Genomic DNA, 144,179 nt, shown 5'->3' with positions numbered 1-144,179 from the left:
TCTCATTGCAAATGCAGACTGGTTTAGGGGCTTCAGCAATTCTGTGGTAAGGTCCTATGGGACCAAACTGCTGAGGTCATCGAGCCCTAGGCTTACACACTACTTAATCTAACTTAAACTAACTTATGCTAAGGACAACATACACACCCATGCCAGAGGGAGGACTCGAACCTCCGACGGGGGCAACCGTGTGAACCATGACAAGGGGCCTCAGACCGTGCGGCTGTCCTGCGCGGCTGCCCTTCCCAACTGGATTTATTATTGAGTTGTTATCTCATAAATTTGACACTGTCAACCCATTTGATCTGAGTGTCTTCATATGTTATCCAAATGCTGGGTCTTTTCAAAATTTAATGACAGTGAATTAGCTTTAAACCATTTATTTATGCCAGAGAAAATTTGATTAGCAACCATTTCTAAATCTGTAGTTGACTTGCAACTTACTGCAATGTTTGTATCATTGCAAACAAAACAAACTCAGCATCTGGCAATGTAACAGACAAGAGGTCGTTAATGCACATAAGAAAAAGCAATGGACCCAAGATGGAACCTTGAGGAATACGGCATGTAATTAATTTCCAGTCAGATGAAGACTGACTTCCTACTGCACAGGTGATTTGCAATGACACCCTTTGTTTCCTGTTAGTTGGATAAGACTCAAAGCATTTTGCAGCACTACTGGTGACACCATAATATTCTAATTTACTTACGAGAATGCTGTGATTCACACAGTCAAATGTCTTTGACAGGTCACAGAAAATGCCAATAGCCTGTAATTTGTTATTTGATTAATTAAGTACATTCTCACTGAACATGTAAATGGCTTTCTCTATATAAGAACCCTTAAGAAATCCAAACTATGACTTGGACAATATATTATTTCCCGTGAGGTGCTTAAGGAAATGCTTGAACACAACCTTTTCAAACATGTTTGAAAAAGCCAGCAAAAGTGAAATTGGCCAACAGTTCGATGGTATCTCTTTATCCCCCATCTTGTAAAGATGCTTAACTTCAGCATATTTTAGCCAGTCTGGAACTGTTCCACTGATAAGAGATTGATTACACAAATAACTTAAGACAGAACTCAATTCACATGAGCACTCTTTGATTAACTTCATTGATATGTTATCATACCCACTAGAATACTTAGGTTTAAGGATTTTATGATGGATGTTACTTCTTTGGGAGATATGAGTGTCATTTCCATTTTACTGAAATTATTTTTAAAGACTTGTCTCTGACTCCATTGCACTATTCACCAAACCTGATACTCCAAGCTGTCAGTAACAGAATCAAAGTACTTGTTCAAGAGATTTGCAACACTATATACACTTATCACCAATGTCTCATTTCTTCTTCTTGTTTCAAATGGGCCTACTTTGGACCATGCTTGTTCAACTGTTGGGCTTTGATCTTTGCCCAGTACTGTCACATCCTCTGTTGGTGTAGCTCTTTCCTTTCTTCTGTCCAGGGGGTACCTTTTCATTAGGAATTTTCCTGAAATCCTCAGACTTCTTTCAGGGTGTGTCTCACAGACTGTCTATTCCGGAGATCAGTTATTCCCAGTTCTTTAATGTCTTTCTTGTTTTCTGGCAGCCAAGTGGTGCGAACCTTCTTGTTTTGCCAGAAGGTGAACAGACGGTTGGTCAATCTGTTTGGAGGCAATCTTGCAACATGGCTATAGAAAGCTACCCTTCTTTTTCTTGCAAGTCAGAGAGCCTCTCGATATGTTCATAGACCTCCGAGTTATGCACCCTTCTGAATTCCCCAGCTTCTTCTACAGGGCCTAGGATCTTCCTGAGGATTGTCCTCTCTGACTTCCAATTTCTCCATCAGACCTCTCCAGTTCATAGAAAGACATTCCATGGCATACAGGACTTCTGGTCGTATGACTGAAGTGTAGTGCTTAAGTTTCAGGTTGCGTGACAGGCATTTCTTGTTGTAGGTGTTCATAGTCAGTCGATAGGCTAGTTCCAACTTGTTGACTCTCATGAATAATGATGTTTTTTCTGATAAGTTGGGTTCAATCCATTCACCAAGATACTTAAATTTCTCAGTCCTTTTGATCTTTCTCTGGTCTAGGAACATCTCTTTGTTAGCCTCTTTGATGCTGGTGAAGAACTCTGTTTTCTCCAGTGACACTAGAAGACCCATTTTGGCTGCCTGTTTTCTGAGGCAGTTTACCTGCATTGTTGCCATTTCAAGAGAATCAGCAACCAGTGAAGCCAGGCAATCTACAATCAGTCCTTCGTTCTTACAGTCCAGGTAGACACCACTCTGGACACCAAAATTGGTCAGTTCTTTGCGCAATTCTCTCAAAACCTTTGCGAGGACACAGTTGAAGAGAAGAGGGGTGAGTCCTTCCCCTTGCCTCACTCCAGTTTTTATCTCGAAGCTTTTTGAGATCTTACCTCTAAATTTGACCTCTGAATGGGTGTTTGTCAAGGTTTCTAGAATGAGTCTGCCGGTTTTGTCGTCTAGTCCTAATTCCTGGAGTATTTTGTTAAGCGTTTCTCTATCAACAGAGTTGTAGGCCTTCTTGAAACAATGTCTCATTTATTTTTAGAGCTATCTGTTCCTCTTCCTTTTTAGCCCACCTGCCTCTGTCTTCACTATATCCCATACAGTTTTTATTTTGTTGCCTGATGTAATTATCTTTTTCTCATAATAAAGCTGCTTTGATTTCTGGAGTACTTGCTTCAATATTTTGCAGTATCATTTGTAATGCATTACAATTCTAATATCAGAGCTGTTCCTAGACAGTAGATACAGTCTCTTTTTTGTCTCACATGATACCTTTATTCCTTGTGTAATCTAAGGTTTATTTTTTTAGTTCTGTTTGATTTGAGTTACCTTTAGGTGAAAACAATTTTCAAAAGAGGAAGAAACTTTATTAATGAATGTTTTGTGTTTTTCTGATTCACAAGCTGCTGTTGTTGTGGTCTTCAGTCCTGAGACTGGTTTGATGCAGCTGTCCATGCTACTTTATCCTGTGCAAGCTTCTCCATCTCCCAGTACCTACTGCAACCTACATCCTTCTGAATCTGCTTTGTGTATTCATCTCTTGGTCTCCCTCTACGATTTTTACCCTCCACGCTGCCCTCCAATGCTAAATTGGTGATCCCTTGATGCCTCAGACATGTCCTGCCAATCAATCCCTTCTTCTAGTCAAGTTGTGCCACAAACTTCTCTTCTCCCCAATCCGATTCAATACCTCCTCATTAGTTATGTGGTCTACCCATCTAATCTTCAGCATTCTTCTGTAGCACCACATTTCGAAAGCTTCTATTCTCTTCTTGTCCAAACTATTTATCATACATGTTTCACTTCCATACATGGCTACACTCCATACAAACACTTTCAGAAATGACTTCCTGGCACTTAAATCTATACTCGATGTTAACAAATTTCTCTTCTTTAGAAATACTTTCCTTGCCATTGCCAGTCTACATTTTATATCCTCTCTACTTCGACCATCATCAGTTATTTTGCTCCCCAAATAGCAAAACTCCTTTACTACTTTAAGTGTCTCATTTCCTAATCTAATTCCCTCAGCATCACCAAACTTAATTTGACTACATTCCATTATCCTCGTTTTGCTTTTGTTGATGTTCATCTTATATCCTCCTTTCAAGATGCTATCCATTCCATTCAACTGTTCTTCCAAGTCCTTTGCTGTCTCTGACAGAATTACAACGCCATTGGCGAACCTCAAGGTTTTTATTTCTTCTCCATGGATTTTAATACCTACTCCGAATTTTTCTTTTGTTTCCTTCACTGCTTGCTCAATATACAGATTGAATAGCATCAGGGAGAGGCTACAACCCTGTCTCACTCCCTTCCCAACCACTGCTTCCCTTTCATGCCCCTCAACTCTTATAACTGCCATTTGGTTTCTGTACAAATTGTTAATAGCCTTTCGTTCCCTGTATTTTACCCCTGCCACCATCAGAATCTGAAAGAGAGTATTCCAGTCAACATTGTCAAAATCTTTCTCTAAGTCTACAAATGCTAGGAATGTAGGTTTGCCTTTCCTTAATCTAGCTTCCAAGATAAGTCGTAGGGTCAGTATTGTCTCACGTGTTCCAATATTTCTATAAAATCCAAACTGATCTTTCCCGAGGTCGGCTTCTACTAGTTTTTCCATTCGTCTGTAAAGAATTCGCGTTAGTATTTTGCAGCCATGACTTATTAAACTGATAGTTCGGTAATTTTCACATCTGTCAACACCTGCTTTCTTTGGGATTGGAATGATTATATTCTTCTTGAAGTCTGAGGGTATTTCGCCTGTCTCATACATCTTGCTCACCAGATGGTAGAGTTTTGTCAGGACTGCCTCTCCCACGGCCGTCAGTAGTTCTAATGGAATGTTATCTACTCCCGGGGCCTTGTTTCGACTCAGGTCTTTCAGTGCTCTGTCAAACTCTTCACGCAGTATCATATCTCCCATTTCATCTTCATCCTCTTCCATTTCGATAATATTGTCCTCAAATACATCGCCCTTGTATAGACCCTCTATATACTCCTTCCACCTTTCTGCTTTCCCTTCTTTGCTTAGAACTGGGTTTCCATCTGAGCTCTTGATATTCATACAAGTGGTTCTCTTTTCTCCAAAGGTGTCTTTAATTTTCCTGTAGGCAGTATCTATCTTACCCCTCATGAGGTAAGCCTCTACATCCTTACATTTGTCCTCTAGCCATCCCTGCTTAGCCATTTTGCACTTCCTTTCGATCTCATTTTTGAGATGTTTGTATTCCTTTTTGCCTGCTTCATTTACGGCATTTTTATATTTTCTCCTTTCATCAATTAAATTCAATATTTCTTCTGTTACCCAAGGATTTCTACTAGCCCTCATGTTTTTACCTACTTGATCCTCTGCTGCCTTCACTACGTCATCCCTCAAAGCTACCCATTCTTCTTCTACTGTATTTCTTTCCCCCATTCCTGTCAATTGTTCCCTTATGCTCTCCCTGAAACTCTGTACAACCTCTGGTTTAGCCAGTTTATCCAGGTCCCATCTCCTTAAAATCCCACCTTTTTGCAGTTTCTTCAGTTTTAATCTACAGTTCATAACCAATAGATTGTGGTCAGAGTCCACATCTGCCCCTGGAAATGTCTTGCAATTTAAAACCTGGTTCCTAAATCTCTGTCTTACCATTATATAATCTATCTGAAATCTGTCAGTATCTCCCGGCTTCTTCCATGTATATAACCTTCTTTTATGGTTCTTGAACCAAGTGTTAGCTATGATTAAGTTGTGTTCTGTGCAAAATTCTACCAGGCGGCTTCCTCTTTCATTTCTTACCCCCAATCCATATTTACCTGCTACATTTCCTTCTCTCCCTTTTCCTACTACCGAATTCCAGTCACCCATGACTATTAATTTTTCGTCTCCCTTCACTATCTGAATAATTTCTTTTATTTCATCATACATTTCTTCAATTTCTTCGTCATCTGCAGAGCTAGTTGGCATATAAACTTGTACTACTGTAGTAGGCGTGGGCTTCGTGTCCATCTTGGCCACAATAATGCGTTCACTATGCTGTTTGTAGTAGCTTACCTGCATTCCTATTTTTTTATTCATTATTAAACCTATTCCTGCATTACCCCTATATTTATAACCCTGTCTGTATTCGCCTGACCAAGTCTTGTTCTTCCTGCCACCGAACTTCACTAATTCCCACTATATCTAACTTTAACCTATCCATTTCCCTTTTTAAATTTTCTAACCTACCTGCCCGATTAAGGGATCTGACATTCCATGCTCCGATCTGTAGAACGCCAGTATTCTTTCTCCTGATAACGACGTCCTCTTGAGTAGTCCCCGCCCGGAGATCCGAATGGGGGACTATTTTACCCAAGAGAATGCCATCATCATTAACCATACAGTAGAGTCACAAGTATTGTAAACATTTATCCAGTTCATGTCTTTTAGCAATCTCCTAAAATGTTCAATTTTTGACTTATTAATAACCCTCCTGTACTCAGATTTAACAGATTTTTTTATCCTGACAAGTTTCAACATTTTACACAAGATGCTGCTTGTCATGATCAGATAGCCCATTTACTATTAGTTTTGTGGTATGGTCCTTTTTTTCCTAGATTTGTCTGCAAAGATATTATCAATAGCAGTCTCAGAGTATTTACATACCCTAGTTGCACAGTAGTTCACAGTAGGAACTAAATTGCGTGACAGAGTTACTGATTGCAATAATTGTTCACTGACAGAGCTTTTCAATACATCCACATTAAAATCACCAGCAACCACATTTCCTTGTTTTTTACTGTGTGATGAGACAACAGGGCTTCCAGATTTTTTATGAAGAGGTTAAAGTTTCCTGAAGGTGCTCTGTGTGTACTTACTATTATAAAGGACTTATTACGAAATATTACTTCTGTTGCATAAGCTTTTAAGTGCTGCTCTGAGAAAAATAATTATTATTATCAATATTCTCAAAATCAAAACAGTTTCTGACAAATATGGCAACTCCTCCTTTCTCCATATTTTCTATACAGAAGTAAGAAGCTAACTTAAATCCCATAACATTTAATATACTGTATCTATACCAGTGGTCACATGATGTTCAGAGAGACAGATTGTGTCAACATGTTTGCTCAATTGTAATTCTTCAACACAAATAAGCAACTTATTAAGCTTACCCCTTAGTCCTTGGATATTCTGATGCAATAACTGATTTTGTGCACTGGCTGAATTACAACTAGATGAACCTAATTTTTCTGTCAATTTTTGAATATCTCTAGTTTCAGTCAGAGGCTGTCTGCATGAATTGTGTACATTAAAATTTGCTTTCTGGTTTATTTTATCAATGTGGATGTCATTTTCAGCCTGTCTCTGAACATCTTTAGTTTCTGCATTGCCTACCTCCTCCCCCCCCCCCCCCCCCCCCCCCAAAAAAAAAAAAACCTGCTGTTCTGTCACTTGAATCAACTGGTACTTTACCACTTGTGATTGAGTCCCCATTAAGTTATTTGCTATTAACCCAGACAGTTTTCCCTTCCCTTTCCTGTTGACGTGAAGCCCAAGTGTAGTATAGTCCCATCTCCTGACAGAGTCAACAGGAACCACACTGATATGAGACCTCATACCTAATCCGAGTCCACCTCTAAAATAACTCTCCAAACAAAAGAGTTTAAATGAGGCATGTCATGGCGCCTCAGAACAGATACAACCCCCACACAGCATGTCACGCTGCTCAGGCTATCTTTGCCAGGTCACCCTCAGTTGAATAATTAGGGTCCCTGTCTATGCTGTCATGTGTCCCACCCACTATTACCACAATGTCTTCCTTTGTGAAGTCTTTGCAAAGTAACCTACATCCTCTGTCACTTCACCCAGACTTGCACTTAGCAAGCATAATGTAGGCAGTCTTTCTAACAAATCCATTGCATCTTCTACATGTCCTCCCAATATATCACAATCCTTGGTTCCTCTTACCCCACAACATTTTCTATGTGTTATTTCCAATTTAAGTTGTTTGTGATTGTAATTCCTAGGTATTTAGTTGAATTTATGGTCTTTAGTTTTGACTAATTTATCGTGTAATGGAAGTTTAACATATTCTTAGGGTCAATTGCCAATTTTTGCATCATACAGATATCTTTACTAAATCATTTTGCAATTTTTTTAATCTTCTGATGACCTTACTAGACGATAAATGACAGCATCATCAGCAGACAATGTAATACGGCTGCTCAGATTGTTTCCTAAATTATTTATATAGATGAGGAACAGTAGAGGGCCCATACCACTACTTTGGGGAATGCCAAAAATCACTTCTGTTTTAGTCGATAACTTTCTGTCAGTTACTACTAACTGTGACCTCTTTGACAAGAAATCGTGAATCCTGTTGCATAACCACAACGATATTCCACAAGCACGCAATTTGATTACAAGTCGCCTGTGACTGTGAGGTACGGTGTCAAAAGCCTCCTGGAACTCTGTAAACACAGAATCAATTTGAAATCCCTTGTCAATAGCACTCAACACTTTGTGTGAGTAAAGAGCTACTTGTGTTTCACAAGAATAATGTTTTCTAAATCTTTGTTGACTGTGTGTCAATAGACCATTCTCTCCAAGGTAATTCATAATGTTTGAACACAATATATGTTCAAAATCCTGCTGCATATCAACATTAATGACATGGGCCTGTAATTTAGTGGACTACTCCTACTGCCTTTCTTGAAAGTTGGCGTGACCTGTGCAGCTTTCCAGTCTTTGGATAAGGATCTTTCGCTGAGTGAGCAGTTGTATATAATTGTTAAGTGTGGAATAATTGCATCAGCGTAGTGTAGAAGGAACCTAATTGGTATACATTTCCATTGCATATAGCCATTTGTTGCTATATGCCATAGTAGCAACCACCATCTCAGTGAATTCATCATGTGACTCCAACAGACTGACATTTACTCCCTGATCAACTGTGACATAAATATCCCTGAATGCTTCTGTTGGGGCTGCCTAAATACCTCCAATGTGGACAGCAAATGAAACACTCCCTTTTCGACTGCCAGAAGCCTCAACTAAGTTCTTGAAAAACACCTTTCTTGTCACATTAAATTTCTAATAACTTACCCAGTTGGGATTATATCTCTTTCCTGATTTTTCCTACAGTAGACAAATACTGAAAAAACATCTTATTTAAATGTTGATTCTCTATTTCAATAAATGAGGAGCATTTCGTCAAAAGTTGATAAATGCTCAGTTGTTCAAAATTTAGATTTTTGTAGTTACAGATCACACTTTTTGCCATGCATGACTTGCTGAAACGGTTTCATCAATAACTGATGTTTGCTGCTGTTATAGTGCAAGGAAAACAGTGAGGTTTTGCAAAATTCAGTATTTGCTCTCAACCAGTTAAGGCAAAATTTGATAAACACAAACTTTACTTTGCTTCTGAGAGGTCTGAAGGGAGAATAACAATGTATATGTCATTGACAATGATAATGTGAGAGTTTTCTGCAGGAAAAAAGAACATAAAATATAGACAATCACTTGCTGTCAGAACCAACAATAGAATTAGTGGTTTACACAACAACATTAACTCATAATTATTGCTCAGTTTGAGTGAGGTTTGTCAGGGGAAGGAACATCAAGAAGGAAGGGAAAAGGAAAAATACTGTTTTGGTAATGTACGGCGTAAGGAAAAAAGATGACCAGACAGCACCTGTATGTGCTGCAACATTTAAAACAACATCAGGGGTATCCAACGACAGATTCCCAAAAGAAAGAAAAAGGATTAATAATAAACCACATATTGCACAAAGCTTGTGCAAAAAGTTATATGCAATATTGAAGAGCAAAATGCAAATGTACTTAAAGTATGTTTTGATACACAACAGAACCAGCCAATACCAAAGCTCTCCATTAGATGAAGCATTCTATTCAAGACAGGTTTGGCTATACAGTTTGTGCATTATGATTCATTCCCACACACAGACGAAGCAAAGGTTTGCTTTGTATACTTGGCTTGAAACAGAAGGTCCAAAAGGATGCAACCAAGTAGCCTCTCCTCTATTGGATTTTCTCAGAAACCTTGAGGATTCCCAGCCAGAAAATGATCCAAAGCAAATTCATTTATTTTCTGAGTCCTGTACTAATCAAAATAAAAATGCAGTAACTATGTGCACACCAATGACCTTATTGGGGAAAAAAAGCACCGAATTTAATAGGCTGGTATGATCTCAGCTACAGTCCTGACAGTGTTTGGTAGAGTGGATAAAGACTACCAGAAAAGGGAAAATATTCTTTAACTGACTGAATACTATAAAGAGTTGGAACAACAAGGCAACTTCAAGATACAAAACAAAGACTGGGAAGCAAAGGATCTCAAGCCCAGTGGACCAAAAGCCCTACAATCTTAGGTCCCGTTCAAAATAACTGCTCACCAAGTGACGGCTTATGAAAAATGTAAGATGGAGATTATTTTTTAAGTACCAGACACCTATAATGGGTGTCCTGTTCGGGCTGAGGTACAGAAATCCAGGAAATCAGCCAGGAAGTAAGGAAAACAGCCACCTTTGAAGAGAAGAGCACCTCTGCATTTATCAACTTTCGAAAAAAATTGGAAACTTTGTCTCTGTATTTGAAATAAATAATAAAAATTTTAGAAAGGCTTAAGACACAATTGGAATCATGCCTACAAAAGCTGTGTAAATGTTAAATTATATCATTTATGTAATTAGTATTTCAGTATGATATTTAAAAATGTGTTTTCTCAAAAGTTTACTTTTTTGCATTTATTGAGTTTTGAAAAAATGCTCCTCATATGTAGTTTGTAAAATTTTTTAAATAGAACTTCGAGTGGTCATTGTACTCTGAACTGTGCTTTCCATCATCACTATAACCTTTAAAGATACATTATTTTCCTTAATACTTTGTACATCTTTATTATTTTTTAGCCTCAATATGGTTCTGTAATATCATGATCATAACTTAATTCTAAAACATAAATATTCCATTACATTTCATGGTATTCTAGGCCAAAATTAACAATTTGTGGAAAAACTTGGAAAATGTTGAACAGAACAGTACAGGAGTGTGCATACATTTTTTCATGTGAAATCACCTTCACTATTACTATTTCAACTCTGTACCTTCAAATTTCAGCGGATGTGAAATTTCTAAAAACCATCAGTAATTTGTAAAATACTAACCCTAACTCTATGGAAACCCCTGAACACTATTTTTATACCAAAAAAACATGTGCAATGAAAATTTCAACTTCGTGCCTTCGAATTTTAGAGGATGTGAAACTTGTCTAAGACATACATGTTTGTGAAAGCTGTTGAACTGAGGAGGTTAAGACTTAAAGATTAATAATATTCAAATGTATCTAAACCATCTTAGCAATAACTGAATGATTTTAAATTGTACAATTGTTTGGTTTGCTGTTGCACCAGACAGTAGTGTGCATATTTGTCTTAGAAGTGAAGAATGAGGAGAGACATAAGGGTAATCCTGCTCTCTCTCCTGGTGTTAACACCTGCCAATAGCCATCCAGTGTCATTACTTCTCCTCACCACTTGAGTTCCAAGACCTACATTGGTTACTTAAGAGAGCTGACTTGCTGGAAGGGTGGAAGCAAGGCTCGCTATTTGCAGTATCATACCAAGAATCAATATGGTCCTCTGGTTTGGAGCTGAGTGGAAGATCCAAGCCAGTGACTCAGATGATTTGGTATTAAATTCAGATGCAAATTTTTTAACCTCTCATATTGCATGGAGAACTGCAGATCCATCTAGTAAGCTTATAAGAGAATCCAAATGTGAAATAATCTGCGTGAAGATAAGAATCAAATATGGTTCAAACACATTAATTGGTTGGATATAATAGAGGGAAACATTCCACGTGGGAAAAATATATCTAAAAAGAAAGATGATGAGACTTACCAAACAAAAGTGCTGGCAGGTCGATAGACACACAAACATACACACAAAATTCTAGCTTTCGCAACCACAGGCCTTTGGCCTTTACAAATGTCTGCTTGTGCCTGCATATGTGTGGATGGATATGTGTGTGTGTGCGAGTGTATACCTGTCCTCTTTTCCCCCTAAGGCAAGTCTTTCCGCTCCCGGGATTGGAATGACTCCTTACCGGCTCCTTTAAAACCCAAATCCTTTCGTCTTTCCCTCTCCTTCCCTCTTTCCTGATGAGGCAACCATTGGTTGTGAAAGCTAGAATTTTGTGTGTATGTTTGTGTTTGTTTGTGTGTCTATCGACCTGCCAGTGCTTTTGTTTGGTAAGTCTCATCATCTTTCTTTTTAGATATACATTAATTGGTTGCTTTTATACCTGTCTCAGGTGGTGTAGAGGCAGGTGCTTTAGAGGAAACTTGGAGCATATTGTGAATAAATTTCCCTATTATAGTTTTGTGGTAGGTGGAGACTTTAATTTGCAAGGTACAGAATGGGAGAGTCATACAGTTGTAACTGGTTCTGGAGACAGCAAATGGTGAGAGACTGTTCTGAATATCTTGTCTGAAAATTACTTCAAGTAGATATCTACAGAAAAGGCACCTGAGGGCTGTACCTTTGACTTCTTAGTAAGCAACAGACCCAAATTCTTCAAAACAGTAAATGTAAAGGTTATTGCTGATTATAAGGCTGTGATAGCATCAATGACTAACGGTGTTCTAAGGAATGTCATGAAAGGGGCACATATTTTTGCTTAGCAAGAGTACCAGAGAATAAATTGCAGACTATGTGAGTCACCAACATCAAATATTAACTGTGAGGTTGATGATGATAATGATGATGATGTGGAACAAAAACGGATACAACTCAAAAGCATTGTATAATATGCTTTGTACTAGTACGTGCTGAGCAAGGTTGTGATGAATGGGGAAGACCAGTCATGTCTCTATAGCTTCATTAGAAAGAGATCTTAATTACAAATTTAACTGAAGACAAAGTCTAGTTGAAAACATAAGCTGGATGTCGCCAAAATCACCATAAAAAAGCAATGGGAGAAGCAGTGAATGAATTCAAAAGTAAAATTTTGTTGATTGGCCTGACAAAAAAATCATAAGATTTTTGGTTGTATGTAAAAATATACTAAGTGGATCAAAATCATTTATTCAGTCATTTTACCAGCACCAAAATGTAGGAGGATAAGAAAAGGACAAAGTACTAAATTTTCACTTCCAAAAGTGTTTTCATCACAGAGTGTAATAATGCTGGTACAGTCTCCGAAAGTAGCATAACACGTGAGTACAAAATATGTTATATAATTCTGCCTCTAATATGGACGTCAGCCAGATGACCCTTCTTGTTAATGTGATTAACGTGTGCTTTTTTCCAATCACTTAGTATCCTTCAGTGATCCAACAATGTATGATAAACTGCTGCTAGAAAGCAAACAAGTTCTCTTGCAGAATTTCATAGGTATCTCCTCCGGACCAGATGCCTTTGTTTCTTTGCATTTGATTTTTTATTATGCAAACACTTATCTCAATATCTGCCATTTTGGCATTCTTGCAAATATTGAAAAGTCAAGTGCATTGACATGCCACTTCTAGGATTTTGGGAGATAGGCCTACCCTGGCTCAAATCCACCTCACAGTTTCATGACAAGAGCTGATTAGCCGGCAAGACTGAATGTGGTTTTTAGGCGGTTTCCCAAATCAAACTATGTCAATACTGAGCTGATATCCACATCCTTCCTCCTATACACATTAAGCAAACATTTAGAAAAGTTCTCACATTTGATCATAGGGGGACACAGACTCCATCCTGGGGTGGAAGTGGTGGCATCAGGAAGGGCATCCGGCCACCGTCTGTCACTACCATCTCCGCAAACCCCACACGGTGCCAACCCTGTAGAGAAAGGGACCAGATAAAGATGAAGATGAGGATAAGATAGGAAGATCCATAAGGCCATTCTCAGTTGATGCTGTTATCTGTAGGAAAGTTGGAAAACCAGAAGACTGTATAAGAATACAGGAAGATCTGTAAAGGATTGGTGATTGAGGCAGGGATTGACAGTTCATCCTGAATGTAAATAAATGAAACATATGGTGCATAAATAACTGAAGGGACCCATTACAGTTTGATTACGTTATTGACAACAAACAACAGGAAACAGTAACATACCTAAGAATAACTGTTCACAGATACCTAAAACTTTAGTGACCATGTAAAATTAATTGTAGGAAAAACAGATGCCAGAAAAACATTCAGTGGAAAAATATTAAGGCATTGTAATTCAGCCACAAAAGAAGTGGCTAACAAATTGCTTGTAAGGCCAGTTCTTGAGTATTGCTTTTCAGTATGTGATCCTTGATGGCTGTATTAACAGTCTGGGTCAGTCACCCAAGTACATACCTTATGGTTGGGGACAGTGCCATATTTACAGTCAGTTTTATTAAGTGAATGTCTGTTTGAAGATGAATCAGGTGTTCACAAATAATATGAATAACAAGAATAACAACAAAAATAACAGTTTGGCTCATTTCTTTCTGTTGCGCATAAAATTTTACAATTACAGCATGTCAAACAATGATAACATCAAACTTGCAAAGCAGCCAATGATGCCACCTCCATGGTATACTCGGCACCAGATCAGTTACCATCATACTGGACTAATATAGTGTCATGGTTATGATACATACACTAACCGGGAAACAAGCAAGTCACTTTTGCAGGGAATTTAGTACTAAATTGTACCCTTAATGGAAAATGGTGAATAAAGGAGCCTGGCATAAACTTTTTCAGGTGGTGAAAGGGCCCTGCCACACAACATTATTTGTGACCACAAACAGTAAGCCATAGAAACTAACTACAGACCATTTTAAGTGTTGTGTTCAGAGTGAAGGGATTGTCCAAGCCACTACACATGCAGTAGTAGAAAAGGTACCGACTATGATTGTAATAGACACCGGATGTTGTGGTGAGTGTTATGTTGTCCAGTTTGTTCAATAAGAATTGTGAGGTTACTGCAGTACCCATATATCCAGTATAGAACTGTAAAATCATAGGAACTACTGGTGTTAAATTGCCAAAGTCAGTATGCAAACAGAGGTGGAAGTCAAAATAGGAAATGGAATAATAAAATGTCCATTCTGAGCTACAAGTGCACTGATAGTAGAGTGCCCATTTGGCATTGATTTCCTAAGAGAGAAGGATGCAGTACTCGACTTCTCTTTAGGTAAATGCTTTCTGAGCATCTATAGCCAAAGGACTGTAATTGATCTAGTGAAAACAAAAATAGAGAATGGTACATAAAGCCACGGATTAAGGATAGAGTTACTTAACACAAAGACAGCACACATCAGCAGTACACCCTGACACCATAGTTAGGTTGAAAATATCAAAAATCAAGTAACATGTAAGATCACAGAGTCTACTACTGTCAGCTCACTGCAACAAGCAGAATTAAACAAATTACTAGTAAAGTATGTACATGTATTTGGAAACAATCCTGGTATTATTGCCCATACCAGTATCACATGGAAATTTGCCCCAAGAAATGTATTGTCATAATATGTTTTCCATCCCATGGTCCAAGAAAGCGGCAGTCACTAATCAGTTAAGACAAACAAATTATGTTAAACTGTGTGCTACAAAATCTACTACAGCAGGTCCATTCATTAAAAGAACAGTAAATAGTTGTCAAGCCCACAAGAAGGAGGTGCTTTGATTGCCAACCTTTTTCAAATATTAATATTTTGTGCTACTACAAGGTAGCATTCAGAAGTTAACTTAATATTAGTACTATTCAAAACCATGTAAATATTAGCCTTAGAAATGCAAGGCAGCTTTGAATGAGTACAGTTTTCCTAGCTCTACATGAATTATAAATATGTGTGGCATCAATCCATGGATCGATAGGCCAAAACATCATATGTGTATTATGTCTTCGAGTTGATCTTTGTTTTTGTATACTTCCGGGACCTCAGTTCCTGCCTAGTCTTCGACCTGTACGTTTGTCATGTAATAAAAGTATTGATGATTAGAAGAGAGATCCGTGGTCATTACCTTACCACCTTGATATCTCCTTCAGTGGTGACCCCGATGAGATCTGAACACACAACCTTCTGATCTGGAGTTTCATTTACTTGGACGACATTCTTATTTTCAGTCCTCCTTTGCAAAAGAACAAGGAACATTTGCAGATTGTTAAAGACACTCTTACCGCTGCCGGTGTTGAACTGAATAATAAGAAGCTCCAGTTGCACCAGACTTCGGTAAGATTCTTAGGCTACATCATGTCAGCTAAGGGCCTCACACCTCCCGAGGATAAAATCAAACCTGTTCTGGATTTGTCACACCCTCACTCGTTTAAGGAGCTGTGAAGGTTCATCGGAACAGTTAACTACTATAGTAAGCAATTGCCTGCCGCAGCTGAGGTTCAGGCTCCCCTAACAGACGCCCTTGCTGGCAAAAATACGACTGGTATCCACCCGGACCCCGGGACCCCTGCCATGGAACAAGTTTTTGACAAACTGAAGCACCTACTAGCAAACGCAGTGACTGTTGCTCACCCGCATCCAGACGCTACATTTTTTATTACCGCGGATGCCAGTGTTTTTATTTATTTATTTATTTATTTATTTCTTACACCATGGATCCAACTGTGACAATTTCACATGGATGTAGTGTGTTACTGCAGTAGGTGCTGTCCTCAGCCAAACCATCTCTCCTTTGCAGTTCTTTTCTAAGAAGCTCAACGGCGCTCAAAAAAAGTACTCAGCCTTTGATAGGGAGCTCTTGGCAGTTTACGAGGCTGTGAAACACTTTCGCACCGAAGTTGAAGATAGGGACTTCTACATTTTAACCAACTATAAACCTTTGGTTGCTGCTGTAAAGAACCCCCTGACTGACCCTCCACCTAGATGCTTCCATCATTTGGACTTTATATTGCAATTTACCTTTGACGTACGATACATCAAGGTTGCAGATAATATGGTCGCAGATTTTTTGTCTCGTGTCGGCGCTCTCACAATTCTGATAGACCTCTCTAACTTTCCTCAGCTGCAGTCTGCCGACACGGACACTATGGACCTTATTTCCGATCACAGCTCGTCACTCAAACCTGTGCGATCCACCTTTCCCGGTGTCATAGGCGAGGTTTAGTGTGACGAATCAACTGGTACACTGCGTCTCTTCATACCCAAACCTCTACAGAGACAAGTGTTCAACAAATTACACAGTCTAGCTCATCCAGGTGTGAGAGCCTCTACCAGACTTATTTCAGAGTGCTTTGTCTGGCGCGACATGCGTCGCGACTGCCAAGCCTGGGCCCGAGCCTGCATTCCGTGCCAACAAAACAAAGTTTCGTGGCACACATTGCCCCGACTAGGCAGCTTCACCGCTCCTCCCAGATGCTTCCAGCACGTTCACATAGACTTGGTGGGCCCCCTCACCCCCTCCGAGGGTTACAAATACATGCTACCTATTATAGACAGAACCTCTCGTTGGGTGGAAGCTGCCCCACTACCCAATATTACATCCGAATCAGTGGCACGATCCTTCATAGACACTTGGATTTCACACTTTGGCTGTCCTGTTTACTTGACGACCGACCAAGGCTGTCAATTTGAGTCTGCCTTGTTTTCTGAACTATGTAGGCTGTATGGCATCAAGAAAATTCATTCAACAGCATACCACCCCCAAAGAAATGGCCTCGTGGAATGTTGGCGTAGGACGCTTAAGATGGCCCTACGTTGCCATGGCCTCCTTTGGATGGAAGCCCTACCATTCGTCTTACTCGGTTTGAGGACCACTTTCAAGGAAGACCTTAAAGGCTCAGTGGCCAAGTTCGTCTACAGCCAGTCCCTTACACTGCCAGGAGAACTTGTTGCTCCTACTCCAGTCGCCAAACCATCTGAAGTGCCATCCTTGGTAGAACAGGTGAGGCTACACTGTAACAAGCTTCAACCCCCGCCCCCTTCCAGCCACACTCCGCTGCACACATATGTCCCCAAGGCGCTCAACACTTGCGAATTTGTGTTCCTTCGCGAAGACACTGTAAAAGCTCAGTTACAGCCCCCTTACACAGGCCCCTACAGAGTTGTTAAACGAACCAATAACACAATGGACATCTTAATTAAAGTCTCAGTAACTACTGTCTCCCTCAACAGGGTTAAACCTGCTCGCGTCAAGTTTTCCCCTACCTCACCGACTGTTGAAGAGACCACGCTCTCTGGCCACCCTCGGCCTTCTTCCTCTGCTCATGATTCGAGTAAACTCACACCTACAATGAGCCCACACTCATTTCGGGGCTTTCTGCCTCCCAGCTCCCATAGCAGAGGCCCCAGCTCCCAGGGCTCTAATATAACAGTTCCATCTTCGGGCGACAGCACACCGCACCGCTCTTCTATCCGGTGCAGCCCACAGGTTCCTGCCACGCCCACTCAGACCTCACCGTCTGACACTCACCCCTCTACTTGCAGCACACCGCCCTCACCGTGCTACGGTTTCCCCACCCCACTGGCTCAGCATACCTCTCCGTTAGCAGGCGCCACTTACGAGCTCTCTACCCACATTCATCCTAATGATGTTTGTGGTTTATCTGTCGTCGTTAGTGGTGATACCGCATTAGTGCTGTTTGCATGTGACGATTCATGTGACTTGTTAGGTGGTGTGTCACAACGTGTAGTGAAGCGTTTCAAAATCTCTCGAAGTGCTACATGTGGCAACCTACGTGCTTACGTTCAGCCAAGTGGAAAGGTGATCATTAGGTTCCCTGCCAACGACACCCTTCCACACCAGCGCTCCCGCACCAGCCGATGACTACGATCGTCGATGTCGCTTCAAGATTTCAGCATCAGCATTCCAGGATTTGCTCCATGCTCTCCTCCCACACGGCCCTTGCCGTTAGACGCAGAGAAACTCACTGTAACCCACTTAAACTCTCACTCCCCCCCTCCTTCGGGTATGTACCCCATACTACAGGGGGGGGGGGGGGGGGGGGCTATGTGGCGTTGATCTGTGGATTGATAGGCCAAAACATCATATGTGTATTATGTCTTCGAGTTGATCTTTGTTTTTGTATAATCAGCTCCCGCCTAGTCTTCGACCTGTACGTTTGTCATGTAATAAAAGTATTCATGATTAGAAGAGAGAACTGTGGTCATTACCTTACCACCTTGATATCTCATCTCCTTCATATGCATGTTCTGCTCAGCTTTCAGTGTAAGATTTTGTGCTTTCACTTTGCTTTTCTGTGTTGCTTATGGATTTGGTTTAATGCCATGCAAAGATTGAATTTTGTGCTGTCAATGGACAATGTTGTCCTAGCCTACAAAATGTGATTTTCACACAGAGTAGAAGTATATAAAGTCAGCCCAGAGTCATGACAGGAAAGTTATTTGATGGCAGTAAGCCTATTTCTGTTGTAAAATATGATGCCTAAAAAGGGATATACACATTTATTTTGTAAACTTGTCACCTAATTACGTTTTACTGTGAACCTTTGAAGTCTGTGGAAGAGATGCAAAATCAGGGACCATAAATAGTAGATTAATGAACTATAGTATTGTGAACAGTTTCTAAAGAAAGGGTTACTGTGTTAGTGAATACGTGCTGAGAATATAGCACAGTGATGAAAACACATCGATAACAGTAATGGCACAATAAAACCAACACTGTGTTAGGGCATGATGTTGTAGTATAACATCCCAATTTTGTGGAATAACATGCCCTGCTTCTAACCACTTAGGCTGATGAAAGATGTTCATGGAAACCAGAAACATTCTATAGACAGCAATGAAGTGTGGAAGATCTGATCCCACTATGTGCACTCTTGTTTTGCCATATGTGCAGATTTCATGCAAAAGGTGTCAGCTCAAAACATTGACATGGCAGACTGGCAACTATCTCCACCTGCTATGGAGGCCTGCTTATGATTTGCCATCATGGCTCAGTAATGCCTTGGAAGCCATGGGCAAAGGGTGTGGGCAACAGTGTCAGTGCCAGAACAGTTAAAGATGATAGACAGGAACTGTAATCTCTAATGTCAAATGGATACAGGAGTATGTGTTACGATCTGTTGTCAGCAAATAGTTATGAGACATCTTTGACACATGCAATTGCAAATTAAATTGTAAAGAGGGAACATTGGGGTTATAAAACAGAAGAGTTATCTCAAAACTGGTTATGTCATTTAAATAGATCGGAGCTCTCTTTCAGCACCCACCCAATGCAAAAGGTGAAGAAGTCACATGTCAACAGGATTGTGGCACACCTTGGTGACCTGAACATCATTAACAGTCAGCAGTTTGGTTTTCAAATGGGAGTTTCAATAGATAACGCAATTTTCTCATTCACAAATGATGTTCTAGAGCCTATAAACAGAAAGAGGCTGCCAATTGGTGTCCTATGCGACCTATCAAAAGCGTTCGACTGTGTAGATCACCAGATACTCCTCAAGAAGGCCTGTCATTATGGAATTACAGAATCTGTAGGAAACTGGTTAAAATCGTACCTCGAAAATAGGAAGCAGAAGATTATTCTAGATGTTTCAGATAGTGTATCACAATATATAGTGGACTCTGAGTGGGGAATTGTGCAGCAGGGAGTGCCACAGGGATCAGTGCTTGGGCCCTTGCTGTTCCTCATATATGTTAATGATCTGCCTTTATCCATCAATAAGCAGTGTAAATTTACAATGTTCGCTGATGATACGAGCATTATGGTGGATAATGTGTCAACTACTGACTTAGAACCTGAGGTCAATGATATCCTTAAAGAAGTTCTGGGTTGGTTTAGTATTAACTCCCTTTCAATAAACCTGAAAAAAACCAATTTTATCCAGTTCCAGACAACCCACAAAAACCCAAGAGAAATAGTTATCACACAGAATGATCAGATGATAAAGCAAGTGTACTTATCAAAATTCCTAGGCGTATACGTGGACAGTAGGCTGAACTGGGAACATCACATTCTACAAACACTAAAACGGCTGACGTCGGCAACATTTGCTTTACGAATTTTGTCACGCTTCAATGACATTACCATCTCAAAGTCAGCTTACTTTGGCTATTTTCATTCAGTCATGTGTTATGGCATCATCTTCTGGGGCAATACACCTGCCGCAAAGAAAATCCTCACAGCACAAAAAAGAGCAATAAGAATCATTTGTGGTGTACCCCCACGAACCTCATGTCGTAATCTTTTTAAACGACTTGAAATACTGACAGCAACATCTCAGTACATATATTCACTGATGTGCTTCGTAATAAATAACCCCACTCTGTATGAAAAGAATTGCCTACATCATGAACATAACACCAGAAGAAAAGAGGATTTCCACTGTGAGTTAAAGAACTTGACACTTATTCAGAAAGGGGTAAAGTACGCTGGAACGAAAACTTTCAATTCCCTACCCAACAGCATCAAAAGTATAAGGAGTAGTACATCAGTATTTAAACGTAGCTTGAAAAATTATTTACTTGAGACCTCACTTTATTCACTAGAGGAATTCTTTCAAAGAAATAAGTAAAACCCAGATTGGAAAGATGATTTTAAATTTTTTGACACTGTTTACTGTTAAACTAATGTAATAATGCCCTAATGTAAAAATTCCTGTTTTTCTCATTTCCATTTTTGAGTCACTTTTAAACCCAAAGTGGGAAGTTTTGATTACTGTTCAAGGTTAAAATAGATGAAATAATGCCCTATATATGAAACTGCTATCTTCACATTTATGTTGACTAGTTTTTAAGCTAATAAGTATGACTTTTGTGCACTGTTATTAATACTATAACAATGTCTCTATTCTATGTATTTTATTATGTACATTGACACGTTCCACATCTGAGTGACTTGCTCACATGTACAGATCTATGGAACAAGTATATAAATAAATAAATAAATAAATAAATGTTCTAGTGGGATTGCATAACAGGTCCATTACAGCATATAACTTCAAGTACTGCAACCACAAAATATTTGTAGTGTAAATGTTGGCATACATATCAGCAGGGTGACGGATCATGTACATACATACATTAATACTTGTTCCATAGATCATAAATACCACATTTCGTAATGATGTGGAATGTGTCACTTTAACATAAGTTTTCTTTACACATTTTTTTTTCCAGTTACTACTTCATACTAAAAATTTATCTACTGAGTAGAAGGAGTTGTCATTCAGAAATTCTTTTAATCTGTTTTTAAATGTTGTTTGGTTATCTGTCAGACTTTTAATGCTATTTGGCAAATGAAGAAAGACTTTTGTGGCAGCATAATTCATCCCTTTCTGTGCCAAAGTCAAATTGAACCCAGAATATTGAAGATCATCCTTTCTTTTAGTGTTGTAGCTATGCACTTTGCTGTTATTTTTGAAACACAGTCACCTCTCTTGGTGACTAAAAATGGATGCTTAACTTGATTTTTTCTTGCTTGATGATTGTGCTTTTGGGTGTATATTTCTTCACTACAAGTATCTCAACCTGAAAGAAAGTCTTGGGCTTACCATAATTTCATGATCTGCCTGCCTTGATTAATCAGATTTATTGAATAATGTGGCTGAAACAAAAATATGCTTAATAATGTGTTTATTCACACCACAAAGGTCATGGGATATTTGAGACAATACTACCCATATCATCACTGCTGCGGCTGGTCCTTATACAGTTTTCAGTAATGGAAATATAAATTTACTCATTGTTTAAAACATTAATTTTGAAGTTTACAATTAAAAGTTGCCTGCCTTTTAAAAACAAGAATTTGGGTTTATAATTTATACAAACATTTCAATCATAATTTTTCTATATTCAGTTAACATTAAAATTCTGATTATTTGTGTTTTTTAATGTGCTCCTGCTGTGGTCACTGTGGTGTGTCCCACCTTCAACCAATTACGTAGTTTTTGGAGGATTAAAGCTCAGACATTTTATCAAACATTCATTCTTTGAGGGATACATCAATGTACCAGCAGTCATTCTGACCTCATTTGGAAATGGGATAGGCAAGGGGGGAAACAACAGTGGCATTACAAGTTTCCTCCACCACATATCATAACATGACCTGTACAGTACAGATGTAAATCTAAAAATTGTGAAATGAATTCTGCAGTAGCTTTACAGTAGTTTCATGGTGGTGTATTTCTCCTATGATTGTCCTCAGACATAAATTACTATTATTAAGCATGTAGGCATGTTTTTGATTTCATGATGATGAAGTCCCATACTAGGCAAGGTCCTAGTGGAGGTGGTTTGCCTTACTCCAACCATAATGGGGATGAATGATGATGATGAAGACACAAAAACACCCAGTCATCTCGAGGCAGGTGAAAATCCCTGACCCTGCCAGGAATTGAACCCGAGACCCCATGCTCAGGAAGCGAGAACACTACCACGAGCCGCAGACTTTTGATTTCATGCCAACGATAATTTTTGGTAATAATAACACCCCAGAACAAATAGTTATGGTTATTTAGCCATTATGTGTGAAAGATAAACTTCCTCTTCTTCTCCAGCAACCTTGCCATAAGATGTTCTGGAAATTATTTTTGAGACACAGACAAACGTAAATATATTCTGCATTTTCTAAAAGAATCTTAAATGCAGTTGGATTGTAAGGTCTTACTGTGCCAGGTATCAATAAATAAAAATTGAATATGTCTTCATGAGAAATACGAATGCATATTAATGAAGTTCCCCTAAATTTATGTATGTAGGCTAATACAGTCCAGCAAAGGCAAAAATAGTTCATTGTGACATTTTGCCTGACTCCTTTATAATGCAGTTTCCCATAATACCTGTAGGGACTGACATATCTTCAATCTTCAGTGTCAATCAGAATACCAAAAATAAAAAAATAAATGTGGATACTTCAATTAGCTTTAGCCACTTAAACATCCAAATGCCAGGTTTGGCTGAATACCAATCATCTAATGGTATGGAATCTGTCAGAAGTGCAACAGTCTATTACAAGAATATATGTAGTACAAAAATATAGAATTAGTAAATCAAAACTGAGTTATTTAAGTATAAACTCCTATCAACAAGGAGATCTCTGGAGACTGAACATTAGCTCTGATAGGATAAGGATAGGGAGAGAAATAGGTTATATCCCTTAAAAATGGAAAATAGCCATAATTGATGTGTGAAAAAAGGAAAGTTGGGATTTAACATTCTCCCAACAACAAGGTACTGAGAGATGGAGCACAGCTCTATATCCCTGCCAAACAACAATGCAAAAATGGTGATATTAGTGCACCTGCAGTGACATCAATTTGAAGTCTATAGATAATATTAGCACATCAAGCCACTTGCTCATTAAGCCTCACATGGTCAACAATCAAGGATCTCTATTCACCATAAATCATTTCACAATGATATGGGTTTCGTCAATTTGATACAAGATAAAGTATATACAATGCACAGTAGTACAACATGCAGCATTAAATATTAGTTCTACAAAGTTCATGCAGTGCATAATAATACAACTAAAAGCAACAGCTTTTAAAAGTTAATATAATAATCTGGTAAATCAAAGTATTCTTTAATATTGTACAAAAGGTGATCTGTTAACCAGTTGTACCACTTATGTTTAAAACTAATTGTATCCATGGTCTGAGCAAAGACTGGTAACTTATTGAAAATTCTGGGTGGGTTTACTTTGTGAGAATTTCCAGTCGTTGCTAACCTGTGCCTAGGTATATCAAACTTCAACTTCGTCCTAATATTGTGGTCATGAACTTCCACTCTGACAAGAAGTTCTGTCATATAAATTTACAACAGTAAGTATTTTGAGCCTGGTGAAGAGTGGACAACAATGTTCCAAATGACCTGTCTTACAAATTAAATGCAAAACTTTCTTTTGTATTTTTAAAATGCTATCAGCATGGGGAGAATGTCCCCAAATAGTAAGGTCATATGATAAATGCAATTGGAAAAGTCAAAAGTACGTCATCTGAAGGTAATCCATGCTTAACATGTCCCTTAGTTTCAAAAGAGGCATGATACCTGAGATATGTTTTTGCAGACATGATTGATATGCTCTTGCCAATTAAGTTATTAAGTTTGGAGTCAATGTGAATACCTAGAAGTTTTACTGATTTAGTTTCTATATCCTCTGTCATGCCTAGTACGAACTGTTGTGTTTTATCGGGATTACATAAAAGTTTATTAGCAGTAAACCAGTCCAAAGCTATGTCAAGAGATTCTTTTGTTATGTGATTGAGTTCAGAGATGTTCTGATGAGAAGTAAACAGTGTAGTATCATCTGTGTAACAAGGAAGAATGCAAATTACTGATTGAAACAAATTGTTTCCTGTTGTTCAAGTAAGAAGTGATGATGGCTAGTGTTCTCTTGCAACCCATAGTATTCCAATTTCTTTAGTAGGATATCAATAGGTATGCAATAAAATGCCTTGCTTTAAGTCACATAACACAAGTGATACTTTGTTTTTGTTTTCAATAACAGATAATGTTTGATCAATGATTTCTAAAACAGCAGCAGTTGTGTTTTTTCCCTTGGGAAATCCAAACTGGAAGTTACAAAGTAAGCCACAATCTTCAAAATAGGTATTTAGCTGGCTGTGCATTATTGCCTCATATATTTTTGACAATATAGGCACAATTGAAATTGGTCAATAGCTTTCAGGCAGTTTTTTATTCCCATTTTTATAAACTGGGATGACTTTAGATATCTTGAGTGTATTAGGAAAAACTCCAAATTCTAAGCATTTATTGAAAATACTGGCTAATGGTGAGCATGTTAAGTGTATTGCTTTTTAATAATGTAACTGGGCAACCAGCAGCAGTCCATACTTTTTTAATTTGAAAATTTGGCAACAGTGGGTGGGATAGGATTCCAGTGAAATACATGTTCATTGGGCAGAGGGGTAGCCAGCAAGTCTGTTGCAGAAGAACTTGTTTCTTTAATACTGTTTGCCACTTCCTTAACTGAATTAATAAAAAAGTTATTTAGTTCCTCAGAATCCATCAAAGGCACTTGAGAGTGTTTGGGAATGAGCCGTGATTTATAATTTGCCATGCTGCCTTGCATTTATTGGGACCACTTTCTATGTACTTTTTAGATGCTAGTTTTTTTGTGAGGAGGAGCTTAGTTCTGTAGAATTTATTGGATTTAGTATACGAGTTATAAATTCTCTCACTCTGCTCAGTCCTGTGAATACAGGCATGCTTGTAAATCCGGTGTAATGTGTGCAAGCTGTCGCTAATTTGAGAAAGTTCTTCGATAAACCAGTTAAGCATTTTATTTTTAGGTTCCCTGTAGTTCTAGCTTTTGTTAATTGTGAACAAGAATACCATAGTTCTATAAATTTCTCAAAAAGTTATCAAAGGCTATTTCTGTATCCAATTTCCCTGGTTGACATTTGTATACCCAGCCCCACTTTTCCTTCCTTAACTTTTCAATAAACAGTGTAATGTACTTCTCTTTTTCTCCTCTCACCAGTACAGAGTTAGGTTCGGTAGTTTTAATTGGCTGCCTCTTATAAAGTGTCAGGAGCAAAGGATCATGATCTGCAAAGTGTCCTTCTGCAAATGTGACTCTAAAATCTTCCTCAATCAAATTAACTATAATGTGGTCCAAGCATGCATCCATACGAGTAGGACATTTATTTATAAAGTATAAGTTTAATGATTTTTAGTACATTCAAGAATATTTTTGTGACTTGTTTGTCTGTGTTAGCCATTTCAATTTTGAACTCTCCACAGATCACAATTCTTGTTTTAAATTTCAAAATTTTTTAATTAATAATTCATATTTCTCAGTAAATAGGTTAACATCACCATCTGGGGCTCTATATAGGCTAACTACTACGATGTTTTCATCCAGCAGCTTAACACAACTGAACTCTGCATGTAGTTCTGAGATATAAGTTGTTACATAAATTTTAGAAAATGTCACTCCTTCTCTTACAAAAATACCTGCACCACCATCTTTCTCTGCTTTCTACACATATCAGACACAACATATCCATGAGGGACAAATACATCCACTTGCTCAATTGTTAGCCAGTGTTCACATATACATATAACGTCCATAAACAAATCATTACAAAGATTTTCTAATTCTATAATCTTATTTCTAATGCAGCAGATGTTGACTTGTAAAAAAGTTAATATTTTGTCTTTATCTTTCGTCTTTAGGACAAATGTAAGGATGTAGAGGCTTATCTCACTAGGGGTAAGATAGATACTGCCTACAGGAAAATTAAAGAGACCTTTGGAGATAAGAGAACCACTTGTATGAACATCAAGAGCTCAGATGGAAACCCAGTTCTAAGCAAAGAAGGGAAAGCAGAAAGGTGGAAGGATTATATAGAGGGTCTATACAAGGGCGATGTACTTAAGGACAATATTATGGAAATGGAAGAGGATGTAGATGAAGATGAAATGGGAGATACGATACTGCGTGAAGAGTTTGACAGAGCACTGAAAGACCTGAGTCGAAACAAGGCCCCCGGAGTAGACAACATTCCATTGGAACTACTGACGGCCTTGGGAGAGCCAGTCCTGACAAAACTCTACCATCTGGTGAGCAAGATGTATGAAACAGGTGAAATACCCTCAGACCTCAAGAAGAATATAATAATTCCAATCCCAAAGAAAGCAGGTGTTGACAGATGTGAAATTACCGAACAATCAGTTTAATAAGCCACAGCTGCAAAAGACTAACACGAATTCTTTACAGACGAATGGAAAAACTAGTAGAAGCCGACCTCGGGGAAGATCAGTTTGGATTCCGTAGAAATACTGGAACACGTGAGGCAATACTGACCTTACGACTTATCTTATAAGAAAGAATAAGGAAAGGCAAACCTACATTTCTAGCACTTGTAGACTTAGAGAAAGCTTTTGACAATGTTGACTGGAATTCCCTCTTTCAAATTCTAAAGGTGGCAGGGGTAAAATACACGGAGCGAAAGGCTATTAACAATTTGTACAGAAACCAGATGGCAGTTATAAGAGTCGAGGGACGTGAAAGGGAAGGGAAGGGAGTAAGACAGGGATGTAGCCTCTCCCCGATGTTATTCAATCTGTATACTGAACAAGCAGTAAAGGAAACTAAGGAAAAATTCAGAGTAGATATTAAAATCCATGGAGAAGAAATAAAAACTCTGAGGTTCGCTGATGACATTGTAATTCTGTCAGAGACGGCAAAGGACTTGGAAGAGCAGTTGAATGGAATGGACAGTGTCTTGAGAGGAGGATATAAGATGAACATCAACAAAAGCAAAACGAGGATAATGGAATGTAGCCGAATTAAGTCAGGTGATGCTGAGGGAATTAGATTAGGAAATGAGACACTTAAAGTAGTAAAGGAGTTTTGCTATTTGGGGAGCAAAATAACTGATGATGGTCGAAGTAGAGAGGATATAAAATGTAGACTGGCATGGCAAGGAAAGTGTTTCTGAAGAAGAGAAATTTGTTAACATCGAGTTTAGATTTAAGTGTCAGGAAGTCTTTTCTGAAAGTATTTGTATGGAGTGTAGCCATGTATGGAAGTGAAACATGGACGATAAATAGTTTGGACAAGAAGAGAATAGAAGCTTTCGAAATGTGGTGCTACAGAAGAATGCTGAGGATTAGATGGGTAGATCACATAACTAATAAGGAAGTATTGAATAGGATCGGGGAGAAGAGAAGTTTGTGGCACAACTTGACCAGAAGAAGGGATCGGTTGTAGGACATGTTCTGAGGCATCAAGGGATCACCAATTTAGTATTGGAGGGCAGCGTGGAGGGTAAAAATCGTAGAGGGAGACCAAGAGATGAATACACTAAGCAGATTCAGAAGGATGTAGGTTGCAGTAGGTGCTGGGAGATGAAGAAGCTTGCACAGGATAGAGTAGCATGGAGAGCTGCATCAAACCAGTCTCATGACTGAAGACCACAACAACTGTATTTATTTGGGGACTCTTTGTCATCACACAGTTGCTTGGAGTATTAGGCCTGGTCACTTTCTTTAATCCACTGATACCGTCTCCTTTGTTGCTTGTTAACAGGTAAGAAGATGATTTAGTACTTGCCTGAGCATTGATCTTCTCTGTCTCTTTTATGTGGTGTTGCAGCAAGTCATATCCCACCAAAAATCCTAACTTCTCTGCAGTGGCTTCTTTCTCTGTGTTGATCTACGTACACAGCATGTTGGAATTTTCTTTGCTCGGGCTCAGTTCCTATTTATTCTTCTTTTTGACATCTGGATTGACTGCTTGTAGGAAGTCTTCTTTTCATCTATTCATACTGCAGGTTTATTTAGTGTCCATATTTGTGTTTCCATTTCCAAAGGGCTGTTTGGGATTTTTTTTCTTTAGTTGATATCTGGATTGGGTGCTTGTGGGATGCCTTCTTTTCAGCTGCACATGCTGCTGGTTTATTTGCTAAAGCTACAGTCATTAGCTCATTATTTGCAGTTGTGTCTTTCCACTTGATTTCAATCCCTAGTTTGTTATCCTTATTCTTCATGTTCACTAACTCTAGAATCCTCTTTGCCATAAGTTCCTTGCCTGTTGCATTCGAATGCAGCCTATGTGAGGCACATAGCTCTATTAGGTGTATTCATGAATTTTGTATTTTGAGAGTCTAGTATTATTTTTTCAAATTTTCAATTTGTGCTGTTGATTTCTTGATTTACACAAGACCAATCAGCCAGGTCATGTCTGTGAGGGATTCACACCATTATCACATTTGCATTTCGTAGGTCTGACAGTGCTTTTTGCAGTGAATGAAGTGCAATGTTGGCTCCATTTTTTGCTACATCATTAGTACCAGTCCAGATAACAGCATAGTCTTCTTTATTCAGTTTATGTAAGTCACTGCAATTTTTAAGTATCCCACTCACTGGGGCTCCAGGAATTACCTTTCCTTCAATTTCGTAATTATTTCTAGCTAGATTTATAATGTTTTTAGTACATCTTCTGACATGGCTATCGGAGGCAATGTATATTTAGGTAGGGATCACATAGGAAACTTCAATGGGTGGAGCTTCTACCACTCTACTTCTTATAAAGTTGGCAGCTCAGCAATCCATAAATAATTCTCTGTTAAAATTGATTTAGACATGATATAGAAAGTGAGTGTCACTAAGCCCATTTCTTCCATCCATTGGGCAGTCCTATGATAGCATTAAATAAACCAAATGGAACAACACAGATTTGTGGGACTTAAGAGTGACTGTAACTGCATAGTCAAATACTAACTTATTCTACATTCCCAAGCATGAGGAATTGGTTGCCAAATTAGCCAGGAGCAAATTATCTTCAGTTTTGTTTCCTTTTACATATTTGTAATTATTATTATATGCAGAAAGGTAGCATATGTTGTAAGTACATCATATCGGATGTATAACAGGCTTTCATTTGAAGTCACCAGCAGTACTTTTATATTCCAGAGATACCTGGAACACCTATTCAAGGGCATCTTGCAATGTGCAAACAACCTGGCCAACACTGTCATTATGGGCACTATGTGGAAAGAATGCTGATGTGGTTTGGCATTTTTGTTTGCATGCTTGTACTCCAGCAGCCTAAACAGTAAACTGGACTACATTAACAAAAGAGTGTCTCAAGACCACTTAAGCTCACCTTGAAATATAAAAAAAATCTACCAGCACTCAGAATCCAAAAGAACTATAAACCTTCCTGGACAACACCAACTACTACAAGTAATTTTATTCCCAGCTCTGCTTAAATTTCGTACCCACTGAACCAGTTAAGAAAGAAGGGCACAAAACCTGACAAGTACACAAACTGCCAGGATTTTCTCATAAGAACCTCAGAAGCAAGGAGCAACCAATTGCCTTTTCTCAAAAAACTGCTACCAGCATTACAACATAACTAGTTTCAAATAAGGAGACTTTTACTATAACGTGTGATATTAGATATGTTTCACTTAATCATAGAACATAAATCACAGATTTTTCTATTTGGTCTCTGTCCCCTTTTCCATGTTTCTGAGGGTGGTGGAGGAGGGAGGGGGGAGGTGGGGGGGGGGGGGTTGACACACTATCCAACAACTTCACTGGTGGACCACACTTTTAAGTAATTATTATTCAAAATATGTCCACCATCCAAATTGTCAGTCTTCCTCCCCCATCCAGGCTTAACAAGGAAATATTGCATACAGTTGACAAGGGCTACAAAATAAATACAAATGAAGGCACTGACAAGAGGACTTGTGTATTGGAAAGTGCCTGACTCTTAACGCAGAAAGAATGTCCAGTGTGGTGATAGTCTGGGTAGGTTGGGCAAGTAATTCTCTTCTGGAAGCAGGTGGAGATGCGGAGGATGTAGGCAGCCAATCTATTGCCAAAACTCTTTATTAATAAGCTTACATGAATATAGATCAATGCATCTGCATACAATAGAGAGCAGCTGATTATGACCCAGGAGGGGCTCGGCAGGCGAGCGTCGCAGGACTGCCCAGGCGTTGAACAGGTAACTGCAGGCTACAGATCAGTTGTGGGTGGCAAACATAGCTGGGTTGTTCAGAACTTGTGGCTCAGCATAGGCCATGGGGGCAATGGCAGCTGCTGGCAGCTCTGGGCTCAGGCAGTCAGGCGGCAGCTGCTGCTTCACAGCCCAGAGATGGTAAATGTAGCTGTGTCATAAGTACAGCGATGGCTGGCATGTGCTGGATGTGACTGTGGTGCCCAGCTGTGCCGATCACAGCAGGCTAGACTGAGGGGCTCTAATACTGTAGCCCAGCACTGAGTTTGCAGAAAAGCCATGTGTATGTGTCACCTGGAAACTGTTGCAGTAGAGGCTGATGACAGTGGTCCGGCTGTTGTTAATGCAGCAGTCGGTCAAACTGCCAAAGCTTCTGGAAAGCTGTTCCACTGGCAGGTCCCCTCAGTCCAAGACATGGCAGCATGGAAGTGTCGGTGTAAGCAGAATTGCATTATTGGTAGGGGCATTGTTTGGCAGAAAGACTGCAGCTATGACCTGGTTATGGTTATGGCCTGCTTTCCATCTTGCCAGAGCTTTAGGCCACTACATTTCATCCCTCCTTAGACTAATCTGGATCACCAGATAACTGCTTAAGAGTCTAGCTGCAACAGAGAGACTGATTTTTCCATAACTGTTTCTACACTGACTGCTTCAATACTACCTAATCTATAGATTGTTTACTGACATGTTCTATATTCTTGTGACTTTTATCACAGTTGGATTGATGGAGTAAGGAATAAATAAATAAACACCTTAAATAACACTTAACAAAGTTGGAGTGAAACACTTTTTCACAACTTATCTGCTCTCCATGTCTTTCTTCCCTTTCTATATTACATTTTGCACACTATCTCACTCTTGTGATCATCAGGCTAGAATTTCTTGGTCCACCCTTGTTTTGACCTTTTCCACAACTTCACTTGCTGTGGTTAAGACACTATTCACTGGTGCAGACACGATTGCCATGGACCCACACATTGAATGAAGGCAAGAAAGTCATTTTGGCAACTCTGCATCTTGAGGTAGCTTTACGTAATACTTATTATCATCAGAATTATGCAAGCACTGATTTGCTAGTTCCTCAGGTGATAGTCAGTGGCAATATTCAGTCCAATTTTTTTTCACATTATTGACAGGTGTTTCTATCATCACTTGACCATTTTGTGGTGCCATCTGCTCTGAGAAAACAAGAAGGGTCAGGTCTATGCATTAACATCGATTTTCCTGATGCTATCTACAAAACTTTCTACTGATTCTCCTTGGTTTTGCGAAATACCATTAAGTTGTTCACAATAATACCAAGAAAAAAATCTTTCTTCTGTAATGATCTCCTAACCCTTCCTGAAAGTCCATGAAGGACGGAGCATCCTGCAGCGCCTCATTGCATATTACAAATGTTCTAGCATCCCCTACTAATTTTAGACAAGCCACATTAACAACTACATGCTACTCCTGTTCCTTGACATCACAGCTGTATATATATATATATATATATATATAAGAAAGAAAGAAAGAATACAACAGCACATTCCACAGACTTACCCAAAAATGGACCCACCAATGAGACATTACCTTACATCAAGGATAGTGGAAATATGCCAGAAGTTGAACATTCCCTTCTTTAATCCTTTAAATAATCTCATTCCTTATGCAAAGCTTCTCTGTTTTCTTATGTAACTCAACATTATCTATTTACAGTTCAGCGAAGTCATCGAACTAGTGCTTGATTGTCTCCTGGGCTGTCACCTTCTTACCAACAGACATTTGTGCTTACTGCCACCACTATGGTTTTAAGTTTCCTCATAATTCAATAGCATACAGTACTTGACAATTGCCTTATTGCACCTGCTGTCTTAACTCATTTGTCAGACATGAAGCAGATAGTCAGGACCTTTAAATCCCAAATGAGAAAGAGTATGACACCAATGGCATCTGAGGAAGCCCTCATTAGCTTTCTTGCTACTTAGAAGTCAAAGTTTGAGAGCAGTCCAAAGCTGCAGCTCCAGTACCTTCACTTTCATCCATACTATCACAAAAGTCTGGGTCTACACTCTTGAACATGCTCTATTGTGGACACGAGTCTTAGGGCACATATTTTCAACAGATCAGCTACCAAAGATACCTGTTCTGACATCATAATCAGCTCTGATAGTGGTATTACCCAGGTAACATGAAGTGCAGATGAAAACCCAATAGTCACATTGTCAATAGTACGATCATATGGGGTATCAAGTAAAATTTGTGACTGAATTCAGAACGTTTTGGTACAGTGGACACAGTATGTTATCTCGGATGGAGAGCCATCATCAGATGTAGAAGTAACTTTGGATGTGCCCCAGGGAGTGTGTTGGGACCCTTGCTATTCATATTGTGTATTAATGGCCTTGTAGATAATTAATATTACTATTAATAAACTCAGACTTTTTGGGGATGATGCAATTATCTGTAATGAAGTACTGTCTTAAATAAGATGCATTAGTATTCAGTAAGATCTTGATAAGTTTTCAATATGGTGCATAAATTGGCAACTTGCTCTAAATGTTCAGAAGTGCAAAATTTTGCACCTCACTGTTAGAATTGGTAAAACTTTGTAGGTATATGAAATGGAGCAGTCACATAGGTTCAGTAATGAGTAATGCAGGTGGTAAGACTCCGGTTTATTGGTAGATTACTGGGAAAGTGCAATCAGTCTACTAAGGAGACTGCTTACAAGTCACTTGTGTGATCAGTTCTAGAATATTGCTCAGGAACCTGGGACCCGTACCAAATGGGACTAACAGAGGATATTGATTGTATATAGAGAAGGGCAGCATGAACAGTCACAGAGATACAGAAGGAACTGAACTGGAAGACTCTTGAAGATAGGCATAAACTATCCCGAGAAAGTCTACTAACAAAGTTTCAAGAACCAGGTTTAAATGATTATTCTAGGAATATACTACAACCTGCGACATATTACTCATGTAGGAATTATTGGGGATAATATTAGAATAATTGCTGCACACACAGATGCATTCAAACAATCATTCTTCCCGCACTCCATATGTGAACAGAACAATAAGAAACCCTAATAACCGGTACAATGGGATGTACCCTCTGCCATGCATCTTGCGCTGGTTTTCTGAGTATGGATATAGATTTCTGACCTGACTAGCTGGTATGGAAATTCATCTATGAAATAAAATAAGTTGTCATCTATGGAAATGATTTAGCTTTGTTTTTAAAACCATTTTCATTGCCTGCCAGCATCTTCAATATGATGTATCAGATACTGTATTTTTCTCTGTAACTTACAAAACAATAAGCTACAGGAATATTTATTTACGTAGGTAAACTGACTCATCCTCAGAAAGTGAGGATACTCGAGCACGTCTTACTCTCTGGTGAAGTAATTCTGCAATGAAATACCTAAAATATCTGAATATGCCTGATAACACCTCAGTAAACATGTATATTGTCTACACTAAAAGAGTGAAACAATGCTAGATGTGTGGCCAACTTCGACCGTGGGAGCAAATATTACCACATGTTTACAAAATATTTTTCATATGTTAGAATAGACTAGGAATTTTCTTGCATGTGTTTACACCAAGAAAATTGCATAAAATATCAAATAAGTATTTATTTATTTAGTCCTTCAAATCCTATATGTATAGAATATATACAAGGATATTGGACATGGTTAGGTATTTACAAGATAAAATACAGTTTGTATTGCAATCCTAAGGACTAGATATTGAAGTAATTTAGCACAGATTCATAAATACAACAAACATTACAGGCAACATACAAAGTAGAATGTTAATAATGTATCTTTATTTTTGTTGTTTGGCTTTTATATATTCTGTCAGACTGTAAAAGCAAGTCCGCAGCTCGTGGTCGTGCGGTAGCGTTCTCGCTTCCCACGCCCGGGTTCGATTCCTGGTGGGGTCAGGGATTTTCTCTGCTTCGTGATGACTGGGTGTTGTGTGCTGTCCTTAGGTTAGGTTTAAGTAGTTCTAAGTTCTAGGGGACTGATGACCATAGATGTTAAGTCCCATAGTGCTCAGAGCCATTTTGTAAAAGCAATGATCAATTAAATATGCCTTTACTTCAGCCTTAAAACTACAGAGTTTACCTATTGATTTAATTGTTCAGGTAGATTATTGAAAATCTTTATCCCAGTATGTAGTGTGCCTTTCTGGCACAATGATGTTCTCACCTGTTTCACATGAAGGTCAGATTTTTGCCTTGTATTGTGTGCATGTATATCTTCATTTTTTTATAAGATATCTGGGTGTCTATCGATATATTGTTTGATGAAAACTGATGTTTCATAGATAAAAATGCAAGGAAGAGGAAGAACTGACAGTTCTTTGAATATGGGTATGCACGATTTTGTATTGTTTACCCCTTCAATAATTCTTAGTATTCTCTTTTGCATCCTGAAAAGTTTAATATTTGTTGTTGTATTGCCCCAGAAGATTATGCCATATTTAATTACAGAATGCACATAGGAGTAGTATACATTTAACAGGCTGGCTTTGCTGCAACAAGTTATTAAGATCCGTATCATGTAACAGGTTTTGCTTAGTTTTCTTTGCAAATATTCAATATGTACCTCCCATTTTGTGTTGTTCTGGAGCCAGAGGCCCAGAAATTTAGTGCTGTCAACACTTTCAAGAACTCGGTCCATAAGTTCTATTTCTATGTTTGGGTGGTGTCTTCCTTTTACATTATAGAAATTCAGTGCTACTGTCTTTTCTTTGTTTATAATTAGCTTGTTGTAGCTGAACCACTGTTCTACACTGTTCATTGTTTGAATAGTGGAGTCTTTTAGTTTTTCTTTTGTTTTACCACTAATGAGGAACCTTGTATCATCTGCAAATTGGAGGGTAGTTTGTCAATACTTGTTATACATAAGATCATTGACATAGAGGAGAAACAGAATGGGTCCTAATACTGATCCTTGAGGGACACCATATTTCACATTTTCATATCCTGAATAGTAGTAGCTGATTTTGTTATGGTCAGCATATTGCACTTCAACCACCTGTTTGCGACCACATAGGTATGTCTTGAGCCACTCATTGGATATACCTCTAATTCCTAACTGGTCAAGCTTCTGCAGTAGGGCACTATGGCCAATGATGTCAAAAGCTTTAGATAAATCAAGATATATGCCTGTCACAAACTCACTTGCATCCAGTTTAGTATAGATTTCATTAAGAAATTCAAATATTGCACTTTCAGTTGAATAGTCTTTCCTGAAGCCATGCTGTGAAGGAGAGAGAATTTTATTTGTATTTAGGAAATCAAACAATCTCTTATAAAAAACTTTTTCTAAAATTTTAGAAAATACAGGCAGTAGGGCTATTGGTCTATAATTTGAAACATATTCTGGATTTCCTTTTTTGAACAGTGGTTTCAGCTTTGCTGTTTTTAAGCATGAAGAGAAGGTTCCTGATGCCAGTGAGCTGTTGCACAAATGTGGCAAGGGTTCAGCTAAGGTAAGACAGCATTTTTTAATAATTGCATCTGGTATTCAATCCATTCCAAATAAGTACCCTGTTTTCAAGGTTTTTATAACTGATAAAATTTCTTCAGAATTTGTGGGTGAAAGGAACAAAGATGTAGACCCATTTCTCACACTATTGCATGTTGGAGGTGATATTTTGTAGTGTTCTTCCAGTCCACTCACCAACTGTTCACTTACGTTTGAAAAATATTTGTTGAAGGTCCCTGCAATTTCTGTTGGGCAAGAAATCATTTGTCCTTCATAACATTAGTTCACATTTTTATATTGTTTAGTTTCACTTGTTGTTTGATTTTTTATAACTTACCATATAGCTTTAGATTTGTTTTTTGAGTTTTCAATGTATTTGTCATTTGCCATTGTTTTAGCTTTCCTTACAACATTTTTTGAGGATCCTCTTGTAATTCTTCAGGTACAAATGAAATTCATGAGGCATGTTCTGTGTCTTTGCTATATCGTGTAATATTCTTTTCTCTGCACAAGATATTCTAATACCTGTTGTAATCCATTTGTTCTTTTTGAAGTTAGGTTGACATTTTTGCTTTTTTAATGGAAATGCAGCTTCAAAGTATGACATGAAGATTTCCATGAATTTTTCAAACTTTTTGTTAGTATTTTCACAAGTATACACTTCATACCAAGTTTCTTCACTTAGTCTCTGTACAAAAAGGTTTATTTGTTTGTTAGTGATTTTCCTTGCTTCTTTTACAAGTTCCTCTTTCTCAGTTGTTTCACTTGGGGTGTGCAAAGCAATAAACTGTGCATAGTGATCACTGAAGCCAGTATTAAGATTTCCGGCACAGAAATTGTGATTTACATTTGTGTTTATTAATATCTGATCAATTGTTGAGCTAGTTGTTGGTGTAACTCTTGTAGGAGAGTCTATGGTGGCTTTTATGTTATATGTTTCCAGTAGGGTCATCAAGCTTTGCTGGTCTTTTGAGATTTCTTGAAAATCAATATTAAAATCACCACATATGATCACTGTTTTGTTGAAGTTTTTTATAATATTTAAAGCTGCTTCTAGTTGGTAACAGAAATCATTTAAGTTCTCTTCAGGGCTACTATATACACAGATGATTATTAATTTTAATGCAGAGAGTTCAACTGTGGATACTTCAAAAATTTTCTCTTCAGCTAACAGTTCAATGGGTTTTATGTTACAATAATCAATGCCACTTTTAACAAATATACGTGGCCCTCCATGACTGGATGTAATTCTATAAAATGATGGAGAAAGATTGAAGTCTGCAAGTTTTGTGACTGAAATTGCATCTTTAGGCAGCCAGTGTTCAGTTATACACACTACAGAAACGTTTTTTAGCTCATCAGTACATAAAATTTCAACTTCACTTAATTTGTTTAGCAATGATTGGACATTTTGATAAATCAGCATGAAATTAAAGGGTTTGTTAGGCTTTGGCATATTGTTAGACTTTGGCATATTTAATTGATCACTTATCTTTACCTTGTCAATAAAAATCATTCAGGTGTTACCTACAAACGCCACTATCTGCAGATAAACAACAAAACCACGAAATAACACCAACATGACATCTTTCTGCCACCAAACTGAGCACAACTGACAAATAATACTTCATCAATTGTTGCCAGTGCGACTGCTGGCAGTGGCGGGATTTTCACATGCTTCTCATTCTAATCTACAAATGGCAGCAGCAGCAAGACGTGGGAATGTTGAGTCCCTTGGACTCTGGAAGACATTAAAGTATGTGGGAAAGTATCTTCCCATTGCCCATGAAAAGGTTAAATACATTCTCATTAAATCAGACAATATAGCCAAGACCTCATGGAGAATTGTAAATCAATTTTGCAAAGCCACACTGAAGCCAGAAACTGAAATTTTAATAATAAGACATGAAGGAAACACAATTAAAGATCCTAATAAAGTCTGCAATCTTTTCAATAAATACTTTATATCTGCAGCTGTTAGTCCAATTAATAACACAGTTGTGAGTAGTGAGGTAAAGCTCTGCCCCTTTAAAGAGCCACCTTTTCAATTCAAACAAGTAAGTGAAAAAGAAATAGGCAGGATAATAAATAACCTAAAGAATAAGTTCTCATCTGGATGGGATGGTTTGAGTAGTATCGTGATTAAAAAATGTAATAAGGAATTAGTTAAAATAATCACCCACCTGGTAAACTGCAGTATCAGAGAACATACATTTCCAAATGTATTGAAATGGAGCACAGTTAAACCAGTGCATAAAAAAGGATCCAAGGTAGAGGTTTCAAATTTTGGGCCCATATCATTAATACCTGTCTTCAGCAAAGTATTTGAAGTTGTGCTGCTGACACAACTTAGTGACTATTTCTTGAAAAATAAGTTCCTAACAGAGACACAACACGGATTCCGAAAAGATCATAGTGCTATCACAGCAATTACAGAATTTCTTCACAAAACGTATGGTGCCCTTGATCGAGGAATGCAAACAGCTGGCATATTTCTAGACCTTACTAAAGCCTTTGACTCGATAAACCATGAGTTACTTTTAAGTAAACTTGAGTCATACAATGTAAATGCTGCATCCATGCAATTGCTGGCTACATATTTATTTAACCGCATGCAGTGTACACAGCTGACTTACAAAATCAATAATCAGATCATTAATTTCCAGTCCAAATATGAAACAGTCACACAAGGTGTACCACAGGGCTCAATTTTGGGCCCTTTCCTTTCCCTAGTGTACATAAATGATATAGAGCAACCTTTCAACTCCCAACTGGTAACCTATGCAGATGATACCTCACTGTTATTTGTTGGTAAACAAAATGATGAGTTAACGTTGGTAGCAACTGAGGGACTACAGCAAACAACTACGTATTTCCAAGATCAAGGTTTGAAAGTTAATATCAGTAAATCTCAGTTATTGCCATTTAAACTTACAAACTCACACCAAACCTCTATCAGTAACATAGGTGGAATTGAAGTAGTGGACACAGAAGGCTGCAGATTTCTGGGTATTCACCTTGATGAAAATCTAAGATGGGTAAACCATATCAAATTTTTATGCAATAAAATCAGCAGTTCATTGCATCTAATCAGCCAGCTATCAAAAGTAGTTCCACATCAGACATTAAAAACAATTTATTATGGAACCATTTTTGCACAGATTAATTACGGGATAGAGATATGGGGTTGTGCTGCCGACATACATATGAACAGAGTATTAACCCTACAGAACAGAGCAATCAGAATTATCCATGGATTAGGGTATAGAGATTCATGCAGGGAAATCTTTATTCATCATAAATACCTCACAGTCTACTCACTGTATCTTTACAAATTAATTATATTTTTTGTGACACATCAAAACAAAGAAACAAAGTGCTCTGATATGCATGCCTATAATACAAGAAATAAAGACTGCTACTACATACAAAGAACAAAATTAAAAACAACAGACCATAGTCCATGCATTAGTGGTCAAATATGGTACAACAGATTACTGAGCTCTATAAGGTGCCACAAAGGGAACTTATTCAAAGTGAAACTGAAACATTTCTTGATTGACAAGTGTTTATACTCTTAATAAACTTGTAAATAAATAAATATATATATATATATATATTGCACTACACTTGTAAAAAAATGCTATGACGTTTGCAAAAGACACCAGTTGGTGTCTCCACGCAAAAAAAAAAATACAATACATAAATAAAAAAATAAATAGAAAGAATTTACCTTGCTTTGCCTTACTGCATGCAGTCAAGTGAAAAAATGCCAAGTCCATAACCGATTCTGGATGTTCTAATTTTTTTATTCTTGATCTCTTTGTCACTCATAAATTCAACAATGGCGTGTTTCAAATCAAAAAAATAGCTCTAGGCATGCCCTTGCCTTAACCAATGTACTTTGCAGTGATACATGAAGTCTCTATACTCTTCGTTCATTTCTATGGAAAATGGTCGTAATTGACAATGGAATAATCTGTGAGACTTCAGAATTTTACTGTTGGTACCAACAGTTTCTGCACATGCTCAATGCCTGCAAATTTTGCACAAAGTGCTTCTTGATCTACAAAGCAATGAATTCCTACTGTGGATCGTTGTAATTTTTTCCTCTTTCATTGTCAACGAAATATTTAAATCTTTGTGGGTGGTATAGTACTGCCATTTCAAAGTAAATATGTGGTACCCGTCACTTAAGTGAACTGAGAATTCTCATCCCTCTGTTCTGCCGGCCGGAGTGGCCGTGCGGTTCTAGGCGCTGCAGTCTGGAACCGAGCGACCGCTACGGTCGCAGGTTCGAATCCTGCCTCGGGCATGGATGTGTGTGATGTCCTTAGGTTAGTTAGGTTTAACTAGTTCTAAGTTCTAGGCGACTGATGACCTCAGACGTTAAGTCGCATAGTGCTCAGAGCCATTTGAACCATTTTTGAACCCTCTCTTCTGTAGTTCCCATTCGTTTTAAAGGATTGTGACGGTAGGTCGTTAGACCACCCCTTTTTCTGTAAGCAGCGACTGCACATGTGAATGTACCTCACAACAAGAATAAATAGCGCTAACAGTAGCGAAATGAAAATAGCGCCGTGTTCCACGTACTTCCGAGAAGGACCGAGTGACAGGCCAGGTCTTGGCCCACCCGCAAACGCTGCATGCACGAAGATTTAGTTATTTTCCCGAGAGTTACAGCAATAAGCTATAATTTTTCCATTTTTCTGTCATGTATCTGTTTTAGTCAAGGAGCTAGAAACTTTCAAAGTTTTAAGGGGACTAGGACATCACGAGGGCCCATAAAATGGAACTTTTTTACTTAATAAACTCCTGTGATTCTTCGTAATTCTGAAAATATATACTTTATGTATAACACCTCACAATTTTCGTATTTAAAGGCCTGTCTAAAGTAGATGCGGAGCGTGAATGCCTAGTTGTCACACTATTGTCAAACATAAAAATTTACCTAGAATACCTAGGTATTTAATTTTGGAGCCACTATTCCCACAGGAACTCGTTTGCATAATATCCTTGAAGAACATATCGACTGTGCTATGACCGAGCGAGGTGGCGCAGTGGTTAGCACACTGGACTCGCATTCGGGAGGATGACAGTTCAATCCCGCGTCCGGCTATCCTGATTTAGGTTTTCCGTGATTTCCCTAAATCGCTCCAGGCAAATGCCAGGATGGTTCCTTTGAAAGGGCACGGCGGACTTCCTTCCCCGATGAGACCGATGACCTCACTGTTTGGTCTCTTCTCCCAAAGAACCCAACCCAACCCCGACATCACATGTGCTATGAGCAGGGATTTATTGCAATCGATCTTTCTGTCGATTAGATTACTTGAGTTTAGTTCTTTTTCGAGGTGCATTCGTGTTGTAAATATATTGTTGTGACGTTGTATTTTAACCTTTTTACATCGCATGTACAATGAGATCGAGATACAGAGCATTAAACGTTTTAAATAGTCTTTTATTCATTTCATACTCTCGTACACAGACTAAATTTCAGTGGAATATAAACGAAATATTGTGGTTTCAGAATATATGGTAATGTAATATGTAAGGATTACATACTGGTTTGGATTTTAGCGACGTCGTTGCTCCAGAGAACGCTCCAGTTTCTTTGTTACAAGAAAATTTTCCAACAAAAAATGTTATTACTGCCAGGTTAGAATTTTGGCAAATAGAAAAGGGACCCAATCTATTTTATGAGGACTGCACCCCTTACCTACATGGATTAAGTAGGAATTGCAATTTCGGATGTTTGTGCTGGCAGAACCACGTGGTCTCTGTATCAGGGACATTATAGTGTGTCTTGTACCCGACTCGGAGATGAGAAACCATGTATTGTGGAAATCTTATCCTTTTATGGTAGAAATAATGTGAATAACTCGAGCTCACGCAGTTCAAAGTTTGTTCATGCTGGACAAAGACGTCACGGCAATCAGCACTCCTGCGTCAACCGTGCGGGATGTCACACGATCTCTGGTGGAGCCCTCACCTGCTCTGTGGGCAGTACGACTTCGTAAACCATGCCAGCAGCGACAGGTCATGTCAGCAGCAGCAATACCGCTGGCTTGCAAATTTATTTCGTCTGACACATCCATTGGCGTGCAACATGCGATGAATTGGGCACAAAGGGACACCGTCTAGAGGTATATTTTAGCATTTTTCCTGCAAATAAGCCCCAACCAGCGGAAAAGAACCAAGTGAGTGATCAATCTGCAGAACCACAGATTTCTCAGAACGCAGCCCAGACAATATACTTAGATGTGTTCATTGGCAAACACCCTTTGGGATTATTACTGGACGCTGGTACTTCTGTGTCCTTGCTGGAACAATCAACTTACTTAAGTTTAGGGGCGCCGCCTTTGTAGTCAGCCAAGACAAACCTTTGGGCTATCATCTGTCTTTGCTAGGAAAGTTTCCAGTTTTACTTACTTACAACCAAGTTTTCAGATGGTAGGTGGCATGAGGCAGTACTAACCCTACGACTTACCTTAGACGATAAGTTAAGGAAAGGCAAATATGCATTTACAGCATTTGTAGACTTACAGAAACCTTTTGACATTGTGGACTGGAGTACTCTCTTTGAAATTCTGAAGGTAGTAGGGGTAAAATACAGGGAGCGAAAGGTTATTTGCAACTTGTGCAGAAACCAGATGGCAGTTATAGGAGTTGAGGAGTTTTAAAGGGAGCTGAGGTTGAGAAGGGAGTGAGACAGCGTTGTAGCCTATCCTAATGTTTTTCAATCTCTACACGGAGCAAGCTGTAAAGGAAACCATAGAAAAATTTGGAGTAGGAATTAAAGTTCAGGGAGAAGAAATAAAAACTTTAAGGTTTGCTGATGACGTAACTCTGTCAGACAGAACAAAGGACTTGGAAGAGCTGTTGAGCGGATTGGACAGTTTCTTGAGAGAAGAATATAAGATGAACATCAATAAAAGTAAAACAACGGTAATGGAATGTAGACTAATTAAATCAGGTGATGCTAGGGGAATTAGATTAGGAAACGTGGCACTTAAATTGTAAATGAGTTTTTTTATTTGTGCAAAAGTAGAGAGGATATACAATTAGACTGGCAATGGCAAAAAAGTTTCTGAACAAGACAAATTTGTTAACATCGAATGTAGATTTAATTGTTAGAAAGTCTTTTGAAAGTATTTGTGTGGAGTGTAGCCAAGTATGGAGGTGAAACATGGACAATGAACAGTTTAGACAAGAAGAGAATAGAGGCTTTTGAAATGTGCTGCCATGGAAGAATGCTGAAGATTAAATGGTAGATCATGTAACTAATCAGGTGGTACTTAATAGAATTGGGGAGAAAAGAGATTTGTAGCGTAACCTGACCAAAAGATGGGATCGGTTGGTAGGACAAATTCTGAGATATGTTCGGGGGGGGGGGGGATTAAAATGGCAGAGGGGGACGAAGAGGTGAATACAGTGAGCAGATTCAGAAAGATGTAGACTGCAGTAGTTATTGGGAGATGAAGAGACTTGAACAGGATAGACCAACATGAAGAGCTGCATCAAACCAGTCTTTGGACTGAAGACCATAAGAACAACAGCTAACCTCACGAAGGAAAATGTTTCTGGAATAGACTCTTACTCGCTTTTCTATTTACTCTTCACGAAATAGCGCGTGACATGCATTGCGCTACCTTTAAGACTCTCTGTGACTAGGGAACACAAGTGATTTCGAAGCTCAAGTCACTCTTAAAGTGATGGCTGCCCTGCATGTTTTCAAAGTTAGACAGATGCCCTCGGCTCTAAAGGTCGCCCTTAAAACAGACCCAGACACACTCCCTCATGCAGATATGTTAACTCGTGTTTCCCACAGCCAATGGACCACTACCCTGGTAAGGATACGCAACCCAATGGTATCTTGAGTCTTTGAAGTGATTTTAAAATAACGATTAATGCAAAAGCTGAGGTGGAAACTTACCCTCTACCGATCCTAGATTAACTCTTTTCAAAATTAGTCCAAGGCACTTTATTCATGGACTACACAGGCACATTTTCAAGTCTGCTGGCTGCAGCATCAAAAGCTTACCTAGTACTAAATGTACAGTATCGCCTTTACTGTTATAATTGGTTACCTTTCGGAATCTCTTCAGCTCCCGCCATATTTCAGCATTTTATGGATCAGTTATGTCGATCTAGAAAACGCAGCCTTCCACTAATATAAAAGACTTGATCGTGTTTCTGGATGAGATCAACTATTATGGCTGGTTAATTGCAACCCTAGCAGAACCTGCTACAGTGCCACGGTGCACGTTCGAGAGGTGACCTTGTTGTCAACAAACTTATTAGGTTTTAAAAGACTGCCTTAAGCAGGCACCATGTTTGACACATACACCCCTCGTCTGCCTCTGGCAGCAGCAACTGACACATTCCCTCATGGTATCGGCGTAGCCATAGCCCATAAACATTTACAGTACTGAGCGTCCTATCATATATCCTTCTAAGGCCTTATCCGTTTCTCAATAATGATATTCTGAAATAGAGCAGAAGACCTTCTCTGTCGTTCGTGCAGTTCAGAAAATCAAATTGTTCCTTTGTGGACAGTAATTTCATCTCGTCACTGATCAGCGCTTGTTGCTCACTATCTTTGACCCATAGCATCACCTCCAGCTGGGCACTGCACTTGTCTAATATTCACTATTCTATCCACTATCGAGCAGCGATGTTACACGCAAATGCAGACTTGCTGTCCCGATTCCTCATGAGAACCAAACTAGCCTTTGACTTAGCCTTGATTTATTTCCATCTCGATTCATATCTGGTTTTGGCTGTTTTGCATGAAATTGCTGCCACCACCAGCTAACCCAACATTACGCTGTCTTTCTCATTTTGTACAACATCTGTGGCTGGACACATATTCCTGACACAAATTTCATCTCTACCACCCACGGTGACATCAGCTGCACCTAAACCAAGGGATTCTGACGTGGGTCTCACAAGAAGGCCACTGACACATCCAGTTCCTCCCTCTCTTTCATCATGAGTACTGCACCTCCTGCACACTGCCCATTGGGAAATAACCTAGAAGGAAGGTTGGGGGCGACAGCACGTATTCTGACCAAATAGTGACTCCAACATCGGACCTGGTCCGCCAGGTTGCGCCTGTCGGGTCCTTCAAGCTGTACCTCTCCAGCAGTTCTATCCCTGGCGTTACACTGCAGACCTGTGGCAGCGTATCACTTGAATTTTGCTGGGCTGTTTCTGGGCTCCATGTGGTTGGTAGTGATTAACTCGTTTCCTCACTTTCCTTTTGTGTCCCACATGTCTCAGGTTACTATTGCCATTACTATTGTGCTCTTGAAGGCAGACCACTCACCTTGGTTTCTGACCAAAGATGACGTTTACCTTCAACAAATACTAACAGTTTTGCGTCCATAACAGGATTCAACAGCTTGACGCCACGCCCTTACACCCAGCCTCCAACAGTTGTGTGGTACGCTTTATCCTCGTCTTCAAAACCGAGTTCCGCTAGGAAATTATTTCTATCACTACAGCTATTGCCATTTATAATTTCCTAAAAACTTTAGGAAATTGCAAATGGTAATAGCTCTAGTGGTAAAAATCATTTCCTACGGAACTCGGTTTCGAAGGTGAGGATAAAGAGTACCACATGACTGTTGGAGGCTGGGTGTAAGGGTGTGGTGTGAAGCTGTTGAATCCTGTTATGGACGCAGATCTGTTACAGAGCCACACTAGACAAGCAGAGTGGCTTTACGGCCACCCTCAATGCAACCTCTTGCATATGCTGCCCCACTGCCAGTGCACGTAGTCACTGGAGCGCCTCCTTTTTGGGTTGCCTCTCCAAGCTGGGTCCATCAGTTTGGGCCTACATCTAACCTGGAGCTATGGGACGATCTCCGTTTACCACAGCTCTGTGATGTATACTATGACCTACATTCGTGAACTTCTGTGGTGCTGTCAGATTCTCTACCCCTGTTCCACCAGACTCTCCCCAGGCAGACCTTCCAGTCCCAGGACGACTTGTGCATCTCCCATTGACCCTCATTCTGCCTCAGCCTTCTCCAGTGACACCCATGGATATCAACTTGCCTTCTTTCTTGGTAGAGGCTCCTCTAGACCACAAACCAACACACCACCTGCGTCTTCTCCTCTAGTGGTCGCTTCCAGGGGTGGAGGGAGGGGGGGAGGAGGTGTTTAGCCCCGCCACTCGACATCACGATGGATCCGAATTGCTGGCGCCACCTTAGTGTCGTACTGTCGATCGCCGTGGCTGGTGCCATTACCCAGAGGGCACTTATCATCAGGTCGCCCTCTGACGAGACCCTGGTAGAATCCAGCATATAAGCACCAAGTATGACGGGATCTGTGGAGTGTGTGGCGAGTGTGCTATTGGTTTGGCTAAGTTATATTTTAAACTCTGTTCGTCGTAGATGGAACACGGGAACGGCGTATAGCAGACTTTGCTTTGGAATATAGACTTAAAACAGTTCACACTGTCTCCAGGGAGCGTCACATATGTATAAAAAGGCATTCCCATATCGGTTTTAACAGAACCAATTTTGGATCCCAATCGTCTTACCATTTGCATTAATTGCGACATCATGTCTCCCACAAATTCATCTCCCTTGCCTGATTTCGAACTATTTGCCCTACTAAATTCGCCGCCGATCACGCTCTCCCGCTCCGACTTCAGGCTAAGCGGCTCGCTAGTATTTTCGGACCCACACAAACTGGCTGACTGCTTCAGCTAGCGACGTCTATTATTGGCGATTGAACTACAGAATCCTACACAATATCGCTATCAGCGCAAGTATTTAGCTTTGTCGTGCTGGATCCTTCTGCCATGGTATTGCTGCCGATGTTGCAGTTGTGGCCGACGCTGAAGATCTCGTAGCATCTGCTGTGGTACTGTAACCGTCGCTGCGCGATGAATCGCCATTGAAGATGTCACTGCTGGCTGGAACCACGTTCTTTCGCTGTTGCCTCTTCTTCCGCGTTAGTTTTTTATCACTCCTAACCACTGCTAAAACTCGGTGCACACAACTGTTGCGAAATTGTAGCTCAGAGCCCCCACCTAAACTGCCACAGACTTGGGACATAGATCACAGGATGTCGTTAACTGCGAGAATTACAACTGTAATTTCACAACTGTTAAAGAAACCTAATATTCAGTCTTGAGAGGTTCTGCCTATCGAAATTCAGATAATACTTTTGGGAACACTTTGGAGAATTCAAATCCAATTCTAAAACTTTCCAAAGTTCTTATTCCGCAATTAACACTTTTCAAATTCCTATTCCAGACGAACCCCCAACTGCGAATTAACGTCCCAAAGATGTTCGGGCTCACATCGGTCCCTCTTCGTCGTAATTTCTTGGCTCAAACTCGTCCAGGACTTGAACCGCACGTGTCGCATTACGCGCCCTAAATTAGACAATCGTGACCCTTTGGTTAAATTTTCTGGTTGATGACTAGTTTTCGAAATTGTATGAAACATACAAAGTTAATATAACATATAATAACAGTAATAATAATATCAGGAGCTGAATTAACGACCCATAAATGATGTAGGCCTCACAGTTGCGATTTGGTTAGAATAACATTTATTTAGAAAGCAAACTAATAGCGAAAGTGGTCGTATTTAGAGTTACTGTTACACTCGATCGCATATTCATTTGACACAGTTCGATCATTCACAATCTCATAGCGAAATACAAGCCCAATACTCCACCTTGTGATCTATGTGAAAAGTTAAGAGTTCACACCAGGAGCGTGGCTGCTCACCGCTCAGAGACTAAGTCCCGTAATACCACACAATGCGAAATTTTCAAAAGTCGTTTCACTTCCTAGCTACCTGAAGACCGACTGTCCGCCTTCGCGTCTCACTTCGAACTCTCCGTTTGGTGTCTCCACCAGCACTGTCCCTCTGCCCGTCTCCGGCCGCGTCTCCCGCGTGCCGAACATGGTCGCTCAACCGACTAGCGCAGTTCCCTTCCCTGAAGCCGTCCATCTGATGGATACGGCTTATTCTACATTATTTTACATTATAACATATTTAAATAATCAAAGCCTGACCACTTTCACGTTCCAAATAAAGTAACTATAATATCCATTACATAATAAACCTTAAATTCTTTTACATAAAACCAATACAATTTCCTTCTTAACTTTGAATTCTACGGCCAGTAGCCTTGCACCAATGTGCTTTCTGATAAAAAGAACAAAAGTAACTATAATGCACTAGACTTTACAACAAATATTCTACTACCTAATGATTCAATAAGGTGTCACGCTGTCATCGTTTGTTTTTTGTGTGGAGGAAATAATGATCTGGTGCTTAACTGAAAATACTGATAGTTTAAATTTACTGTATCTTTTAAACATATAAAGTTACAGAGTTGATATTTACGACATTTGTCATTTTAATGATGGGCTTTTTTACCAGATGTCGATGGTTAAGATCGACCAGAGCGTTCAGATTTTAGCATTCAGGTATTTGTTACAAAACATGTTAATTTCACTTTAACAGTAAATCCTAAACTATTATAGATATGATCAATATTCAAATTTTATTGGGATCACTATGAAAATTGAACAAAAATGGTAGATTAAAATTACTGTGGCTTCATTCCCAGAATTACTACGGAATTAAATAGTTTTCATATATGTTTCCCTTTATGGCCGATCTTAGGTCCGCCATATTTAACACTACTACGCCTCCCCGGGCACAAACAGCTCGTAAGGCGTTTCCCTATGACGTAGGTTTTTGTCTGTCTCACTCGCGCACTACAGTGCTCAGGCATGATCAGCCCGGCCTCATTCAGCACAATAGACGACTGTGAATTTCCCCATTTCGTTGCGAATTTGCGCTCTTGGTGGCACACGGTCCTGGACGACAGGATTTGTTTCACAATTCCTGGAAGGCTGTCTCTTTTGGACATTTACTTAAATGAGAGCGAAATGCTCGTTAACTTATAAGCAGAACCTGTGCACCGACACGTTATGGCGCCAAAGACCAGTATGCTATCTGCCTGCTTTCCCGCCTCTAGGAAGAGAACGAAATCTCTACATCTTAACTGCAGTGGCCACACTACATTCGTGGAAATGGTCTTGGACCGGTCTGATTACATCTTGTCTTTTATGTACGGTCTGTTTTGCATGCGTCTTCCAGTTCAGATACTTATAAAGATGAACACCATAGATTTTGTCGAGTCTGTGTCGGGTTGAGTCATGCGTCTCAGAGATGAGGATTGAGTTGTCGTTGGTCCTGTAGTCGTGTTAGCGGGTGTTTCTGTACTTAAAAAGTGGAAGGTCGTCGATTCAGCTAAATACCTAGGGACTACAATTATGAATTGGGAAAGGTGAACTAAAGATTGCGTTTTATTGGCAGAGAACCTCGAAGATGCAACAAATCTTCTGGAGTGCCTTCAGCACTGAAGTAGTCTCTGTGTGGCGTTAGATCCTTAGAATTGACAGGGGACATCGGAAAAGTTCAAAGAAAGGTAGCTCGTTTTTTATCGTCGCAAAACAAGAGAGAAAGTGTCACAGAAATGTTTAGCGAGTCAGGGTGACAGTCATTAAAAGACAATCGTTTCTGTATATGTGGTGTCCGTAGCTTCAGACATGTCCGAAGGAATATACACCACACACATACAATTACGGTGAGGATGACAAGTAATCTCTTCAGTGCAGGTGTGCACCAGGCTCGAACTCTTACGGACACCGGCGAAATGCCGCGAGTAATGAGGATAATGGGTGAGGGGCACTACGTTAGTAGTGTGTGGGTAAGTTCAGAATTTGGGTCTGATGGGTGGCATGCTAGGGTAGTCAGTGCAGTTGCAATGATCAATGTGTCCAGATGGCTTAATGGCCAGAGCATCTACCTACTATGCAGCAGAGCCAGGTTCGAATCCCCACTACAGCACAAATTTGCAACTTTCCCCTTTATTTAAATCAATGCCCACTTGCACCCAATGTCTGTAATTCCTTTGTGTCTTAAAGCCGTTTCTCGTTGTGGGGAGGTCTTTTCGCAACATTTCAGTCACTAGATTTCTCCTCTGAATACGAAAACAAATGTATTGAATCCCACCTACATAGGAAGAAATGACCACCACAGCAAAATTAGAGAAATCAGAGCTCGCCCAGAAGGATTTAGGTGTTCATTTTTCCCAAGTGCTATTCGAGAGCTGAACTGCGGGAAACAGTCTGTCAGTGGTTCTGTGAACCCTTTGCAAAACACATAAGTGTGAATTGTAGGTGAGCCATGTATCGACTCGTGCTACACCTTGTGTTTAGATTGCATTGGTTTTCCTTTTCTTCCCCTGACATGTTTGTTTGATATGTTGTCTGTCATTAAGTGACTGCTTGGTTGTCTTTTCCCTCTGCTATCGATATCTGCGTTTTTGCTTCCGGGAAATTGCTATGGAGGAAGTGAGATCTTTGACCGGTTGTAACCTTGTATGGTGGTGCGGAGGCAGGAGGTTGCGCGCAGGGAGTGTGGCTCTCCAGCGCGAAGCAGGCATGGTCGGTTGTACCGAGTCACCACGTGATGTATGTCGGTTGTGTGTAACGAGCGGGTCGAGTTGACGGAAGAGCTCCCCGCGTGTTGGTTGTATACAGAATCGCCCCACGAGTAGTTGCTGTTCATTTCGCCTTGGTGGGACGTTAACAAGCTTTTTTAAATCCTCCGTTTCAACACTGGAGTTTAAAAGGAGACACCTAACATGAAGGAGCGGTCACTACCCGTCAACGTTGCAGAGAAGACGTGAACTCCGGTGACAGAGCGTGTTGTCGCGTGACCGTGGCGTGTTGGGTACACTGGCGACGCGTGCGCGGTCGGATGTGTGGATCTTTGCCATCGGAGGTCGTGTACTGCCTGTTCGAGCATAATTGCAAGTTAAGTTCTTGGAAGGTTTAATCATTAAGTAACCAGCGTCTCTTCTGTCTTGTGCCTCCGACGACCGGGTTTCCTGTTCCTGGCACCGGTGTAATTGAAGACAGTGATCTTTCCTCCTCCTCTCGTTACTGTCCGATGGGAGGTGTAGTTTTGGCAGTTTAATTGTTTCGCTATTCTGTCGTGGGTTATCAGTAAATTCATGTTTCTTGTTGGTTGATGAGGTGGGCGCTCATTCAGGACTGTGTGGTGTAATGTTTCCTTGCACGAGGTTAGCTCTAATTCTTTCAGCAAGTTAAGCCATCTTATAACAAGTTTTCGCTGGCTAAAAGTCGGCGCAGTGACCCGCCTGAGAGTGGCAATGTGTTTACGGGCGTATTTAAATTGGTCAGTATTCTGTCTAGCCTGAGCATCCCTGAGTCGGTGATTTGTGGCCGCCTTGCACGGATCTGTCATATCTGTTATGTTGTAATGACATTCCAGGACACTTTTGTTTAAAATTTTTTTTAAACTCCTCCAAGTTTGTAAATTCCTTTTATTGCCATTAATCGTGTGTTTGCTGAGACCTGTTTAATTTTTTTAATGGCGGTGTTGGTAGCTTCACTACCTCACCGTACTTTATTAACAAAGTTCTGTATTTACTTTAGTAGCCTGTTTACTAATGTTCTTTAAATTTTTTTAAAAACTGTTGTATTGTTATAAATTACTTGATTGCCGTTAGCGGCGTGTTTAAAAGGCTGTTTATTGCCGTACTGCTAGTTTCTGTAAGATACGAATAAAACATTTATGAAAATCTCAACTCGACAGTAAACAACTAGAAATTTGGCCCCGTTTTCCCAACTTGTGGTGTGGCTTGTAGTAACCGTAACCACTGTGTGTGTCAGTAGGGTATTCACATAGATGTAGATGGTCTGAGTATTGTCTGCGTTGGGTTTCATACTCCATTCTTTTATCTACCTCTGAAGCTGGTCTAGACAGGTGCTTGGCTGTGTTTGTGTGATGCTTGGCTTTAAGCCACAGCACCAGTAGGCTGTGTCATCGGTGTACGTTGCTAGGTTTTTCTTGTGGCTTGTGGCTGGTGATATGTAAGTTGTGTAGTGTGTGTACAACAGAGTGAGTAGTATGCCACCTTGTACCATGTCTACCAGTGGGGCGAAGATATCAGAAGTAGCATCATTCAAGTATGTCTTGTAATGTCTGTATAATTCTTACTATTTTGGTGGGAACACCTATTGGTGTCAACTTGTAAAACAGCCTTCCATGCTAGATGCTGTCAAAACACGTTCAGTGTCTAGGAGCATTGTAACTGCGTAATCCCCACACTCAGGGCTTTCATAATTTTTGTTGTAGGCCTGACAAGTAGACCGTTTATCGATCTGTGTCGTCTGCAACGTTTTCGGCCATCAAGGAGGTGTGCAAATCTGCCAATTCTGTCAATTGGTCCGCAAAGATTCTTTCGAATGTCTTAGTACATCAGGGAGGACACATAAACGACATACATAAGACCAGTAATTATGTCGCTGCCGTAATATAGCAGAAATAACGTGACTGACAATAGAATGACTACTCTGCAGTATTCTTCGATTACTAACGGTTCACCAGGACTGAAGTGTGCACAGTGACATGCGTCTCCCACAAATCCAGAAGATACTCTAGTTTGTTTGTTTTTTTGACGACCATAAAACTGCCGATGTTTTCGGCCTCGGAAATGGTTTTATGCCCCCCCCCCCCCTCCAACCCTCCGCAGTTGGTCCTGTTGATGTGGGCGATAATCTGTTTGTACGTAGTCCTCATGTCGCATGTCTCTTTACACAGGAAACGATGCTCTGTATTGTCCAGTAGGTTTCAGTTTTCGTAACTGGCAGAGTTTTGAAGTTTTACAGCCGGCTGGGGTGGCCGAGCGGTTCTAGGCGCTACAGTCTGGAACCGCGCGACCGCTACGGTCACAGGTTCGAATCCTGCATCGGGCATGGATGTGTGTGATGTCCTTAGGCTAGTTAGGTTTAAGTAGTTCTAAGTTCTAGGGGACTGATGACCTCAGAAGTTAAGTCCCATAGTGCTCAGAGCCATTTGAACCATTTTTTGAAGTTTTGCTTCTGTTATTCTCACATTAGTTGGCGTCATGTGATTAATTACTTTTTACCACGTGTCACTCGCTTTTAGGGCATAATGCGTTCATTTGTATTTTTCCACATTCGCTCCCAGTTGTTGTGCAGAAGTTATTTTTGCATTTAGTTTCTGGTTGTCTGTCTTCGTAGAGCAGTGTTCATTTTCAAGGCATTCTTTCACGGATGTTCACTGCAGTGACCAACAGACAGCTTTTTTGTACATATACGTTTGAAAGACTTGTGTCGTTATTGGGTCTTCCTCGGAGACTGGGCGAAAATCCTGCCTTGGAGCTGTTCAGACAGTTTTCCTGAAAAGTGCTGGTTCTTTGAACTAGTATTAGTGCACTTTCTTAGCACGAAACTCACTTGTTTACTTTGAAGATGTTTTGCTGCCATGTAGCCCACACACTGCTCCTGTTATCACATGTGATCTTTGTCAGTGCATTGAAGCTTTGTGCAGCATACCACACATTCGACATGACTTCTGTTGATGAACTGCATCGACTGGTATAAATCAAGTTTTATACTTGCATAATTTCTCGTGTTTCCTCTTACAGTGTGAAGTTATCAGCTGTGTAGTCAGAATCAATGTACTGGAGGAGCTTAAAATTTTCATTTATCTATCTGTCTCTATTTCTTCTCTATGTTTATAAAGCAGAACGTATGCACATATGTGTATATGTCCAGGATCTCCCCCCAAACCCCTAGATCGATTTCAACAAAATTTGGCACATACACAGCAAACTTGAAGAGTATCAGCATTGTGGGGCTTATAACTTACCAGTTCCAACAGGAGAAAAGATATGGGTGGAAACATATTTTTTCCAGCCCCTGGTGTACAGGCTGCCCTACGTAACAGATGAGTTTGTTGGGGTAGTACGGGCCTGCCTTATCAGCTGCTTTGCAGGTTATCCTATATGTCAGGGTTACATAATAATTTGCAGGTCCCTGACATGTAAGCTGCCCTTCATGAAATGTGTGTTGTGTTCGAGTAGCATCAGCCTGTTTTATCGGTTCATTTACATGCCAACCCATCGTGACTGGCATGCCCCTGATGTGTAGGCTGCACTGAATGACAGACATGTTGTGGGAGCAGTATTGGACCGCTTCGTAGACCTGTTGTGCAGGAGCTGGGGGACACTGAGATGGATAGAGGAAGAAATGGACAGATGAAGGCAGGATAAGTGAGATAGAGGGCAGCAGGAGTGGATGGGCAGAGAGGCTCAAGGCAGGGGGGGGGGTGGACAGAGAGAGGAGTTAAGAGGGTATTGATTGAGGGGAGAGGAAATCGATAGAGAGGGGAAGGAGGGGATCAATAGGTGGAAGGGGAACAGGGAGGGACAGAGGGAGGAGGAGGAAGATGAGGAGGTAGAATTGGATAGATAGAGTGGGAGAAGGAGATGAACAGAGGGGAGAGATGGGTCAAGAGAGGGCAAGGAAAAGATGTGTGCAGCTTATGTGTCTAACACATATGTGGGCAAAGCCACAGGGGAAAGGCTTGAATGTAATAATTCAGACTGTAGGTATGTTCCAGGTGATCAAAAAGTCAGTATAAATTTGAAAACTTAATAAACCATGGAATAATGTAGATAGAGGTAAAAATTGACACACATGCTTGGAATGACATGGGGTTTTATTAGAACAAAAAAAAAAACAAAGTTCGCAAAATGTCCGACAATGGCGCTGGACAGCAAAACGTCAGTGACTGCGCATGACAATCGTGTATAAAAGGAGCTGTAATGAGAGAGAGAATCAGATGCGCTAGCAGTCGGAGCATGTTGACGTTACCTGAAAAGGCGCTTTTAGTGAAGCTGTATTATCAGAATGGGGAATGTTCTAGTTCAGCATTACAATCCTATCGCCATAGGAAGGGGATTTGAATGGGTAAAATTGACAAATGCAGCTGTGGCGAGAATGATTTCGAAGTTCGAAGCCACGGGTTGTTCAGACGATAGACCCCATAGTGGCCGACCGAGCACAAGGCATAATGCTGCTGAGACAGTTCAGGAAGAAATGGCGACTGTAGCGGGTTCGTCTATCCACGGGAAAGTCAGCGCTCATGCAGTCGCACATCGCACCGGCATTCCATACACTACTGTTTGGTTGGCACTTAGGTGTACCCTCTGATGCTATCCGTACAAAATCCATCGGCATCATGAACTATTACCTGGCGATTTAGTGAAGCGGAGGGCATTTGCGGTGTGGGTGTTCCAAAAGATGGCGGAAGATGACGATTGGTTGAGTAACGTGTTGTGGACTGACGAAGCTCATTTCACGCTCCGAGGATCTGTCAACGCCCACAACTGCAGAATTTGGGCTACCGAAAATCCTAGAACTGTCGTGGAAACTCCATTACACGACGAGAAAGTCATGGTACGGGTTGGATTTACCACATCTACCGTTATCAGGCCTTTTATCTTCGAGGAAATGCGTGATTCTGGCTTTGTAACTGCTACTGTGACGGGTGAGAGGCATGTCGATATGTTACAGAATCGCATCATCCCCAGCCTGGCTGATAAACACCTGCTGGAATGTACGATGTTTATGCAGGATGGCGCTCCACCCCATATTGCTAGATGCGTGAAAGATCTCTTGCGCGCGTCGTTTGGTGATGATCGTGTGCTCATCCGCCACTTTTGTCATGCTTGTCCTCCCTTGCGATTGTTGGCTTTGGGGTTACCTGAAGTCGCAAGTGTATCGTGATCAACCGACATCTCTAGGGATGCTGAAAGACAACATCCGATGCCAATGCCTCACCATAACTCCGGACATGCTTTTCAGTGCTGTTCACAACATTATTCCTCGACTACAGCTGTTGTTGAGGAATGATGGTGGACATATTGAGCATTTCCTGTAAAGAACATCATCTTTGCTTTGTCTTACTTTGTTATGCTAATTATTGCTATTCTGATCAGACGAAGCACCATCTGTCGGACATTTTTTGAACTTTTGTATTTTTTTGGTTCTAATAAAACCCCTTGTCATTCCAAGCATGTGTGTCAACCTCCTAGCTCCAACTGGAGTAGAGATACGACCATAATTTTTTTTCAGTATCTGTCACTTAGGCTGCTCTGCACGACAGGTGTGTTATATGGGAATAGTATGGGACTGCCTCACTGACCAGCTTTTCTGAGCAGCCAACATGTCAGGGACAAGAAATTGTTTTCCAGCGCCTGACATGGAGGCTGCCTCACTCCAGGCATCTTATGTTAGTATGTAATTGATTGACCATTCATAGAGTAGAACAGCTGTTTACATACGAGTGTTAAAACAATTTAATTATAAAACAGAATGAAAATTGTTGAAGTAGTATTAGCTTGCCTTATGACACGCTTTGTGGGATAGACCCAACGTCATGGGGAAATCAGACTTCAAGCTCCTGGCGTAGGCTGCCTTGCACGATAGGTACATTGCTTTGGAGAAGTATCAGCCCTGCTTTAGCGACCTGTTGCGTGGGCTACATGTACAGATGTGCACAGCTGGGAGAAAGGTGAGATGGATAGAGGAGGGAATGGATAAAGAGAGAGAAGATGCAGGAGGAAGAAGTAGGGGAGGCACAGAGAGAGAGGAGGCCGAGAAATGGACATACTGTAAGAATGGAGAGGAGGAGGTGGACAGAGAGGGGAGGAGGAAACGAAGGACTGAAAAAGGGGGAGTAGGAGATGGACAGGGAGAGGTAAACATGGACAGATGATGGGTAGGAGAAGATGGACAGAGAGGGGGGCGCAGCACTAAATGGGCAGAGAGAGGGGAGGGGGATGGGTAGAGGTAGGGGGAGGAAGAGATGGACAGAGGAAGAGGTGGTGATAAGCATAGGGGAGAGAAGGATGAGGTATGCAGTGAGAGGGGCCATAGGAGATGGACAGAAATAGGGAGGGAGAGGGAGATGGGCAGAGAGATGGAGGAGAAGAGTATGGACAGAGAGACTGATAGGAGGAGATGCGCAGGGAAACGGGAAGAGGAGATCGTCAGAGAAAGAAAGTGGCATAAGGAGATGTACAGAAGGAGGGGAAGAGGAAATTGTCAGAGACAGAGTGAGGAGGAGATGGACACAGGAGGAGATGCTCAGAGAGAGGGGGAGTAGAATGAGGACAGATAGTGGGGACGTGTAGTGGGAGGTGTAAGAGGCAGTTCAATGATGCAGAGGTTTAGTGGGAAAAGGGAGAAGGGAAGGAAGAGATAGACAGAGAGGGGACACAGAACAGTATGGGATGGATGAAAGGAGAGGCAGGTGGTAGAGATGGACAAAGGGATTAGGGAGGAAGAGACAGACTGTGAGAAAGGGCAGGAGGAGGCAGGGAGAGAAGAGGGAAAAGTGGACAGGAAGAGAGAGAGAGAGAGAGCGAGAGAGAGAGAGAGAGAGAGAGAGAGAGGGGGGGGGGAGGAGGAGGAGATGGAAAGAAAAAGGAAGAATGAGGAGATGGACAGAGAGATGGGAATAGCAAGAGATGAACAAGTAGAGGTAGGTGGAGGAAATGGATGAATACAGGGGGAGGAGATGTGTGTGATATGTGTACCATACACACATGGATGAAGCCATGGGTATCACGCTAGTGCATACACAAAGCATCATGTACATATGTTCAGAATCTCTTCATAACTCCCTGCATCAGTTTCAACCAAACTCGGCACATAAACAGCAAACTTCAGGAGTATTAGTACTCTCGGCACACAAACAGCAAACTTCAGGAATATTAGTACTGTGGGACATATAAGCTGCTAGCTCCAGTGGAAGTAGATACATGGGTAAAAACGTTTTTATAGCCACTGTCATATAGGCTGCCATGTACAGTGGTTGTGTTGTATGGGAATAGTAGTGGCCTGCCTAATCGATTTGCTTTGCAGGGCAGCCTACATGTCAGGACAAGAAGTAATTTTCTACATCCCTACAGTTTGGTTGCCCCAACAGGTAAGCTGCCCCATACGATAGGTATATTGTGTTGGAGTGGTATTGGGCTCCCTTATCAACCTGTTTTACTGAGGCTACACACACAGATTGGCAAAACTGGGGGGAAGCTTGAGAAAGATACAGGAGGGGATGGAGAGACAGAGGGGGCGGGAGGATAGAGATAGAAAAAAAGAGGGAGCAGGAGAGGCTGGACAGAAATGGAACAGGGGGAATAAATAGAGTGAAGGAAAGAATGGATGAGAGAAAGGAAGAGGAGGAGGAGATTGACAGATACATTTTATCAAATGCACTTAATTGTAGCAATCAAGATTTGTGCTTACGTGATCTCTTGTGGTTGTTGTTATGAGCTTTTCTTTTTCAGTCCGAAATTTTATATTACCGAAAATTTAAAGAAAGTTGCCAATCTCTGCACCACTTTGAAATGTAATCGAGATCTCACTAATCATACACGTACTTTTACGCAGTTGTTAATTATGTTTTTTGATTAAGTGCTAGGGGACATGCTGTCTTCGAATGGCATCAATACGTTGAGCCCTCCGCGAAACGAACATGTATGTATTCAAACAATAATCAAAGATACACAGGATGGACAAAAAAATAGAAAGACCAGTCACAACACATTACCATGTCTAATATGGTGCAGGAAAACCGTTGGCATTCAAAATATTTGTTTCATTTGAAAAGCTTTAAGAGTTTTCACATAAAAAATTCGGAGGCATTAATTTTCAGGATGCTCTCGTATGAGGTCAAGTCATAGAATCCCAACCCGTCCCCTGCAACAGACCAGACTACAAGATTGTAGTCTAATGAATGAAAAAATAGTGGGTGATTGTACTATTTTAGAGAGTGCCTCACAGAAACTGAAAGAAACTTTAGGTAAAAGTTTTTGCAAGGACCTTTTGTACAGATAATATTAACGTTATATGTATACTGTCCTTTCTGGACAAATGTTGGTGCCGATGGGCTTGAAAACAGTGAAGATCGGCTTTTAACTCTGCATTTCGTAGTCTTGCAGTTCCTGTGAGTTAACTGTGGTCCGCCCAACACAACTTGTATTGTACCGGTGTAGCCTGGATTCAACGTGAATTTGCGTTCCGCCGTGCTACGACTTCGTGCACCAATAACTGTTCCTTCATAGTTTCAGTTTCACACACAGCACAGTTTCATTCAAATGAATAACAGACTTGTGGTTTTAACAACATTGGTAATTATATTTTCCCATAAGCATTTTTATTACAGGGTACTGTTATGTCTGCTCGGTACAACCAGTTCTCTCAACATGTCATCAACGACAAAGAAGCTAATTAAAAAAGTATAATGTAGTCTAGTTGTCAACTTTATTTTGCTGTTTCACAGATATTTTGTCTTTGGTTCTTATTACTATGTACAATGTACCAAAAGCTGTTATAAGATCATAACTTTTATCGTCAAAACAAAAGAAAAAATGACTCTTCCTTCTTTCGTTATGTTTACATACATTACAGCCTCTACCCTCTCTTCAGTTGGCCTGGCCTCCCTTACCACAATCTTCCGGATTTTCTTTTTAATTGGTGAAGACAGTGTTCCATGTAGGCAAGGAGAGACCCCGATGTTTGATGTTTGTAATACTGCAATGACTGCTTGTTGGTTCCTCTGATGGAATTCCGTCCTGTAACCCACAAGCACCAGAAATTTCTCTGGGAAATGCAGCTGCAAGCAACAATGTCCGCTGTCGTGAGGAATTTTCCGCTTGAGTGGTGCCAAGTGTATGTGCTCTTTGGAGGAAACCTTCCTGGTGGGCCTAGCGCAGCGAACTGAAGAAGCTAGGTGGCTACGCAACGGGTCTCTGCTGGATGTTCCTCCTCTATTGTTATTATTACGTCTAGTCCATTCAAGAGTAGGTACAACTATTTGTTAGCTTGGGATCGTTTTGGTCTTCCTATTTTCGCAAAATTAGGCATGAGACCCATTACGGGAGTCGGCCAGTAATCGCATTTTGGTTCTTCGGGTCTCATTTACTATGGGGAAATTTTTCTCGGTTAATAGATAGTCGTTCGTTCATGATGTACGTTCGTAAAATTTCAGATGTCTTTTCCGTGAAATGAAACTAGATCTTTCTAGATGGAAACACAGAACTTCAGAGGTTTTGCCCCTCCAGATATCGTCTTAGTCCTTGGTCCGAATCATTTCCTTCAGTTTCTGTCGTTGCATTTTCCCGATGACCTCAGCGTATCTCAGTTGCGTAGTACGCTCATGAGAGGACGACTGTCTGGTGGTAACGAAGTTTAGCTTTAAAGGAATGCGATTCCTTGCTCCAGATACGCCAGACAATCTTGAAGGCTTTACGCAATTTTTCTGTGCGAGTTATATTGGTCACTGTGTCATTGCGAGCGATCCCGTTGCTTTCACTCACCTAAGCTCACCGAATAAAATATTAGTCAGCCCTGCAAAAGATCAGAAATGTCGCTTGGAGCACTGTTGATGGTGTAGAACAGGTAACGGATGATCACGTAACGCCTCGCAATTCGCGTAAGTAATGGAAGTGAAAACGCGCGTATGTGCCAGTCCGTTGTACGGAAGCAGTGCAATGAGATGAGTCAACGTGGCGACGTAGCAAAATGGCAGAAAGCAGCTATCGTCTTAGGACGTGCTCATCACCAAACGGTTTTAGAAAGCGTCGTTCGTGTGAAACTCAGTTTGCCCTTTTCTCACATGACGTACTGCGAACTATGGATAATTCCCTATTTCTAGGTTTCAGAAAAGTACTTGACACGGTACTCCACTGCAGACTGTTAACGAAGATATGAGCATACAGCTTAGGTTTCCAGACATGTGAGTGGTTCGAAGACTTCTGAAGTAACAGAACCCAGTAAGTTGTCCTCGACGGCGAGTTTTCACCAGAGACGAGGGTATCGTCAGGAGTATCCCAGGGAAGCGTGATAGGACGGCTGTTATTTTCTGTATACATAAATGATCTGCCGGATAGGGCGGGCAGCAATCTGTGGTTGTTTGCTGATGCTGTGGTGCACGGGAGGTGTCGAAGATCAGTGACTATAGGATGTTACAAGATTACTTAAACAAAATTTCTAGTTGGTGGTGAATGAAAGCTGGCTCTAAATGTAGAAAAGTGTAAATTAATGCGGATGAGTAGGAAAAACAAACCCGTAATGTTCAGATACAGCATTACTAGCGTCCTGCTTAATACACTCCTGGAAATGGAAAAAAGAACACATTGACACCGGTGTGTCAGACCCACCATACTTGCTCCGGACACTGCGAGAGGGCTGTACAAGCAATGATCACACGCACGGCACAGCGGACACACCAGGAACCGCGGTGTTGGCCGTCGAATGGCGCTAGCTGCGCAGCATTTGTGCACCGCCGCCGTCAGTGTCAGCCAGTTTGCCGTGGCATACGGAGCTCCATCGCAGTCTTTAACACTGGTAGCATGCCGCGACAGCGTGGACGTGAACCGTATGTGCAGTTGACGGACTTTGAGCGAGGGCGTATAGTGGGCATGCGGGAGGCCGGGTGGACGTACCGCCGAATTGCTCAACACGTGGGGCGTGAGGTCTCCACAGTACATCGATGTTGTCGCCAGTGGTCGGCGGAAGGTGCACGTGCCCGTCGACCTGGGACCGGACCGCAGCGACGCACGGATGCACGCCAAGACCGTAGGATCCTACGCAGTGCCGTAGGGGACCGCACCGCCACTTCCCAGCAAATTAGGGACACTGTTGCTCCTGGGGTATCGGCGAGGACCATTCGCAACCGTCTCCATGAAGCTGGGCTACGGTCCCGCACACCGTTAGGCCGTCTTCCGCTCACGCCCCAACATCGTGCAGCCCGCCTCCAGTGGTGTCGCGACAGGCGTGAATGGAGGGGCGAATGGAGACGTGTCGTCTTCAGCGATGAGAGTCGCTTCTGCCTTGGTGCCAATGATGGTCGTATGCGTGTTTGGCGCCGTGCAGGTGAGCGCCACAATCAGGACTGAATACGACCGAGGCACACAGGGCCAACACCCGGCATCATGGTGTGGGGAGCGATCTCCTACACTGGCCGTACACCACTGGTGATCGTTGAGGGGACACTGAATAGTGCACGGTACATCCAAACCGTCATCGAACCCATCGTTCTACCATTCCTAGACCGGCAAGGGAACTTGCTGTTCCAACAGGACAATGCACGTCCGCATGTATCCCGTGCCACCCAACGTGCTCTAGAAGGTGTAAGTCAACTACCCTGGCCAGCAAGATCTCCGGATCTGTCCCCCATTGAGCATGTTTGGGACTGGATGAAGCGTCGTCTCACGCGGTCTGCACGTCCAGCACGAACGCTGGTCCAACTGAGGCGCCAGGTGGAAATGGCGTGGCAAGCCGTTCCACAGGACTACATCCAGCATCTCTACGATCGTCTCCGTGGGAGAATAGCAGCCTGCATTGCTGCGAAAGGTGGATATACACTGTACTAGTGCCGACATTGTGCATGCTCTATTGCCTGTGTCTATGTGCCTGTGGTTCTGTCAGTGTGATCATGTGATGTGTCTGACCCCAGGAATGTGTCAATAAAGTTTCCCCTTGCTGGGACAATGAATTCACGGTGTTCTTATTTCAATTTCCAGGAGTGTACATACATCTGGGCAAATCGATATGAAATGGAACGAGTATCGAGTATTGTGGTAGGGAAGGCGAATAGTCTACTTCGTTTTATTGGGAGAATTTTAGGAAAGTTTGGTTCATCTGTAAAGGAGACCGCATATACGAGGTGCGACGATAAAGTAATGAGACTGATGTGAAAAAAAATTTTGCTTACCATTTTAGTCAAGTTTAGTGTTGCCTCCTTCAAAGTAGTTCCCTTCTGATTGCACACACTTTTTCCAGCGCTTCTGCCATTGATGGTAACATTTCTGGAACTCATCCTCTGTAATATCCTCCAAGATCCTCGTCACAGCTTTTTGGACATCTTGTGTTGTTTGAAAATGGTGTCCCTTGACCGCCGTTTTGACTCTTGGAAATAAAAAAAAGTCGCACGGAGCGATATCTGGTGAATAAGGTGGCTGTGGTAGTACTGAAATTTGTTTTGAGGCTAAAAATTGCTGTACTGACAGAACAGTATGGGATGGCGCATTATCGTGATGCAGAATCCAATTATCAGCAATGTCGGCACGGACACGAAGAACTCTTTTACGAAGTCTTTCTAAAATTTCTTTGTAGTAATATTGGTTAACTGTTTGTCCAGGAAGCACCCACTCTTTATGAACAATTCCCCTGGAATCAAAGAAGCACACAAGCATGTGTTTCACTTTTGACTTTGACATGCGACCTTTTTTTTGGGTTGGATGATCCCTTTCAGCACCATTACGAACTTTGGCGTTTTGTCTGCGGATCGTAGTGGAAAAAAAAAAAACTTTCATCACCAGTGATAACTCGGCTCAACAATTCTGGATTGATTTCTGTTTGCTCTAACACAGCGGCTGCCACATTTTTCCGTGTTTCTTGCTGTTGTGTGAGATTTTTGGGGACCATTTTTGCACAAATCTTTCTCATACCAAAATCTTCAGTTATTATACGAACCGTTTCTCGATTGATGTTCAGTTATTCTGGAATCATTTTCATGGATAATCTTCGATCAGATCGTACGAGTTCAAGTACCCTGGCCAAGTTGACATCTGTCCGTGAGGTTGATGGCCATCCACTGCGGTCTTCATCTTCAATATTCATTCTGCCTTCACTAAACATTTTATGAGAACGAAAAACTTGAGCTCTTGACATAACCTCATCCCCAAAAGCCTTCTGAAGCTTACCGTAAGTTTTCGTCGCATTTTCACCCAATTTAACGCAAAAAGAAATGGCATACCGTTGCGCAATATTATGCGGCTCCATTTCCATGACGAGAGACATAAACATGTGTTAACTTATTACAGCACAACTCACGACTGAGCAGTTCCATCAATATGCCGCTTGGACTAGAAGCAGTTGGTAGACCAAGGTCAAAGATATTGTGAGTATGAAAGCCTGCAGGGTTGCCACATCTTGCAAAGAAAATAAGTCTCATTACTTTATTGTCGCACGTCGTAGGACGCTAGTGCGACATATTCTGCAGTACTACTCGACTGTTTCGGATCCGTACCAGGTCGGATTCAAGGATGACATGGAAGCAGTTCATAGGCGGGCTGCTAGATATGTTACCGGTAGGTTAGAAAACATGCGGGTACTATGGAGACGCTTCCGGAACTCAAATGGGAATCCGTGGAGGGACGGCGACGTGCATTTCGAGGAACTCTATAGAGAAAATGTAGAGAACCGGCATCTGAAGCTGACATCAGAACGATCTACTTGTGCCATCGTATATTTAGTGTAAGGACCACTAAGACGAGATTAGATAGTTAGGGTTGTACGGAGGCATACAGACACTTATTTTTCCCTCGCTCAGTGGAACAGGAAAGTAAATGAGCAGTGGTGGTACAAGGCACCCTCGCGAAACGCCGTGCGGTGGCTTGCGGAGTATCTACACTCCTGGAAATGGAAAAAAGAACACATTGATACCGGTGTGTCAGACCCACCATACTTGCTCCGGACACTGCGAGAGGGCTGTACAAGCAATGATCACACGCACGGCACAGCGGACACACCAGGAACCGCGGTGTTGGCCGTCGAATGGCGCTAGCTGCGCAGCATTTGTGCACCGCCGCCGTCAGTGTCAGCCAGTTTGCCGTGGCATACGGAGCTCCATCGCAGTCTTTAACACTGGTAGCATGCCGCGACAGCGTGAACGTGAACCGTATGTGCAGTTGACGGACTTTGAGCGAGGGCGTATAGTGGGCATGCGGGAGGCGGGGTGGACGTACCGCCGAATTGCTCAACACGTGGGGCGTGAGGTCTCCACAGTACATCGATGTTGTCGCCAGTGGTCGGCGGAAGGTGCACGTGCCCGTCGACCTGGGACCGGACCGCAGCGACGCACGGATGCACGCCAAGACCGTAGGATCCTACGCAGTGCCGTAGGGGACCGCACCGCCACTTCCCAGCAAATTAGGGACACTGTTGCTCCTGGGGTATCGGCGAGGACCATTCGCAACCGTCTCCATGAAGCTGGGCTACGGTCCCGCACACCGTTAGGCCGTCTTCCGCTCACGCCCCAACATCGTGCAGCCCGCCTCCAGTGGTGTCGCGACAGGCGTGAATGGAGGGACGAATGGAGACGTGTCGTCTTCAGCGATGAGAGTCGCTTCTGCCTTGGTGCCAATGATGGTCGTATGCGTGTTTGGCGCCGTGCAGGTGAGCGCCACAATCAGGACTGCATACGACCGAGGCACACAGGGCCAACACCCGGCATCATGGTGTGGGGAGCGATCTCCTACACTGGCCGTACACCACTGGTGATCGTCGAGGGGACACTGAATAGTGCACGGTACATCCAAACCGTTATCGAACCCATCGTTCTACCATTCCTAGACCGGCAAGGGAACTTGCTGTTCCAACAGGACAATGCACGTCCGCATGTATCCCGTGCCACCCAACGTGCTCTAGAAGGTGTAAGTCAACTACCCTGGCCAGCAAGATCTCCGGATCTGTCCCCCATTGAGCATGTTTGGAACTGGATGAAGCGTCGTCTCACGCGGTCTGCAAGTCCAGCACGAACGCTGGTCCAACTGAGGCGCCAGGTGGAAATGGCGTGGCAAGCCGTTCCACAGACTACATCCAGCATCTCTACGATCGTCTCCGTGGGAGAATAGCAGCCTGCATTGCTGCGAAAGGTGGATATACACTGTACTAGTGCCGACATTGTGCATGCTCTATTGCCTGTGTCTATGTGCCTGTGGTTCTGTTAGTGTGATCATGTGATGTATCTGACCCCAGGAATGTGTCAATAAAGTTTCCCCTTCCTGGGACAATGAATTCACGGTGTTCTTATTTCAATTTCCAGGAGTGTATATAGATGTAGATTTAAATGAAGTTGTCCTATCTGTTGACACGGTCTGTCGAATTGGTCTCCAAGGAATGGTGCATTTCTCACAGCCATGTAACGCAGCGTAACGATATTGGCTGTGAAGAGATCCTAACCAACGGTAAGTGGAGACTAGGGTCACCTGCCAGTGACAATCAGTTTCAAAACCGACAGGAGCCGCTGCTGTCAGTGAATCCAGTTCCGTTTAGAGGAGTTTTCGACTGAACATTTCGAAAGGAACTTAGTGCAATGGACATTCGCAGTCTGGTGACATTGGTCACAGCAGCACACGGAGGTGCAGATCTTCAATGGTGCAAAGAACACAGAAATTGGACGATAGCCTAGTGAAGGCGAGTAGTGAAGTTTGACGAATCGCGATCTTGCTCTAAGATGACGCAAAACTTCGAGTGCACTGACTGCCTTCTGAGGTATTTAACCTGCAGTGTGAGTTCAGCCTTGTGCACAGAGCCGTACACGCACATTCCAGATATGACAGAACACAAATATACATCACGCCTCAACTGGCCCACTTAATCATTTTGTCTTAAGAGGGCCTGGTTGTGAGCGAATTTTCTGTGAACATACTAACATTCGTACACTTTTCTCAAAAACTTTTGTCCTAATCACAGAAAATTTGAAACATGCATAAGTTGTGTTTTCTTCAAAGTGTATTACTTACATGACAGTAGCATTGTTATCGCAGCAAAAATTCCAAAAATAGGGTATGCGACCTAAAAAATAGGCATTTTTAAAAAATCTAAATATTTTTCAGATCTTTTATTTGATTGTCATAATTCTGATACATTTTAATGAAAGTGGTGTAATTAATCGCTGTACCATGTTTTATTGACATTCAAAGATGTATTAGTTTCAATGAAAATTGTATCTACACCTAAAAATTTCATACTTTCGGGAATATGCATTTAAAGTTTTTGATCCGTCTTTTCAAACTGCATTCAAAGTTAAAACGTCCATAGCTGTAATAGTTGCAGGTTTCTGTGTCCTCCAGCTTACGTTTGGAGCCCATATTTTGAATTCTGGCCACTTTTTGTCATTCGTAAGGCTGTTTTCTCAATCTCCCGCACCCTCAGCTGATCAACTCACAGAATCGCATTTTGTATGTTAGCCCCACGTTCTACGCCACAATCGCCGAAAACTTCAGCACGCTAGCTGACCCGTCATTGAAATACAACACTGCATCCTTGACACAAGTTTTTAGGGGTATGTGGCCCACAAATACAGATTTAGGCAAGCGTTCCCATACACAGTTATTGAAACTGTCGTTGGGATTTTGAGTTCTCCTGCAGATGCATTTAACAAGCAAGTTTTTGCTAGCTAAGTCTGTGTAGAAAGGTTTTATAACAACTGCTATTGACATTCATAGGCAATAGTTATGTCCACATTCATCGCCAATTAATTAGCTATATGATAAAAAGGGTACAAGGGAAGTTTTGCAATACGACGCAACAGTTAAGTCACAGGAGGCTGGTCGTTGCTGTGTTCTGAGAATATTTCATACTTGCATTGTAGCCGCTGTGCCGAGCCTGTGGGCGCAGTCGTTCACTGGCAGGGTTAGTTTGAAGTGTTTGCTATGGCATCGAGGTCACGAAGTGAGATTCGGGCATTTTTGCTGTACAACTTCGCGCGTGGTTTAAACCTAGCCCAGTGCTTTGAAGAAATGACTCTTGCGCTCGGTGATGTTTGTCCACATTGTACAGCTATATTCAGGCGGTACAGAGAATTACAAGGAGAAAATTTCACTCTGGAGGACTCCGAGATGACGGGAAGGCCACGAGCATCATTTGCAGAGGAAAACATTGGTGCTGTGAGAAAAATGCTAGATGAAGATAGTGGAGTGACCTATATATAGACAAAGGATGCCTTAGGGCTGAATGCACCACCAACACGTTCGATTCTGCATGATCATTTGCAAGTAAAGAAACTTTGTTGTATCTGAGTGGCACATAGACTGACGGAAGAACAGATGACACGACTTGTGACTGGAGGCGTTAAAGAAGTTTTCTAAGGGACCATCTCAGTATGTGAATAACATCGTGACAGGTGTGTACCATTATGACGTGCCGACTAAGACTCGAAACAAAGTTTGGGTCTTTGAGGATGACGACACACCCGTAGCCGTCAGAAAATCCCGATCAGTAAAGAAGAAAATGATAGGTGTTTCTTTTTCCAAATCGAGTGGGATTGTGGAGCATGTTGTTTTGGACACACAGGAGACAGTCACAGCTAAGTGGTACACTGAACAGTACCTGCCCAAAGTCATCCAAGTTTTGAAGAACCTGCGACCGAAGTCAAGAATCGACACTTGGTTCCTCCATCACGACAACGCTCCAGCACACTGCGCCAGAGCACGCACCGAATATTTGAGGGATACATGACTGAAACTTCTTGAGCACCCCCCTTACAGTCCAGACCTTGTTCCTTGTGACTTTGCACTGCTCCCACATGTGAAAATGAAGCTGAAAGGAGTACAGTTTTCAAGTGATGAGGATCTCCTGAGGCCTTGGGACAATGACTGTACCTTGCCTCCTACAGAAACTTGGGAGAACTGGTTTAGGGGTTGATTTCGGAGGACGCAGAGGTGTATTCAACGCGGCGGAAATTACTTAGAAAAAATTCAATAACTAAAGCTGTATTTGCAAAATTTTCCTAGTACCCTTTGTACTTGTATCATGACTCGGGGTACTTTGGGCAGAGAGAACGACAGAGGTCCTCTGTTACCTTTTAACTTATTCCTACTTTCAACTTTATTATTACGCCAATATTTACGATCTGCACGTGTAAAATATAATTATAAACACAATAAGATTACTTCCTACAATCAACTACTATTTCAGATCACTACGACGAGTAAAAGGAAAACAGAACGCTGAACTAATATTCAGCTGTGACCTTTATCAGCAGGCTGACCAACTTGCAAAGCAGTTGTCAAAGACCAAACGTATTCTGCTTCTGGGACCGGGACTGGTGGGTAACTTAACTCAATAAAATTTGATATTTCGACGAATTTTCACTTCCTGGATTCCTTAATCCTATAGAAAGCTGTTTGCGGTTATTTGGAACAGCGGAATCGACGCCACAACAATTCGGTAGCTACACAGGATCTAACAGTCAATGAATGGCTCCAACGGAATATGGCGTACCTAAAGAAACTTGTCAATTCTCTGCCTCGTCGAACTGATGGGTTCACGGAACCTTCTGCTGGACACTTAACTGTGAAGAGCAGTAGATATAGATGTAGAAGCCATTATCAAGGCTAGAGGATGTGTTACACGATGTTGGAAGGGCGTTGCCTGATGTTCTTACTCGGAAGCTCTCATGCTGGACGTTCTCCACTTACCTTACCAGTAACAGAGTCTTTTTTTACTCTTCAGGCTCTGTTGCGTGTTTTACGCTCTTGTTAAGATTCGCCACAGTAGGGGCTCTACCTTTTTTAGATGCAATCTTTTCCTTGATTGGAACGAGAATACTTTCGCTGCAAGCTAATACCCAACTGACCTTTGACACTGCTGAGTGGGCGATCGCCAGCCATACGCATCGACTCTGATGGACTCGGACAAGATACGTACGTCCACCGCGCGGCACGTAGCCGGCGTGGGCGGCGCCGGCCCTGCAGCTGAGGTTCGCATCGATTCGGCACGCACCCTGCCGGGCCACGCCCACCCACCGTCCAACACGCGCCTCGCAAGTCACTGCCGTCACGCTTTCGGGAGGTATGGTGCGATGTTATGAAACCTTATTCGCAAACTGGCCGGTTATCAGTGAGGCTCGCACGTAGGGCAACCTTTGCTTAATCAATGACCTTATGTTTCTCTGCAAAGACACTGTTTACCCAGTACAGTACGAGTCATCACAAGCCAGTCACCATAATATTAATACACGAACACCGAAAATTGAGGTACCAATACTTTAATATTAATTATACAAGGAGGTGAATGAAACTTACACACTATATTTCTTATTAACGTTTCAAAAAACGCAGAAGTGACATAGATGATGCTGAAAAAAATGTTCAAATGTGTGTGAAATGTTATGGGACTTAACTGCTAAGGTCATCAGTCCCTAAGCTTACACACTACTTAACCTAAATTACCCTAAGGACAAACACAGACACCCATGCCCGAGGGAGGACTCGAACCTCCGCCGGGACCAGCCGCACAGTCCATGGCTGCAGCGCCTCAGACCGCTCGGATAATCCCACGCGGCGAAGATGCTGAGACAAGTGATTTAATATGAAACATATGGGGTCGCAAATCTCGGGAAATACCCCAAAAATGGGTGACAAATGTTGAACATGTGAGGTTACCTCGCCGCAAGTTCAGTTTTTGGGCTTGGTCGTGATGGGATGACTGAACGATACAATACTTGCATTAGAGCAAACTGTGTAAATTTCGAACATCTTTGTTAAATATTATCTGTTGTAAACGTAGATGTTACAAAATTATTGCCCTCGATGTAACCAAGTAAAAGCTGTTCTTAGTTTGTGTTTCTTTCCTTTTGCCCTCCTTTTTTTGTTTACAGTCAGTATTTAGTAAAGAAAACGTAAGTCATTAACTGGTAATGATGCATTTCGGAAGCTTATACTCGTTTACCTGTGACGCTTTTGTTCGACTGTACTTTGCAATAAACCACCGGAGACGGCGAGACCGATAAATACGTAGGTTGGAACTTAAACAGTGTCAACACTGCTGTGGAGACACTATGCAATGGAGTCTACTACTGTCGCTGATAGCACACGCTGTTGACATACCTACCTTATGGACCTACCAAATGGACTCGCCCGTCTCACGTCCCCGGCGTGCGCACAATCGAGGGAAACACAGTCGCTTGTGAGCGAGCGGTCTAACGTAACGGTGTCACAATGTTTTCGAAACAGGAACAACGGAGTTGGATAAAGATTGAATGTGCCAGAGGTCGTACAGCACGACAGTGTCACCAAGGTCTTCAAGAGGCGTGCGGGGAATCGGCATTGCCGTGCAGAACAGTGGCACGTTGGGTGAAAGCCTTCAACGAAGGTCGCCAAACTGTGCCAGACATGCATCGGGCAGGTCGTCCTAGCGTCTCTGAAGAAGAAGTGCATGCTGTTGCCGCGTTAGCGGACACTGATCCACGCCATACGATTCGTGAGCTCGCCCACGAAACCGGATTAGTGCATACGACTGTGCTTCGCATCCTGAAGGAACGCCTGGGCATGCGAAGAATTGCATCACGATGGGTTCCGCATGACGACGGAAATGCAGAAATGGATGCGTTAAGGCACTGCTCAGAAGCACTTGGAGCGCTATGAGCGCGAAGGAGAGGCTTTCTTACGCCGTATCGTAACACTGGATGAGACATGGGCCACATCGTACGAGCCAAAACTGAAACGCCAATCCAACGAATGGCGTTATTATGGGTACCCGCGAAAGTCGAAAGTGCATCAGAGCCCCAGTATGGTGAAAGTTATGGTGATTCTCGTGTACGACTGTGATAGTGTTATCCTAACGCATTACGTTCCTCCACGGCAGACCGTCAATGCACAGTATTACTGTTCGTTTTTGGAGCATCACCTGCGCCCAGCTTTGCGAAAGAAGCGGCGACACTTTCTGCGCAACCCACCCATCGTTTTGCACGACAATGCGCGGGCGCATACAGCGCAAACTGTGGCTTCTCTGTTCGGTCGATGGGACTGGGAAGTGCTGTACCATGGATTTAAGTCCTTGTGACTTTGATTTGATTCCGTAGATGGAGGAATCGCTTCGTGGCATTCGCTTCGGAACTGTTTCAGAGATTCGACAGGCAGTAGACCGCTCCATTCGCACCATCAACAGAACAGGCTCTGCTAATGGTATACTACACCTTCCACATCGTTGCCAGCGGGTTCTGCACAACACTGGTGACTACTTTGAAGGACAGTAACACGTTCAAACATGTAACTCTTTTGTATCTGTTGTGAACAATTAGTTGCCACCATTTAAGTTCGAACTGTCGTAAAATAATAAATCGTACCTCAATGTAAAAACATAACTGTCAAGCAAGACGAAAAAAAAAAAAATACTGCCTGCCAAACGTAAGACTCGAACTCTGAGCTCCACACGCTAAAGCCTAGAAGCACACCGACGTGAATACTTGACTTGTGTTGGGATAATCAGGTGCGACAGATCAATAGCCTCAACTGGCGCACGTGTGGCGAGGTACGTCATTTGGTGACGTCACATGTTCAATATTTGTCATCCACTTTTGGGGTATTTCCGACGTGTGGACGTCATGTGTCTTACATTAAATATTTGTCTCAGGATCATCTACGTTGCTGTGGAGGTTTTTAAACTGTAGTAAGAATCGTCCTGTGCAATTCGAAAGGTAATTTGCATAGAAGTGTACAATTAATATCACGTGTTGGTAGCCGTTAAGACAGGTAAAAGGAAGTAGACATATACACATGAGATAAGGTTTCCTTGTTTTCCCTATAGTAGAAATGACACACACGAGCAACGAAGTTTCGTGAAACGGCGTTATAGGGACGTTCATGTTTAAATGGTGCGGATGTAACATTTGCAGTAACACAGGCATACCGAGCAGCTACAGCGGCATAACTGCTAGGTCGTTGACCTGTCAGCGATGTGAAACAAAACATCGTAGTAATGAAGCCTTCAAGGACAACAGAGACTATACATTATGTTCTTTAGCGCCGTCGTCTTTTCACTTGTTTTTGTCTAATAGCAAACGGAACTAACTTTGTGTTCGTTTGCCACCATCACCACAAATTTGAATTTAGTTCTTAATTTTCAATTTCTACATTCTGAACAGCTGTGACTTCCCTTATTATATGGAAACTCTATCTGTTTTATGCTACTCCTCGAAGAAGAATACTAGCCCTGGACCGAAAGGCAAAGAGCTAAAGAGATCACGAGAGAGAGACAATTTTTGCGTAGACAAAGTAATAGGAATCATACGGACATTGATAATGATAATGCTATCGTTGTTTTGAAAGAACGTAACTCCAAACAATTTTGTAAGCTATAGTTGCGTTTTGACGAATTTACAATCCAAAGTTCGTAAGGCAAAACATTTCCCATCTGAGGTAACTTTATATGATGCAAACATCAAAATGTTCAAATGTGGGTGAATTCCTAAGGGACCAAACTGCCGAGGTCATCGGTCCTAGACTTACAAACTACTTAAACTAACTTATGCTAAGAACATCACACACACCCATGCTCGAGGGAGGACTCGAACCTCCGGCAGGAGCGGCCGCCCAATCCGTGACATGGCGCCTCAAACCGCGCGGCCACTCCGCGCGACGATGCAACATCACTCACATTGCGCTATCATAAGGGAAAAGGTAATTTGACACAATTTATTTTTCAGAGCAGTGTATCAAGGACTCACTTCAAACAATCAATCAATTAAAGAGAAATCAAAGAATTATTTCAATAATAGCCATAGCTACAATACAGCATTTGCTATGGTCGGTTCTGAGGCTAACATTTCAGACACAGTGGAGTGGATCACTTTAAGATACACTTCATTTTTTGTCATAGATCAGTTCCAATTACTTCTAAGTACGGTCATTCACCAAATTATACAAAGTTACATTATTGTACGACATCGACACAAGTGGGCGAATTTCCACCACAGGCGATGATGCTCCGTATCCGTTGTTTCCAAAAGTTTCGACAAGTACTTGACTGATTTACTTCATATTTTCAGGTGATACTCTGGAAAAAAAATGCGGACGGACATGGCTATATGTAAATTTTAAGCAATACTCTATATGTTTTCTGGTGAAACCAACTACGACAGAAAAAATGCTGTGCTGTTAAAATGTGCGGTTTCGTTTTCTTTCTGGCATTTAAACCATTAGACAAAGTGTTTTTCCCATGGATATTGTTTCTCCTTACCGTATCTGTATATATACATTTGGCTATTCAAAAAGAAGGAACAAGTTTCAAATATCTGCCAAATTACAACAGTTTAAAATCTGAACAGTTCGGGTAGACGTTCCAATCACGGCCGCATTGGCGCTGTTGCTTTCTTTTTCATGGAAAAAACTGTGACATGACTAACCTTTCTAGACATGCTTCAAAAATGGTTATTCTCCCAAATTGAAGATGATTCAAATGACTTTGTCATGCAAGATTGTGCCCCGCCTCATTTTTCTAAGCACGCCCGACGTTACCTGAATGACACCATTCCAGGGCGATGGATTGGAAGAGAAGGGGCTGAAGATGCACTTCATTGCTGGTCTCCAGACCTCACACTTGTGACTTTTACCTGTGGGTTACGTAAAAGACAGAGTTTTTACCTCCCTATGCCTGACACTCTTGACTGTCTGCGACATCGCATTGTTGAAGATGTGATTTCGATAATGAGAGACCAGCTGCTTCATGTGTGGCAGGAAATGAGCCACTGTTTTGATATTTGCCGTGTAACAAATGGCGCTCACACTGAATGCATAAAATTCCATCTTTTCTCTTTGCAGGAACGTTGGATTGTGTTGCTTATCTTTTGCAGTTTGGAAGCAACGTTCCTGTTATACACTACTATGAAAACTGAATCCTCTGAAAATTTGTAATGGTACCCCTTTGCTGATTCAAACTATGAAAAGTAATGCCGTTGAAGCTACTATCCTCGCTGTTTCAGCAGCTTGAGAGAATGCTCTCAAGCCGGCCGGTGTGGCCGTGCGGTTAAAGGCGCTTCAGTCTGGAACCGCGTGACTGCTACGGTCGCAGGTTCGAATCCTGCTTCGGGCATGGATGTGTGTGATGTCCTTAGGTTAGTTAGGTTTAAGTAGTTCTAAGTTCTAGGGGACTGATGACCACAGATGTTAAGTCCCATAGTGCTCAGAGCCAATGCTCTCGTACCCAGTATAAATGGCTCTGAGCACTATGGGACTTAACTTCTGAGGTCATCAGTCCCCTCGAACTTAGAACTACTTAAACCTAACTAACCTAAGGACATCACACACGTCCATGCCCAAGGCAGGATTCGAACCTGCGACCGTAGCGGTCGCGCGGTTCCAGACTGTAGCGCCTAGAACCGCTCGGCCACCCCCGCCGGCTCATACCCAGTATATCAATGATCTCAACCGATTTACCATTTCACTTTCAGCGACTTCAGTCGCAAATCAAAGTTCCTTTCACAATAACAATCAACAAAACTCAAGGTTACACTTTCAAACAATTTAGAACTGATTTACAATCAAAGCGTTTTTCACATAGTTAGTTGTATGCTGTCCTTTCACGAACTGGTAGCTCAGAAAACTAGTTCATACTCTTACGACACAGTGTCCAAAAAACGAAAAATACTGTATATCCTAAAGTATTGTAACTGTATTTTATACAAAAATTTAAAAAATAAATTAAGAACAGTAAAAAGAAACACGAAAACAAAGGAGGGTTTTTCATTCACATCGTACGTAATTTATTATAATTTCGAGTTCTCTTCGAGGTGGGCGAAGTCGCAACGAGGAGTCGAAATCTGTGTCCTGCCACAGTTCACAGATATATTCCTGATTAGGACGAATATCCAGTTTCCATACATATGCTGCAAAACACAGCCGGGTTCGCTAGTGCAGATATAACGCTCAACGAAACTGGAGACATTACAAGTTCCAGAATGAGATTTTCACTCTGCAGCGGAGTGTGTGCTGATATAAAACTTCCTAGCAGATTACAACTGTGTGCCGGGCAGAGACTCGAACTGGGGACCTTTGTCTTTCGCAGATAAGTGCTCTACCATCTGAGCTACCCAAGCATGACTCACGACCCGCTGTCACAGCTTCAATTCTGCTAGTACCTCGTCTCCTTTCTTCAAAACTTCACAGAAGCTCTCCTGCGAACCTTGTAGAACTAGCACTCCTGGAAGAAAGGATATTGCGGAGACATGGCTTAGCCACAGCCTGGGGGATGTTTCAAGAATGAGATTTTCACTTTGCAGCGGAGTGTGCGCTGATATGAAACTTGCTGGCGGTTTAAAACTGTATGCCGGACCGAGTTCGAACTCCGGACATGTGTCTTTCGCAGGCCAGTGCTCTACCGATTGAGCTACCCAAGCACGACAGAAGGCCCCTCCTCACAGCTTTACTTCCGCCAGTACCGCATCACCTACCTTCCAAACTTCACAGAAGCTCTTCTAGAAACTTCCAAGAATGGCACAACTGGAAGAAATGATATTGCAGACACATGGCTCATATGAAACTTCCGGCACACAGTTTTGACCTGCCAGGAAGTTTCATACCAGGAACCTAGAATGCAGAGTGGAAATTGCGTTCTGGAAACATCCCCCAGGCTGTGGCTAAGCCATTTCTTCAAATGGCTCTGAGCACTATGGGACTTAACATCTGAGGTCATCAGTCCCCTAAAACTTAGAACTACTTAAACCTAACTAACCTAAGGACATCACACACATCCGTGCCCGAGGCAGGATTCGAACCTGCGACCGCAACAGCAGCGCGGTTCCAGACTGAAGCGCCTAGAACCGCTTGGTCACAACGGCCGGCAAGCCATTTCTCCGCAATATCCTTTCTTCTAGTAGTGCTTATCTTGCAAGTTTCGCAGGAGAGCTCCTACGAAGTTTGGAAGGTAGTAAATGAGGTACTGGAGGAAAAGCTGTGAGGAGGCATGCTGAATCGCGCTTGGGTAGCCAAGTCGATAGAGGACTTGCCTCCGAAAGGCGAAGGTCCCGAGTTCGAGTGTCGGTCCGGCACACAGTTTTAATTTGCCTGGAAGTTACACTACCAATTGCTTGCAGCTAGGTATTAAAATTTGTTTGAGCAAAATGAATGTGTTTCGCAAATTGATTCTGATGTACACTCCTGGAAATTGAAATAAGAACACCGTGAATTCATTGTCACAGGAAGGGGAAACTTTATTGACACATTCCTGGGGTCAGATACATCCCATGATCACACTGACAGAACCACAGGCACATAGACACAGGCAACAGAGCATGAACAATGTCGGCACTAGTACAGTGTATATCCACCTTTCGCAGCAATGCAGGCTGCTATTCTCCCATGGAGACGATCGTAGAGATGCTGGATGTAGTCCTGTGGAACGGCTTGCCATGTCATTTCCACTTGGCGCCTCAGTTGGACCAGCGTTCGTGCTGGACGTGCAGACCGCGTGAGACGACGCTTCATCCAGTCCCAAACATGCTCAATGGGGGACAGATCCGGAGATCTTGCTGGCCAGGGTAGTTGACTTAAACCTTCTAGAGCACGTTGGGTGGCACGGGATACATGCGGACGTGCATTGTCCTGTTGGAACAGCAAGTTCCCTTGCCGGTCTAGGAATGGTAGAACGATGGGTTCGATGACGATTTGGATGTACCGAGCACTATTCAGTGTCCCCTCGACGATCACCAGTGGTGTACGGCCAGTGTAGGAGATCGCTCCCCACACCATGATGCCGGGTGTTGGCCCTGTGTGCCTCGGTCGTATGCAGTCCTGATTGTGGCGCTCACCTGCACGGCGCCAAACACGCATACGACCATCATTGGCACCAAGGCAGAAGCGACTCTCATCGCTGAAGACGACACGTCTCCATTCGTCCCTCCATTCACGCCTGTCGCGACACCACTGGAGGCGGGCTGTACGATGTTGGGGCGTGAGCGGAAGACGGCCTAACGGTGTGCGGGACCGTAGCCCAGCTTCATGGAGACGGTTGCGAATGGTCCTCGCCGATACCCCAGGAGCAACAGTGTCCCTAATTTGCTGGGAAGTGGCGGTGCGGTCCCCTACGGCACTGCGTAGGATCCTACGGTCTTGGCGTGCATCCGTGCGTCGCTGCGGTCCGGTCCCAGGTCGACGGGCACGTGCACCTTCCGCCGACCACTGGCGACAACATCGATGTACTGTGGAGACCTCACGCCCCACGTGTTGAGCAATTCGGCGGTACGTCCACCCGGCCTCCCGCATGCCCACTATACGCCCTCGCTCAAAGTCCGTCAACTGCACATACGGTTCACGTCCACGCTGTCGCGGCATGCTACCAGTGTTAAAGACTGCGATGGAGCTCCGTATGCCACGGCAAACTGGCTGACACTGACGGCGGCGGTGCACAAATGCTGCGCAGCTAGCACCATTCGACGGCCAACACCGCGGTTCCTGGTGTGTCCGCTGTGCCGTGCGTGTGATCATTGCTTGTACAGCCCTCTCGCAGTGTCCGGAGCAAGTATGGTGGGTCTGACACACCGGTGTCAATGTGTTCTTTTTTCCATTTCCAGGAGTGTATTATGCTCTAAAATTATTATTACTATTATTATAATCAGTAAGCTTTGATTATGTATGTATATGCGAGTTCGATTAAAGTATGCCTATGTAAGTATTGAACAATTTATTGTTTTGTGTGCTCAAGACACACTAACACGCCTCCTAGACACTGGGCCCAGGTATTTGCTGGCGACTGGTATGTCTAGTGTTAAATCCACCTACAGTGGATTTGAATAATAAAATAAAATTAACCAGATCGTTCGTTATGTCTTGGTAGCCAGATCTGATAACTGAATTACTCACTCATAGTCAGCGATTCGTAATTAACTTAAGAAATACACTCGGTCACATCTGCACTTTATTCAGGACAGAATCGGCGCTCCACTTGCAGTTTAAAAATGTCTTACCACTGTTCCAGAAATAAGATATGCAGCCTCGGAGTGCTATGAGTAAACTAGACTACAAAATAAAAATCTCTGAATTACCTCAAAACTGCACCCAAATGCATACTTTCTTCTGAAGAGATCATTTCGACGTACACCTACACAGTAGACATGTACCACGTCCGTTCCTGATGCGAACCGTTGTCTTTGAAAAAAAATTTGTAACTTATCGCAAATTCAATACCAGTTGTAAGTATCGTTTCCCAATATACTGTAATCATTCATGCGACGATGTGTGCAACGGCTACTTGGAATCAACGTCGCGCACAAAATAATCATCACTTCTCGCTGAGTGTAGACAACATACGACAGACACGAATCGGTTTTGCAAGTGTCCTGTGGGTTTTGCTAGCCTCATCAAATATCGGGTTTCCGAGTAGCAACTGTTTTTTACGAATGGATTCTGTAAATCCGCTCTTCGATTTCTTCTACTTGATGAAGTGACGATATCAATACTTTCGTAACATTTTTATTACCGAAAGCGTAACATTTCCTTACGGGCTAAAGTACCTAACGTGTAAACCTTTAATTTATCTTTAGGGCAACCTATCATGCCTCGTTAAAGCCAGAGAAAAACAAATAGAGCTTCATGGTCAGAAGCTAATCCCCTACTGGCTGCAGAAGATGTCAGTAGTGGGAAGATGTCCCTTGCGGGATGCATCGAAACTCTGCCAAATGCCTTACAGAACCCTGAAACAGAGAACGAAAATCAAAATTTTAACCAAAGATCGCCAGGCCCAGCAGGTAAGCATATTATAACAAAAAAATCAACAATGGCGCCAACTTTGCCGTTACTACATACGCTGATATTTTAGGAACAAAGACATCGCAACCGTAATTCATGTTGGAAACTTCTTCAGGACACCTTGGTGATGAAAATGAAAGCAGGATGCTACCTATCCACCATCGCCAGAATCAGTTTTGTGGTTAGTGAAAGACGGTTAGGAATATGTCGAGAAAGGGTTCAGAAATATTTTCATCTCTTGTTGCACACCAGCTAGGAGAACAAGTTATTTCAGACTGTGGAAATTTACAGCGTGGACGAGAGTGGACGTTAACTGGACAATGAAACCGGGAAAGTTTTCTTTGTTTTATTTGACCTCCACAGTTTAGACTCTATTTAGCCATCTACACAAGCGTTAAGGTAGAATACATAATTATACAGAGAAAATACATAACTGCATATTTACAGAACTAAAAGCTCTAATCGTTAAATTTTTTCCACAACACATGTTTAACAAATAGAATGATAAGTAAACAAGACATTTATTTTAGCAATTCACACTACTTCTTAAATTTAATAATAAGTGATACAGGTAAATGAAGATATGAGACCTATTAAAACTTACATATTTTTCCCTGCATCTTAAGAAAATTGACGATCACTTAATGAAGGCAACGTGTCTAGAAACGAAAAGAGAAGACGCTGACTGAGGGAGGAGGAAACGATGCTCATCAAAGTCTTCAAAAATTCCGATTGTTCGTTGTCTAATTTGGAACACGAAAACAAGATGTAGTTTACATCAAAAATGCCTCTGAGCACCATGGGACTTAACTGCTGTGATCATCAGTCCCCTAGAACTTAGAACTACTTAAACCTAACATCACACACATCCATGCCCGAGGCAGGATTCGAACCTGCGACCGTAGAGGACGCGCGGTTCCAGACTGAAGCGCCTAGAACCGCTAGGCCACACCGGCCGGCTCAGCTGTTTCTCTACACTTCTACACTAATACTGATTTCACTCATCTTTCCAGTTGTAGAAGAGTTAAATTGGGGCAATTCTCCTGGGTTTTCCTTTGTAAAGGTACATTTGAAAACAGAGTTAAGTGTTGCACCTTTGATTTTGCTACCCTCAATTTCAGTTCCTGTTTCGTTCGCTAGGGACTGGAGACTAATTTTGATACTATTAACAACCTTTACATACGACCAGAATTTCTTTGGGTTTTGTGAAAAATCATTTAACAATATTATGCTACGGAAATCGCTGAAGCCTTCACGCATTGCCCTCTTGACAGCCAAACGCCTTTCACTCAGAATCTTTCTGTCCATAGCCCTATGCTTTCTTTTGAACCTATTTCTTTAGAAGTTTCTTTACAGTGATTGTATACTATGGAGAGTCCCTCTCATTATAGACTGTACTACTGGGTACGTATCTATTCATGGTTAACTATTCCTTTAAACTTGAGCCGTGTTTCCTCTACATGCTCCTGCCCTGTGCTGAAAGTTTCAAGTTCCTCATTGAGATACGACGCTATTGACTTCTTATCTGGTTTACTAAACATTTATACTTTCTGATTGTTTTAGTTGCCCTTTGTACTTTGGTAATCATTGTTGCCACAACAGCATCCAGGTCCATGATACCAGTTTGGATGTAGACATTGTCAAAGAGGTCAGGTCTACTTCTTATCATGAGGTCCAATATGTTTCCATCAAAAGAGTGGGGTTCCGAACTATCTGTGCTAGATAGTTTTCGGAAAAGGTATTTAGTAATGTTTCACTGATCATTGATCACGCCCACCACTTACTAAACTGCAATTTTCCCAGGAAAACTGCAGGAGAGCTTCTGTGAAGTTTAGAAGGTAGGAGACGGGATACTGGCAGAACTGAAGCTGTGAGGACGGGTCGTGTGTCGTGCTTGGGTAGCTCAATTGGTAGAGCACTTGCCCGCGAAAGGCAAAGGCCCGAGTTCGAGTCTTGGTCCACCACAGAGTTTTAATCTGCCAGGCAGTTTCATATCGGCGCACGCTTCGCTGCAGAGTGATAATTTCATTATGGATCTTACAGATTCAACTGCAACATCATCACAAAGTAATTTGGCAACAATCACTCCGTAGACTATATCTTGTGGCAGAAAACACTCACTCGTGTCAGACCAAGCATTGTAACAGAAGAATGCCAACACTGCTGCTGTAGCTGACCACGGTCGACCACCTCCTCCACTTCAGGCAGCAGTACCTGTGGTTCGGAACGCTCCCCACGTACGTGAAACAATGCTGTGATCAATATCAAACTCCTGGGCTACACTCTTCACACTTCGTCCACCCCGTTTCCTGATGATTCTTCCCCATATGAAGCCATTCACATGTTGTTTCCAGGCCATGTGTGCATCGCAATTGCTAGCTGACTGACACAGACTGTCTTTTTTCCTTCATTCATCTGCCTCATGTTGCGGGGCCAACCCCATTTGACGCTATAGTCACGCTGATCTCACGGGGACATCCAGCTTTCTCTGACTGGGAGACTGGCAACATGCCTCGACATTTTAATTCATTTTCACCTGAACTGTTAATATGTTACATTAATTTATCTACCTCATCCTTAAGTTCTGCAGAGAAGTATATAATTTAGTATACTTGCATCGGTACATGTATTCAGTTACATATTTGGCGGAAAAACGCTTTTTTGGATGCAGGAGACCCATATCCAAGTGTCTCCTCCATGCACAGCCTCAAGTTTTTACGACCACAGTACCTTCGCTAATAAAGGATCGGTTTTCTTTATTTTACAGTCTCAGATCTGTACTTACCACAAAATGAAAACAGCGCAATAACCTTCTCAGCACAACCGAATAGTAAAAACAGTTCAGCGACTGACAAGATGTCTTAACAGTGCTCCCTGAACGATATCTATTTTAATATTAAGCTGAAAATATGTATTTATATCTAGTTATTCCTCCCAGGCCCGTGCACCAAAGTGGACCAAATTTGGGACATGAGAGGGCCAACATATGGGGCTCTATAATGCTCTAACTCTAATATTTACAGGGATAAAGACATGCAACGCTTTTAAGCACCTGTCATACAGGCTGCCCTGTACAATAGGTGTGTTGTGTGGGAATAGTATCGACCTGCTCTGCAGGACAGCTTACATGTCAGGGCCAAGGAATGGGTTTTACAGCCACCAAAAAGTAGGATGGCAAGCACAACAGGGGTGTCTGTATTGGTGTAGTATTGGCCTGGTTTGGGGAAAAAGGGTTTCCAAGTCATTAGCATGGCCTATATGGTTGTGCTGCATGCATTAGGGACATGTTGTGCGAGTAGCACCAGCTTGTTTCATCAACCTCTCTTGGAGAGGCTACACATGTGGATGGGCATACTTGGGGGAATGTTTAGTTGGATAGAGGAGGAGATGGAGAGAGAGAGGGGCAGGTGGGAGGATATGGATAGGGAGAGAAGAGGGCAGGAGAGGGTGGGTAGGGAGAGAGGGTGCACAGAGAGAGAGAGACGGAGGAGGAGATGGACAGAAAAAGGTGGGTGGAGGAGATTGATAGAGAATGAGGGGGTGGAGGAGATGGACAGAGAGAGAGGGAGGAGGAGATGGACAGAAAGCTGGGAAGGAAGAAGAAGTGGGCTAAGGCATATGCACATTATATATGATATACATGCATGCAGGTGAAGCCATGAAAAAAATGCTATATATGTATATAAAAAGAAGAGTGTATCTGTGTATGTCTGGTATCAATCAATTTCAACCAAATTTGGAACAGATATATCAGACCCCACTGGTATAAACACTGTGGGGTTTATAACCCTCAAGCTCCAATAGGGCAGGAAATATGGGCAAAATAGTTTCTTCCAACTCCTGGTGTATATGCTGCCCTGCACAACAGGCATGTTGTGTGGGAACAGTATCGGTCTGCTAAATAAACTTGCTTTGAAGGGCAGCCTACATGTCAGGAGCAAAAAACTGGGAACCGAAATGTAGGCAGTCTTGCTTGAAGGTGTGTTAGATAAGTGTAGGCATGCTTTATGGAGTGGCTTTGCATGGTGTCATGTAGGTCAGGGGCAAATAAATGACTGCTAAGCTCCTGATGTGTAGCCTGACCTATATGACAGACAGACGCACATGTAAGAAGCTCTAGCTAAGTTAAGTGATTAATATTGAAATAAGAGCTAATTTAGTTAATATTACATTTTAGGCTAGTGTATATACTTCTTCTCTAGACTATCTACTGAAGGATTCGCTTTTCTGACCATATTTAGATCGAAAAGGAAGTATTTCGTAAAAGGCCGGTAGTCGCTAGTTTTGTTTACGTTTTTGAGATGTAAATTTCGTGTGAGTGTAGATTTTCCTTTTTGACTAGAGTTATCGCTTCGAAGTCAAATTAATACGTGCCGGTCATACAGAGTTTATGTAGTAAAAACTTTCGGAAGTAAGTTGAGAAGTTTCTTTACATTAGTGTTTATTTACGGATTAGTAGGCTACAGGTTATGAAACCACTGTGGTCTTGTGCCAACTTATTCTCTGCTTTTGTGTTAAGTTTGTCTATCAAACCATGTGTAACAGATGTGGTGGTTGCCGTAGAATTTCGAAAGAGGGGGTGTTCTGTGTAGACTTTAAGTTATCGTTTCATTGGGGCGAATGTAGCGGTGAGGAAACGAGGGTAGAACATGTAGTGGAACATCTTCCAGAGCATCAGGCAGATAGTCTGAGAGGAATGCATGATACCTTCATGCAGTCAACCTGTCAGGCAACATATAGGGGTCCAAATACCTGTCACCCAATATTCTGGTCCAGACGTTGGTACTAAAGCAAACTTGATATCCACACTCTCAGGTGACTTGCAGGTTAACCTCACACCAATGGTAGGCATTTTGCATATTGAAGACACCCTCATGAGTGAATTCTTCTTCATCTGAGCGTATTACAGTGTTCACAAAGTCATCGTTGGCTTCCTGTTGTTGCAGCTATTCACAGAATTGCATCTGCTGATGGCGATCAGCAGGATGCAGGTGTTGCGTGAAAGCATAATGATAGGGGTGCAGCCCATGCTTGTGCAACACATTAATGACCGTGCGTTGCGAGACGCTCAGTTGCCTTCTTCCGCTATGTGTACTTTGCTGAGGTTCTTGGTGTATGACCTCCAGAATAGCTTCCTCAGTAGTTGGAGTATGGCGAGTCCATGGACGACCTCTGTCACACGATGGTGGAAGGAGAGAACCTGACTCCCAAATGTGCAGCTCTAGATGACGAAACACATTTTTATCTGAACGGCGTTGACGAGGATACCTAGCAGCGTATTCACGAACTGTAACACCAGCCCAGTTATCAGATGCACCAAGGACCAGAAGCATATCCAAATATTCATCGTTTGTGTAAGCCATATGTCTGCCACACTGGTTTAGAGGTTTACAATTAGAATTCTATTTAAGGATCGAGGGATCCTCACAGTAACCTCACAGTATATACACTCCTGGAAATGGAAAAAAGAACACATTGACACCGGTGTGTCAGACCCACCATACTTGCTCCGGACACTGCGAGAGGGCTGTACAAGCAATGATCACACGCACGGCACAGCGGACACACCAGGAACCGCGGTGTTGGCCGTCGAATGGCGCTAGCTGCGCAGCATTTGTGCACCGCCGCCGTCAGTGTCAGCCAGTTTGCCGTGGCATACGGAGCTCCATCGCAGTCTTTAACACTGGTAGCATGCCGCGACAGCGTGGACGTGAACCGTATGTGCAGTTGACGGACTTTGAGCGAGGGCGTATAGTGGGCATGCGGGAGGCCGGGTGGACGTACCGCCGAATTGCTCAACACGTGGGGCGTGAGGTTTCCACAGTATATCGATGTTGTCGCCAGTGGTCGGCGGAAGGTGCACGTGCCCGTCGACCTGGGACCGGACCGCAGCGACGCACGGATGCACGCCAAGACCGTAGGATCCTACGCAGTGCCGTAGGGGACCGCACCGCCACTTCCCAGCAAATTAGGGACACTGTTGCTCCTGGGGTATCGGCGAGGACCATTCGCAACCGTCTCCATGAAGCTGGGCTACGGTCCCGCACACCGTTAGGCCGTCTTCCGCTCACGCCCCAACATCGTGCAGCCCGCCTCCAGTGGTGTCGCGACAGGCGTGAATGGAGGGACGAATGGAGACGTGTCGTCTTCAGCGATGAGAGCCGCTTCTGCCTTGGTGCCAATGATGGTCGTATGCGTGTTTGGCGCCGTGCAGGTGAGCGCCACAATCAGGACTGCATACGACCGAGGCACACAGGGCCAACACCCGGCATCATGGTGTGGGGAGCGATCTCCTACACTGGCCGTACACCACTGGTGATCGTCGAGGGGACACTGAATAGTGCACGGTACATCCAAACCGTCATCGAACCCATCGTTCTACCATTCCTAGACCGGCAAGGGAACTTGCTGTTCCAACAGGACAATGCACGTCCGCATGTATCCCGTGCCACCCAACGTGCTCTAGAAGGTGTAAGTCAACTACCCTGGCCAGCAAGATCTCCGGATCTGTCCCCCATTGAGCATGTTTGGGACTGGATGAAGCGTCGTCTCACGCGGTCTGCACGTCCAGCACGAACGCTGGTCCAACTGAGGCGCCAGGTGGAAATGGCATGGCAAGCCGTTCCACAGGACTACATCCAGCATCTTTACGATCGTCTCCATGGGAGAATAGCAGCCTGCATTGCTGCGAAAGGTGGATATACACTGTACTAGTGCCGACATTGTGCATGCTCTGTTGCCTGTGTCTATGTGCCTGTGGTTCTGTCAGTGTGATCATGTGATGTATCTGACCCCAGGAATGTGTCAATAAAGTTTCCCCTTCCTAGGACAATGAATTCACGGTGTTCTTATTTCAATTTCCAGGAGTGTATATTCACTTATGAAATTTGTTGTTAATAATCCAACCCAGTTCAAAAGTAATAGCAGTGTGCATAGCTATAACACCGGGAGAAAGAATGATCTTCACTATGCAGGGTTAAATCTGACTTTGGCACAGAAAGGGGTAAATTATGCTGCCACAAAAGTCTTTGGTCACCTACCAAACAGCATCAAAAGCCTGACAGATAGCCAAATAACATTTAAAAATAAATTAAAAGAATTTCTAGATGACAACTCCTTCTACTCATTGGCTGAATTTTTAGATACAAATTAAGGGAGGGGAAAAAACTTAAACATTAGTGTCATGTAATATTTTGTGTAATGTAATATCTTGCACAGACATCTTTTATTAACCTGACACGTTCCACATCATTACGAAGTGTCGTATTCATGATCTATGGAACAAGTATTAATCTAATCTAATATAATATAATCTGATACGTATACACATATACATTGGAGTCTGTCACGGGCGCGTTACTCCACTCGCAATTGGTCCCTGTCTGGTGGACAACGCATACAGTATAAACACGCCGTTAGTCCGGTGCGCTGTTCCATGTCACGTGCATTACCCCTCTGACACATATTGTTCTGCATGATTTATCCCGACACCGCTACTTGTGCGATGTTCGGTTTCGAATTACAATGTTTCCCTAATGGTAACAGACTTGTTTTTTCCACAGTCCCATCGATAGCATAATAATAATAACAATGCATTGACATACGTACTAAACAGCATGCAGTTACCGGACTCAGTGTTGAAAGGCGTAATTTGTGGGATCAAGGTGATAACACATAAAATAGTAATCGAGTTTGGACATTATTCGCAAAGCATGTTGCTAGTCATACTGGTAACTTAAGGCCCTAATGAAATGTAATGGACCTGAAAGAGGCAAGAATCTACTAATCTATGGGAGGGTGCAAAGAAAATAGGTTTCGCATCTGGTAGATGAAGTGGCGCAAATAAACTCACGCCCATGACGTGGAAAGAGCTTCTTTCAAAGCTGACCATTCTTCAATTTCTACGATTTTAGTATGTAAGTGCAGATGTTTTCTAGAGGACCCACTGCAATCGCTGTTGACGATTATGATGCCAGATACCGTACCACCTGGACTACATTTACCAAATAAAAAACATGTGACTCAGCCGAGGATCAACCATCGACCTCCTGCATGCTAACCCAAAATTCTATCCACTGCACCAACAGTACAGGACGACTATATGTGCTGACAGAGATAGTTACCATATGTGTGGTTACAGTGTTGCCAGATTCCCACTCTTTAATGTCCTTTTCCTGGCGGATGTCCTCGTCAGACGAAGTTTCGTGACGGACATTTTTTTGTCGCTGGCATGTGAGGAGTCGCGCTGCGAAGCCCGAGTGCGCGAATTTCGCTTCACCCTGTATATTAATAACATACCACTGTCAGAACACAGCGTACTTTAACAGATTGTAATTATATAGCGTGTCCCAAAATAATGTATACACTCTTTGAAACTGAATTCCTCTTTAATTAATGGAGATAGAAATACAATTTTTGTGAGTAATAATTCAGAAGGCGGTGAAAAAACATAACAACGCTTTCTTTTGTTTCAAGATTGTGAACAAACATGGCGTTATAGTTTGATCAACGGAAATGGGTGCTCCAGTCTTACTGGAAAAAAGAGAATGTGCATACTACCACCAACAATGGTAACAATTACAAGAATTCCAGGTAAGTTTGACGTCGAAGGAACAGTGGAGGATACGAAGAAGGGACATTGTGGACAAAAGAGACGTTCAACAGGCAATGAAAGTGTTGATGCAGTGATCCAGGCGTACACACAGTCGTCAAAGAAAGCTGTCAGGTAATGCTACCGTAAGACTGGAATCTGCAAAAGCAATGTTCATAGAATTTTGAAGGGTCAGAAATTTAAGCCTTACATTCCAACACTTATCCGTGGTCTCAACTAGGAAGATCCCGATAGGCGAAGTGAATTTTGTGAGTATTTCATTAACAGATATGAGGGACAGTTTCCAAGATCTAATTCTTTGGTCAGATGAAGCGACCCTTAGACTTAACGGAACACACAAACGCCATAATTGTGTGTACTGGTCCAGAGAGAATCCATGTGTAACCGAGGAAAGACATGTTATTCTACCAGGAATATCAGACTGGTGGTTTGTCTTCTAGAGGGTTAATCGGGCCGTACTTCTTTGAAAACACTGTCACAGGTGACTCCTATTTAGAAATGTGGCATATGATAACTCCTGGCCTTAACGACTTTATTGAAAATTAAGATTATTACTTTCAAAAGAATGGGTACCACCTCATTTTCACACTGATTCGAGGGCATTTCTCAATCGCAAATTCCCTTCTAGACGGATAGGATGAAGAGGGACTGTGGAGTTTCTAGCTGAATCTTCTGGTTTAACCCCTCTAGACTTATATCTGTGGGATACTCTCAAGAACACAGTTTACACTGCAAGACCACAAGCACTGTATTGTTGCGGTAGGAGGCCATCTTGAACATATACCACCTTTAGGTGGACATTAAGATACACTACAAACATCGTAGTGTATTTCTATCTCCTTTAATTGAAGAGATATTCAGTTCGAAAGAGCTTATACATTATTTTGGGACACCCTGTACAACGAAGGAACAAAATGTCCAATATACCATGAAATTCATGTAATAAAATATATGTCACTACCGTATCTGATAGCACAGTTCCCATTCACGGGAAAAACGAAATTGTACACTGTGATACAGACCTAGATATGCCAGACAGGGTAAAAAATTCAGTATTTTAGAACAAACTCTTGGAACATATTCCAAATGACGTAATTATTATTTAATATTTAACTACTAAAATTTTTCGTTCCGACGCAGCACATACAATCTAAGGTGCAGAGCAGTCACTCCCCACGACCAAATTTTCTGTGATTGAATTCGTTGGTTTCGCCAACTCACAACCAAACTGTTGCACTCCAACCCAACCTAAAACCTTGGGCTACACTACATATCAGTCTCCACCACAGACAAGTCTATAGCTACCACATTCGGTGGCAACACGAACCCATAACCAAGATGTACATTCCATTCTGCTCTAGACCTCGGGCTACGTTACAGATCGCTCTATCACCACACACAGCTTTTCCGCTATCACATTCGTTTGCTTCGCCAGCTTGCATTCAAACTGTTGTAGTCCTACCTAACCTTGATCTCGAGCTATGCTACAGATCAATCTGTCACCACATACAGGTTTTTGGCCATCACATTCGCCAGATTCGCCAACTCATACCATCTACAGGTGGGTCATACACGAAGGAATGGAAGAACTGAGGGACGACTTTTAAAGAATGGCTCTGGGCACTATGGGACTTAACATCTGAGGTCATCAGTCCCCTAGACTTAGAACTACTTAAACCTAACTAACCTAAGGACATCACACACACCCATGCCCGAGGCAGGATTCGAACCGGCGACCGTAGCAGCAGCGCGGTTCCGGACTGAAGCGCCTAGAACCGCACGGCCACAACGGCCGGCCTTTTAAAGAATGATCGTTTCACTGTTCACTTTGGTCGTAGTCGGTTTCGTTCCCAGACTGATCGTTCGCTGTCCACATTGGTTGCAGCTGGTCTCATTCCCAGTACGAACTTCAGCAAACACTGCGGCCAGTTTCGTACGTTGTTTTAGCTCCTCCATAACGCATTCCAACCTCTGGTTCATCTGGCCAAGTCTCGTTCTTTTTCCTCGTTCCGATTCCACCACTCCTAGCTCAGTATCGATTCGTCGGCGGCATTTTCATTGCGCTTGACTGTTGTCGTTCTATTTCAAACTATTCTTCAAATCCCGACTTCCGCTTCTTTACGGAAAGTGGTTGAGAGGACGCGGATCAGGGTGGTTTCTAACGTTTTCTGTGTCTCAAGCCCATAGCAAGACATGCCGGCAGCGTGATCAGGGAAAGTACGATACTACGTAGCTGTCTCTAATTCTGTTATTCATGGCACTCTGAAGAACTAATTCATAGATTTCTATCTGTTTAAGAACCTGGATTTAAATCGAGCTTATTTGGCGCAGTTTTTGACTAAAACTGACGCTTAGCTGCATAAAATCATCCACGCTAGTTACTTCTTAGTGTCCCAAGGGGGAGGGGGGGGGGGGAGATTAGTGTTTAACGTCCCATTGACAACGAGATCATTAGAGACGGAGCACAGTCCCGGATTACGGAAGGATGGAGAAGGAAAGCGGCTGTGCCCTTTCGAAGGAACCATCCCTGTATTTTCTTTAAGCGATATGGGAAAAAGCCGGTAAACCTAAATTAGGTCGGCTGCACGCGGGTTTGAACCATCGTCCTGTAATCTCCCCACGGAAAATTACCCTCTACCACGCACCAATTAATCATTGTCAATCAAATCATCCACATTTATTTACTTTGGAAAAGTATCTGATCTGATTTTCTAGTAATATATGCGCCGACAGTTCGTCGACGCCAAAGTATTTTCTAGTACGTTTATTCTTTGGAATAACAGAGATACATGTATGTATTCTCCAAGGTTGTGAGACTGGTAACTAGGACAGCTTCGGAAGTATCTGTTGAAAGATTGACGGGTTTCTAAAAGAGACATATTTGCTTTTCTTCTCGCTAAAGCGAGCTATTAACATTTGTGCCACTAGCGGGTTGTTTGAAGAGAAAGAAACTGTAACGGAAAATAATTAAGACTTGGAACCAACAGAGATCTGGACATGAATGGAGATGGATTGAATATACAATTTCCTTCATAAATAAGGTTTGTGACCCCTTTTATTCTGGAGTGAATGAACGAATGAGTTCTTTGTCTGAATCATTGATGATCGCGTTGGCCCTGTAATTAGTGGGGAAGTTTCAGCTGTGTCGAAGAGAGCTTGCAATCACCGAGTCTTTGTTAAATCGTCCAAAAAGGCTTCGTACACATCTGGAATTCGAAATCTTTCGTAAAAGGAACGAATTGTTCAAACGATTGATTTTCCCAACTGAATGCAGCGCTTAACAATAATAATAAATGTAAAGATCTCTTACAGCAAGCCAGCCGCTGAATACTAAGACGAAGGGCTCCACCAGAGATTCTATTTGGCTGATTTCACGTAATGAAATATTATATCAAAAACTGTACACCGATAAAGGAGAGAGAGAGAGAGAGAGAGAGAGAGAGAGAGAGAGAGAGAGAGCGAATGAAAATTAGAGAAAATACTAATAATCCTCCATTAGTCTAATTTTTCGCCTGTCTTATCACGGATCAGCCTAAAGACAAAACGGGAGGCCCTTACTTTACTGTATAGATTTATGTGTGAAAGTGAAGGGATCTTAAAGGCAACAGATACACGTCTATACAGACAAGACAGTACACAAAGTTAGCGGCAAGCTGCATGCATTCATCATTCAGCATCTATTCTCCTTACATTAATACATTATAGTCCTGCCAAATGCGAGTCCGATGTGCTAGCCACTGTGCTACATTGCTCGGTCTTAGAGGCCCCCAAAAGGTTCGTTGAAGGTCATTGAAATTGGTGGGACTCAATGACTGGTCTTCATGAAGCCACACGTATATTCCATAATTGTGTAGAATTTATTAACAGAAGTCATTAAAGCTGAAGCTTAATGAAATATAATTGTTAATTAAAGAGTTCCAGAACTTTTAATATTAATTTTGTATGTGTTTGGATGGAGGCCGACAGATGATAATAATACACAGATAGAAATGAAAAGTATTATATCATGAAGCACCAGTACGATATTTATTAAACTGGAGACATTCATCACATAACGCATTTAAATACTTAAACTTTCATTCTGTTTGGAACTGATGTTCATCATCACTGTCAGCGTAAGGTATGACCCCCAAAGGCAGGAATACACTCTTTTATTCGTTTCAGCAAGGAAGCAAACAGCTACAGAATGCAATCCTGAAGAATTTCTCACCGTGCCTGAACCACATTCTGTGTCACTTCATGAAGTTCGCTGGCTGGAAGCCAGTATGGAACGATACATCTTCCCTTAAATTTTCCTTGAGACATTTAAGTCTCATCTTTACCTACGATAATGATGGAAGCTGGATAAATGAACTGAAATTTTTGGCCACAGCTGGGACTTGAACCCTGGTCTCCTTCTTTATTATGATGGAATACTGATCATTACACCAGCACAGCACTGTGGCTAACATAGCTGCATGTACTATTCATGTCCAGTATCCCCCCCAACACAAACTTCAATTCATATCTTCAGCTTATTTTCCTCATAAATCGTCACTATTGCTACGGAGAAATCCTGTACCTCAGGTGATCATATAGATCTTATAGTTAAATTTTTGTCAAGACATTTAAGTCTCATCTTCATCTACAATAATGATGGAAACTGAATAAATGATTTCAAATCTATATCATAACCAGGACTTGAACCCCAGGACTTGCTTGCGAGGTAGAAATGCTGACCATTACATCACCACAGCACCATAGCTAACACTGTTGCACGGACTGCCCATGTCCAGTGCCCTCCCCAACACAAACTTCAATTCATATCTTCAATATTCATATTTTCAACATTCGCTATTGCTGTTCAGACGCCGGAGAGCCCTGGCAATAGTAACCATTTACAGGGAAAATAAAATTGCAGATAAGAAGTTTGTGTTGGGGAGAGCATTGGACTTGAGTAGCCCCTGCACGTACGTTAGCCATAGCGCTGTGGTGGTGACAAGGTCATCATTCCTGCCTACTAGGCAAGGAGACGTGGGTTCAAGTCCTGGCTGTAGTACAAATTTTAATTCATTTATTCAGCCTCCATCGTTATTATAGATAAAGATTAGACTTAAATGTCTCAAGGAAAATTTGGTTATAAGATCTATACGATCACCTTAGGTACAGGATTTCTCCATTACGTCCAGCACTGGGGTGCTATTCCAATGCCAGAGAATCCTGACAATAGTAACAATTTAAAGGGAAAATAAGCTGAAGATATGAATTGAAGTTTTTGTTGGGGGGGGGGGGGGGGCATTGCAGTCTGGAAGTCCGTGCAGGAACATTAGCCATAGTGCTGTGGTGGTGTAATGGTCAGCATTCTTGCCTAGTAAACCAGGAGACATAGGTTCAAGTCCTACAGTAGCACAAACTTGAATTCATTTACTCTGCTTCCACCATTATATATCTTCCACTTGCAACCCAACACGCCATATGGTACTCTGGCCATCAAGCGTATGGCAACAAAGTCCATCATTCACAACATAATGGCAGGCATTCAGCCTCCCTTCAATAATTACCAAAAGCAGGCCAATAACTTTCTACCCCATGATTCCTCGGGTTGAAGAAATTAATGGTTTCTGTGACCTTTCACCAGCTCATCTTAAGACACTTTGAGTCGATATGCCAGCTGCAAACAGAACTGCAAGTCATCACGGAGCGCACAGAATGCCCCTCAATGTCCCAGTTGATTTTGGTTTTGCACCATGCAAGCTTGTTTTCTGTGGTGTGATGTCAGCAGTAAGCGACGCATAGCAACTGGAGATATCACCCTGGCTTCCAGTAGTTTGCTCCCAATGGCTCGTAGTGACACTCTGCCCATGACACTTCAGCCAACAGTTTGTGCAATTTGTCGATATGATGGTCCTATGTCCTACCTGCCACTGATTTGACTTTCTCAAAATCGGTAAGATGACGATAAGCTGCTCTTCCAAATACTATGCGCACACTGTGTTGCAATCTCCAACTGAAAATTCCATTGCACTAGACACAGCCCGTAAAGTATGATTACTGTATGTTTACTGTATGATTAAATTATGATGGAGTCCTCTTGGGTAAAATATTCCGGAGGTAAAATAGTCCCCCATTCGGATCTCCGGGCGGGGACTACTCAAGAGGATGTCGTCATCAGGAGAAAGAAAACTGGCGTTCTACGGATCGGAGCGTGGAATGTCAGATCCCTTAATCGGGCAGGTAGGTTAGAAAATTTAAAAAGGGAAATGGATAGGTTAAAGTTAGATATAGTGGGAATTAGTGAAATTCGGTGGCAGGAGGAACAAGACTTCTGGTCAGGTCACTACAGGGTTATAAACACAAAATCAAATAGGGGTAATGGAGGAGTAGGTTTAATAATGAATAGGAAAATAGGAATGCGGGTAAGCTACTACAAACAGCACAGCCAAGATAGATACGAAGCCCACACCTACTACAGTAGTACAAGTTTATATGCCAACTAGCTCTGCAGATGATGAAGAAATTGAAGAAATGTATGATGAAATAAAAGAAATTATTCAGATAGTGAATGGAGACGAAAATTTAATAGTCATGGGTGACTGGAATTCGAGTGTAGGAAAAGGGAGAGAAGGAAACGTAGTAGGTGAATATGGATTGGGGCTAAGAAATGAAAGAGGAAACCGTCTGGTAGAATTTTGCACTGAGCACAACATAATCATAGCTAACACTTGGTTTAAGAATCATGAAAGAAGGTTGTATATATGGAAGAACCCTGGAGATACTAAAAGGTATCAGATAGATTATATAATGGTAAGACAGAGATTTAGGAACCAGGTTTTAAATTGTAAGACGTTTCCAGGGGCAGATGTTGACTCTGACCTCAATCTATTGGTTATGACCTGTAGATTAAAACTGAAGAAACTGCAAAAAGATGGGAATTTAAGGAGATGGGACCTGGATAAACTGAAAGAACCAGAGATTGTACAGAGTTTCAGGGAGAGCATAAGGGAACAATTGACAGGAATGGGGGAAAGAAATACAGTAGAAGAAGAATGGGTAGCTTTGAGGGATGAAATAGTGAAGGCAGCAGAGGATCAAGTAGGTAAAAAGACGAGGGCTGGTAGAAGTCCTTGGGTAACAGAAGAAATATTGAATTTAATTGATGAAAGGAGAAAATATAAAAATGCAGTGAATGAAACGGCAAAAAGGAATACAAACGTCTCAAAAATGAGACCGACAGGAAGTGCAAAATGGCTAAGCAGGGATGGCTAGAGGACAAATGTAAGGATGTAGAGGCTTATCTCACTAGGGGTAAGATAGATACTGCCTACAGGAAAATTAAAGAGACCTTTGGAGATGAGAGAACCACTTGTATGAACATCAAGAGCTCAGATGGAAACCCAGTTCTAACCAAAGAAGGGAAAGCAGAAAGGTGGAAGGAGTATATAGAGTGTCTATACAAGGGCGATGTACTTGAGGACAATATTTTGGAAATGGAAGATGATGTAGATGAAGATGAAATGGGAGATACGATACTGCGTGAAGAGTTTGACAGAGCACTGAAAGACCTGAGTCGGAACAAGGCCCCCGGAGTAGACAACATTCCATTGGAACTACTGACGGCCTTGGGAGAGCCAGTCCTGTCAAAACTTTACCATCTGGTGAGCAAGATGTATGAAACAGGCGAAATACCCTCAGACTTCAAGAAGAATATAATAATTCCAATCCCAAAGAAAGCAGGTGTTGACAGATGTGAAAATTACCGAACAATCAGTTTAATAAGCCACAGCTGCAAAATACTAACACGAATTCTTTACAGACGAATGGAAAAACTAGTAGAAGCCGACCTCGGGGAAGATCAGTTTGGATTCCGTAGAAACACTGGAACACGTGAGGCAATACTGACCTTACGACTTATCTTAGAAGAAAGATTAAGGAAAGGCAAACCTACGTTTCTAGCATTTGTAGACTTAGAGAAAACTTTTGACAATGTTGACTGGAATACTCTCTTTCAAATTCTAAAGGTGGCAGGGGTAAATACTTGGAGCGAAAAGCTATTTACAATTGGTACAGAAACCAGATGGCAGTTATAATAGTCGAGGGACATGAAAGGGAAGCAGTGGTTGGAAAGGGAGTAAGACAGGGTTGTAGCCTCTCCCCGATGTTATTCAATCTGTATATCGAGCAAGCAGTAAAGGAAACAAAAGAAAAATTCGGAGTAGGTATTAAAATCCATGGAGAAGAAATAAAAACTTTGAGGTTCGCTGATGACATTGTAATTCTATCAGAGACAGTAAAGGACTTGGAAGAGCAGTTGAATGGAATGGACAGTGCCTTGAAAGGAGGACATAAGACGAACATCAACAAAAGCAAAACGAGGATCATGGAATGTAGTCGAATTAAGTCGGGTGATGTTGAGGGAATTAGATTAGGAAATGAGACACTTAAAGTAGTAAAGGAGTTTTGCTATTTGGGGAGCAAAATAACTGATGATGGTCGAAGTAGAGAGGATATAAAATGTAGACTGGCAATGGCAAGAAAAGCGTTTCTGAAGAAGAAAAGTTTGTTAACATCCAGTATAGATTTAAGTGTCAGGAAGTCATTTCTGAAAGTATTTGTATGGAGTGTAGCCATGTATGGAAGTGAAACATGGACGATAAATAGTTTGGACAAGAAGAGAATAGAAGCTTTCGAAATGTGGTGCTACAGAAGAGATTTAGGAACCAGGTCTTAAATTGTAAGACATTTCCAGGGGCAGAAGAGGACCCTGACCACAATCTATTGGTTATGAACTGTAAATTAAAACTGAAGAAACTGCAAAAAGGTGGGAATTTAAGGAGATGGGATCTGAATAAACTGAAGAACCAGAGGTTGTACAGAGTTTCAGGGAGAGCATAAGGGAACAATTGACAGGAATGGGGGAAAGAAATACAGTGGAAGAAGAATGGGTAGCTCTGAGGGATGAAATAGTGAGGCAGCAGAGGATCAAGTAGGTAAAAAGACGAGGGCTGGTAGAAGTCCTTGGGTAACAGAAGAAATATTGAATTTAATGGATGAAAGAAGAAAATATAAAAATGCAGTAAATGAGGCAGGCAAAAAGGAATACAAATGTCTCAAAAATGAGATCGACAGGAAGTGCATAATGGCTAAGCAGGGATGGCTAGAGGACAAATGTAAGGACATAGAGGCGTATATCACTAGGGGTAAGGTAGATACTGTCTACAGGAAAATTAAAGAGACCTTTTGAGAAAAGAGGACCATTTGCATGAATATCAAGAGCTCAATGGAAACCAAGTTCTAAACAAAGAAGGGAAAGCAGAAAGGTGGATGGAGTATATAGAGGGTCTATACAAGGGCGATGTACTTGAGGACAATATTATGGAAATGGAAGAGAATGTAGATGAATATGAAATAGGAGATACGATACTGGGTGAAGAGTTTGACAGAGCACTGAAAGACCTAAGTCGAAACAAGGCCCCAGGAGTAGACAACATTCCATTAGAACTACTGACGGCCTTGGGAGAGCCAAGCCTAACAAAACTCTACCATTTAGTGAGCAAAATGTAGGAGACAGGCAAAATACCCACAGACTTCAAGAAGAATATAATTCCAATCCCAAAGAAAGCAGATGTTGACACATGTGAAAATTACCGAACGATCAGTTTAATAAGCCATGGCTGCAAAATACTAACACGAATACTTTACAGACGAATGGAAAAACTGGTATGAGGGGCATGAAAGGGAAGCAGTGGTTGGGAAGGGAGTGAAACAGGATTGTAGCCTCTCCCAGATGTTATTCAATCTGTATATTGAGCAAGCAGGAAAGGAAACAAAAGAAAAATTCGGAGTAGGTATTAAAATCCATGGAGAAGTAATAAAAACTTTGAGGTTCGCCGATGACATTGTAATTCTGTCAGAGACAGCAAAGGACTTGGAAGAGCAGTTCAACGGAATAGGCAGTGTCTTGAAAGGAGGATATAAGACGAACATCAACAAAAGCAAAACGAGGATCATGGAATGTAGTCGAATTAAGTCGGGTGATGTTTAGGGAATTAGATTAGGAAATGAAACACTTAAAGTAGTAGAGGAGTTTTGCTATTTGGGGAGCAAAATAACTGATGATGGTCGAAGTAGAGGGGACATAAAATGTAGACTGGCAATGGCAAGGAAAGCGTTCCTGAAGAAGAGAAATTTGTTAACATCGAGTATATGTTTAAGTGTCAGGAAGTCATTTCTGAAAGTATTTGTATGGAGTGTAGCCATATATGGAAGTGAAACATGGACAATAAATAGTTTGGGCAGGAAGAGAATAAAAGCTTTCAAAATGTGGTGCAACAGAAGAATGCTGAAGATTAGATGGGTAGATCACGTTACTAATGAGGAGGTATTGAATAGAATTGGGGAGAAGAGGAGTTTGTGGCCAAACTTGACAAGAAGAAGTGACCGGTTGGTAGGGCATGTTCTGAGGCATCAAGGGATCACAAATTTAGCATTGGAGGGCAGCGTGGAGGGTAAAAATACATTAAGCAGATTCCGAAGGATGTAGGTTGCAGTAAGTACTGGGAGATGAAGAGGCTTGCACGGGATAGAGTAGCATGGAGAGCTGCATCAAACCAGTCTCAGGACTGAAGACCAGAACAACAAAACAATGGAGAACTTCAACCTTCTTAACCATTTATACTAACACTTCACAAAAGAAACCAACAAATGTCCTTCCCGCGACAAACAGCATACTGACGTCAAAACCGGAAACATTTCACATTCAGACTACTTACAGCGCCATATTTTCACCTGGTGGCAAAATTGGAACTATTATTTTTTTCAACATACACCGTGAACGCACTGATTAAGGAACGTATCCATGATGTTTCTGCGTCCTAGGATATATGCAGCCGACACTGCAACACTCGGCACAACGTCAGTTTAATTTAACCACCTGCCATATAGGAATATCTTTCCCTGATTTCTGCGAATCGGTACATAAGAGCATAAATAAGCTACAAATTATTTTCAAGATATCTTTGTGTCTTCATGCACAGAGATACATCCGCAAGATGAAGTTGGCGCTAGAAGGTCTTTAGAGAATGGAAACCTAACATTTCAGATTGGTTCTTTCAGAACTTACTACAAAGGGCTTGTTGGGTTCGGTATAAAATTTACTGCCAATTGGTCACTCGACCTTTCTTTTCGTGGCAAAGGGTCTAAATTGGAACCAAGGAGAACTGTCACTTTCAATGTTTACTTGATCTTCGAGAGAACAACACACTTCTGCAACTAGTACAGTCTGACTACGGGCCAGATATGCCTGCAGTTTAATCGCCTCATGTACACACGTTTACCTTGGCACTGAAGCCTCAAAAGCTTAAGAAAGATTAACGACTTCCAACTAGCAATCATTTTAATCAACTTATTGCTGATTAGTTGCGATACATGGCTTAGCTAAAATAACGTCGTAAGCATGAAGGTACGATCGTGACTGACGCACGGGATTATCACTACTGTTACTCATACAACGTCAAATGTTATACTGTCATTTATCGTTATTATATCTCTCTGCTCGAAATTATTATTCTCCAAGTAGCCAAGCAGTGGCTGCCGGATTTGCTCTACGTTCACGTTGAATGACTTAATCAATCTTTGCTACCTGTTTAAATGAGAATACCTTTGTCGAACGGTGAGCCGCTTTTTGTTTGTTATTGCATCCTTCCATGTATCTGTTTGAGTCTAAATACGGCTCACGTTAGAGTAGTATTGTACGCTCACCAAATGTCATTATTTTCTATAGTAGCTTTAACCATGGTAATTGTGATTAAACAAAAGTCTGAGGTTAATCATGCCTCCCACCGGGAAAGGATAGCTGATGTCCAGACCAGTCGGTACAGGAAAGCTGTCAGGGAGGTCGTAGTTTAGCAGGACCTGACATCACAGGGGAGACAATACTGACATTAAGCGGACGTAGCAGCAGTAGTTTTTTACGTCTCCCTTACTAGCACGTGTGTACATGTGTGCGTGTGCGTGAATATGATACCAAGTCGTTCGACGGAGAAGTTGTTAGTATATTCTCCCTCTTTCTAGTCACTGCATGTCGGCCTGGTGGCCCAACTGTTCTAGGCGCTTCAGTCTGGAACCGCGCGGCCGCTGCGGTCGCAGGTTCGAATCCTGCCTCGGGCATGGATGTGTGTGATGTCCTTAGGCTAGTTTAAGTAGTTCTAAGTTCTAGGGGACTGATGACCTCAGCTGGTAAGTCCCATAGTGCTCAGAGCCATTTTTAGTCACTGCATGATAGCTTAAAAGTAACTGCCACCAAAAAACGCAAAATAACCTAATAAGGTCTCCCACAGTCGGCCTGGAATGACCAAAAGGAAAAGCGAGAGCTGTCATCTGAACCATGCACTTGTAGTAACTTGAACACAGTCCTTTCTGTCGGAGTTCGTGGTTCTTGCTTTGTGGATGCCGATTAAGATGCACAAAAACGGCGTGTGAATTACATGACATCGCGAAGTCTAGCCGTGCGTTTGTACAGCAGCGCACTCAGTCGCTGTGTGAGTCATCGTGGTTCGCCGTACTCTGTGCTGCTCACGCCAGCCGAGTCACGCAGGCTCCCTTATCTCACAGTCTGTGACACTGTGCGAGCACACCTAAACAATCGGCTTTCTGGTGCACTGTCGCTGGTGAGAGACACGTTGGATCACGCATTTGTGCACCTGCGCGCCGAAGGCGTTTAACAAACACTCCGTCTTTTGTCAGCGCACAACCTGCTTATGAAATTCCACTTCAGCGAGGACCCTACATCCACTTATACGTTCACAACTAAATCTATATCCTGAAAGCGACCATACAGTATGTGGCAGTGGGTACTTCTGGTAGTATTGTCCTTTCCTCCCTTGCCTGTACCTTTAATGAACGGTGGGTGGAAAGGACGACTATCGGCATGCCGCCGTATGGCCCTAAGATCTCAGATTTTTTCATCGCGATGATTTCGCAAGGTGTACAGGGTGTCTCAAAATAAAGTTTGTATTTCATGCGCCTAAATGAAACGGAGGTTGAAGTCTATCGACAAAATACTTATTTATTATTGAAATTTACAGTTTAGGAATTTACTTTTTAAAAAAATAATGTAATTTAAATGCAATCCAGCACGCCTGCGGCACTTCTTTAAACGATGAACAAAATTTTGCATCACATGACGGCTCGACATGTAGACACTGAGATGGCTGCCAATTAGTTATGGAAATTTTCTTCTGTGCAGCTGGTCCCGGCGGAGGTTCGAGTCCTCCCTCGGGCATGGGTGTGTGTGTTTGTCCTTAGGATAATTTAGGTTAAGTAGTGTGTAAGCTTAGGGACTGATGACCTTAGCAGTTAAGTCCCATAAGATTTCACACACATTTGAACATTTTTGAAATTTTCTTTCAGTTGCTCCAGAGTAGTCGGATTATTGACATACAGTTTAGATTGACATATCCCCATAAGAAAAAAAATCCATGGGGTCCAAGTCTGTACTGCGTGTGAGCCAGTTTACGTCACCCCGCATGGATATCAGTTTCCTCTTCACTTGACGTTCCGAATTCACTGTAACTGCACAGCCGCTCTCGTCCTCGAAAAAGTACGTGCCAATTATTCCTCGAGCCAACATCGCAGGCCATACAGAACTTTCGGCGAATGAAGGGGTTTCTAAAGCTTCTGTTTAGGATTCGTTGTACTCCAGCAGCGGCAATTTTGCTTATTGATATGACCGTTCAGGTGAAAATGAGCCTTGTCAGAAAAGAAGATGGCAAATGAAGGGCACTTAGTCACATCATTTGCGAACTACAGCCTACGCTGGCATCCTGAGGCTTTAATTCTTGCTCCGTCCGCCCCCGGTAGCTGAGTGGTCAGTCCGACAGACTGTCAATCCAAAGGGCGCGGGTTCGATTCCCGCCTGGGTCAGAGATTTTCTCCGCTCAGGGTCTGGATGTTGTGTTGTCGTAATCATCACCCATCGACGCGCAAGTCGCCGAAGTGGCGTCAAATCGAAAGACTTGCACCAGGCGAACGGTCTACCCGACGGGAGGCCCTCGTCACACGACATTTCATTTCAATTCTTGCTCCAACAGTATTTTGTAAGGTTCACGGTATTTTTGCACAATTCGGTGCAATGATGATCTACGCACACTTGCGAATATATAGGTTAGGATGGACACGAACAGACCGATTTACACTCTCCGCGGATTCGCTCGTTCGTGATGACCTTGGTCGCAAGAATTTCCGTTTGGCAGGTGTTGAACCGGTCTCCTCAAACGTTTTGATCCATTTCCGGATAAGGAGCACACTTCAGGTATCATTTACGATCACTGCAAAATTTCCTTTGTGCTACAGTCTACGAATCACAGTTTTTGTAAAATTCTCGCTCACGGAAAGCGCCCCGTATCAACTGATTTCCTAAAGGCCAAGCAAGCAATGAACGTACCCCCAACTGTCCTCCGATTTGTTGCACATACGCAGAGACTCTTCAGATATAAACTTTCTTTTGAGACACCCTGTATATTAGAGGAAATAATAAGTTCTTCAAAAGTACTCTTAAAATTTTAACAGCAAACCTCTTGGTGATACACAACACTCCTCTTGTAGCGTGTGCGTCTCCGTGACGCTCTTTTCTTACTAAACGAACCGTTCACAGAACGCGTCGCTCTACTTTTGATTTCTACTACCTACTCTTACCTTCCTGGTAAGGGCCCCACTCTCACCAGAATTACTCAAGAACAGACGAACGAGAGTTCAGTAACCTACCGCTTCCGTGAGTGAAAGCGATTTTCATGGGAGTCTTCCAGTGAGTCTCTCTCCAGCATCTGTCTTTCCTACTAATTTTGTGTGGTCATATCTCCTTAAATCTCCCCAGAACTACATCTTAGATACCTTACGGTTGCAACCGTTTCCAGTTATTTATCGTCAATAGTATAATCGGACGGTAATGGATCTTTCCACCTATTTACGCACAGAGCATTACAGTTGTTTACACTGAGACTCAATTGTCTGCCCCTATCCTCTGCAAGCCTACCCACATTTCGCTAGAGTTTTCCGACATTACAATTTCCTATACACGACAGCATTATCAGTGACAGGCTCGCCGAACTCCGACGTTATACACCAACCCAAACATACTATAGAAATTGAATGTGCTTGTGTATGTACGTCTGAATGTGTGTATGTTCCACATCTCCTCCTAAGCCACTGGACCGATTTCAACTTGGTAAACAATGTACACATATTCCTTAATGTCGCCGGCCGCGGTGGCCGTGCGGTTCTGGCGCTGCAGTCGAATCAGTTGCTAGAACGTGTGGTATATCATTTGTTACTTGCCCGATGACTGGAGGAAGTACTGGCATCTGACAAGGGTGGCCATGAAACACGAATACTCAGATGTCAGAAAGTGACGAATAACATTTTTTAGAAGAGAATTAAATTCACAGTTACTGTGGATCTGTTTATTAAGGACAACGAGTGTGATTTTTCCAATACCGTACCGATAAGAACTTAAGTTCCGCCGGCCGGAGTGGCCGAGCGGTTCTAAACGATACAGTCTGGAACCGCGTGACCGCTACGGTCGCAGGTTCGAATCCTGCCTCGGGCATGGGTGTGTGTGATGTCCTTAGGTTGGTTAGGTTTAAGTAGTTCTAAGTTCTAGGGGACTTATGACCTAAGATGTTAAGTCCCATAGTGCTCAGAGCCATTTGAACCTTAATGTCAGGCAACACTCGCTGTGGTGGTAACAAACGCTTGTTACAGTTTCTTTTAAGTTAAAATGAACAAAAGATCCCAACAATATTTTTTTAGTTACCGGTTTCGGCTTATGTAAAAGCCATCTTCAGAATTTATGCCCCCCCCCCCCCCCCCTATGGCTGGTATTGGCGGCTCCTTGGTTGTCTCGTCGTACCACGATCGTTTGAGTGTACGGTCGTCGTATCACGACTATGTTGTCTAAATTTATGAGCGCTTGTCATAGTTCAGGAAATACATCACAAATAATTAGATGCATGACGTTTAAATTTATTGCGTCTGTGTTACTAACTCTGTTGTTGTTGTGGTCTTCAGTTCTGAGACTGGTTTGATGCAGCTCTCCATGCTACTCTATCCTGTGCAAGCTTCTTCATCTCCCAGTATCTACTGCAACCTACATCCGTCGGAATCTGCTTAGTGTATTCATCTCTTGGTCTCCCTCTACGATTTTTACCCTCCACACTGCCCTCCAAAGCTAAATTTGTGATCCCTTGATGCCTCAGACATGTCCTGCCAATCGATCCCTTCTTCTAGTCAAGTTGTGCCACAAACTTCTCTTCTCCCCAATCCTATTCAATACCTCCTCATTAGTTACGTGATCTACCCACCTTATCTTCAGCATTCTTCTGTAGCACCACATTTCGAAAGCTTCTATTCTCTTCTTGTCCAAACTAGTTATCGTCCATGTTTCACTTCCATACATGGCTACACTCCATACAAATACTTTCAGAAACGACTTCCTGACACTTTAATCTATACTCGATGTTAACAAAGTCCTCTTCTTGAGAAACGCTTTCCTTGCCATTGCCAGTCTACATTTTATATCCTCTCTACTTCGATCATCATCGGTTATTTTACTCCCTAAATAGCAAAACTCCTTTACTACTTTAAGTGTCTCATTTCCTAATCTAATTCCCTCAGCATCACCCGACTTAATTTGACTACATTCCATTATCCTCGTTTTGCTTTTGTTGATGTTCATCTTATATCCTCCTTTCAAGACACTGTCCATTCCGTTCAACTGCTCTTCCAAATCCTTTGCTGTCTCTGACAGAATTACAATGTCATCGGCGAACCTCAAAGTTTTTACTTCTTCTCCATGAATTTTAATACCTATTCCGAATTTTTCTTTTGTTTCCTTTACTGCTTGCTCAATATACAGATTGAATAACATCGGGGAGAGGCTACAACCCTGTCTTACTCCTTTCCCAACCACTGCTTCCCTTTCATGCCCCTCGACTCTTATAACTGCCATCTGGTTTCTGTACAAACTGTAAATAGCCTTTCGCTCCCTGTATTTTACCCCTGCCACCTTCAGAATTTGAAAGAGAGTGTTCCAGTTAACATTGTCAAAAGCTTTCTCTAAGTCTACAAATGCTAGAAATGTAGGTTTGCCTTTTCCTAATCTTTCTTCTAAGATAAGTCGTAAGGTCAGTATTGCCTCACGTGTTCCAACATTGCTACGGAATCCAAACTGATCTTCCCCAAGGTCGGCTTCTACCAGTTTTTCCATTCGTCTGTAAAGAATTCGCGTTAGTATTTTGCAGCTGTGACTTATTAAACTGATAGTTCGGTAATTTTCACATCTGTCAACACCTGCTTCCTTTGGGATTGGAATTATTATATTCTTCTTGAAGTCTGAGGGTATTTCGCCTGTCTCATACATCGTGCTCACCAGATGGTAGAGTTTTGTCATGACTGGCTCTCCCGAGGCCATCAGTAGTTCAAATGGAATGTTGTCTACTCCCGGGGCCTTGTTTCGACTCAGGTCTTTCTCTATATGCAATAAATTTCGCAGACAGTAACCACATACGCCGCTAAATGAACCTACAAAATTATATCGTGGTACCACACATAGTTCAGGAGTTATAACATGATAAACACTGACAAGCACAAAAATGCCGCAGCGTGCATGACATTTAAATTTGTTGCTTCCTTGCTACTACGTACAAGCGCAACACATTTTGCAGGCAGTATCTACATATGCCACTGAATGTCCCTACAAACTTACGATTGTATAATTGTTTGAAACTATGATCAGGAGATACGACATCATAAACACTGAGGTGTGTGAAAAACTGCCGCATCATGCATGAATTTTAAATTTATTACTTCTTTGCATAAGTCCTTTCGCAAAATATTTCCCAGACGATATCCACAGATGCCGCTGAATGTACATACATCTCCATCTACATGGTTACTCTGCAATTCACACTTAAGTGCCTGGCAGACGGTTCATCGAACCATTTTCATACTACTTCTCTACCATTCCACTCTCGAATGGCGCTTGGGAAAAAGGAACACCTAAATCTTTCCGTTCGAGCTCTGATTTCTCTTATTTTATTATGATGATCATTTATCCTTACGTAGTTGGGTGTCAACAAAATATTTTCGCATTCGGAAGAGAGAGTTGATGATTGAAATTTCGTAAATAGGTCCGGCCACAAAGGAAGCCGCCGTTTTTTAGTGACTGCCACCCCAACTCGCGTATCATATCAGCGACACTCCCACCCCTATTGCGCGATAACACGAAACGAGCTGCCCTTCTTTGCTCTTTTTCGATGTCCTCCGTCAATCCTACCCGGTAAGGATCCCACACCGCGGAGCAATAGTCCAGCAGAGGACGGACAAGTGTAAAGTAGGCTGTCTCTTTAGAGGGTTTGTCGCATCTTCTAAGTGTTCTGCCATCAAAGCGCAGTCTTTTTTTCGTCTTCCCCACGATATGTGGTCTTTCCAATTTAAGTTACTCGTAATTGTAATTCCTAGGTATTTAGTCGAATTGACAGCCCTTAGATTTGTGCGATTTATCGTATACCCAAAATCTATCGTATTTCTTTTAGTACCCATGTGGATGACCTCGCACTTTTCTTTGTTTAGGGCCAATTGCCACTTTTCGCACTATTCAGAAATTCTCTCTAGATCATTTTGTAATTGGAATTGATCATCTGATGATTTTACTAGACGGCAAATTGCAGCGTCGTCTGCAAACAGTCTAAGAAGAGGGCTGCTCAGATTATCACCTAGATCATTTATGTAACTCAGGAACAGCAGAGGGTCTATGACACTACCTTGCGGAACGCCAGATATCACTTCTGTTCCACTCGATTATTTACCGTCTATCACTACGAACTGTGACCTCTCTGAGAGGAAATCATGAATCCAGTCACACGATACTCCATATGCACGTAACGTAAATATATAATTGTACAGGACATAACTCAAGAGATATACCGTCATGAACACTGAGATGTGTGAAATAATGCTGCACCATACGTGAAGTTTTAATACACTCGTCTTTTCTGTCAAGATACTCTACAGTCGAGTCAACTTAAGCAAATCCCTGACATCTGGCAATGCTTTTGAAAGATTTCAACTGTGAGACGCAAAAGGCTTTAGGCGAAAAAAAAGACGTCGATAGAGCTATGAAGAGGCGTTGACATAAAGAGGTTTACAAAACTACGTTGGAGACACGTGAAGCAGCTGCGCTCAGCGTAGAGGAAATGTACACTACAAACATAGTTCATTTTTTGCTTTCGTTTCCAATAGAAAGTTAGCAAAATTTATACCCGGGCAATGCTGGGCTTGTCAGCTAAAGGCCCTAATACACTCCTTTGGATTACTCACAATTTAATTTTCCTTCTGACGATTTCTACCGATTAGGTGAGGCGTGTTGAGTTCTACCTCAAGGAAGTCCTTAATCCGTCCACAAAAGTGGTTACATTCTCGATAATATCCTACTTCGTTCATTCGCAGGATTTATAAATGGAGGAAAACAAAACGTAAAATAAAAATTGTTGATATTCAGCGAAAAACGTATTGCTTGCGAGAACTCAAAGAAAGGGCAACAGTTTGGATCTCTCAGCTTCTTCGAAGCTGAAAATGTCAACTGATGTAAACAATCACTGTTACTGATTGACCAAGACCTTTCATGAACAGTTTTTTGTGGCATATTCCTGCTAGTACAGCGTCGATACAAATAATTTTCGCTTGTCTCTTATCAGAATCATATGAACTCCGTTATGTCTATCTTTGCGTTTTAAATGATATTCTGCTGCGTTTGTAATGAGCACCTGACTTAAATGAATATTGTAAATCGCGCAAGTAGCATACAGGCTATCGATAAAACAGGCGTGAAATTTGGCCCACTGTCTCACAAACTAGCAGTCTACGTATAACGCTATATGAGTGCATAGTTCTTTTTTCATTGAGGCAGCAGTGATACATTTGCCGCACTTTGGCCGAAAGCTGTTATAAAAATTTGCATAGGATAGTTTGACAGTATTAAAATAGTAATATGTTTTAAGTTTCATAATTATTAAAAAGTGCAGTTGTACAATTGTGGTATTAAAATGTATTTGCCGGTTTTTCAGAACAAATATTGACGGTAGTTTTTATAATAAAAACCCAGCTGCACTGTACTATTAAAACCGTAACGCCGGTAAAGAAAACGTTGGGAATAAGAGTGGTAAGTGGTGCTGTAAGGTTTAGGATGGTAATGGAATTTGTGGTAAGGTATATGGGGATTACAGTGTGGCGGAGTGGATGGTAGGAGATATAGAGGTGACTGTGATGGAGGCCAGGTCATTACTACGGATAGGATAAACGAGACAGAATAGGAAAGGAGGAGGGAGACCTGATGATGTGACACAGGGTAGGAGGAGTGCGTTAGAACTGGTTAAAAAAAATGGCTCTGTGCACTATGGGACTTAACATATGAGGTCATCAATCCCCTATAACTTAGAACTACTTAAATCTAACTAACCTAAGGACATCACACACATCCATGCCCGAGGCAGGATTCGAACCTGTGACCGTAGCGGTCGCGCGGTTCCAGACTGTAGCACCTAGAACCGCTTGGCCACTTCGGCCGGCAGTCGGTAACATCTTAAATATAGATATCGCTGTGCATCATATTTCAGAATTTTCTGGGTCCTTAATAATTTCAGAGCAGTGTTCATTGCTCAGCAAAAGGTTGAAATAGAAGACCTATCCCTCCATCAATCATTGACTCTTAAACGTTATCTCAAAGTAAACCCAATTTTAATAACTTCTGTAAAGTTCATTGGCACAATTACTGCGCTACTCAAAGGACGTAGTTAACCCACATTTAAACAACACTCTTTTTGTTTGCAAGGCGTTGACATGACGTACACTGGTCATACAAGCTCGAGATCTTCTTACGAACTGACACATTTACATAAATTCATTGGAAACATCAACTTTATAATGGTACTCAGAGAGGATGCTGACAATGACGATCCATTGTTCTCGCCGCCGCTCGGGATTAGCCGAGCGGTCTTAGGCGCTGCAGTCATGGACTGTGAGGCTGGTCCCGGCGGAGGTTCGAGTCCTCCCTCGGGCATGGGTGTGTGTGTTTGTCCTTAGGATAATTTAGGTTAAGTAGTGTGTAAGCTTAGTGACTGATGACCTTAGCAGCTAAGTCCCATAAGATTTCACACACATTTGAACATTGTTCTCGCCGTCGGCGTTCTTGTGATTAGTGACGCGTACTGCCGATTTGCTGGACGCTGGGACAAAGATGAATCACCTGCTACGACCTTTCCCATGCAGCATGAGACAGACAGAAAAGCAACAGCATTTTAGTGCAACTATGACATAAAAAAATACATCATATACTTTTACAGCTACCTCACGTCGCTCAATCGAAAAATAAAAACGGTGCTGCTCATTGAAGTCTGGAGCACCACACCATACGCTTTCACTTCTTCTTTTTACTTCGTTGTTGGCAATAATATATTTTGGGGTCATTCTGATGTCTGGGAATAGTTGTTATATCTCATACAGGGTGTCCCAAAAATACAGAATTGCGATAGTCTTTCAGGGGCTGTATAGGGTGTTTTAAGGAACAAATCGAGGATAGGAACTCATGTTCTGAAACGTCATCCAGTTACACTACAGAGCGACGAAGTTACTGGCGCAAGCACATGCTACTAAGCCACCCCCTCGGCAGCAAACGATTTTTCACGCTAACGGACCGAGGGCGGAACATCTCGCAATGTTTTTTGTTATAGAGCGATCACAACTGACTGCCACGATCGGCAATGGAGAAGATGGTGCTAGCTGCTGCGCAGAAAAGCTTTGTCCTCTGTGAATGCGATGCCCTGTTGCCTCGGTGGATGACGGTTTCGGATATGGGTTTCTATCCACTGTTCATTTTCCTCCTGGAACCCTTTAGAATATTCAGTGTTATCAAGTACACGATACAAGAGAAAAATAAACTGCAGATGGAAACCCGTATCCTAAACCGTCATCCATCGAGGCAACAGAGCGTCACACTGGTAGGAGACAAGGCCTTTCTTCGCAGCGGCTAGCTATCAGTCGCAATCACTGAATAACAAATAACATTGCGAGACGTTCTGCCTATGTGAAGATGGTATCTGTTCGGTGACCAAGCAGCTCTCTTAGAATGAAATGATAATGAAATCAAGACCCTAAGCTGTCGACAGGCGTTGATATACATCAACGGGGACAGTTGAAAAAGTGTGCCCCGACCGCAACTCGAACCCGGGATCTCCTGCTTACATGGCAAACGCTCTATCCATCTTTTTTTTTTAATCTAATTTTTGTTCTACATTGTTCGTTGCGGACGTCCGGTGACAGCCGTTTAGTTTGTTCGTTGATCCGTTCACTCACGTTTTTTTTTTATTATTACAGAGGGTAGCTTACCCTCTGACCGAACACACTGAGCTACCGTGCCGGCATTCCATCGGAGCCACCGAGGGCACAGAGGATAATGCGAGTGTAGGGATTTATCCCTTGCACACTCCCCGTGAGACCCACATTCCCAACTTAATGTCCACACACTACATTCGCAGTGCCCCTGCCCATTACACTCATTACTCGCGGCAGACAATCTTACCGAGTCCCGTAAGAGTTCGGGCGATGCGAGTGCATCCAGCACAGAAGGAGGAGGTCAATGGCCGGTTAGCCTTAACTATATGAATATAGTATCTGTTCTTCCAGAGATGTCATTGACCCTGCAGGTCGGTGGCTCAGATGGATTGAGTGTCTGCCATGTAAGTAGGAGATCATGGGTTCGAGTCCCGGTCGGGGCACACATTTTTAACTGTCCCCGTTGATAAATATCAACGCCTGTCGACAGCTTAGGGTCTTGATTCAATTATCATTTCATACTAAGAGAGCTGGATGGTCACCGATGGTATCTGTTCTTTCGGACATTTTCATATAGTTAAGGCTAACTGGCCATTGGCCTTCACCTTCTGTGCTGGATGCACACGCATCGCCCGAACTCTTACGGGACTCGGTAAGATTGTCTGCCGCGAGTAATGAGTGTAATGGGTAGGGGCACTGCGAATGTAGTGTGTGGATATTAAGTTGGGAACGTGGGTTTCACAGGGAGCGTGCAAGGGATAAATCCCTGCAGTTGGACTATGCTCTGTGCCCTCGGTGGCTCAGATGGAATGCCGGCACGGTAGCTCAGTGTGTTCGGTCAGAGGGTAAGCTACCCGGCGTAATAATAATAAAAAAAGTGAGTGAACGGATCAACGAACGAACTAAACGGCTGTCACTGGACGTCCGCAACGAACAAATCAACGAACAATGTAGAACAAAAATGAGATTTAAAAAAAAGGTGGATAGAGCGTCTGCCATGTAAGCAGGAGGCCCCGGGTTCGAGTCCCGGTCGGGGCACACTTTTTCAACTGTCCCCGTTCATGTTATCAACGCCTGTCGACAGCTTAGGGTCTTCATTTCATTATCATTTCATTCTGCCTATGGTCCGTCGGTGTACAAAGTCACGTTCGCTGCCGAAAGGGTTAGTTTAGCGGCCAGCGTCGGCGCCTTTAACTTCGACACTACGTAGCGCCGTTGTATGGCGTTTCCACACAGATGTTCCTACTCTCGATTTATTCCTCAAGCAACCCACTACAGCCTCTCGAAGTTTGTCGCAACATTTCTGGGGTACTCTGTATAAGGGGTGATCAAAAACTTCCCGTTCGAGGCCTCACAATCCACAATCGGTATGCCCTCAGGCAAAATCACCGTGGGCACTGACACAATCAGGCGACATACACTCCTGGAAATTGAAATAAGAACACCGTGAATTCATTGTCCCAGGAAGGGGAAACTTTATTGACACATTCCTGGGGTCAGATACATCACATGATCACACTGACAGAACCACAGGCACATAGACACAGGCAACAGAGTATGCACAATGTCGGCACTAGTACAGTGTATATCCACCTTTCGCAGCAATGCAGGCTGCTATTCTCCCATGGAGACGATCGTAGAGATGCTGGATGTAGTCCTGTGGAACGGCTTGCCATGCCATTTCCACCTGGCGCCTCAGTTGGACCAGCGTTCGTGCTGGACGTGCAGACCGCGTGAGACGACGCTTCATCCGGTCCCAAACATGCTCAATGGGGGACAGATCCGGAGATCTTGCTGGCCAGGGTAGTTGACTTACACTTTCTAGAGCACGTTGGGTGGCACGGGATACATGCGGACGTGCATTGTCCTGTTGGAACAGCAAGTTCCCTTGCCGGTCTAGGAATGGTAGAACGATGGGTTCGATGACGGTTTGGATGTACCGTGCACTATTCAGTGTCCCCTCGACGATCACCAGTGGTGTACGGCCAGTGTAGGAGATCGCTCCCCACACCATGATGCCGGGTGTTGGCCCTGTGTGCCTCGGTCGTATGCAGTCCTGATTGTGGCGCTCACCTGCACGGCGCCAAACACGCATACGACCATCATTGGCACCAAGGCAGAAGCGACTCTCATCGCTGAAGACGACACGTCTCCATTCGTCCCTCCATTCACGCTTGTCGCGACACCACTGGAGGCGGGCTGCACGATGTTGGGGCGTGAGCGGAAGACGGCCTAACGGTGTGCGGGACCGTAGCCCAGCTTCATGGAGACGGTTGCGAATGGTCCTCGCCGATACCCCAGGAGCAACAGTGTCCCTAATTTGCTGGGAAGTGGCGGTGCGGTCCCCTACGGCACTGCGTAGGATCCTACGGTCTTGGCGTGCATCCGTGCGTCGCTGCGGTCCGGTCCCAGGTCGACGGGCACGTGCACCTTCCGCCGACCACTGGCGACAACATCGATATACTGTGGAAACCTCACGCCCCACGTGTTGAGCAATTCGGCGGTACGTCCACCCGGCCTCCCGCATGCCCACTATACGCCCTCGCTCAAAGTCCGTCAACTGCACATACGGTTCACGTCCACGCTGTCGCGGCATGCTACCAGTGTTAAAGACTGCGATGGAGCTCCGTATGCCACGGCAAACTGGCTGACACTGACGGCGGCGGTGCACAAATGCTGCGCAGCTAGCGCCATTCGACGGCCAACACCGCGGTTCCTGGTGTGTCCGCTGTGCCGTGCGTGTGATCATTGCTTGTACAGCCCTCTCGCAGTGTCCGGAGCAAGTATGGTGGGTCTGACACACTGGTGTCAATGTGTTCTTTTTTCCATTTCCAGGAGTGTATGCTCTGTCTGAAGATATCTGCTTGGTAAAACAGCACGTCGTGCTGCGTGAAGATGTCCACAAATGCCTGCTGCACATCATCGTCGGACAGGAATCGTTTACCCTTCAAGACCTTTCTTAAGGGTCCGAACGCGTGATACACTTGAGTTGGTGTAACTTCTGCGTTACGATATTTGCAATACGGGAACGTGCGTTGTCTTGACGCAGAAGCACCCTTTGTCGCAGTTTTCCCAGATGTTCAGCTTTAATCGCTGTAATATCTCCAGCTTGCACAGTACTGTTCCCCAGTGATGAAGACACCAGATTCCTTGAAATCAATAAGCAGTGGGTCCCAGTAATCAAAGAACCAGGTGAGCATCGCCTTTCGATAACATGGTTGACTCTTCAACGCCTTGGGACGAGGGGATCGTGGATGACACCACTGAATCGTTGAAGCTTTCGACTCCGATTTCCAGTGGTGGCGCCAGCTTTCGTCGCCTGCAACAATGCGCTCAAGGAACATGTTGCCTCCAACACTGAAATGCATCAAGTGTTTCAGGCACACAGGAATCCGGTTTGCTTTTCGTTCGACATTCATCACACGGAGTATCTACTGGCTGCAGACCTATGTCGAGATCCTTTGCTAGAGCACGAATGGTAATGCGCCGGTCCGCCATAATTACATCATCAACCGCCCGCTTGTTGTCATGGAACAGGCTGGCCTTCCAGATCGACAGGCGTCTTATGTCGAATCGCGACCAGCACAGAACTTGGCACACCTCCCGCTACGGTGGTTCTCGACACCCATGTTGGCCCATAAACATTCTTCATTCTCTGAAATGTCTACCGGTGTTTGTCCTTTGGCTGCCATGAAAAGAATAACAGCATGTTGTTCCTGTTTGGACGCGTTTGGTAATACCGTCGCCGTGGTTCACGATTGCACATTTATCGCATGTACGTCAGAAAGACACGAATGCCAACACTAATTCCTTGCCTGCGTGTCGGTGCTTATATACTCGCACCACTTTGCGTATCTGTTGCTGTAAAGCCTGCAAACGGAAACTTTTTGATCGACCCCGATACCTTCAGTGTTTATCCTCATTTTTAGCTTTGTTCGCTGGTATGTTGGCATCATATCTTTAGCCTGGTCTGGCAGTAATATGAGCGTTTTCAGTACGTCATGCCCTGCAGCTCTCAAATATCGAAGAAAAGACGTTTTTTTTAAAAAAATGTTTAACACCAAAGCTGCTATTTATTTCCTGGTTGACCAGTTTCAGGCTTTGCCCATTTTTACAAGCCACCTGTTACAGAGAACAAAATTTGTTAACAGTGGGTGTGTCGAATATGGATAATACAGGTATCAGTGATAAAATGGTTCATGTGGTAACTGCTTACGTATTTGTATTTGGGATACATTTGGTGTGAAATATATTTTCTTCTTAATTTTTGTGCTTTCATTATACAGCATGATGTGATTCCACATGCCAACGATATTTTACATACAGTGAAGAATTTGTTCTTATTGGATTACACCATGAGTCAAGCTGGCTTATTTATTGTTGGTGTTAACGTAATTTTCACAGATGTTGATGCAAAGATTTTATTACAAGGTCTTATGTAATCTATGATATATTCGGTCAGCACATCCTAGGTTGGTGTTGATTCAATTTACTTTGCGACTGTATCAATATCACTGACTATATTAAGTGTGAGACACATAAATTTTCATTTACAAACATGTACGAGACTACAAACTATACACTGAAAATTGTAACAGCATAACAGTACTATCGTATGTGGGTTCCATTGAAATATGAATGAAACAATAGGTCTCCTTTTAAATAGTGGTGAAAAGGAAATGAAAATTTATTGTACAACTGTGATGGGCTGAAAGACTGTGTCACACTGAATATGATCAGTGATAGTAACACAATCGCGAAGTAAATTGAATATATCAGAGATTATATATTGCCGGAAAAATAATTAGTGCACCTGGGAAGACGACGTCGATTATGATCCGATGACCGCATATGCCACCATGATTTCAATGTCGTCAACCAACAGATAGCGTAGTGTCATAGCGACCAGAGAGCCATCTATGTGATAGGGAATGCTTACAGCCAGAAGGCTCAGTGTGATGCAGACATGTGAAGCAAGCAAGCAACCGTGTCACGGAGACACACTCGTGCTTCCTGCAGCCAACTGAGCGAGTTTGAAAGAGGTCAAATTGTGGCGTTCCGAGTGGCGGGATGGTCTTCAGCGATGGAAGCGACGTCTGCGTGCACGCAAGTGATGGTCGTTTGCGCGTACGACATACATTAGGCGAACGCTGTATCGTAGAGTGCATCTGTCTAAGACACTCTGCCTCCCCCCCCCCCCTCCCAGAGCTCTACCTCTCGGTCACGTTTGGTGTTTCAGGAGGGGACGCTAACCGGCGTTCGGTATGTGCAGAATGTCGTTTAGACCTATTATTTTGCCGTTCTTGCAACAGGAAGGTGATGCGTTCGCCCACACACTGCCCGTGAAACTCAACGTGCTCTGCAAGACGTGCAGCAACTTCCCTGGCCAGTACGATCTCCAGACCTGTCTCAAATCGAGTATGTGTGGGATATGATGGAACGAGAAGTGACTTCTGCGACTTCTCAACCAACAACTCTTACAGAACTACGTGACAGGTCGAGCAGGCGTGGCACAACATATTCCAGCACAGTATTCGCCTTCTGTACTATCGACTGGATGAAGGAGTCAGCGCCTGCATTGCCGCCTGTAGAGACTATACCACGTACTAATATGAGTCTTCTAGCGTGGGTCGATACTTGGTACCTTCAAACCACTTGTGCTATTGATCTCTAAATGTAATCATTTCATGAACTCCGTAAGCACTGTTGCAACAATAACCCGGTCGTTGTGACCGAGCGGTTCTAGGGGCTTCAGTCCGGAACCGCAATACTGCTACGGTCGCAAGTTCGAATCCTGCCTCGGGCATGGATAACAATAAATCTTGAGTGAAATGGAAATCTCTAAAATAGTGTATTAATTTTTTTTCGGCAGTGTATAAGACTTTAATAAAAAAATTTTTGCGTCTACATCTGTCAGAATTACGACATCAGCTACGATAAATAAGTCTGCGTGACATACTGTGTAATCCAATAAGGACAGATGCTCCACTCTATATAAAATATGCTGAATAATGAAGGTCCCACAACTAAGAAAAAATATACACTCCTGGAAATTGAAATAAGAACACCGTGAATTCATTGTCCCAGGAAGGGGAAACTTTATTGACACATTCCTGGGGTCAGATACATCATATGATCACACTGACAGAACCACAGGCACATAGACACAGGCAACAGAGCATGCACAATGTCGGCACTAGTACAGTGTATATCCACCTTTCGCAGCAATGCAGGCTGCTATTCTCCCATGGAGACGATCGTAGAGATGCTGGATGTAGTCCTGTGGAACGGCTTGCCATGCCATTTCCACCTGGTGCCTCAGTTGGACCAGCGTTCGTGCTGGACGTGCAGACCGCGTGAGACGACGCTTCATCCAGTCCCGAACATGCTCAATGGGGGACAGATCCGGAGATCTTGCTGGCCAGGGTAGTTGACTTACACATTCTAGAGCACGTTGGGTGGCACGGGATACATGCGGACGTGCATTGTCCTGTTGGAACAGCAAGTTCCCTTGCCGGTCTAGGAATGGTAGAACGATGGGTTCGATGACGGTTTGGATGTACCGTGCACTATTCAGTGTCCCCTCGACGATCACCAGTGGTGTACGGCCAGTGTAGGAGATCGCTCCCCACACCATGATGCCGGGTGTTGGCCCTGTGTGCCTCGGTCGTATTCAGTCCTGATTGTGGCGCTCACCTGCACGGCGCCAAACACGCATACGACCATCATTGGCACCAAGGCAGAAGCGACTCTCATCGCTGAAGACGACACGTCTCCATTCGTCCCTCCATTCACGCCTGTCGCGACACCACTGGAGGCGGGCTGCACGATGTTGGGGCGTGAGCGGAAGACGGCCTAACGGTGTGCGGGACCGTAGCCCAGCTTCATGGAGACGGTTGCGACTGGTCCTCGCCGATACCCCAGGAGCAACAGTGTCCCTAATTTGCTGGGAAGTGGCGGTGCGGTCCCCTACGGCACTGCGTAGGATCCTACGGTCTTGGCGTGCATCCGTGCGTCGCTGCGGTCCGGTCCCAGGTCGACGGGCACGTGCACCTTCCGCCGACGGGGGCTATGTAAGTAGGCTGTTTATGTTTTCTCTATGTTATTTTCTTATTGGCAAAGTTACGTAGCGCTCTATATGAAAATCACTGGCTGTGCTGTGTGCAGTCTGTGGCTAGTTTGCATTGTTGTCTGCCATTGTAGAGGGGCAGCTGGATGTGAACAGCGCGTAGCGTTGCGCAGTTGGAGGTGAGCCGCCAGCAGTGGTGGATGTGGGGAGAGAGATGGCGGAGTTTTGATGATTTGTGATACTGGATGTTAATTATGAATATTAAGGTAAATACAGTGTTTGTTCTCTATTAAAATCTTTCATTTGCTAACTATCCCTATCAGTAGTTAGTGCCTTCAGTAGTTTGAATCTTTTATTTAGCTGGCAGTAGTGGCGCTCGCTGTATTGCAGTAGTTCCAGTAATGAAGATTTTTGTGAGGTAAGTTATTTGTGAAAGGTATAGTTTAATGTTACTCAGGGCCATTCCTTTGCAGGGATCTTTGATAGTCAGATTGCGTTGCGCTAAAAACATCGTGTGTCAGGTTAAGCACAGTAGAGTATAATTCGTTCTAAGGGGACGTTTCACACTCAATCGACGGCATTAATGGTTCAAATGGCTCTGAGCACTATGGCACTTAACTTCTCAGGTCATCAGTCCCCTAGAACTTAGAACTACTTAAACCTAACTAACCTAAGGACATCACACACATCCATGCCCGAGGCAGGATTCGAACCTGCGACCGTAGCGGTCGCGCGGTTCCAAACTGTGGCGCCTAGAACCGCTCGGCCGCTTCAGCCGGCAATCGACGGTATTGACACACCACTCCTATATAACGCATGCCAATGAACAGAAGGTGAAACAAGCAGTGGGAGGAAACGTTTTGTGTGGAAGCCAGTGTGGGCAGACGCAGAGGCCGCACCCCGAGAGGCACTACGGAAAGCTCTCAAGGGGGGGGGGGGGGGGGGGCGGCGTCCCGCCGCGGCAGTCAGCAACCGGACAGGTGATGCATACTGTAGAGCGAGTAACGGGCCACCAGAAGCACGACAGAAAGAAGCTTTAGAAAACTGCGTTCTGGAATTTCAAATGGATACGAACAAAACCAGTGAAGCAGTTGATCACGTAAACAGCGAATGGTACATATGTGAGCGGGCACGAAACGTCCGATTGGCGGAAACGAACTAGGAAAGAGTAAAGTGCAGAGATTTCGACGCAGTTCAATGGTAGGGCTCTTGCGACTGGTAGAGAGAATTTCCACAAAAGAAGAGGAACGCTCCTATTGGTCGAAAAAAGCCGTGACGTCAAGAACGAAAGAACACAGGTTGGGAGAGAGTTTGGCTACGAGAAAGACGAGAAAAAAATTATCGTGGACTGTTCTCTGAACTGGCGTCAAGTGCAGAACTGTGTAAATGCGTGTATTTCTGTGATAAGGTTGCAACATTAAACCAAAGTTATTTACAGCTTACACAGTTGTTGTTGATCAGACACGAATCTTGAATTTCAATTTTAGTAGACAGTCGGCATTTAACTCTCCAACGATCACTCGTAAATAGCAGCTTGCCATGGTGGCAACTATTGATCTGAGTCAGCTGCTGAAACTGTTGCCGGACATACTGCAAAATGAGCTGTCTGAGTGGGGCCGCGTATCACACTTTATCCGTGACCAGCAGAATAATCTCGTGTCTGCGATCTCATTGACGAAAGCAGAAAATAGTTCCTCGTGTCCCTGTCGCCTGTGACCACTAACATCACTGACAGGGGATTAGATTACATTAGATTAATACTTGTTCCATAGATCATGAATACGACACTTCGTAATGATGTGGAATGTGTCAGGTTAATAAAAGATGTCTGTACAAGATATTACATCACACAAAATATTGCATGACACTAATGTTTAAGTTGTTGTTGTTGTTGTTGTTGTTGTTGTTTTTCCCTTAATTTATATCTAAAAATTCAGCCAATGAGTAGAAGGAGTTGTCATCTAGAAATTCTTTTAATTTATTTTTAAATGTTAGCTGGCTATCTGTCAGGCTTTTGATGCTGTTTGGTAGGTGACCAAAGACTTTTGCGGCAGCATAATTTACCCCTTTCTGTGCCAAAGTCAGATTTAACCCTGCATAGTGAAGATCATCCTTTCTCCTGGTGTTATAGCTATGCACACTGCTATTACTTTTGAACTGGGTTGGATTATTAACAACAAATTTCATAAGTGAATATATATACTGTGAGGTTACTGTGAGGATCCCTAGATCCTTAAATAAATGTCTGCAGGATGACCGTGGGTGGGCTCCAGCAATTATTCTGATTACACGTTTTTGAGCAATGAATACTTTTCTACTCAACGATGAATTACCCCAGAATATGATGTCATACGAAAGCAGTGAATGAAAGTAGGCATAGTAAGCTAATTTACTGACGCTTTGAAGAACCCATGGCGGTGGCATAAATCAGTTCCATTGTGTGAGGGCCATCTGAGAGGCGACTACTCGTAACTTCGAGGCGCCTTATGTGAAGAGTGTGTGCTTGGTAGTGCCTTCTCGTGGTACTGCTGTGTATCATATGGCTACTTACACAGCAGTTACTATGGGTTTTGGCAATGTTAGTGACAGTTGGTGGTCAGATGCCCATCCATATGCCACCACTCCCCCCCCCCCCCATCCATCCCCCCTCCAGGATGAACCTGTGTGCATTTGTCTGTATCCGGCACACATCTTACATTCAAGTGTGAAAAGGTTTTTGTAGATGTTTGTGTACTGCATATCTGAAGTGGGACTGGGTAGCAGTAGGATGTCGGAAACCGCCTAAAAGTCACAGCCAGACTGAGTGGGTCGCCAGCCCTCATCATTAATCCGCAAGGGGGATTCGATCTGGGGTAGACTCGCATCCCCAAAGACGAAGTGGCATGCTAACACTCTCGGCTATCTTTTCTTGTGAAGAATAAAAATGAAAAAAAAAAAAATGATAGGAGCAGGTGAACTGCCAGTTAGTGCTCATGACCACCTTCTTCTTTCTATACTAAACAATAAATACAATAATGTTACAATCTCAGTTCTTTTATTTAATTTTTAAAGATTAGAGCGTTAAGGATACCTAACAAAAAAACCAGGGCTAGTAGATAGTGTCGGAAGTTCCATGCGGCTTTTCGCGGATGATGCTGTAGTATACAGAGAAGTTGCAGCATTAGAAAATTGTAGCGAAATGCAGGAAGATCTGCAGCGGATAGGCACTTGGTGCAGGGAGTGGCAACTGACCCTTAACATAGACAAATGTAATGTATTGCGAATACATAGAAAGAAGGATCCTTTAGTGTATGATTATATGATAGCGGAACAAACACTGGTAGCAGTTACTTCTGTAAAATATCTGGGCGTATGCGTGCGGAACGATTTGAAGTGGAATGATCATATAAAATTAATTGTTGGTAAGGCGGGTACCAGGTTGAGATTCATTGGGAGAGTCCTTAGAAAATGTAGTCCATCAACAAAGGAGGTGGCTTACAAAACACTCGTTCGACCTATACTTGAGTATTGCTCATCAGTGTGGGATCCGTACCAGATCGGGTTGACAGAGGAGATAGAGAAGATCCAAAGAAGAGCGGCGCGTTTCGTCACAGGGTTATTTGGTAACCGTGATAGCGTTACGGAGATGTTTAACAAACTCAAGTGGCAGACTCTGCAAGAGAGGCGCTCTGCATCGCGGTGTAGCTTGCTCGCCAGGTTTCGAGAGGGTGCGTTTCTGGATGAGGTATCGAATATATTGCTTCCCCCTACTTATACCTCCCGAGTAGATCACGAATGTAAAATTAGAGAGATTAGAGCGCGCACGGAGGCTTTCCGGCAGTCGTTCTTCCCGCGAACCATACGCGACTGGAACAGGAAAGGGAAGTGATGACAGTGGCACGTAAAGTGCCCTCCGCCACACACCGTTGGGTGGCTTGCGGAGTATAAATGTAGATGTAGACGTAGATGTAGGCTAACCCTATGGGCACTGCCACTTGTGAAACTACCAAACAAAAATAGACTGATCTCTCTACATGAGCCGTCGTTCTAACTACACCTAGACCCACCCCTCCTCCACCTAAGGAAACTAAGACGTTTAAAAGGAGCAATCGTTCGGGTGCCAATACTTAGGGCGATAGCAATGAGGGATAGGAGTTTCCAGTAACCATGAAATAACAATTCTTTGTTTTATTATTATTATATCCGTTCGTTGGCCTGTATGTGTCGGTGCACTGTCGCGTGGGAGATGATCACAGATTGGTCATGAAATGGGGATACGGGGCACATCCCAACTGTGGTGAGAGGTAGGGCCAACAAAGACACTTAGGAGATATCCTGCGAAGATTCGTCGGTAATGGGGCCGTCAGATGAGTGCACTGTGCGGGATGACAAACCGATACCGAAAGTCGAGGATCGCATGTGGACCTTTGTGAAAGAGGTACTATAAAACCTGTCCTCGAAACAAGATGAGTGCGTGATGCTTTGCAAGAAAGTAGTGAAATGTCTGGGGCAACAGCAGGAATCATGGGGTAACCATCGTTGGTGGGGTGCGGAGGTAACAGCTCGCGATGCGTTGGATGAGGAGCCAAATTCACTGTTTCAGGGGGAATTATCTGGGCAGGTGGAGAAAGACAACAATCCCTACTGTTAGTAAATATGTGCTGCAAACTGTCATTGAACGTCATCTACAAATCCTGAGGAAGCTGCCATTATGACGTGGTGCTGCTGATGCCTTACCCGATGGCGCCTGAGGCACGTCGGTGTTTACGGTGTTGTGTGGGCTGCTCCACAAGCTCGGGCCAACATGAAATGCGAGCAGGGCTGTGGGCCGTCGGTGCCTCGGTTACTGGTTGCTGCAGGCCAGCTGGCTGACTGTAGCCAACTAATAATCTCATTGCTCTTGTAGGCGTTCCATCCACTTACCCAATGCATAGTGTACTACTTTGTCAAGATGGTTGAAGATTGACCTTCAACAACTGGGAAATAAAAGTGTCTGTCCATAATGTTTACGGATCGTGAGTTCTACCCGCTGCTTTCTCAGCATTAGAGGCGCTGTTTATTTTCGCATAAAAAAAAGTTTGGTTACGTCGCTTCAACGTGGCGTGTGAGAGGCATTCAATAAGTAATGCAACACATTTTTCTTCTTGGCCAGTTTCGATTTAAAAAATGCGGAATTTGTTGTAGGACATCGTGGAATATTCCCGCTTCAGTCTCTATAGTTTCATGAAGTACCAATCAATAGGTGACGGCGCTGCATGTGATGCCTATAACGGAGGTGCATTCGAAGCAGGGAGATGTCATTTAGTTTCTTTCGGTGGAAATCCAGAGCATCGCAGATATTCGTAGGCGCTCGCAAAATGTCTTAGGAGACCTGACAGGGAACAAAAGCACGCTGAGTCGTTGGGCGAGAGGTCTGTTCTAAGAGGTCCATGATTAAAGAATTTGTTACTAGCGCACTCGAGCACATGTAATTTCGATGGATTGCTCTCGCGCTGCCTGCGATATGTAAGCTATAAGAGAATCTCAGACCAGAGAGCAGTGTTGTGCGCCCGCGCATTCCGCTGCCGGACTCGCTGCGACGCAGATCGTCTCAGCGCACGCAACGCCATGGCTGTGAAGCAGATTGCCGCCGCATTAGAAGTCCTGATCAAGGCGTTGGGCTTCACCGGCGGCCGCCAACGGCAGTCAAGGCGTAGAAGAACGCAGCGGGACGAGACGATGCTCCAGTGCTACAACTGCCAGCAGCTGGGGCACACCGCGCGCGGGTGTAAGAATGCCGTCGCGTGCTTAAAGTGCGCGGCGGCTCACGACACCCGCAGCTGCACGAAACCTCGTGGGGTGGCATGCAGCTGCGCGAACTGCGGCGGTCCACACGCCGCCAACTCGCGTAGCTGCGGCTACCTCCGCGATTCACGCCGTCCACTCGCCGCACCACGCCCTGCGGTGACGCCAAGCGCCTCGACGGCCGCCCCGCCCCCCCGCTCCGGCGTGGGGTGCGATCCGCGCCGACGTGAGGCTACCACCGACGAAGTTCTGGCCGGCTTCCAAGCCGCCTTCGCGGCCGAAAGGGCCGCACTGAAGGACGAGCTCGCAGCTGTACATCGCCAGCTCCAGCAGCTGAGCGACGAGCTGCGGGCTGTCAAGAAGAAGTCGCCAGTTCCCGCCGCCATCCCCGCCGTGAGACGTCCGATGGGGGTCGACGCGGCCACGCAAACCACCGCCGCCCCTCCTGCAGCAATGCTGGAGGTCGCGCCCATGGAAACAGAGGAAGTGTCGCCTGGGCGGCCCCCCTCCCAGGGGGCAGCCACAAGCAAGGGTGCAACCGCGCCTCCTGACTGCTCTCAAGCCGAGCAACCAAAGAAGAAGAGGAAGGTGCGGCTTCCATTCCCAAGAATCGACGATGTGCAGGAAATCCTCAAGTACACTGCCTCGTCACTGAAGAGCGGGTCGTACCCCAAATCACACCTCCCATACCCCTACTCCCCACCCGGCCAGCCTAAGCCACCTCTCCCCCATCAACCGCTTGACCTACAGTCATATAGATGGCGTACCATACTAGCGGAAGCAGCCACGGACGAAGAGTTAGCCATCATCAACTCAAACCCAATATTCACGCCGTCCCAATGGGACAACCTGGTTGACGTCATAGAATCGTGGGTGTGGGAGGAGGCCCGGTCGGGTAGGAGACAGAAGAAGCTTCCTGGTGACATATATGTCAGGAAAAGTATGAAATCACAGCTCCAAGTCCAGAAATGATCACACCCAGGCAACCATAGGCGTAGCGGAGACCCACCATAACCACCGGCCAGTCATTTAGGCCTTTCGTCTTCCATTCCTCTAACTGTCCCTCTCTCTATTCTTTCATCTATTTTCATATATATAAAAAAAAAAAAAAAAAAAAAAAAAAATAAAAAAAAAAAAAATAAAAAAAAAAAAAAATAAGCAAGCACAAAGCCAGAAGTCAAGCAGAACCACACGTCAAGAATATCCCTACCGAAAACGTCATGCCAGAAGGAGAAGCGCCTCGTGCGCTAGCACTTCACTTCCAGTCGAGGATTCTCCCTCATTCAAATGTGCAGGTACGAGCAGTGTTGTATTCAGTAGGAACTGTGTGTTAGTAGCAGTAAGTTGCTAGCGAGCAGTCTGGTGTATCGTGTTGGCTGGGCCGGTCGTGGTGGAGCGATGGGGGAGCCTGAGCGTTGTAGTATAAGGTAAACGCAGCCTCGCGCGTATGTAGTATTCTTATATCAAGTCCCATGTAAATGTTTTAAAAAAAAATCTCGTAATAATAATATTTCTCATAAAAAGTAACTTTTGACAATCATTCATTTCAATTTAAAGAATTTACTAATTTCTCCAATCCTTGGTCATAAAGAAAGGAAAAATCAGTTGTTTCTTTTTATACATGACAAATCTATCGGGCAGCATTGCACAGAGCTGCGCCAGAAAAATTTCTTATAGGAGCAGATATATACTCGTTATCCGGCGACCTAATTGAGATAAGATTTTTCAATTTATTCAGAATGAATTTTCAGGGCCATGACGCAGCACTGCTGACGTCCTAAATTTACCAGTTTCAATTCACAGTCAATTATTGAAAGGCTATAAGTGAGCCATAATCTTATTGAGACATTAGTCACATTGTATTATTCATAGGTTTCGGAACTTATCTGTTGGGCAGTTACACTGAATGTGAATTATATAATTATATTGTTTTTACTGTTGGGAGGTTACGGAATTTATTTTGTGGGGAGGTTACACTTGTCGACAACCGGCCAGGATCGTATTTTTGTGAATTTCTGAGAAGTAGTCAGTTATATATCTGCTCTTATTTACACTATTGTTAAAGGTAGTTTGCATCTGGCGCAACGCATTTACTAATTTATCACTCTTTCTTTCAAAGATCATCGGCAATTTATTGCTCTTGGTTGTCACTGTAATTGTTCCATTTTGCTTTGTCTTTGTTTGATTTTGTGCTTATCGTTGACTTGTGAAAATGCCGCAAAAAACTGCTAACAGTACATCGCGATCCGTAATGAGTGAAAAAGCCGACTTGAATAATTTGACTGATAATACTAGCGACACTCAGTGTCTTAATGATAATCCTCCAGTTACAGACAATCAATGCGTACCGACCACCAGTAATGATTCTAATCTAAATGATGAGCAAGCAAATTCAATTGTGTCCACTGTAAATTTAACGACAATTGATGACGCGGCACTTTCCGTTACAATGAACGCTGCCCAGTTTGACACACTTGATTTGCAAAAGTTACACAGTGAACAGATAAATGTTTCTAACGAAGGTGAACAATATACACAAAACACGACAAATTTATTTGATTGCGATGTAGTGACCAACAATGCACATCCGATTGGCAAACCTTTCTGTGAATCAGACAATGACCAAATGGTTACACAAAACGTGACACATGCAGGTACACCATCACACAGCACAGAGAATACAGCAGCTAAGTTTGGCATGGATCAAGTTATGGCATTATTACTACAACTCAATGGAAAATACGACAACCAGAACAAACAACTTAATGCAAATCTCAAACAGTTGAATGAAAAACACGACAACCTTAATGAATCGAACAAACAACTTAATGAAAATCTCAAACAGTCGAATGAAAAACAAGACAGCAATTTCAAACAACTTAGTGAACAGATTACAGCCGTTGCCGTGCAATGTCATGATACTAAAGAACAATTACATGAGGAAATTAAGGTTGGCTAAAAATGGCTCTGAGCACTATGGGACTCAACTGCTGTGGTCATAAGTCCCCTAGAACTTAGAACTACTTAAACCTAACTAACCTAAGGACATCACACACATCCATGCCCGAGGCAGGATTCTAACCTGCGACCGTAGCGGTCGTGCGGTTCCAGACTGTAGCGCCTTTAACCGCTCGGCCACTCCGGCCGGCCAGGAAATTAAGGCTTGTGCTAGGAACAGTAGTGATGAAATTAGATCTGTGACACAAGAATTAAGTAATACACATGCAGCCACAACCAAATTACTTAGAGATGAAATTAGTGCAGTCGCTAAACAATGTTCTGAAAACGCGTACCGAAACCTTGGTCAAGAATTTTAATAAAAAAATCTTATCCTGCACCTACAAAACAGTGAAACGCGTTACCGTAAATTTATACAGGAACAGAATAAAGTCAAAGTACAGCAGACAATCAGTGAGATGAGTTCGTCCAATAATATATTGCGTAGAAAAGTGTCGTCTTTACAGCAAGAAGTGACAGAGATGAAAAATGTTTCAGCCTCTAACACGACACAGCATACGCCACATTCCGAATATTTCTCACACTCACACAGCCAGTGTAATTTAGGTAATTTACAGAGAGTACGTGACTTAGATTCCGAACAGTCACAGAAAAATAGATTATCATACAATCCTGAACCTGTTCAGACATACAGAGACGATAATTTTGATTATAAGCATTTTCTATCAGTGAGAAAATTTAAGGTATTTAAGAATGACAGAACACATTTCACCCCTTGGATTGGATACAACAATTTTCCACCAACTTGGCCCGTAACACACAAACTTGAATTTATTTGCAGTTTTTTGGAAGGCGAACCGGCAAGTCGTATGAGACCGATCGCGAGACAATGCTACTCGGTAGAAGAATTTCAGAATGCTTTTCTGTCAGCGTATTGGTCGAAAACGACACAGCGCGGAATCAAGGATCAATTAATTAGCTTACCGAACCCACTGTCACGCAATTTTTTGAACACATGGTACAACAAAACCAATACTTAAGTGAGCCATACAGTGAATCAGCACTTATCCAGTTATGTATTTCCAAATTACCACGATCGTTAAGAGTATCACTTTTAACAGGACAGCAGAAAGAAAATATTTCGGCATTTAGAGATCTGTTACAGCTTTTGGAAGTTCAGCAATCAGACTATTCTTTCATAAACAATAATTTTTCACATCATAACCAAGGCCAACAAACATATAGTAATTACGATCAGCCACGCTATTTCAATAGCAAAGGTGATAGACGCTCCAGGAATGACAACCACCAGAACTTTAATAACAGACAAAATTTTAATTATCAGTATCGACAAAATTATCAGCAACAGGAAACAAATTTTGATAACAATAGAGGCTTTTCCCCACATCATCAACAAAACCAGCCGGTTAACATATCTAACCAACAATGTAGTCTGCAAGGTCAACCAAGCTTTAATATTTCGCCGCCTACACGTATAGCGTCAGCTCCACCAAATAGTAATGCACAACAACAAGGAAATCACTACGTGCAGAAGACACATCCTTTCAATTCCTATCGCAACGCGCCGTATAGCAATGACTATTATGACAGACGTAAAAGTAATGAGCACAATTTTCAGCGTAACAGTCGGTCTTACCAGCAGCAGTATCAACCACAACAACAGATTATCATGAATGAACCAGACAGTCGGTATCATCCCGAACCTAATACGTCAGGAAGAAATAACAGAACAGTAAAAATAGTCGAAATGCCACAGCATCTTCCTGCAAATAACAGCACGTCAGATAGAATTTGACTAGATACAGTACGGATTGAACCTTCCTGCAACGTAAGCAATACTTTTGATACACAGACTCTTGTTCACGAAAATGTTATTACTTTTGACGACATCCGAGACACACTTTTGCATGAAAAACCAGTTATTCAAAAAACCATTTCCCACCCTGTCATTGAAGTAAAGATTGGATCATACACATTTTCAGCAGTAATCGATTCTGGATCACCTATGTCAGTTATAAATGAGGAAACTTTCAACGAATGTAACAAAGAGAATACCTATCCTACGTTACCATTAGGCAAAACTAAAGTAAAAGGAGCAGTGTCTGGTAAAGGAGTAGATGTAAAGTTACAGACACACTTATTTTGTATTGCAGGTCATACGTTCTACTCAAATTTTTGGATTGTTCCAGTATTGACAACAGACATTATTTTAGGTACGAGTTTTTTGGTACAACACGACGCAATTATTGACTTTCAAAATTCCTATTTAATGTTAAAGGATGAAAATGTACAACTGACATTAGAATTTCAGCACTCTTCTGCAGAAGAACAAACAATTAATCGGACAGAGGTCATTTCTGTATCACGTAAGATAGACTATCATTCCACATTATTCACAGATACGTATGTTCCCAACTACAATACACCAGACGAAGCCGACTATGACGTTATGCAAATTATTTCTGATAAAGTTAAACAGAGCAGTGCAAATACAGACGACGAACGTACAGAGCTAGGCAAAATTCTTTTACAGCAAGCTCCAGTTTTTGACAACATCCCTGGTACTATGTCCGGTTTTATGTATGAATTTCAAGTTAAACAGCACGACACGTTTAAAGCCAAACATTATCCCATTCCGTATATTTACAGAGAACAAGTTAAGAAAGAATTGCAAGCTCTGCTTGACCAAGGTATTATTGAACCGGCAGTTAGTCCGTACATAAACCCGCTCCATATTGTTAAGAAAAAGGATGGTTCACTTCGACTCGTACTTGATTCGTGTCATGTCAATGACATCATTATTAATGAAACAGATCGCCCACAGTCACTAGAAGAACTTCTACAGAAATTTCATGGTACTGCTATTTATTCCACATTAGATTTAAAATCGGGATTTTGGAAAATTCAGCTCCATCCGAACTGCAGAAAGTACACAGCATTTCTCTGTTTTGGTGACTGTTACCAGTTTTGCAAATTACGGTTCGGTCTAACTATTTCTTCAGCAGCATTTACTCGCGGTTTGATTAGTATACTTCCGACTGAACTTAGACAGGATCACAACATATGTAGACGACATTCTTATTGCAGAAGCTAACTGGTCTGAACATAATCTGATTCTGGAACAACTGTAGCAAACTTTTCGTGCACAAGGACTCACAGTTAATCTTAACAAATCGCACTTGGCAAAACTTCCATAAAATTTCTTGGACATGTAATTTCAGCAGAATGCATTGCGCCTGACCCGGAAAAACTTCAAGCTTTACGTGACATTACTGTTCCAACGACAAAGAAACAATTACGCAGCTTTCTGGGATTAATTAACTTTTTCCGTAAATTTATTCATTACTCTGCTTTAGACACCCCTAGATTATGCCAACTGACGGGTAAAAACGCTATATGGTCCTGGGATAGCCAAGCACATTCTGAATTTGTTAATTTGAAACATGCCTTGTTGAATGCACCTCTTTCATCACACCCAGATCTTACTAGAAATTTTTCCATTACCACCGAAAGTTCTAACAGCGCTTTAGGCGTACACATTTTTCAGGAAATTGAAGAAGATGGTACTACAGTAATTAAAAACATCGCCTTTGCAAGTCGCATTCTGTCACCTGCTGAACGCAATTATTCTGTTACAGAACATGAAACATTATGTGTTGTATGGGCATTTACGAGATTCAGGCATTTTCTTTATGGAAGACATACTACCTTTTACACAGATCATAGAGCTATACAGTTTTTACTTTCAGCTAAATTTACACATGACAGGTTAAGCAGATGGAAACTTTATTTACAGGAATTTAATTTTACAGTTGTTCACATTCCCGGTACACAAAATATTGTACAGACGCACTATCCTTTTCTCTCAGCAACAATCAGCAAGACATCGCAACCAACTTCTGCCAAGCAAATTTTAGCGTCATGTATATTCAACAAGTCCCATTTGAAAATTTCATTTCGTCATCATTACGAGACATAGCACAGGAGAGAGCAAAGACAACGTATGGAAAGAAATTAAACGCCTTTGGCAAGATAAGAATAATGTTACCATTAGAAACCATTATACTGTACGCAATAATATTCTGTTTCGCCGCTCTCACCCTGACAGCAACAACTGGTTATTATGTATTCCTGACGAGCTTGTTAACAAATTAATTTGGTACACTCATTTAAGTTATGCACATTATGGAGCCAGAAAATGCTTTCTTATACTGAGACAGAACTGTTATTTTGTCAACATGGAGAAACGTATTCGACGAGTTTTAGCGTCATGTAAAATCTGCCAGAAAGCTAAATCAGACGCGACTTCACATATTCCTTCGTTACATCCCATTGTACCCGGTAAATTGAGACACATGGCCGCTGTAGACATTTTTGGTCCGATTACCAGAACTAATAGAGGTTTTTGCTACATCTTTGTCGCTGTTGAACTCACTTCAAAATTTGTTACCTTCACTCCGTTACGCAAAGCCACTGCGAAATCTGTTTCGAATGCATTTGTAAAACATTTTCTATTTCATGTAGGGCATGTATTGAAAGTAATTTCCGACAATGGACCACAATTTCGATCTGCGATATGGACCTCTATGTTACGAGCTAGAAACATTTCTCCGATCTATATATCCAAGTACTCTTCGAACCCTTGTGAACGACTAATGAAAGAAATTGGTAAACTATGTAGAATATACTGCCATAAAAAACATATTGATTGGGACACACACATACTCTCATTCCAGGATGTAATTAACTCCATACCAAATGAATCTACTATGCTATCTCCGAATGTTATATTGAAAAATGTTGAACCACCTAACAAAATTAAAGAATTAATATCTTTTCCTACATCTCGTCGACTACGCCACCATCAAATAATTGACTTTGCTCTCAACAACATCAAACGTGTCGCAGAGCGCCGGAGAGGACAGCAAAAACAGGTTTGTACATGCCGTGACTTTCACATTGGACAGAAGATATTAGTAAGCACACACTATTTATCCAACAGAGGAAAGAGTAGATGCAGTTAATTTGAGCTTCTATACGCAGGTCCATATAGAATACGAAGCATTCCTCGCCCCAATGTAGTGCATGTCGAAACTTTGAGAACCAGGAAAAGCAAGGGCAATCACAATGTCTCCAATATTAAACCCTTTATTGAATGAACATACTTTATGATTTATCACACTGTAATGCCATTTCCTGATATTTATATGACCCCTTATGCAATTATATTTATGTGACTACATACTGAAAATGGCAAGTGTCCAGCAAGGTAAGGTTAGCAAGTCATTTTTCTTGTGTTGGGCATCAGACTGTGCACATTTTCTATTTTTTGTGTATGTATGATTGTTTTCCTATCGAAAGTAGAATTTTTGTCTGTGTGTACTATGAAATCTTTAAGATATAACGAACAGCAGTTGACTAACATTTTTGCCTTGTGATACTCAATATCTAGACTATTCTACATTTTTTGCTACTACATTGATACTGTGTGTACATTTTTTCACTTGAAAACTGTCTATGTTTTTGACCTAATACGTTTTCTGTCATGCTATGCTGTATGCTTAATTATATCACTAGAAACAAGTTTTCATTTAATGAGCATGTGATTTAAATGCAAGATATTAATCCTTATTCATCATTTTCAGAAAGCAATACCATGTAAAAGAGATAAATGAAACAACCACAGTGGTTTACTATGAAACAAATTTCACCATCGGAATGAATGAAAGAAAATGCAATATCTTGTCATGAAGAGTAAATGGATCAGAATTAACAAGCATTACCCAGAATATACTATACACATCATATGATAGCAGTCTTGACTAATTATTTTTCTTTCAGAATACGAGGTGATTGAGCAAGCTGTCAGACAGAACTACACATGTTAATTATAGTGATGAAATATGCTAGAAGTAAGAAACTCTATACTATGAATAGCTGTATGAAGTAAATGGTAATACACTCCTGGAAATTGAAATAAGAACACCGTGAATTTATTGTCCCAGGAAGGGGAAACTTTATTGACACATTCCTGGGGTCAGATACATCACATGATCACACTGACAGAACCACAGGCACATAGACACAGGCAACAGAGCATGCACAATGTCGGCACTAGTACAGTGTATATCCACCTTTCGCAGCAATGCAGGCTGCTATTCTCCCATGGAGACGATCGTAGAGATGCTGGATGTAGTCCTGTGGAACGGCTTGCCATGCCATTTCCACCTGGCGCCTCAGTTGGACCAGCGTTCGTGCTGGACGTGCAGACCGCGTGAGACGACGCTTCATCCAGTCCCAAACATGTTCGATGGGGGACAGATCCGGAGATCTTGCTGGCCAGGGTAGTTGACTTACACCTTCTAGAGCACGTTGGGTGGCACGGGATACATGCGGACGTGCATTGTCCTGTTGGAACAGCAAGTTCCCTTGCCGGTCTAGGAATGGTAGAACGATGGGTTCGATGACGGTTTGGATGTACCGTGCACTATTCAGTGTCCCCTCGACGATCACCAGTGGTGTACGGCCAGTGTAGGAGATCGCTCCCCACACCATGATGCCGGGTGTTGGCCCTGTGTGCCTCGGTCGTATGCAGTCCTGATTGTGGCGCTCACCTGCACGGCGCCAAACACGCATACGACCATCATTGGCACCAAGGCAGAAGCGACTCTCATCGCTGAAGACGACACGTCTCCATTCGTCCCTCCATTCACGCCTGTCGCGACACCACTGGAGGCGGGCTGCACGATGTTGGGGCGTGAGCGGAAGACGGCCTAACGGTGTGCGGGACCGTAGCCCAGCTTCACGGAGACGGTTGCGAATGGTCCTCGCCGATACCCCAGGAGCAACAGTGTCCCTAATTTGCTGGGAAGTGGCGGTGCGGTCCCCTACGGCACTGCGTAGGATCCTACGGTCTTGGCGTGCATCCGTGCGTCGCTGCGGTCCGGTCCCAGGTCGACGGGCACGTGCACCTTCCGCCGACCACTGGCGACAACATCGATGTACTGTGGAGACCTCACGCCCCACGTGTTGAGCAATTCGGCGGTACGTCCACCCGGCCTCCCGCATGCCCTTTATACGCCCTCGCTCAAAGTCCGTCAACTGCACATACGGTTCACGTCCACACTGTCGCGGCATGCTACCAGTGTTAAAGACTGCGATGGAGCTCCGTATGCCACGGCAAACTGGCTGACACTGACGGCGGCGGTGCACATATGCTGCGCAGCTAGCGCCATTCGACGGCCAACACCGCGGTTCCTGGTGTGTCCGCTGTGCCGTGCGTGTGATCATTGCTTGTACAGCCCTCTCGCAGTGTCCGGAGCAAGTATGGTGGGTCTGACACACCGGTGTCAATGTGTTCTTTTTAACATTTCCAGGAGTGTATGAATAATGAAGTGTCTATTTTTTGCAGATGATAATAAATGATGATGAATAGTTGTGAAGTTATGGCAATATGAATAATGAAGTTATCCTTTGCAGATGATGATAATGATGAAGTTATATATTTTCTGTTAGTTAAGAAATACTATGTAGTTATTTAAGTATTTGTTGCAATTTCTTTTGACAGTATGTCTTATGTCGCATAGTATAATGACTGAATGTTTTGGGAAAGACGGCTAGAGTATATACATATTAAGTACACGTTTCATTACCTGTTAATTAGAAGTTAACTACTTTTGAGCATAATATGCATTTCTTCTTTCAGCTCAATAATCCACTTTGTATTTTTTCCAGGAGAAGCTATTCATGAAATTAATGTGCTATAAGCAGTTAGTTATTAAACCTGTTCTAGTACTTGCATTTTTTTTTACCTAGTTGTGTCTATCATTTATGAATGTGATCACAGATCCTCTACTTGTTTCATAACCTTGCTACAGCTGACTCATGACGAATGAGGTTATTAATCCTTATTTCCAGCAATAAGTCAAAAGCAAATATTTTCATCCCCCCAGCAATTAATTATCGATCCGAACGCAATGCATTGCTAGCACAAAAATTTTTATTACCAGTCCCAACTATTACCAGTAAACAATTAAATAATGCTACCAGGTTAAGATATATTTCGAGTCCTAAATATAATGCAAATTTCTCTGATGTATTGAATCCATTATATCTATGTATTACTGGACTACAGACCTTGAGTAATAGTTATAATGTGTTACATTTTAAATATGTCTTATGTCTCTTGCATGATATCATATATAAAAACTAACAGCTTGATGCTACATGCAATAACTCTTGTTTTGAATGATGACTTCTGAGTAATACTGAATGATGTTTTGTAATAATGCGTAAATGCTGTGCCAATAATTACTGTAATGAGAAGACTTATGATGCCAATAATTACTGTAATGAGATGACTTATGCAGAAATGCTATACCAATGATTACTGTAATGTGATGACTTATGCATAAATGCTATGCCAATAATTTCTGTAAATAATATTTTGTTATACTCTGAATACCAATAGTTACTGTAATGACATGAGTTACGGATAGTGTTTTGTAATACTCAATACTTACTACATCTTTAGTAACTAGCCAATGAGTACCAATAATTATTCAAATCGGTTGATACACTAATGTAATTCTGAATGATGACTAGCATAAGACTTAATATCCTTCACCTTCTGACCTAATTACCAGCAATTACTGCAATATCCATATGCCCTGTCCATCCTCATGATCATGGAGCACTATATTTGGTTTTTGCACTAATTCTACGTTGCTGTAAGAGTATGGATTCTACAACAATGTGGTGTTGACATATCAAGCTGTCTACCACCTTGAACGATGGAGGTGTTATTATGGTCCTACTGTTTGGTGTACCTAATGTACTACCAAAATGATAACATTGAATATTAATGCAACATTTCAGTGTCTTGGCTACACTGATAAATACTTCAGGGAAGAGAAATTCAGATTGTCTCACTTGGTGTTGTGCTTCTGTGGAAAGATATGGACTTTCAGTGCAGCTACGTGCAACCTACTGTGCTACAACCATGATGCAATCCTTCCCATTCCTTTCCTAGTTCTTGTAAAATGGTAAAGACTTATACAATGCGTTTAAATTCTTGTAAAATGATAGACATATACAGTGCGTGTGCACTTTATTTCATTTCCTGATGTATTCAGTTCTTGTAAAAATGCTAAAGACTTTTACAGTGCTAGTGCACTTTATTTCACTCCCTGATATATTTAATTCACGTAAAAATACTAAAGACTTTTACAGTGTGTGTGCACTTTGTCATTTGTTAATATATTTTGTACTCATTGCGTATACATTGTCATTTCTTAATATGTTCTGAACTCAGTGCGTGTGCACTCTATTTCATTTCTTAATATGTTCTGTACTTACATTATTTATCAATAATATTTGTATATGTATATATTCTGTGACTGTAGACTTAGTAAACTAAATAGATTATAGAAAAATTTGTTGCTCATGGCAAGTCCAATTGACTCACCATCGCTGCCAAATTTTTGCCCCCCCCCCCCCCCCCCCCCCCCCCCAGTGGAGGGTTATGTAAATTCACAGTCAATTATTGAAAGGTTGTAAGTGAGCCATAATTTTATTGAGAGATTAGTCACATTGTATTATTGATAGGTTTCGGAACTTATCTGTTTGGCAGTTACACTGAATGTGAATTATATAATTATATTGATTTTACTGTTGGGAGGGTATTAAATAAATATCTTTGGGAGGTTACACTGTCATCATCGCAAAAATATCGCGCAAACCTGTCGGATCTCCTGTGTGCCAGCCACTCGCACGCAGATTAACTCCTGCCAGTTGAAATATGCGAACACTCTCGTTCGAGGTGATAGACGAATCACCATCAAACACCTCGATGCTCAACTGGACATTTCTGTTGGTAGTACTGACACACTGGTCCAACAGTTGAGGTACTCAAAGATGTGTGCCCACTGGATTCCTCGCCTCCTACCAGGAGACCGTAAAGATTAACGAAGGAACGTCTGTGCGGAATTGCCTGTGTGTTACGAGGATGATGATGAGCTCCCATACTCTGAGGAGTGTAGGGGACGTTGCAGGAGACCTGCACCACCGTACCAGGCAAGGTCCTAGTGGAGGTGGTTTGCCATTGCCTTCCTCCGACCGTAATGGGGACGAATGATGATGATGAAGACGACACAACACCCAGTCATCTCGAGGCAGGAAAAATCCCTGACCCCACCGGGAATCGAACCCAGGACCCCGTGCGCGAGAAGCGAGAATGCTACTGCACGGGCTACGGACTGTTACGAGGATGACCGTGACAATTTTTTGTCGAACATCGTCACATGCGATGAAACATGAGTTCATCACTTTGAACTGGAAACAAGACGGCAATCCAAGGAGTGGCGCCATATCACCTCTCCTCCGAAGGAAAAAGTTCAAAGACGCACCCTGTGCTGAAAATGTCTAGGACTCTCAAGGGGTCATTCTGTTTGATGTCCTCCCTCACGGTGCAACGATCAACTCTTTGGAATTTGAAGAAACGTCTTCAGCGTGTTCTTCGTCACAGAAACGCAAACGAACTTCTCCATAACAACTTAAGGCCTTAACAAAACTCTGCGCACTTGAGAGCTCACAAAACTTCATTAGACTGTACTTGTTAATCCACCCTACAGCGCGGATCTCGTACCTTCCGACTTCCATCTGTTTGGCCCAATGAAGGCTGCACTCGGCGGGAAGCGGTACGTGGATGACGGGAGGTTATTGATGTAGCACGACACTGGAATCGACGTCGACCAGTAGGGTGGTGCCATGCGGGCATACTGCCCTCCCAGTAAGGTGGAGTAAGGCCATCGTCTTGAACGGAAACTATGTTGAAAAACAGGGGTTTGTAGCCAAAAGAGTGGGGAATAATATGGTGTATTGGAATCTTGAATAAAGCCAACCTGCTTTCAGAAAAAGATTGGTTGTGGCATTACTTACTGGACGCCCCTCGTAAAACAGGTTTACCTAAACAAATGTTTAAGAATCGCTGACTTTGTAAGCTGATTGATGTAGGGAAAAGAGCTATTTAAGAAACCTCCTTCCTTCCGAACTGCAGCACAAGTGTCGGAGATGAGAGTACGATTCATCTCCCAGAGACGTGGATCGTAACCTTGTGTCAGTGCGTGTTCCGTAATGCTGCGGGGAAAAGCATGAATCACTCTGAGAGCATGTTGTCTGTCTGTTGGACACCATCAAGGTAGCACGCGCGTGACGCTCCGGTCTTAGCCTTCCTAGACCGATATAGCCTAGACGTTGTAAGGCTGCAGTAGACAACCAAAATATGCTGTTTTACGATAGCCAAAATCAATACATTGTGAAGGAAAAAGTTCCCATGTTCCATAACAAAGTAATTGCCTTAAAATTCACTTAACGGCGTTAGTCCATCATGGGAAAGTACTTTCAAAGCTCGTTCAATTGTTTGAAATCTGGGGCTTAATTTTAGTTTACATTTGTATGGTTTATGAATTGATGTATCATTGGATAGATGTCAAGAATACAAATTGTCTGTTGGACACGCCTTCGGCACACGTCTGAACACCCAGAACCATACCATTAATTTATCACCACGAGAAACCCTGAGAGACCAGAGGGATACGGGTCTTTCCACTAACTGAAAAACTGGCGACCCTTTGCGTACGACAAAAGGTCGAGTGGCTGTTAAACTTCATGTCCTCTCTTAAATGGGTCGGTACGTTAATTCACAAATCAGACGAAACTGAGGGGTACCACATTTACAGCTACAGCTGCACAGAAAGTAGTATAATACTTAGCGACAAATCTCATTGATAATCTGCCCTTTGAAATAAAATATCTCACAAGCAGTAAGTGTGTTTAAAATGTAGATTGAAGTTTGTTCTCCTTAACAACTTCTCTCGCACCACATAGGAATTCTTGAACAGAGAAAGCACTAGTTGAAAGAGACCTATATCGCTTGGTCTGTTCTTCTATTTGTTTTCTGAATTGGGAAAAAGTGCAGTTAATCGTCTCATTTGTATAGCGTCTAACTTAGTCAAAATATAAAATACATTTGGTGTTTTGCTTTCCGGTGCAGAAACGAATAAGTTTTGTGGTTACCAAACAGGCTTCGAAGACAGGGTGATTCACTGATGATGTTACAAACTTTCAGGGATGATATAGAACGGTAAATGTATCATTTTGAGGTAAGGAACCCTGGTCTGGAAACGGCCGACCGAAAATGGTTCTGACAGTGGAATACATGCACCAGTATTGCTATTACTACGATTGTGGGGTAGGCAACTTTCAGAAATGGTAGTGTAGACTAAAGCAAAAAAAAGGGGGCTCTAAAATGTGTACCTTAAGAGCCATGAGCACTTGTTCGACTCTGACACTGTGAAATACACATTTTATACTGCAACGTCTTTATGTTCCATATTTCTGGAGGAGGTAGTATGGAGCAAAACAGCAAAAAATGGTTCAGTAAATATAGGTTGTAAAATGCATACACTAAGAGCTATGAGCACTTTTTTCAGTAGAAGAGATATGTTTCACAGTTGTGAAGATGAATAAGTGCTCATAACTGTTAAGGTATGCACTTCAGACCCCATTTTTTCCTTATTTTAATCCATACTACCACCTCTTAAAATATGGTAAGCAAAGAGCTTGCAGCAGAAGAGGTATATTTCACACTATGGAAGATGAAGTGCCCATAGTTCAATTCACGTATGCATTTTAGAGTCCGTGTTTAGTAGATCTTTTTGCTTCAAGTATCGTGCACTTTTCAACGTTATGCATTTACTCCATTAAGTATGATACGTTTCGTATGTTATGTTGAGTTGAGCAACTGACGCATACCACACCATAACGTTTACCATGAATATGATCTACAGTACATAAAGCTAACTCTGCTCTGCGAATTACTGTGAAATATGTGCTAGAGTGTAGGTGTAAAGGTTTCGTCCCTTTCCATTCATGGATGGAGCACGAAAGTAATAACCTTCTTGTATAACTCTGTGCAAGATCTTATTTATCTGATTTTATCCATGCAGTGTCTACAGAATAGATACACATGAGGCGGTAGAATACTCTTATTCGGATTTTCTTCTCGCGAGGTGTTCGTCGTTTTCTTCAAGTGTCTGTCAATTAAGAATTTTCATTTCTGCTGCATTCCCTTGCCAGTGAAACAGGCTTGTTCATGTAGCAGTGTGCATGTAACGGTCGTACAAGTACTTTGTCTTCAACCTCTTTTGTAGACATATTGTAGTTTGCCGGTATACTATCAATGAAATATAGCCTGTCATTTGATTTACCTGCAGCTGAGCCTATGTGGTCATTCCGAGTCACTTCTCCATACATTCTCTCTCTCTCTCTCTCTCTCTCTCTCTCTCTCTCTCTCTCTGTCTGTCTCTCTCTTGTGGCGGCTCGCCGCCGTCGGGTGAAGCTCTTTAGTTGACGTCATTTAGGCGACTTGCGTGTCTGTGATAATGAAATGATCATCAGAATACCTCAAAAGACACTCCCTGAGCGGAGAAAATCCCCGACCCGGCCGGAAATCGAACGAGGGACACTACAGTTGGAATCCAGCCACGCTGAGCCAGCAGCTGCCGAGGCGGACTAGACCATATGCTTATATCACATGACTGGCTCTAGTGCGACTCATTAATCATGTAGGCAAAATGTATCGTCCTCCTGCGTTTTGTGAAGAGATTAACTTCGCATTTATCTTCATTAAGAGCAAATTGTCAGTCGTAGCACCAGGCAGATTTTTTTCTGGAAGTACATGGCTATTATTTTAGTTTTTACTGTATAACATTTTCTCATACATAACTCCATCATCTGCGAAAAGACTAAAATTGCTACGTCTAGAATTACGTGCTGTGCACTTGTTAACGGGAAGTCTTCGATCCAGTGTCATATGCTTTTAGATTTTCTGTAGAAGACGGCGATGTGGTACTGCACTAAACGTTTTTCGGAAGTCTAGAAAAAACCGGGAAAACTTGATTACTCTCTCCATGCCACTGATAGTACAGAGTGCGGAGAACACACATTGTGTTTCCTATGACCAGTGTTTCACGAACCGATGTTGATTTCCATCTAGAAGGTATTTTGTTTCAGATATGTTATAATGTTTGAAACGTATTATAGTACCCGCGGAAAAATGCTCGTATCGGAGCACAAAAAAGGCTTATATGCACCTGTTTAAAAGAATCCGACTGGAAAGTGGGGTACCAGCACATGACTACTCTGCAATTCACATTCAAGTGTCTGGCAGAGGGTTCATTGAACAACTTTCACACTAATTCCCTACTACCCCACTCTCCAACAATGCGCGGTAATACAGAACACCTACATCTTTCGGTGCGAGCTCTGATTTCCCATATTTTATAATGATCGTTTCTCCCTTTGTAGGTCGGCGCCAACAAAATATGTTCACAAAACAATGGTTCAAATGGCTCTAAGCACTATGGGACTGAACTTCTGAGGTCATCAGTCCCCTATAACTTAGAACTACTTAAACCTAACTAACCTAAGCACATCACACACATCCATGCCCGAGGCAGGATTTGAATCTGCGACGTAGCGGTCGCGCGGTTCCAGGCTGTAGCGCCTAGAACCGCTTGGCCACCACGGCCGGCATATTTTCACATTCGGAGGAAAAAGTTGGTGATTGAAATCTCGTGAGAAGATACCGCCTCAACTAGAAACGCCTTTGTTTTAATGATTTCCACCCCAAATCCTGTAACTTGTCCATGACACTCTCTCTTATTTCTCGGTAATATAAAACTTGCTGCTCCTCTGGAACATTCTCCTTTAATCCTATATGGTAAGGATCCCGCACCGCGCAGCGGTACTCGAATAGATGACGGACAAGCGTAGTGTAGGCAGTCTCTTTAGTAGATCTATTGCGTCTTCTAAGTGTTCTGCCAATAAACACAGTCTTTGGTTCGCCTTCCCCACAACTTCTTTTCTTTCCAATTTACTTTCCTCGAAATTGTAATACCGAGGTAAATAGTTGAATTTACGGCTTTTACATATGCCTCATTTATCGTGTAAAGGATTCTTCTTAGCAAAAAAATGGTTCAAATGGCTCTGAGCACTATGGGACTTAACATTTATGGTCATCAGTCCCCTAGAACTTAGAACTACTTAAACCTAACTAACCTAAGGACACCATACATATCCATGCCCGAGGCAGGATTCGAACCTGCGACCGTAGAAGTCGCGCGGCTCCGGACTGAGCGCCTAGAACCGCTAGACCACCGCGGCCGGCTCTTCTTAGCACTTATGTGGATGATCTCACACTTTTAATTATTTGCGGTCAACTGCCAATTTTCGGATCATACAGATATCTTATCTAAATCGTTTTGTAACTGGTTTTGATCTTCTGGTGACTTTGCTAGGCGATAAACGACAGCATATAAACAACCTAAGACTGCTGCTCAGATTGTTTCCAGAATCGTTTATAGAGATAAGGAACAGCAGATAGCCTACAACACTACCTTGGGGAACGCCAGAAATCACTTCTGTTTTACTCGATGACTTCCCGTCAGTCATTAAGAACTGCGATCTCTCTGACACGAATCCAGTCGCATATCTGAGACGTTATTCCGTAAGCAAGCAATTTGATTTCAAGTCGTTTATGAGATAAGTCGTCAAAAACCTTCTGGAAATCTAAAAATACGGAATCAATTTGAAATCCCTTGTCTACAGCACTCAGAACTTCATGTAAGTAAAGAGCTAGTCGTGTTTCACTAGCACGATGTTTTCTAAATCCATGTTGACTTTGTGTCAATGGACTGTTCTCTTCTAGGTAATTCATAATGTTCAAACACAATATGCGTTCCAAAATCCTGTGTCCACTTGAATTGCGAGAAAAAAAACGCAAATTTAAAGCACAGAAAAAACAGCAATAGGAGGTTTTTGGCTCTCCAAGCCCACTCTGTCATGCAGTTGCCACATATCTCTTTGGTCAACTGAAATCATTTTTAAGGAAATGTAAGAAAGGTAATCAGAAGAATTTTAACCAAATATTGGAAACAAAAAATTATAGAAAATCAGCAACATAAGGAATTTTAACTGATTACTATAAATAAAAGATCAGCAAAATAACAAATTTTAATTGAATACTGTAAATTAAAAAATCAGCAAAATAACAAATTACAAATAAATCAAAAAGCTCAAGCATGAAAAATTTTTAAGATATAAAATTTAAAAATATAACTGTTTTCTTAGTTTTAAAAATGTTGTTAATTTTTTGTGTTATAACTTAGCTCCTCAAATTTAGTATGCAGATATTCACTACCTGTATAAAAAAATATTTTTATTTTTTAAATATAATAAATTTTTTTATCTTATAAATTAGCTCCCCAAATTTAGTATTCAAATATTCACAACCTATATTTAAAAAAAGTATAAACTCGTTTCTTCATTTATAAAAATCTCATAAACTTTTTTATTTTAATCTATTTTATTTTTCATTTTTTAAGAATATTGTTAAATTTTTTATTATAAATAAGTGAGCAATTAAACAACTTTCCTGTACCTAACTTCATGAATATTGCAAAAGGAACAATTTAAGGAGACATTATAAATTAAGAAAAGTAATTAATTTTATAATTAAACACATTAATCAGAGAAGAGTGAAAGGTACAAATTGGAAAAAATACAATATTCTAATACTGAAAACACTGATGAAGTACTTAACAATGCTGAAACTCAACAATTAAAAAAATATTTCTGTTTCTACTATTGTACATTTGGGAAAACAAAAACATTCAATCATTACAGATTACAACGCATTTTAAAAAAATTACGAACTATAAATTTTGAAAGTAACGTAAACTCAGTTGAGTGTCACCATTTCTTAAATGCATCGAAATCATAAATTGTGAAAGCTGTGAAAGAAAACTAAATTTATAAAATCGCTTGAAAATAAATTTTATATTTCAGTGTAATACCAGTAATAAAGTTATTGAACTTGGCGTCAAACTCAAAATTATGGTATTACTACATAAAAAGATGCATCTAAAATGTAAGAAAGGTAAACAAGATATCTTAACACAAATTTTTAATTTTAAAACATGTGGATCAGAATGGACATTATATAGAATTATTGGAATACAATGAGCAGTTAATATATACAATCCATTAAGAGGATCATCATATACTGAAGTGCCAGAAAAAATTAAAAATAAACAGGCTTGTATTAAGGTTATTTATTTATTTATCGTACCCAAGACATCACCATTTTACAAAAAAAAAAAAATTATATTACAATGCAAGAGAAGCAGTTATAATACAATAATACATGATTATAAGGTAAATTAACTAAAACAATATAGGAAAGTATGTAACATATAATGATAAGTGCTAAGGATGCGAAACAGAGCGATTTTCATATCCCACGTGAAGCCCAATACACTGCAGCTTGAATAGCCTTGTCATTTGCTTCAAATAGGTCTTGAGTCGAACACGGGTTGTTTAGTTTCCCGCAGACCAGTAGGTGTTGTGGGTCTTGCTGTTCTCCACACTCGCAGGGCTCGTCTGCACTGATGTAGCCCCATTTTTCCAAGTTTGCTCTGCATCTTGATACGCCTGTTCGTAGTCTATTCAGGGCTTTCCAGGTCGTATATGGGAGTTCCCTGGGGCTATTCCCTGGTATTCCTGGGTCCACATTGTACCACAGCTCTTCTCGTCGTGCTCTAGGCGATAAAAGAGTTGCTTCAGTTGTTCGTAGGAAACTCTTCCTTGATTTAAGTCGGCGAGGTTGAAGATTGTATCCGAACATTGGATGCCTGGGATCTGTCTCCTGTTTATGTTTCTCGATTTCTGCGGCAGTCCTTCTTCTGATGTCTGGC

This window comes from Schistocerca cancellata, chromosome 6 (genome assembly GCF_023864275.1).
Source record: "Schistocerca cancellata isolate TAMUIC-IGC-003103 chromosome 6, iqSchCanc2.1, whole genome shotgun sequence".
Lineage (NCBI taxonomy): Eukaryota > Metazoa > Arthropoda > Insecta > Orthoptera > Acrididae > Schistocerca > Schistocerca cancellata.
Note: the sequence above shows the minus strand (reverse complement) of the source record.